Genomic DNA, 129,499 nt, shown 5'->3' with positions numbered 1-129,499 from the left:
CTTTCAAAACATTACTCTGCAGCATTTTAATTACAGTTTGAAAGCAATTTAAAGGTCGCATCAGAAATATCGGGATGAGATTAATACCATATTCCCACAAATTTGGGAAATCCAATCAACTAATCAATCAATCGATAAATACAATTTTAATTGTGTAGCCTAAATTCATAAATCACAATTTTCCCCATGGTGCAACATCCTCTGCCCTTAACCCTCAACATGAGAGAGGAGAAACTACCTCCTTATATCTAAGCAATCTTGTTGTAAAGGTAATCCTTGATCAACTGCCTCCAAGACCACAACAACAATCACGGTAACAATCATTATCATAATCAATGTTCCACAGTCTGGCTGCAGTCGGGATCCTGTTCAGGTGGTTAGAAGAGGAAGCAAAACTTCATCAAACATTGATATCGAATTAAAAATTGATCTGTGCAAGAAAAGACCTGCCAATCAGTTTGGGAGCGATGGCAGGAGCTAATTGTCCCTCCCCCCACTTCCAACCCCACCCTTGTGAAGGTTATTCTTCACAGGAGTTAAATCTTAGCACAAGTGTCGCAGTAGTTGTCCAAACTGGTCAATGAGACATTATCATGCAAATGTGTTTGTAGCGGGCCATGTCGCATGTGGGCTCGGATGCGATTATCCAGTCACGTGCATACCCAGAGGCATTTTGTGCGATAATTAGATTTTTCCTGGTGGTTTGGAGGATGCAGCTTCCAGAGCCTGTGGCCAGTCAAATCATTCCACAGTGTTTCCAAAGCACTAATGACTCTTTCTACATGGTCTGCATAGCATCACCAGACAATTTGGTAACAAGGTTTCCCCTGAAGAGGAGGATGAGACCACAGTTGTTTGGCATTTATCACAGAAATGTCACAAGGAACGACACATCTGTGTAATAGGCCGCTGTCTGTTATTATCTCATTTTTTTCATGAAATTCATCACATAGTTTTTTTTCAGTAATCTCAGCCCTCTTTGCATCGGTGACGCACCTAAGGCAAGAAAATCAAAGTGTGTCAGATGTCAATTAAATTGTAAATGTCAAGGCCTATCAGACCATTTCGATTAACTGTTTTGGGTCTGATGGACTGAATGAATTCAGCCAAAGATTGTATTATTGAGCTCTATCTATTGCTTTTTTCGTGATTTAAGTCTTTTTTTTTAAACAGTTGTGTCAGGTGTGTGCGTCACATAATTCATGGCCTGCTGTTTGAATTCACAGACCTGCATTGACTTTATTATGCTGTTTCAATAAACCATAATACATAAACTGCTGTGGGTTAAATATCATGTAGAAATTCAAACATTCACTGTGCATATATGTAAAATCCAGTTTTTATTATCTCATGAAAAGTCTGTTTCACATCAGAACATCACAGCGTGAGAGAAACCAGCCACTGTTCTGCCAGCACTCGGCCGGGACATTCACATGGGTTTGGAAAATGAGAATGTTTAATTACTGGATGATCAGCCAGGCAGTGATTATATACTTATATTAGCAATATGACATGATGTACTGGACGCCTCAGGTTTCATGAATAATATCAGAGATTAAACCTCCTTATGGGTTAACCCTTAAGGTCTGTTTCAGTGAGGATTCTTCAAATGTTCCTCACAGAGCAGAGTTGTGTTACTGATTCTATGTGTTTAAGGATTATCTTCAGTACATTGTGGGTTTTATGATATTTCGTCGGACTGAACCTGTCATCAAGTTTCTTTTTCATAGTCGTTTTCAGTGATTCTTTCCTCACATAGAGAAAACTCTGTCATACCACAGACATTATCAAATACTTGTTTAGTCAGGGACGTGCTGATGGATTCTTTAGTTGAGATGAAGAGAACAAAGAAGGAGGGTCAAATCATGTCATTATATATGATTTATATATATATATATATATAAATTAAAATGCAGATATTTTTCATATCAAATGTAACTTCTGGAAACAAGATTACTTTTATTTCACACCTATGCTTACTTACATTACATCAGTGCTCGTATATCACAGTTTCGTACTGGAAGCTATTTGCCTTGAATACTTCCAGATTTAATTAGACTGCATGAACACAACTATCCACAGATCTGATAGAACGAAGAGAACAAGTTAATTTTATTTTTCACTTCATTTTTAGGTTAAGAAAAACGTGATGAATTTAAGTAAATACACCTAAGTTTTAAGTTAAATTGTCAAACTTTACAGTGCACTAAAAAGCCTGTACCCTCTGTGCTTTGTGCAGTGGAGATTTCAAGTTTCCACATCACACTTATCTAAGTTGCACGTCTTCCAAACTGCATCAAACTGTTGTGATGTCACTGCAGCTTCTTGCCCGGACACATCATAAACTGAGATTTGAAGTGAGCACAGTGAAACTTTCCCCCATCAGCAGATGAGAGTGAAAACAGCCGTCTACTGACAAACCCCACGGGCATTCATCACTCTGCAGAGTGAAGGTCAAGCATCAGATAATGTTGAGAAAAAAACAGTTAGAAGTTGGAGAGAGCATTAAAAACAAACTACCTCCTCCTCAGATTCTGATTAACTGAGTTACATCTCATGAATCTCACTCCTGTGACAAGGTAAGAGCCAAATCATTTATTTCTGCTCTTTTCCTTCGTCCTTCTAGGGCTGTTTCGGGGGGGGGGAAGGGTTTTCGAGTGTTGCTCAACGTTTAGGAGGCAATAACTCAAGCTGCACATTCACGGTTTCCGGTTGAAGAAAGTAATCAGCAAACCTCTGTTTCAGAAGTTATGCAGAGTCATGAGCCAGAGAAGCATCTGCAGGGCTATATGTCATAAAAAAGGGAGGCAGCTAGAACTTTGTTCAACTTTTCTTCAGTTGGATTTAGTTTGTGTCTTCCTCTGGTGTGAGATATAACAAAGCAGCAGACGTCAGTAATGCATCAAGGAAAGTGTAACTGAGGTTTCAGATTCACTCCGCTTTGTATTGGCCTGCTGCGATTACTGGAATTAGTTCCAGATGATGAGAGGATGCTGCTGCAGACAGTGAGGTAAAATCTGTAACGTGCATCTCTAGCATACTCCAACAAACGCATCAGAAATGTAGCAGATTCATCATCTGGGTTCTGGGTTTGTACCCTCGTGGTTGAATGCACTTATTGTAAGTCGCCTTGGATCAAAGCGTCAGCTAAATGAAATGTAATGTAATGTAATCATCTATCTTAAGCCTATGTCTGACGCAAAATGGGCCGGAACCAGACTCTAGCAGTAATATGTTAAAAGTAAAAAAAGTATCTGTATCAGGGCAAAACTGGTAATTTCAATCATGGGACATAATATCAGGATAAATCTGAGGTCCGTGTATTTGTCTAAAACATGTGCACTGTAACATACATGGTGTTGGAGAACTGCTGTGTGCTTTTCCTTATCAGGGTTATGCTGTTATCTATTCTGCTGCATATCCCTGCCTAATGAGGCCCTGAGCAAGTGAGTCATCCAGCTCTGTATGCAGGGATGGACCAGTTTGAGATCTTAACAATCGCTGTAGCTGTGGGAAATAAAAGCCAGAGTTGTGTCAGCCATTAAACAAAGGTCTTAGTTTTGGCCTTGAAGGTGTTCCTGGCCTGAATCTGTGATCGCTCAGTGATTAACCCTTTTTTTTCCATGTGTAATATGTGTTTTTCCCACATTGTTTAAATTTTCTTGCAGTTTCATTTTGCAGGAGCAAAAAGGCAACAGTCTCAAGCTAGCTGTTTTCAGACATGCGCTGAACTCCAGATAGTCTCTTGAAAAGTTTCAGACAGGCTGTAAAGGCCAATTTATGCCTCTCCGTTTTTTCTATTACGGACAGATAAGACCACCCTATCCGTCGTGAAACGCCCTCTCCGAGTGCTTCGGACAGCTTTTCGTACACGTCTGATTTTTCTAACTATCCGTCTTCATGTTGGAGACCCGACGGACCGCTCTTGGCTGTGATTGGTCCGCGAACGACATCATTTCCGTATGACGTCATTTCCGTATTTCCGGACCTCAAACTTCCTGTTTACTTGTAGCCACAAACACGAACACAACCACAGATATGAACACAACTATGATTCTACGATTAATGTGACGTGTGTGTTAAGCCAGCGGAGTTGTCCGGCTGACGGTGGCTCGTTCGAGCACTGAGGGCATGTGTGCACGGTCACAGACGGTTATAACGAGCTTTCAAAACGGCGCTAGCAGGCTAGGCTAGCCACCATGCTAACTGCGGTGGTAACAGTGCAAGAACCCGCCGTCATTCCACTTCTATCATGACACTGTTTCTATAATACCGTCAGGTTAGAAGCAAACACTGGATAGTAGTTGTTAGTGCCGGGAGTCCCTGCTGACTGTGGGTGGAAGCTGGGGGGGAGCTAGCTCCGGGTAGCTTCTAGCTACATGTAGGCTCAAGCAGCTTCAAGCTGTGGAATCAGCAACACAGTTCGGAAACAAGACCGGGGAACCGCTGCGCTAAGAAACGATTACATCAGCATCTTGACCCGCTGGGTGTCACTTTATTTAGTTCTGTTAGTTGCCATGGTTCAGTGTGTGGGACGCAAGCTAACATGTCAACAGAGACACGTGGACTTCTTCTTCCCAAATGGGGTAGGCTTCTCTGAGCTCGTCTTCCGTTGCGCCACCTATGGGTTTGGCGGGGAATTGTTTTTAGACGGATAGTCGTCGGAGAAGTAAAAATCAAAAAGACTCTTTGTCCCCCGCTGAGACCTCTCCGAGAAACGGATACGTAGAAGTATATAAGAGCCTTAAGTGAGAATGCAAACGTCAGTTGCTCTGGACATTCTCCGGACTTTTTCCCATCAGCCCCCTCGTATGATATCCGGAAAATTCCACAGCAAGCGAGTGGTTGTGTTGATGTTTCCAACATGTGACAAATATCTGAATGCAAAAGTAAAGAAGAAGATGTCATCTTGGACAACAAGAATCAAGAGCTTTTAATGATAAGGGTTGGTGCTGGTGATGTTGAACTGTAAACAACAAAAATTAAATTTATTTCCACAGCAGAGTGTTTATACATCATGTGTTGCCTCCTGCATCCTCTACAGGCAGCATGTTCCTGTTGTAGTGAATCAGATAATCTCCTGCTGTATTGTTCTAATGTGAAACACCAAACCAGATAATGATAACACACTTTTCCGGAGACATCCTAGATCTCACGTCCCAAAACACATTGAGAGATACAATTCAATTATTTTGTTTATTCCTTTCTGGCACATTCAACCCCCTTATATTGTTTGGTGTCCCCTTTGAAATATTAGAAGTAATTAACTTACATTACTCACATCTGACGTGAAATGTTATCCGTAGTTGAGTTGAATTAAATCCGAGCCCCTCACCTTAAACAAGGTGATTATAATTGACTGAAGGTGATACTAATTAGAAATTCTCTATTAGTCTGAGGTCGATACAATCATTGAGCTGTAGGTGAAGGCGCAATTAATTTAACATTGTGAATAAGAAGAGACAGGATATATTTACTCCAGCTCAAGCAACTATGCTCATCATATTAGCCTCATCAGTAAAAGTAATTCATGTACATTTTCAATGCCACATCAAATATAACACAAAAACACAGGCACGGCTATTAATGTCCTTGGAGGTGTTGTTACCATTCGCTGTAACCTTGAAACTGACAATTATTCTGGGCTCATTCCATTCCTGCTTGATAAAACACGTCACTGAGTGTGCCTATATATTATGTACCTACACGCAGCCTTAGATCCTCAGGGGGGAGCCCTGCTTGCTTTTCCAAAGTGGAGGTTGAAAACTAACAGTGACCGTGCTATTGCCATCAGGGCTTTGGAACAGCCTACCTGAGCAGATAAGGCTCGCAGAGTCAGTTGCTTTCATATGATATCGTGTTTTTACTGTGATTTTATCGTTTTCTTTTCACCTTTTATTTTACTTGTTCACTTATTTTTATTGTCATTTGACTGCTTTTACGTGTTCAAATTTAAAAATAAAAGTGCTGTGTAAACATTGTTTATTATTATTATTACTATGACTCATGTTTCACAAACATACATCTACCGATAAAATATTCTGATCTGGCTGTGGGGTCAGAAATTTTAATGAAAGGCAACAAAGTAAAATTATTGATCGCCCTCCAGCATAAAGCATTAAGTATCTTAGAGAACTCTGCTGCCCACGATCGCCGTCTGACACAGTGAGACAGATAAAGTATGAAAAATGAAAGCAAGGTTTCTCATCTCTCGATTTCATCTTCTTTTTTTTTTTTTTAATATTCTTTTTATTGGTTTTAAACCATTTTATAGAACAAACATTAGAAAAACAGAACAGACAACAAAACAAACAGAACAACAACAAAAATCCCACCCCAAACTAACAATGAGCACTGCAGTATATATCCTTACACACATATATACATATATTTATATACACACATACACATACCCATACATATATACATATATATATATATATATATATACACACATACATACATACACACATACATCCGTGTATACACAAACATACATACATACACAATCAGCAGGATGACAGGAGATAGACAAGGGAATAGCGTATATAAAATAAAAAGAATGAAACAAATAAAATAAAAGAGCAGTTAGTCCTCCCCTTCCAGAAAAAGAGTATGAGTTATGGCTTTTGTAAGAATGAATGCACCGGTTCCCAGATCTTCCAAAACCTGACTGATTTGTGATTGAGGTCGTGGGTCAACTTCTCAATGGGGAAAAGAGCAGAAATCTGCGATATCCACATGTCGACTGTAGGGACCTGAGGGGTTGACCACCTCAGCAAAATACATTTTTTAGCCAAAAATAAAAGAATTATCAACAAAGAATTAGTGTCCGCATCAAAGAGATTGTCTGGGGTATGACTGAGGAGACAGAAAGAGGAAGTCAGCAAGAATATTTTACCCGTGACCTCCTGAATTACAGAGTGTACCCCCTTCCAGAAAGTCTGTATAAGGTCGCATGACCAAAACAAGTGAATAAATGTACCTTTATGTACTTTACATTTATAACAAAGGTTAGAGGTGTCAGGGAACATTCTCTGGAGGCGAACAGGTGTGTAATAGGTTCTAAAAAAAAAATTTAAAGTTCTGTTCATGTATGGAGATTGAGGTACATTTGGGGAAAACCCCACTACAGATCTTGTCCCAGTCTATAGGGTTAAACGTCACCTCCAGGTCGCGCTCCCATACCGGCTTCAAAGAGTCATAACCTGAAGATTCAAAATAAAAAAGTGAAACATAAATCTTTGATATCAGTTTTTTGGGAGACTTAGCCAGAATTATTGTGTTTTCCAACTCTGACAGTCCCATGCGAATCTTGCCTGTCCTCAGAAGGGACCCTATGAAGTGACGAATTTGGAGATACTTATAAAAGTCTTTGTGAGGAATATTAAAATCAGCCCTGATTTGCTCAAATGGTTTAACAGAGTCGGAGTCCAACAGGTCCATAAAGTTAGATAGGCCCTTAGATGCCCACTCCATCAGACCAATACTCCTAATCTGTGCTGGTAAATCTGGATTCAGAGCCAGGGGAGATCGGAGAGAGAGGACAGGAGGAATATTCTGGTATTTCCTCACGTCTCGCCAGACTACTAGTGTGTTATAAACAGTTATGTTATTCTTGAGATGATTTAAATGATAAATTTTTTTTTTTTTCAAACAGATTATTTAAATCAGGGGTGACAAAGATACCTAAATATTTAAAACCCCTCCTGGACACTTGGAAAGGAGATTGTATAGACATATCCTGGGGGATATCAAAGGGTGTAACAACCGACTTCCCCAGGTTGATCTTATAACCCGACAGGGCACTGAATGTGGCTATAGATTTCAAAACTGCCGGAATTGATTTCTCAGGTTTATAAATATATAAAAGGACATCATCTGCAAATAAGGAAATAATGTGGTTTTCCTCACCCACCCCAATCCAAAATATATCAGGGTTAGTTCTGATGGCCTCGGCCAGAGGTTCAATAAACAGTATAAACAGTAAAGGTGACAGGGGGCACCCCTGTCTGCAACCCCTGCGCACCGGGAAGCCATCAGACATCAAACCATTTGTATTAACTGTGGTTATTGGGTCTGTATAGAAGGTTTTAATCATGTTAATGAAATTAGAGCCCAGGCCGAATTTTGCTAACACCGGAAACAGAAAAGACCATTCAACCCGGTCGAAAGCCTTTTCGGCATCAAGGGAGACTATAAGTGCTGGATTTTTGTGTGCGTTAAGATATTGAACAATATTAAGAACGCGACGTACATTGTCTGTGCCATATCTTGATTTTACAAACCCCGCTTGATCTGGGTTTATTATTTTCGGAAGGATGTTTTCCAATCTCCGAGCCAGTACCTTTGCCATAATTTTGTAGTCCACATTGAGGAGACTAATAGGCCTAAATGATGAACAATCTAAAGGGTTTTTATCTTTTTTTAGAAGTAAACTAATGGAAGCGTATCTCCAGGAGGGGGGCATGCCATCTCTCAAGATACCATTAACGGCAGGCATAACAATTGTGAGGATCTCTGGCCAGAATTTCTTAAAAAATTCCAGTGGAAACCCGTCGGGGCCTGGACACTTCCCATTTGGCATAGACTGAATTGTTTTCATCTTCTAATAGAAAAGTCTCTTGTTTATTTCCTGGCGGCAACAACTTGATCTGGTCTGGTCTTTCTCTGAATCGGAAAGCCTCCGGTTCAGTCCCTCCAAAGTCTCTGTGTCTTGCAAAAAGCATCCTTGAGCAAGGCATCAATCCCTTACCTCCCTGTGAGGCTTTGGGGATACATGTTTAGCCTCAATGAAGAAAGAAAGGAAATCTTCAAGTGAAGCCGTGTGGCAGTAAAACGTCTCATTGTAAGGAACGCAGGTGACAAATGTTAACAACAGAGATGGAATTATTTCTGGGGATATCTGAGTTTCTTTGTTCTCAGGCAATAGCTTGATAATACAAACCTACACATCAACACAACAATGTAATAAAATTCTTTCTTCTAAATTTGTTCCCAGATGGTAAGAGCGAGGAACAGCTCATTGTTTTGGCCCTGCTTTTGTATTTTTGTGTTTTAGTTATTTGGTTGTGTGTTTGCTGGTTATAAATCTCAATTATATTTGAGGTTATTTGATAAAATGTCCTCCTGCAAAGATCTGGACCCTGTTTTTGACTATACTAATCAAAATGATCAAATATTGTAATTATTCTGCCATCACACAATGTGTTTTGGCTTCAGCTGCAGGTTTTAATGTATAAATGTGCACTCTTATTAATGGTCACCGAACAGCCTGATTGTGCCTTATATGGGGACACTAGAATAAATTAAACATGACTTCCATTTGTTTGCATTGTTTTATTCTAATTATGAAAATGTATGATCTACATCACTGGTGCTTTTGTGATTTGAATTGAAGACTGGTTGAAGGTAGACACAGGAAGTTATGATAATTTTATTTGCCGTGACTCTCACAAAGAAATGATTCATTATTGAAGTACTTGTTCTCATTTTGTGTGTTAATTATAATGGTGGATCAGGCAAAGTAGGCCACTGGAGAGAGCTTGTGCATCGTATTTGTCAAACCAGGTGTAGCATCTGTTCTTCGTCGATGAATTATCAATCTGGAGAGGCATTAACCAATCTTCATGCCACCAGAAGTAACTGTAGATGTATTTGTTGGTTGATATAAACTTAAAGGATTAAGTATAAAATGTGGAGATAAAGAAAACCAGCACAGAGAATGTTCCTCCTCTTTCAGGGTCTGGGGGCAGTTCAGGCCGGGAGGCAGGGTCTTCTCACCCGGTGGGCAGCCTCCTCCCTAGCATCTGGAGCATGACCCCTGTAGGGGGGGCAGCCCTGTATCAAACAAAACAAAACAAAACACCTCCCACCTCCCCAGCACTGTCTGCCATCATCACCGATGGATGGAGCCAATCTCCACCACCCGCCATCCCAAACTATTACCTAACACCCATATAGAAACTTTTTCCTTCATCCTCCCCTCTCTCTCTCTCTCTCTCTCTCTCTCTCTCTCTCTCTCTCTCTCTCTCTCTCTCTCTCTCTCTCTCTCTCTCTCTCTCTCTCTCTCTCTCTCTCTCTCTCTCTCTCTCTCTCTCTCTGTTCTCATGTCCTTGGAGAGGAATCCCTCACTTGTGACTCACCCTAGTGGAGGGCGTCACACCTTGTACAGATAATTTAGCCCAAAGAAACAAATTTGTGAAAATGGCTATTCAAAGAAAATGTTTTTTGATTTGATTCTCTGTATTTCCATCCCCCTTTCCAGTGAGTTATATTTCTGTAACAACAAAAAAGCTGTTACTCACTTGTCTCACTGTAGCTTATTTGTATACCTGCAGTGTATCTCTATATAGGTTATGTTATACTCAAATGCTCCATTGAATATAATATTTTGACATTTAATTATTTTAGACATAATCATGCAACATTGTCAGATCCAGAGTTAATTTTAGGTTTATGGCTCAGAGCTATCAACCTAAACACACAACACTATATAATGCCTTTTGGAGTAGATAATTACTTGTTAGTAACTGGTGCATCATTTCCTCTCTAATGAAAACATTGAACACAGTTGCTTGTTTGGCATGTTTGTGTCGAACTGAAGTTCCTCAGGTGGAACAAATTGGATTTTGTTTATGCTCCGTCAGTTTGAGCTGCTGCTGCCGTTCCACTCTGACCGATGGACTAAAACGCTCATTTCAAAGTGAGATGTAATTATGTGATTCATGCAGAAGTGTGTCTTCTCTGTTCTCATTTTCATCTCGTACTTTCTCTGTTGCAGTTTCTCCATCATGTGGCCACAGGATGAACTACACGCTTTGTCTCACTGGGGCGGAATATTCCATCTTAATTTTCCCTCATGTTTTCGTCCTGGGATTTTCATTTGTATCTTGTCCTTTTCCATCAAAGTCAAGAAGTTATTATTTGTTAATCATAAACATATTGCTCAAATATTATTTATTCAAATTCTTCTTTTAGTTTTAATATGCTTTTATATTTTATTTTACACCTGTTGAAGTGTGCTTATTCTGTTTATATTGACGTGTGTCTCTTTAGATTTTTTGTCCTATTTAGTCTTTTGTAAATTACGTCTGAATTACGTTTTGTTAAAAAGTGCCAAACAAACCAATTTGTTTCAAATTGCCTTATCCCATTATGTCTGCAGGCACAATACAATTTTCTTTAATTCAGTGGAGATTGCTGTATTTAGAGTTTCTATAGAGAAGTGCAGCTGTGTAAAAATACTCATTTACATAAATATTGAATCTTCCGAGGTCACTGGGTATTTTGACAGTGTATATTTTATAAGATGACATATGTGTCTTTTGTATGAAAAGTCTTGACTAGCAAAGTAACAGATAATAGCTCTCTGACACATAATAACTAATAAGTACATTTCACTAGTGAAATCACTCGAATTTGTTTAAAACTCGTATGTGCACTTAGATTCAGTAAATCTTGATCCAAACGCATCTTTTTTTTCTTTTCTTTGGCAGCTGTGGCCCAGGAGGTTGTGAGGCTTAGCCTCTAACGAGAAAGTCAGTGGTTTGATCCCCAGTTCCTCCAGTCTGCATTCTGAAGTGTCCTCAGACTGCTGTGCCAACTATGTATGAGTGGTGTGTAATAAAAAGTAATGCCAGATTTAGTTTAGCATATTTTTGCATATAGAATTGTTGTATAAATTCCATTGAGTGGTCGATAAGACTGGAAAAGTTCTATATAAATGAATATTCCCTTCAGTTGTTCCTATATTAAAAGCTTTGTTAGTCAAACCACGAAGACAAATAATCTGTCTGTTTCTGATGAAGTTCCCCTTTTCTCAACTCGATTTCAGACTTCTGAAGAAATAAGCCACTCATCATTTCCAGGTCACAGAGCAATAATGTTTTTATTTGGACGCAGGGGGGAGATCAACATCCAGTCAGTGGTATGGTGTACATTACATCACAGGGTTTCAACCAACCAGACACTCATCAACAAACAGAATCACTAGACAAACAGGTAAAGAGAAGGTAAACAGTGGGACAGAGACTCACTCTGACCCCCCACGACATGACGGGCCTCAGTCTCCTCTCTCTCTGCCATCTTCTTTTTCTTTTTTTTTTTTCAATATAAACCTGAAGTCTTCCCATGTCCGCAGACCAACAGTGTTACCCAGCATACATTCCAGGAAAGGAAAAAAAGGTCTGTGTAACATCACATGTAGGGGAAACCATGAGCGCACCACGTGCTTTATATCCTCCGCACAAATCGAGGATCCACATCAGTCCGGCTGTTGCCAACAATATACACGGCAATGATTTTTTTTCGTTGGAAGGGAAGGATATCAATGACAAAGAGTTACGGCTCAACCACAGCACAGGAAGTTCACAGGGAAAACAAAAAAAAGGATTCTGAGATGATTCCACTGAACATTCCCAGTAGATGTGAGTGCACAGTAGTTTTTACAGCTCCTGTTCTCCAGGGGTTCACTCAAACTCAACACGAGCAGTTCATGAAAACTGTTGTTGTGTAAAACTCACAAGACGCATATCGTTACACAACGCACTCCTTGTGGGGGTTTGACGAGTTAGTAGCTATACAAAGCAAGGATAAAAAAAAAGAAGCAACATCAGTTCATTATCAACATGACGAACTAATAGACAACATTTATTATCGTTAAAAAAAAGAAAATATAAAAGTCCAATAAAAACGGATGCTGTGCACAAAAGGCACTCAAATTTCCTGCTCCACTTTCTCCGCTCCTCTATAAATAAAAAAGAAACAGTCTAGTTAAATACAATGATGTTCATTTTCATTCATGAAATCGTGTGCTTTCTTCATATTTAAATAAACATATCGGTTTTTTTATATTCAGAGATTTTCCCAGAGGTGCAAAAACTGTAACCAGGACAGAAACAAACTGAGCTACGTGGATGAACCAGTCTGTAATATCGGCTCTAGGTCACACTGCTTCATCAAGAGAAGGAACCAGCAGGAACCAGCAGAGGGCGTGGCTGCGCTGTGTGACTTAAAATACTCTATTGCCTTTTTCTCTCTGTCTGTGATCCAGAATCCTCCCAACCTGGATATTTCTGCCCGAGGCAAATAAAAGCAAATAAAACATGGACCACAAGCAAATATTTTCAGTTTGCTGCCTGTGCCTCAGCGACACTGCAACTTGTACTGAACGCCTGCAGAGTTCACAGTGGAATCAGCTCCTAGTTTACATGCTAATATCTAAGATTCCTTTTGCTCAGTCAAGCAGGGTAAGTTCTCTTCCATTTCTACTTCAGCAACTGCTACAAGCGGCTTCATTAAATCATTTCCAGCCCTGAGAAATGTTAAGGCCTGTTGCTTTCAAAAAGTCCAATACTAAAATTATTTTGTGCATTTCTCTTTTCTTTTCTGTGTTACCAAGGCAAGGCAGCACATACAGCCATTGTTTTAACTGCAGCATAATGAGTCAGGCATTACAGCGCAGGGCATGCAGAACCGAGCAGGCTGCCTGGGATGCAGATAACAAGGTCTCTGGACTGGAGCTGTCAGACTGACGAGAGCTGCGGTGGATACAAACACCCAAATGCTCTTGTTTAGTTTTTCCCCTCCAACAAGACGACAGTCAGAGCGTAACTGCATCTATCAGGGGAGCTAAGGAGAAGGCAGGAAAGAGGGGGAACAGATTTGATAAGAGAACGTCACAACATGGAGTCTCGCGTCCCTCCGGGTGAGCGCTGCATCTTCAGTTTGAAAGAGGGAATTGTGGTTTTACTGTAACGACTCTTACGCAATAACAAAATCGCCCAAATGAGTCTGCAGAAGGGAACAGGTCTAATTTGATCCACTGTGTGAAAAGGGAGGGGACATTTATTCAGCCTTTGTGGTCAGTTTAACAGCAATCAAGTTTCTCTACGGTACAATTACCAAACACCCACAGCACAAGGTAGATGATTTGAACTATATTTCACACAGACAAAGAATGTGTCTGTAGTTTACTGGAGATGATAATAAGGTGAATAATGTATTTTAATTTTTTTTTTTACAAGTGCCATTCACATCAACCCTTTGCCTTTTTTTTGTCTTGGCCTGTACAGTTTAACACTTAAAAAAGTACTAGCTCTATATTATGTACAAGTTTACCACAAGAAATCCTACATTAGTTGATGCATTAGTTTTCTGCATTTCATAAACAGGATGTAGAAATAAAACATGGACACAAAATCGTCATGTGACATCTTATTTTGTGAAGATACGGATTAGTAAGGTCTAAGAATTGAGATGCTTCTATCTGTAGCAATGAACAGGATGACGATTTAAAAGAATAACACTGTAAGGCCCTGAAGTATTAGACCCTTTTACACCAAAATAAGCAGGTGTATGCATATTTTTTTTAAACACAGTTAAATCCACTTGTTGCCAATACAGGAGCTTCTCTTCCTGTTTTTCCCCTGGTGCGTCATGTTCGACTGAGAACTTCTCTCACGCCACAGTCTTTTTAAGCGCTATGTCAATTAGCGCTTTCACAAGCATTTTGAGTTTCCATCGGTGGAGCTGATAAAAACATGTCTACTGCAGAGTCACTTGACCCTGAAGTGAATTCTGACTGTAACCATTCCCATGACAGACAAAACCAGATATTGGCAGGTGCTACAATGGGTTTTTGACCACCAGGGGAAAGAGGCCTTTACTTTGCCATGCATTTGAACATCTGGTATATTTTTAACAATTGAGAATAAGGTTCAATCCGTCCATCTAAGATCGATAATGCTTGTTCTTTAAGGGTTGCGGGGGGATGGAGCTGAAATCAAGCAAGATACTGTTGAGAGGTCGTCAACCCTATTTTTAGGTTTCAAACTATTATTTCATTCTTACTACGGCCACATAAAAGAACTCTCCTCTCAGTGATGCACGTCTCTTTGAGTTTCCCTTATTTCTTCAAACCCTGCATGCAGACGTATATAATGTCACTGTGTTGTTGCACATCCACTGAAGTATAGTACAAACAGAAATCATGGTAGATTCAAGTAGTTTTGTATGTACAGACTTAAGGCCTATGGACCTCAGTGATAAATAGACATGGAGTTTTAGCCTGAATGTGGACACAAACATCTAGTGGACAGTGGTGCTGAGTAGAAACCGATACCAAATTTTACACAAGTATTGCTTCACTTGCATTCAATGTATCTCTGAAACGAGAACACGGCCACAGACTTTTGTTGGGATTGAGGTAAAACTGAAACACCCGATTTCGTATATACACATTTACTGGAGTTAAATCAAGTTTCAAAGAGAGCTGAGCTTCACGCTATCACACCTCGGCGGTTTCTTCAACCGCTTTATCACCATGGTAACATCTTGCAGGCTTGCTTCAGGAGCTTCCTGAATAAATGAATTAAGTCAGGCGGAAAAAAACTGAGAGGAAAATATCTTTATCTGCTTTTCCCATATCAGCACTGACTCCCATGAGCTCCCTTAGTTGGAAAGCAGTACAACCTTCCCACCAGTTTCCACCTTTGCTACATGGTACCTGATTTATCCCCAGCGTCACCGGACAGGTTCATGTTAGAACCAGCAGCTGAATTGTTACTTGGAAACATTTTCTCAGTGGGAGTTACGGCGGGGCTGCCGACTCCCGAAGAGCTAGAGCTGCTGGAGCGGTGCTGCGTTGGAGGAGGGCGCAACGGCCTCATGGGCGGCGGGCGGAGCTGAGCCCCGGCCAGGCGGGCAGACAGGGACGGTTTGAAGGTGGTCATCATCTCAGAGGTGGAGCTGCTGCTGCGCCGCATGGCTGCGTCCGGGTCGCGGATCATGATCGTGTGCAGCGGGCTGCCGGGCTCCGAGCTGACCGGGTTCTTCATGGGCTCCAGCGTGTCCAAGACCACGTCAGGAGCCTGTTTCACTGTGTTCTGTCGCTCCAGCTCACGTAGCTCATGGAGCGCTGTAGTCATAGTTTTCTCTATGTCCTTGTAGAGAGATGAAGATGAGAATAGTTAAATAACAACAGGGATATGAAACATACAGCTTTTCAATGCATGCTACTTTAAAGGTGAAGTCAAGTTGAAGAGCAAACTGAAGATTTAGTTTGCTAGTGTTTGGAACTAATGGTGGCAGTCAATCGCTGATGAGGCGTTGATATGTAGCTCCAGGCCTCCATGTCCTTGAGATGTTTCTATTGCTCAGCTGCAGTCTGGCCCTGACATTAACTGCAGGTCCCAGCGGCTGTTCTCAGACTGACAGCTTCAGCAGGGGGCCCAGCTCTGTTCTCAGAAACCTACGCAATCTGCATATATGCTATAAATGGCTGAAACTTTATACAGCGTCTGGCAATGACATCATCAACTCAACAAACTGAAATATATTAACAAATAATACCAAAAGAGGCAAATCATTTTCCTTGATATCACAGTTCTTTTCCCATCTGTTTTACCTCTAACATAAAACATCCCGACATAATCGTAGAAGTTATTTTTGTAGAATCATTTCATATTTATACTTCAGGGTACAACATCTGTGCATCTTTATGGTATGAAGCAGAACAACCCAGTGAATTTAAGATTATGAAAGGCCATGAGAAAAATAGGGAAAAGATGAAAAATATGGACAAAACCTTACCTCAGCAAGAGCTTCGGCCTCCAGCGATTTGTGGTCCCCGAGGCTGCTGTGACGAGTGGCCCCCGGCCCTGGTCTCAGCGGGTGGCCCTCAGGATAAGCCTTCCTGTCTGGGTAGTTGATGCTGCCCACGCTGCCGAAGGTTCCGATACGCCTCTTTTCTGGGCTCTCCATACGACCCTTGCTTATAGACACCTTGTGGGGGCTGCTGGGACAGGCTGCAGCTCGCGGTGGAGAGTCAGTCGCTCTGGTGGGACTGTGGGTTTCTGTTCCGCTCCGGTGACGCGGGACTGCAGCTCCATCGGACCGTAACCTAACCCTGTGTGAAGAGATGATTTCCTTGTCAAACAGGAAATAACATCAATGGTACAGACTTAAAAAGGTGTTTATTATGTCCACCCCCTGATTTCTTTCCTGTCTGTTTGTTTTTAACCAAGATTATGCAAAAACAACTGGAAGGATTTCCATGAAACTTAGTGGGAGGATGTGAGATGGGTCAGGAGAATGATTACAGATTCATTTTGTTTGTATCTTCCGAGTTCTCAGTGCTATTCCAGCTGTTAAATGCCATCTACCTCCCCATGACTCCTCCGAAGTTGAAGTCAGGTGATTGTTCACATGGCGATGGGACCTCATTTTTAGATGAGCTCTTATCGTCAAGTAATGGTCCACTGCTCGCTTCACTATCTGCTTTCTGGCTGAGGTTATCTGAGAAAGCATCATCACTGAAAGGGAAGGGAAGAAGAAGACAGTGAACATTCGTGACGTACATGTATACCTACTATTTTTTCATTAAATTCTGTGATGTAATACTGAGACTCATTAGAGCTGTAGCAGTGCGTTTAATAAGAGTTAATTCACTTGAGTTAAGTAACGATTCACTTAAAGGAGATTGCATTAGGATCCAGAAACTCATTAACAACAATAATACCTACTCAACTACATGCTGCTGTTACTCACAGGTCTTGTACGACAATGTACTGATGTGGGATGAGACCATCTACACCATTATGACGCCCCTCCCACCAGTCTTCAGAGGCTCTGTGATACAGGAGAAGGGAGGCTCCCTTCTTGAAGGACAGCTCCCTGGGAGTGCGGCCCACATAGTCAAACTTGGCAATGGCTTCAATCTGTTCAACCTCTAAAAGACAGAGATAGACAAAAACAAATCAGTCAAAAGAGGAATTAACTACAACGTGGCTGTGGTCATATTGAAGGTTATAACCGAGTACACAGAGTAATTAAACAGATTATAATTAAACCTTAAGAGAACATTTGAATGTTATTACTATGATCTCAGACACTATGTTATGTACAAAAGGTGAAACAACTTTGTTAATCTCTCAGTACGAAGCTGAAATACACACTAGGCTGGGCAGTAAAACAATATCAACAATTAAATCACAGTACAATGTTCATCCATAGCAAAACAACAAAGGTTAAATTTGTATCATGCATTGTGTAACTGATCTACCTCGGATTTGTTAAATGTGTTGTTGTTTATCAAGTGTTTGTCATTCTCTGCTCATCATGAAGAGTTTAAAACAAAAAGATTCACTCTTGAGCAAATATTAAGAAATAATGATGATCCTGATAATCACAATTATCTTGGTAATTATTGATATCCCCCCCAAAAAATTATGTTTGACTTGATATAATTTTTGGCCATATAGTCCAGCCCTACATCTCATTATTTTATTTTAGCTTATTTTAACGATGGAGTGATTATTACACGTCGTCTTTTCAATGGAAAAAATCCTTTTAGAATAAATTAAGTCTGATTAATAAAGCAGTTTTTCCCTTGAAATAAAAAAGGAAGTTGACTGTGTTGAGTAACTAGCAGGATTCGGTCATGATAACAACAGTGTCAAGCAGCTCTCAGCATGAAAAGTCCCATTCAAAGAGAAACCCTGTCAATAATGTTTTGAAACCACACCCGAGGTGAGCGAGGCTGATAAAGAAAAACAGTTCTTGTTTGAGACAAGAAAGTTGAAAAGCTCAACTTTGCTTTCAATTATAAAGTAATGAAAAAGAAAATGTTACCATCATCAGAGCTTTGGCTGATTCGCTACTAAATTACCAACATGAACTTGTTATTCTGCCATGAAAGCTGAAACATGGCCAGAGGACACGGAGTGAACCGACTTCAGAAAGTACAGAGCAACACCCGAGTTTATAATATCACATCAGAGTCTCAGATGTGAGGCCAGAACGAGCAGAACCTGCAGCAGGCAATCAGCCTTTGTTCTCTTTTTCCAAGTAAGGCCAAGCAAAGAGGGTCAGGCTCATTACAGACACAGCCGACGGCACAGATGAAGCTGTGAGATAGGTTTACCCCAGTCTGACCCGACGAACTCCTCACTTCATGTCCCGCCTGTTAACTCTTCAAGGGCGATATTATTCAAAATATTACCCGTGTTTTTTAGCATTTGTGCCAGGTCCGGTTATCTATTCAAAGCTCAGGGAAGAAGCAGGGAAACACTGCACAAAAGAGAAAGTCCCAGGAGAACCGCTGACTAACGTTGAACAAAGAGAACAGAGGAGGGAGAGAGAGGTAGAGAAAGAGAGAGAGAATGAGAGGGGGATGGATCAAAGAGGGGGTGCATGCCAACACTGTTTACCCAACCCAGCCTTTCAGATCGTACGCTGGTGCAGCACCAACTTCACTAACATCTCAGTCAAAGACTCTTAATAAAAAAGATCTGTCTTGTTGTCAAGGTTTTTTCATCCACAAAAGACGTTTCGTGTTCATTAAAAAGTAATTGACAGGATGTGAACTACTTTGATATGCTCAAACGACGAGGCACCAGGATGTATCAAAACATTCAACGTTGCATCTTTATAAATAGATCTTCTGTTTACAAACTCAGAAGGAAAAGTTGCAATGAGTGTGTTTCTATTTGCCGGAGAAAACATTTTTACTCCGGTCTCTGATCTTGGCGACAGAGCGACACAGACAGACCCAGAGTTCCCATGGTTACTGACAATACATGTAGTCAATCAGAAAACAATACTCTGTTTGACACGTGTGAGCTAACATGCTCATTATCTATCCTGCTTGACGTTTAAAGGGGGGCCGGAGCCAATTCCGGTTCTCATTGGATAAGAGACGACAGTCCAAACCACTGTGCCCTCGTGCCTCTTCAGCAGGTACAGTATAACGACACATGGTCATTGTTGTTCAGTGTGTAGGCGTCGTTATTTTGGAATTTGAGAAATAAAAATTAAAAAAGGGACCCCAGGATGGCGCTAGAGGTAAAGTCAGGGGATGACAAAGGAGAGGGATTCATCCTTTAGACTCTGAATAACAAATTCCATGGCAATTACTTGATTTGTTGATGGACCAAAGAGGTGGGCGAAGGCCAGCATTGCCGTCTGTGGCAAAAAAAATTCATAGACGAAAAATGACTACTGAGATTTACAGACCTTCATCACTGGTGTGTGGTTCGGTTCCATTATCAGCCTCTTCGATAGTCCCGGGTTCACTGTGAGGGCTGTCACTGCGGGAGAACAGAAGACATGAGAAGGGACTGGATAAAGAAAACAGAGCATGAGACATATTTGGTTTATGACTAATACAAATGTTGGGAAGGTGATTGGCTGTTAAAAGGTCAAAGGTCAATCTTAATGTCTGTACGAGTCAGAGTTGTAAATTAAGTCTTGACATAACAGTCCTTTACTCATGTTTACAACCCGGTCAAGCCAGGACCTACCAGTACTCCTCCCCCCCGGACATGCACTTCTCATACACTGGACCGTCCAGCTCACGTAGACTGGGAAAGATGAGTTCATTGTGGGTGATGATGGTCTTGATGACCTCGTTCACATGTGCCTGGCATGCTACAGGATCCTGCCCATCTGGGATGGGCATCAGGGTTGGACCAAAGCAGATAGCCAAGTTGTATTCATCCATCATGTTCTCGTCACTGTACTGGGAGACACTGAGGAATGGAACAAGATGTTTTTAGGTGTATTAAAAGACATGTTATCAATTTAGGAGGGCTAAGGCTACAATCCTGTGTTGACTGCAGTTTTTAAAACGTTTCTATGCCTTCTATAACGACTGGAAACCAGCTGCTTTACAATACAGACACGTCTTTACGTATTATCAACAAGCTGAGGCTGAGCAGTCGAGACACAGCTGGAACAGCTTTAACAATGTAGGGAGGTAAAGGAGAGCAGAGAGTGGAATCTAGGGGATGAAATCAAACTCTTTGTTCTGCAGGTGAACCCAGTAAAATGAGCACTGAGAGCGTCCATAGTCAAAAAACAGCTACACTATGTCTGTGAGGTATGAGTTTCTGAGAGTGAATATGCTCTAAGACTTTATAGACAGGTAAAGCAATAAATAAAAGGATTTGGATCTTTTCTTTCCACCCGTTATATCTGATATTCAATATATTCAAAATACATTTTCCCTAATAATAAAAATGTATATAACATCTCTGGTGCAGGAACCGATTTAGGGGCAGGGCCAGAAAAAATCCTGCCCAGTCAATAGTCTTAAAAACAAAATCACATTCTATCAATAATTAATTCAATTTTGAAGTACACAATGTGCTTGAACAAGGAACGATTTTCAACATATGTTCAGTGATGGGTGGCTTTACTCAAAGAGCTAACAGAAAACAAGGAATGATCTCAAAGTGCACCTTACTGAATCAGGAGTCGTGCATGGACGTTGGACGTATAATCGGCCCCTCTCTTTAAATTGTGGCCCCCTTTAAGGCCCCCAACTTGAGCCGCCTCAGCTCTGGTTATAATGACCTCATGTTTCTATACTGTTCTTTGTATGACGAGCTGCAGGACTCAGAACTCACTGATTGAGAAAAGCAAACAGATATCTCATGACGATGATGATGGTGCGAGGAAGAGTCACGACGATCTGCTGGATGTGGTGCGCTCGCTCGGCTCCAGACTCCAGCTCTGAAAAACAAAGGACAGAGTATGTTGACACCGAGGCTAAAACAACAAGTCTCCACTAAAATAAGAGAATGAATCACACTCTAGCACAGATGATTGATCAAATGGAAGCTTTGGTGCTAAAGCAAAAATCAGTCGAGACTCTGAAAACTGTCACTTGACACTTTAACAGATGCCCCTTCCTGATTTTCATTAGACCCTGACAGCGAGCAGAGACATCAAACTATCACAATTGTTGGGGAAATAATTCTGTGCAGCTGCTCGTTCATTACAAACTGATGTGGCCTACACTCTCCTCTGCTTACTGGCTTTCTGTTAAATATCGGGCAGGTCCAGATTGCTTCCATGTGCTGCACTGCACGCCTTTCTCTTCCAAGTTTCTCCGAAATTGCAAGGTGTGTTTTCTCTTTTTCTGTTTGACCAGTGCACTCACTTTGACGGTGATTGCTCTGAATGTTTTCTGTTGTGCGTGACTCACTGATGGTGGAGATGAAGTCGAGGAAGCGCTCCTTTGGGAAGATCGGGTTCTCCAGTCCTCGGAAGTACAGCTTCAGCACGCCTGCCGCTGAGTTGATATCGTGCTCATTCTGGTCGTCGACCAAGGGATCTTCACCTGATTCCAGAAAAATAAACGTGCTCTCAGTCTTGGTATTTAATCATATGATTATGTCAAGTGTTTTTTACGTATTTGTGACATTAAAACAATGAATACAAAGCCATCTGTCTTTCCTCACCTCTCTCAAATGAGTTTTTAATATCATTGACCTCCACCTGTGATCCCGGCACACGGAATATGCCCTGCTGCTGCAAGCCTGCAAGAAATACGACCCAGAACATACAGAGTCAGAGTTACGCTACAGCTGCCATTATCTCCGAACCCCAGTGCCAGGTTCCTGAAAGCCCATTGGAAACACATAACACAGAGCAGGAAATGTAATCTAGTCATAAAGGCAGATGCGTATTTTTCCAGGAGAGGGCCCCTCAGCGAGGCTGCGGCATATGTTTTCAGTTAGAGGGCTCCTAATCAGTTTTCTGGAGTTTCATTAGGTCCAGATCCAGGGGAAGCCTGCAGGCTACGGCAATGAGCTGGAGACAGATGTGAAGGTAGACAGGGAGGAGTCACAGGGGCGGAGGGGCTGGTCGAACTGACTATACAACGACCAAGACGACTTTCAAAATTCTCCCTGTGTGATCTATTGTTATAAGCTTGTCAAATCAGTGGCAGGCAGCTGAGCTCCGCAGAGACTGAGGTGCAGAGCAGAGAGGTCAGCCTCCATACCAGCGGCTATATGTGGAAATAGATAACCTCGACCTATAGCTGCTGTCACTTCTTATGAGGCTGGAGAGAGTTCATAGTTAGCAGTAGTCACAACAACAGGACGTGAGACTCACCGTATAAATTGATGTATCGGACACAGCTCTCAACAACCAGTGGAATAGGTTGACCTGAATCCTGAAATTAAGATAATGTGGAGAAAATATAAAAGTGAAGACAAAACAAATTGTAGAAAAAAAGTTGCACAGAGCTACGAGTTTTATATTCTATTATATATGAATTATATTCAGTATTGAATGTTACTTTTATACTGCGATTCATTACCTCCGCCAAGGAGGTTATGTTACTTTTTACCCCTGTACTTTTGTTTGTTTTCAAGGAAACTTGCAGGAAGGATGTGGTATGGCTCGGGGAAGAACCAATGCAATTTTGATGTAGATCCAGATCAGAGGGCAGATATAGGATATTTCTTAACATTTTTTTTTCACATTTGGGGAAGTGATAAGTGCCCAATTTGTTACATCTGATTGAATTTAAGGGGACAGTAGGGCCTTGGCGGAGGTATGTGCTCCACTATGTTATACAAGGTGAAATTAAACATACAGTTTTGCCTTTGGAATATGTCTGAATATCAAATCTCACGTTGTAGAAAAAGACACGTGAGAGAAGCTGTCTAATACTTAATTCTACTACAAAAATATATACAATTCTCACAAGGAGCATAAACAAGAGAAAACAATACCATATATGCAACTGTTATTGACAACCTCAAGCTATAGATACAGAATATCTATATCCTATATAATTGAATACAGACAGAAAAGTAGCAGCGTGCAAGTGAAGCTGAAGCAGTGATTAGTAAATTACTACTATTAGTTTAACTGTGTTAATGCGCCGTGTGTCCTGACCTACACACTCTAACGACAGAGGTACCTGAATACGGGTACGAGCATTCCTTCTTCCTCTGGGACAGAAAGCAGCAAAGCACAGAGATGCAGAGGAAGAGAGGGCAGAGAGGCACAGAGTTAGAGAAGCTCAGATGACAGAGGACACCTCTGGAGGTTAGAGAAAACCGAGCACAGGGGCTGGTTACAGGAAAAGCTACAGAGATGCAATATAGGATTGGGTGCATGGAGGGACAAAGCAGGCTGCTCGCTGTCTCCTGCCTCGCAGTCATCTTAAAACTGACTGGATTTAGAAATTATTCTGAGAGGGAAGTGAAGAGACAACCGACTGCTGCTCTGTCTGTCAGCACCAGCAGAACCGCAGGAGGGAGGAGAATGATTAGAGGTTAACAGAAGCGTTATATCATGATCAAGGGCAGCTGGAAAAGGGCGGAACAAAAGGCCAAAATTAGGAAGAGAACGAGAGCAAAGGCTCCGGCTGCCTCCCCCTGCTGCTCCGCAGGGGCCCGGGCATTAATACACCAGCATCAGAGGGTACCTTGATGAAGGTCTCCATATTGCCGTTAAACAGCTTATGGTTATACACAGAGCGTGGCCTAGGCTTCCGCATTTTCTGTGGTTTAGGGGGGAGGGTGGGGGGCCTGGGGAAACAAAAAACACCATTCTGTGAATCTGTGGAACCAAATGTGCTTCTAAAGCAGGTGAGAAAAACATTCAATAAAACAGAGCAGTAAACTTATCTTCAGTCTGAGTAATGAAATGGAAAAAGTCCCATCTTAATTTAAAAGTTGAGGAAAAACCCCAAGTAAGACATTTCATTAAAAAGGTCCTTTATCAGTCATCTCTTTGATTTCAGTGGCTTGAGCTAAGGAGGCTCCAGATCTGGATCTTCAATCAAATCATTTTTCTTGACTTATTAAAAACCAAGGAAAGATTAATGAACATTAAAAACACAAATGAAATCCATCCCACCATATTTCATGTTGTCCAGTATAAGCACATGCATGTATATAAAATGTAATATAAGGGATGTGAATCCTGTTGAAACACACGTAATCCTTGTTAGTTTGAAAATAAATTAATATATATATATATACTAATTAGGTATTCTATAAATAATATAGGATGAATTTGGGTAATCTGGGACATTGGGTAAAGTGAGACACCAAAACTTCAGTCTGTTTATTTCCTGTTCCAACAAAATCTACAGGACTTTTACTATAGGTTAGCATTGACATCATGTGACCGAAATCACATGACTTAATAGGGGTGATGTCACCCCACCTTTGGAATTGCATGACAGGGTCAATGACATAATAGTCTGACAATAGGATGTTAAGGATATAAATCTGTCAGAAATAAGACAACATCACTAATTGTCAGCAAATTAGGTTTCTTACGAAATTTGCATTGAGGTGTTTAAAATGTGCTTTGGGTTTCTGGGACAGACGTTTAAGTTCTCTGTATGAGGGAAATATGCAGTATATCAACTTCAGGCAGAATTTTTATCTTTAGGTACAAAGAACAGTACAAGCTGTTTCATGTCTACTCTGAGTATGATAGCTCACAGATTACAGGAAGGTATACGTTGATATAATACTTAAAACAGATATCGAAATAACTGGAATACTGGAAATCCTTTGTCAACGAGGCCATGATCTCAATATGATTTAAAGGAAATGTGGGATTTTGACAACAAATATTTGCAAAGCACTGCCAGTTTGTACCTTATTTATTGAATTATATAGTTTTTATTAATACGTAAAATAAAAAATGCCACTTATTAGACATGAGTGACAACTGTAAAGCCATGCAATATATTTTAAAATAAAATACCTATATGCCAATCAAGTGATGATAATTATAATAAGTAATTTATTGGGTTTTTTTCTTCTGGTGAGCTTTTCTCTTTTCTCTTGAAGAGTAGAATAAATTATTAATTATGAATCTGAGAATAATGGAATAGGCAGATGCTTTATCTTACCGTGTAGTTCCACACTCGGCCCGTTCCCCTATGGAAAACAAACAAAACACAACAGGGGACATGTTACATCTTTATGGTGCACATTATACAGACTCCAGTGTCCAGCCTCAGTCAGGGGTTTGATGAGAGACAACATGAGCATTGGGCGAAGAGATGAATAGAGCCATGCTTACACCATTCATTGGACAAAGCTATTGAGCAGTCGGGGCTGAAGCCTCAGGGGACCAAAAGGATCCCCCGGGGGAAACAGGCCTCTTCTCAGAGCCAAAGAAAAGGGGCTGGCGGCTGCAGTGTGTGTATGTTAGTGAGAGAGGGGTCCATCAGTGTTGACACTGAGCAATGTCTATTCTGGCTCACTGAGCCTATTGTTGTGTTTCTCCAACAACTCACACGCATGGTTTAGGCATATGCACTGAGCCTTTCTAAGGCCGACGCATTCTGTTCATTCAACTCTTATTGAGTAAAACAAGGATAAATGTCAGTTAATTTTTTCTGCTTGTGATAATGTAAAAAATAGAATAAATATAGTAAATGGAGTCAATTGAAACATGACCCAGTGCTTCCCCATGAGCTGAGAGGAAGACGTGTCTTTGTTCAGCAGCGACTTGATTATCAACTGGAAGGGAGTCAATGTACAGAAAAAAACAACAATGGCACTACAGCGTTCCAACATGATTTCTTTCCTCCACATGACAATGGACAGAAAGAGCAAAGGCTAACCCATCCCTCAACGCATCATCCTGGCAGATGGGGCAAGGTCTCCGGTGCATTCATGTGAAGAAACAACAGCACGTTTCCCAGACATCAGTCCTCTGAGTGATAGCCCCGTCTACCTCTGACCAACCAACCTCAAAATTACACCAACTTCCTCAAGCATGAGCAAAGAAAAACTCTATGTCACTTTCCCCTAATTGCATGTATGCCACAGTCCCTGGATGACAGCGGAGAGTACAAATCAAGTTCATTGAACAGGGGAATTGGTCTTAATCTGAGAAACAAGGGCTGGCAGATTTCCCCACACGATCTTGTTTTGTGCCAAAGCTTTGACATTATGTTTTTATTAATACACGCCGCAAGATGTAAACACCATGTGGCACTCGCCAGTCTCATCTTCTTCCCTCTGTCACGATCACCCACGACCACACACAACCATGCACGCACGTACGCAAACGCACTATTTTGGATGTGAAGCTGTGAGCTAATGAGCACGACTCGGTCCTGATTGATCACCTGAATAATTAAACACAGGCGGTACCTGGAGATGCCATATGCTACGCTCTCTCAGCTGCACCACCGTGGACAAACACACCGATCCGTCCAGAGATTGATATGAACTATAAAGTGAGTATTTATAAACGTCTCGGCATGTAGTGGCAGCTCGGAGGGAACGACCAGGATGATTTCATATCCTGAAAGACGCGATGAAGCAAAATCTAGTATTAGATAGGACTTGAGTGAATGAATTAATCGAAGGTGTGAAATCTGGGAATATGCATGAGGGCTGAAAGGCCTCAGCTGTCAGCGCCTGGTGCCCTTTTTCTATTAGGCAAACCCCTGATGCAAGAGCAGCTGCAGAAATGGGCTCGGGCCCGGTCCTGCTGATTGATTGGGCGTAAACTGTTCACGGCTGAGGTGACAAGGGGACCCCTGGGGAAGGGAGGGGTTGAAGGAAGTCTTTCCTCTTAAAGCCTGAAAATGAAAACCTTCCCTGCGGCCACATCATATATAGAGACTAATCAGATAATGCTTTGACCAGTAGAGATAAGGAGAAAAGGGGGAAAATGGATACATCACAGAAGATAGGGTCTGTTTTTGGTGCGATAGTTTTGCTATTTGAATATCAACTCTCATTTTCATTTTCCTTCCTGCCGTCCTAAAAGCTCGTCTTTGTAGCCTCCTATACCCCTTCCCCTGCTTCTTCTTAGATAAGACCTGCACCACTGTATGGCCCTGAAGGCAGTACTTTTATAAAGCTATGTCAGGATTCTGTGGGTCATAATTACAGGATGAAACACGGGGTCACACGCACACCATTAAGGGACGATAGACTTATCGGAGACAGATGAAGAGAAAAGGCTCCTTACCTTCACCCAGGGTCTGCTTCAGTAAGTCATGCTTGGCCTGCAGCTTAATGATGAGGTTACTGCCGTTCAGGAACTCCTTGAATTTCTACACAGGCAGACGGATGAAGGCATTATGAGGAGAGTGAGGAGCAGCAGTAATCCAGTGGAACACCAGCCCAGTCAAACAATCCTGCTCAAATCAGCATATATTCAATTGTTTCTGCTTTTCATTTTGTTTTTCTATTTTTCAGAGCATGTAGAAATGGTGACCGATGCTTTGATTCTTTCTGGCAGCCAGTTCTTTCTAGATAAAGAAGATCAGACTCACCGAAAAGTAGAACATTTCAGTCTCCTGCTGGTTCGACCTCCTCTTGGCGACGTTCAGCTTGCTCATGTAGGACTCGGACGCCACGGACTTGATGGATTCAGTGGAGCGGCTGTGTTGGAAGGCGTCCGACACGTCAAAGTCCTCCACCGTCAGCATGTCCTGCAGCGTCTGCATGGTAGCATCCAAGGTCTTCCTCACCTGCACAGATTGGGGGGGAAGAAAGGACAGAAGATGACGAATGACGCATCGTACCACTTTTCCCTTTTTTTTCACGAGAGATACGTCTTTATTTTTCCGAGGCGACTGATGACATTTTGAAGGACAATAGTGAGTGATTTACAGCCCTAGCATATTAATATTAACATCGTAGGCAAACTTAGCCCGAAACGATAGATGGCCTTGGACTGTACTGTGACACCAAACCGCACCAGAACATAAGTCCAGACAAACCCGCGGGTCAGGCATACATCAGAGGAAGAGCTGAAAATGAAGACTGTCTGACAAAGATGGAAACTATACGTGGAGGAAATTACTAAATGAGGCTGTTTGTTTCGTGGTGAGATTGATAAATCTCATTTTCACTAATGGCACAGCTCGTCCATTACACTCTGGAGAACGAGACGTGGGGAGACAGGGAAGAGGCAGAGCCATTGGCACAGGCACGTCTATCAGACCCTCGGTTATTACCACCTCCATTTGCACCTTTGTGTCTGTGGCTCCTGATGAGAAAACCCTTTCTTCTTCATTAAGTAGACAATTTCAAATATGACTTCATAGAAAACACGACTTCAGCGCTGTGAGAATCTAAATATATTCATCGCTCCCCAAGGGCAAAGGTCATCCGGGAGTAATTGCGGTGAGAACAGATGGTGATGTGGCCCTCCCCTTGGCTCTGGAGAAAATGAGACAGGGCTTTCTCTTTGTTTTGGGGGGTGGGAGGTGGGTGAAGGTGAGGGGGGTTGGTGGCGCAGGACAGAAACAGGAGCCAACAGAGTCATTGTAAATCCTCACCTCCTCGTTCTCAATCTTTAGCGTGGATAAGCGGGACTGCAGTTGGTGGTAGCGCATCAGGAGTTCAGTCTGGACAGGCTGCTGGGCACTCACCTGGCACACCTGAGGAGGAGGAGGAGAAGGAGGAGGAGGAGGAGGAGGAGGAGGAGGAGGAGGAGGAGAAGGAGGAGGAGGAGGAGGAGGAGGAGGAGGAGGAGGAGGAGGAGGAGGAGGAGGAGGAGAACACGTGAGGAAGATACAACATAAATCCAACTTCAGAAAAGCAACTTTATGGAAATACATAAAAATAATATCACACAATTAAATGTGTGATGAGATCTGTGACACCTCACCTCATCTCCCATGTGCGGCAGGTATTCAAAGCGCATCGGGGGACAGAACACCTGGTTATGCATATCCATGATCTTGTGCTTGTCACTGCGAGAGTCCAGGTTCTCCACTGCATTCTCAATGATGTCCAGTCCCTCGTGACGGGAGGTCTCCAAGTTGTACTCGGCAGATAAATATGTCCTGAAGGTGCGTGCCAAGCTGGCGTGGTAGCCGAGGTCACAGCACTGTAGAGATAAAAAAAACTTTTTAACAAACCAAGGAAAAAAATACTTTGTAAACGTGGAGATGGGGTTAGAACGGAATGGAAAGGAAATCGCTAAAATATCTTTTATTTGTTAAGAGTAATTTAATACTGAGTGGAAACATATTGTCACCTAGGTGTGTTGGGTGTGGTCAGATGTTGCTATTACACCTACTACCCAGTGGCAGATCTAGGATTTTTATAAATCAGGGGCCATAAAGGGGCCACAATGAAAAGAAAAGGACCAATTATATGTCCAACATCCATGCACAATTCCTGATTCAGTAAGTTGCACATCATGTCACTCCTCTCTTACTGTTAGCTCGATAGCTTTGATCAAAGCCACACGTCATTGAATATATTTTGAAAAAGCCCCTTTGTCCCGCCCCTGCACCTGGCCCTCCTGCATTCAAATAACAGTGATGTCACAGTGTCCTGACCACACCCTCAAATCACATTTAATTGAAATAAATTCATCAAGTGGACGGGAAAGTGTGTGAAAGTGCCAGTTTGAGTTGTCAAGTCTGTTAGTCTGAGCACCGTCTCTCATGTTCAGACGCATCTCATGGACTAAATCCCAAATTAGCTCCTGCTACAGGTTACCTTTAAAAATAGAAGTAGAGTTCAGAGAATTACAGGAGCTAGCACAGTGGGACACCAGGGATAATTACAGAGCTTTATCACACCGAGTTGTATGAAGTAACCTAATTAAGCAGAGTATGGTGGCGAGGAGGTTTTAGAGGGAGGCTTGAGGCAACTGACAGCTCTGTGAATCACTAAGTAAACGCTACTTAGCGCTTTTTAGCACCGGGGAAGTAGACTCTCTACTTTGGTGCACGAGGCTGATTGCACTACTCAGTCAAAGGGACTCAGCAGACTAAAGACTAAAGGGAGTATTTTTAAACAAACAAGATGAATTAGATGACAAATCGTGTATCCACATCTGCAGCAGCAGCAGCCTGCAGGAGCAGATGATGGGAGAAATAAGGGATAACTCCAAATGATTTTCACCACTTTGCCTTTTAAAGTCATACATACTGCATTTACATTATAATATGCAAATGTTAGCAATATATTAGATATGGATTAAACTTAATTTGTCATAACTTCATGTATATATTAGCTCCATTATTCGTTTGTGTCATTTTTAAGTACTTTACTTCTTCATACAGTCAGTTTAATATGCTCTAATGCTCACTGATAGTATCCCAATGGATGTAACATGTGCATAATTACAATTTACAAAATTCTTGCTATGCTCTTCTTTCCTGCTGTACTATTTTTAGCTGTAAAAATATCAATATCTCCACGAAGGTACTATGTTGCATTTACAGGCGGACAGCACTGACCGATGTCTCACAATACAGCGTTCATCATTTCCAGGCATTGTAATTGTTTAGTAAACTTGGCAAATTGTGTTAAATTATTTCATTTTAATCCTTAACTGCTCCTGAACAGTTTTATCTCAGTGATGCTGTCTGACAAAGCTAACTTCTTCCTGCATGGACGTCCACTGTGGTGAGTTGTGACTCTGAAGTGACAGACAAATCGTTTATCTTCCTCTTTCCCACAGTCAAACTAGTCAGGCTCATGATCTCGTTCCCTGTAGCTCAGCAGGATTTGAGATGACATGGGTTTTTCACTGGATCAATCACAGCTGCCAAGCAGAGAGGCAGGGAGAGCCATGAATCAGTGTCTAGGTTCATGTTCGGCTACCACCAACATGTCACCGGCTACACTGCACGTAGCCGGAGACAGGTTCAGCCACAATCTATATAAAGTAATACACTATACACTGTATTAACTGTGATCGCTTAAAATCAAATGGAATGATAATCATTATAGAAATGTCACTGAAATCGCCCTCTTCATCATGCCTGACCTGGAAAATGTGCAATATGACTGTGGCTAATAAGGTGGTCTGGCCTCAAGGAGAAAATGTGACAGCCATGGTCATTAGCACAGAGCGCAGGACGGAGAGACAGGCAGACTGAAGGGCTGAAGGGTTAAAACATTCACTGAATAAGAAAGTATGGCTTTATAGGGAACAAGCCAGCCTGCACTTTCACTTATCACCAATCAATTAAAGAGTCAAATGATTCACAGAATGCATTAGAGCACATTAGAACTGCGACTAAAGCTTGTTTACCGTCATCACTTATTCTGCTTGATTATCTTAAGAGTCCAATTTAGTTCAATCATAGACTGTATATAAAGATGGACGACATGACTGATCCCTTAAAGTGAAGCCTATATGTTTTGATCGCCCCTCTGTGGCTGGCTACAGTGTCGGTCATAGAGCCCTCCTCCTCCGTGTAAGTGGATGGGACCAATCTAAAACATTGACTTCTGCTTCATATACATTTTTGCTATGAATAGGTTGAAATCATCATGATTGACAGCTGAGACTTGATTGGTTGAGCACAAGTATTGATGGAATCTCGGAACTGTGGCCCCACCCCCGGATCGCTACAGCGCATATTCTGGCTTAAAGTAAATCATCAGCACAAGATGTCAGCGTTCAGCGTATTGAGGATAGTTTGGCTTCATTTTTGGATCGTAGGAGGACACAGCGTACGTCTTTATAAACAGTTTATGGCCGAACTAAATTTGACTCTTAATTCAAACAAAAGCCCATTGATAAAAGAAACAATTCACTATTTGGATCAGCTAATGGATTAATTGAGTAATCATTTCAGCTTTTAAATACATTAGCACTGACACCCGCAGCTTTCATTAGCTGTGTGTACTGTGTAATCGTGGAACTGGAACAAATTGACAATAATAATGTGGAATGGGAGTGAATTAAGAAGAGGGAGCTGTTTGTGTACATGTCTACAGTAAAAATGAACAAATCCCGATGACAGCTTCCCATCGATATTGTGTAAAATGGTCAACAAAGCCTGATTCATCTTAATCTCCATGTGTTTGTCTGCAGGGCGACTGGGAGCAGGTCGCCTGGGACTGAGAGCTCGGTGCCAAACCACGTTCATGCCTGAATAAACTGAACCTCTGCTTCACCGGCTGACTTTGACCGACTTCCAACCATTAGAGGTTTGCTAAACAATGTCCTCCTTTTAAACACGTCTTCTCATTTAGAGATTTTACGTAAAGGTTGCATTTCCGTACAATTCAGCACATATAAATGAGGAAATATTCTTGTTTTGACCTATAATAAAACTGCTTAAGTCAGTGTAAGAGAGGGCTGCTTCCTCTACTCCGATCCACGAAAGGAGAGACCACATAAGGACAGACAATACACAATAGAGAATGTGCGAGTGTGTGTCTGTGTGAGTGTGTCCTGCATGATACTTTTTCAGTGAGAAGCAGAAAATCACAGGGACACGCTGTGTTTGTCACAGCCGAGCTCCCAAAGGCAACATCAACAAAAACAAATGAGTGAAATCACCGCAGCACAGACCTACAGAGCATTGCTAAAGTAATTTTCACATCAACAGTCAGTCATTAGCGTGTCGGTGATAAGTTTGTTAAGCAGAAATTAATACACGGGGAAAAAATGATGGTAAATACATTAACGGGGCCAACAGAGCAGCTTGGAGACAAACAGCTAACAGGCTGAGAGAGAATGACACACAGGAACAGATGGTGAGAAAAGCGACAGTGCTGCAGAGTCAAGTCAACACCAGACATCCCAGCAGAGAGGTGTAAATAAACACATGGGCCTCGCGCATACTTACATCAATCATATCGGAGACGTCATGGATGTAATATTTCGCCACAACTGCATTTGTCGCTGCCAGGTTCAACAAATAGTCATTCCGGGCTTTTGTGCATTTCAGCTTATTCTCAGAGTACTTGGCTTGCCTCTGGGGAGGAGAGAAGAGACAGGGTAGATGAAGGGGGGGGAAAAAACACATCATCGGGGCAGAAAGATAAAGCAATATGGGGAGGATTTAAGTGTGAGCTCAGGCAGTTGCAGCTTTGGGCCCAACAGACAGGTAGAGATGTCGGGGAAAGTTTGAAGGAACCGGCTCTGGAGAGTCTTTCTCTGGATGGTATATGAACAGTTGCACAGTTAAGCTTGCATTTATTATCCTGTCTCTCAACACAGGCACCAGAGGCTACAGGATGTGGATACTGACACACAAGCACGCAAACAGACCCTGGTTTATGTGGGTTGTGAAGTCTTACTAATGTGTTAGTATTAAGAGGAGTGCATACCTCCGTCAAGGCCCAGCAGTTTCCTTAAATTGAAATCCCTCATAGATATCAGCTCTCTTGATGTGCCAGATTTTTTTTCTTCTAGATCCATTAATTATTTCCAGCAAAATTGTTAAAAACTTTTCCTTTTTTAAAGCCTTGCAATTTCAAGGAAAAAGGAAAAAATAATTCCTTGATCCGCTCTCTGATTCGGATCTGCTAAAAATGAATGTGTTCTTCCCAGACCCATACCTCATCCTTCCCCCAGGTTTCATGATAATCTGTTAGGTAGTTTTTGTGCGACCCTGCTAATTACCAATGGTGATTTTTTAAAACTGTACTGACAAAGCCACTTTATAACAACACATTTCCACTGTTTCCAGTACAACCAAAGCATCATCATTTTAAAACAGAGACATTAGCCCATTATTTAAATTGTGCACTTTTACATTTCACTATAGGCTGACACTTTACTTCCAATTTCACAAAGCTATTATGATGCAAATTTCAGTGGTGTGGCGTGTTAGGAGAAAAGAGATTAACTTTCTTTCCTGTCTCTTCCTCCTCCAACCTGTTTGCAGGCATACTGATGAGACAAAGCCTTAGAGGAGGAAACAGGGAAAGAGAAGAATATTCGTTGCCATGCTGTGATATAAATAATGTTCGGGTTCCAAGCCGAGCCGCATCTCCGAGGATACGTGCCTGCCGCCCTGACAGCCTTTTGATTTCCTGCACCTGAGAGATAATGGTGGGTTTCATTTGCATGAAAAAACTCTAGAAGGAGATCCAGAATAAAAAATGCATGGATGTATTTCAAGCACGATGTGCTCGGAGACCACCAGTGAATCTACACAAACTAAAAATCTGCATAAGATGGAAGGAGAGTTCGGTTATTGACAGGGAGTGCTGCAGTGTGCTCCTGACATTATATGACTGCCTTCCACTGTATTCCTCTCACTCTCTTTCAATGAAGCCAAACAGTTGATGATGAGTCTTAACCTCATCTTCCAGGTTCAAGAGGCAGATTAAAAGCTGTAGAGAGTCAAACTGTGTATGAAGGCACCACATTTCTCTTATCTCCGTCCTACTCACCTTCTCTTTCATCTTCTCGATCTTCCTGACGGTGCGTCTCGGCTGGCGGTCCTCGTGACGCAGGAGGTTCACGTTGAGATCTCCCGACTTGCTGAACTGCTTCTCCTCCTGCTTCTCGGCATCCTTCAGCTTACTCTCTGCACTGATGCTCTCGGTGTGATACATGTGGTATGTCTTCATCACCTGCAGGAGAAGCACGACAGATATTCATCAGGCTGATCGTCCACTGGGCTGATCGTCAGCACAGTTCATCATGTGGGTGACTACAGGCTGAAGATTTAAAGAAGCTTCACAGTTGCTGTAAAACTGTGTTGGACAAAGTGAGAAATCAGAGGATCCATCTATATCTACATCAACAGTACATAGAAAGTGAAATACCAACGCAGCACTTACATAGTGAGTCACATTGAAACGGAGGGAGATCAAGTCTTCATATCAGATAAGAGCTGCGACCATTAGTAGATTTATCACTTAGACAAAATCAGTAACTATGCTGATAGACTAATGAATTCTTAATTTTAAAGTATTCTCCTATTTCCATTTTTAGCTTCACAAATGTGAGAATAATCCGTTTTTCATTGTCATAAATTTCATTAAATTAAGAGCAACATTGTGTATTGGACTCTTTGCTCCATCGGCCCAATCAGATAAGTTGCAAAGGGCATTTTCACTGTTTGCATACATTCAACAATTAAGAGACAAAATCATCAACAGATTATTTGATCTTGAAAATAACAGTTATCTGTAGTCCCATATACAACTATCATATCGTGAATAGACTTGGTGCAAGAGGGATGTCTGGGCCCTTTGGAAGAAAGGCATCATTAGTATTTTTATCAGGAGCCGGCAGGTCATAAATATGTAGGAGTGCTCACCAGTGGGAATCGTAAAAAGACACGTAAACAAGCCCTGACTCAGAGGTGGATATCACCTCTCCCGCAAACCAAGCATGTGTGAAAGGCAGATACACTTGAGAGGAGGAATATCTTTTTTCTTATTTGAATATTGTTGTATCGATGCTTATTAAGCGTCTTTTGGGGCCAAACTTCACTGAACAATCCACATACACACTGGCCTCTATCCTCCTTCACCAAACAACTCATACCTCTGCACGCTGACCTCTGGGTTATGAGCAACAAACTTTCCTGGACTTGACTGGGCACTCTCTCTCTCCAAAAAAAATCTGGTTTGATTTTAGCCTTTTTCATAGGGGCCTGTTTGATCAATTTGGTCCGTCAATACAGTGGGAACACAGATGTCGCTGCATGTGGAATATATGAAGTGGAACGAGGGGTCCAGGGCTGTGTGTGGTTGGGTCTTGGCTGTCAAATCTTCAACTCGCCCCTCAACTCCCACGTCGCTGTGGCTTCTCTGCCTCCGACATAATTTCTCAGAGTAACTTTTCATCTCAGGCCTGTTGGCTTTCAGATGTTCTCTGCGGCGAAGTGACAGCAGTGTTTTCTGTGTGCCCTGCAGTTTCATCTCCACTTTGATCACTTCAGTTGACGCTCGGGTTTTGACACAGACACCCCGGTGTCCCACTCCAACACGGTGATGACAAGACTGTAGTGACAGAAATCCCCTGTAATACCAGACATGAGCCTCCTGCATCTTTCTTAACTGGTGCCAGATGCTCACATGGTCTCTGCTTAAAGCTCCTTCCTCGGCCTCATAAAGCAACGTCCAGATGTGAGCTGCGTCTTCAAACGTCAAACCAGCGTTCAGGACTTTCTACAAACACCTCAGGATGTTAGACAGTCGATATAAACAGATGTTCATTTGTTTCCCGTGATAAAGCAAGTAATGCTCACTTAAGCAGCAGGGTTCCTTTTATGACTGCGAGAGCTACTCGTCAAAAATCACATTTGCTACCGGGTCACTCACATCTGTAATTCCCCACTGACCTCAAACTTTAATGATTGTATTATTTTCTAGGAGTCTCTATTTACTCCCGGCTCAGTGCTGGAATAAATAGCTCTCCTCTCCAGGCAGTGCAGGAACAACCGGGACAGCAGTGTGACACAAAAAGCTCTAAGGCAAACACCTGAGAAGTCGATAGAATGATAAAAGACACAAGTTTATTTTCAGAGTGACAAAGCTGATGTCAGGGTGGGTACTCCACGAAGAGAAAAACTAGGCTGACACTGGGTGTTCGTTCAAAGGGTTTCTTTTAAAAGATCCTGTGAAACGGTGAGATAGATTTCTCTTTCTCTCTTCTTCCTTCTTTGAACCATCTGACGACAGGAGCTGCAGCTCAGGGCCCACAGTAACATGCAGGAACACTGAGCTTCATCATGTGTCTACAGGAGGGGGGTGTATCGTTCAGTCCTCTGACGACAGCCCCGGGCTCTTTAACTTCTGAGCAAAGTCTCTACGCTGGTGGGAAAAAAAATGATCAACCCAAGGAGAGAATGGCTGGAGATTCTCATAGTGATTTTTAATTCCATAAAGAATTCAAGGACAGTGGATAGTGGATATATTCATTATGAATCTAAATATTATCAAGGCTACTTTGACTCGTGATGGGGACCTCTGCCATTCCTCCTCTCCATCACTTAAAATCATTCTCTCTGATCGCTTGTAAAGATCCTCTGCAGGGATATCATAGAAAAACCGGGGACTAATACATAAATAAATATATATATACATTTATAAATATAAAGCGGAGAGTGCTTTGGCAAGGGAGTAAAAACAGAAAAAACAATTTACCAAAGATAACAAAACAGCAAAACAATAAAAGAATCCTTTCTACATCCCTAGATCGTGTCTGTGCATAATTAATTAACGCTGAGATTATTGCTAAATGAGTAGAAGCTAATAAATGCTGTTGTTTCAATGCATGTAAAACATTAGTACACAAAATGAATGAATGTATGAAAGCCCCACAGGCACCGCCCTCGTCTGAGAGTCTCAGATTCAGTGTTGTAGGTGTCAACCAATAATAACAAAAGAAGACGCGTGTATGACGGTGAAGCTCAGTAAACAGACACAAGGTGGCTGATCATAAAGATAAGATAAGAGAAAGCTGTATTGATCCCAGGGGGGATATTAAATCGATGTAGCAGGAAATTAACTCAGATTGTAGGAACGAAAAACCGAATTTCACAGAGTCGTGATGCTGTGGGAAATGTGAGGAAGTGACTGGCTGTTTCAAGCCTCTGCTCCCATTTCTAATTCCAGACTCGTTGCTACTGACAAAGCCACAGACAGGAGGACGTTCACTCTCACTAATACCAACGCTGCTGCAGCAGCAGCATCAGACTTTAAACAATATTTAAATGGTAGCTCCAGCTCACAGTCCTCTCCCTTTACCTCTCACTGAGCAGCCAGGCATCCAAATGGGATTTCACACTTTTCTCTTTGCAAAAATTGTTTAGTTGGCAGCCAGTGAAAACTGTTAGAAAACACAGAGAGGAAACCACCATGAGGCCACATGCTACTGATGTGTCTATTTCTGCATAATTAACTACTAACAAGGGAGCATAATTAAAAACAATTCAGCACCAGGAGTTACTGCTGCCTGAAGGCCTGTTTTCAAACCTACAAAGAGCTACCTGACAGCTATAACCCACCTGACATGCACACTTGACTCAAAATGTGTTGTAAAAATGTACAGCTGTCATGTAAGCTTGGGTCTGTAAAGTTGGTTGGGCTGATTTTGAACACTGCAGTCTGTAATCAGGGAAAGCAGGTGATAACAATGCATGTCACTGAGGTTTCGGGTCGGCCTCGATTAGTTTTCTCTTGGGCTCTGACACATTTGGCCAGAGCAATAAGGACCTAAACTGCACTCCAATACTAAAAATGTCAGGTTTTCCTTCATTGTGCATTCTTTGCCAGCCTAGAAGCATCCTGTGTATACAACATGCAGTGATATAAGATGAAAAAAAACGCTGAGTGGTGCATTGCACTTTGTTCTGAGCTGCGAAAAACCACCCCTGCACAGTGCAAACCACTGACAAGATTGGGTTTCTAAGTGCAGTGGTGCTTTGTCACGTTCTATGTGAAATGGCCTTGAACGCAGATCAGTCACTTGTGAAATATTTTAAACGCTCACATCTGCAAAATGTGTTATAGTTGGTGGCAAATGGGAAAATCCTCTTCTACTTATTTCACCAACTCTACTTAATTTATACAGTGGTTGACTACAGGTGATTCTAAGAGCTTCACACTGGTTGCATAACTTGAACAATTAATACAAATTATATAAACCTGAGCCCTTTCCTGGCGTCAGAAATACTAAAGGGAAAAAAACTCAGAAAGTCCCAAAAAAAGAGGAATCAAGCAAAACTCCGGGAGTTTCCTTCAAATGTGAGTACATTAAAAAAAACAGATTAGATGTGAAAATGTATGTGCTTTATTTACTAAATGTGTGTTATTAAAGCAACACATTTTCCACCTTAGCTATGAAGTTTCCCACAACTCCCACAATCTTCCTCTCACACAGAGAGGATACGTCATCATCTGGATTTCTAATTTCTAATCTTTGGCCAGACTCCACTTGGCCAGCAGCAGAGGCCAAGTGGAGTGTGAGAAGAGGATCCATCTATGCAGCGTTGTCCACAGTCACAGAGGAAGGAGTGGGTGAAATATATCGTAAAAAGTACAGGATAATGATTTGTTTCTGGAAGGTAGAGGGAACCTGACCTAAACCCTGAGACTGGAAACCAAACTGGAAATATATTGCTACATCTGAATAGGGAGAATAACTGCAGTATATCGTCTACCAAGCTTCACCAATACCACAGACCTTTGGACATATATTTTGATTTAAACAACATACTGTTAATGCACTTTTTATTATCACATGTCCGCCATAAAACTGCCTGTTTCAGAGTCCAAATGTACAGATGGCAGGATCAGGGGGAGTTGCCAATTATTACCCTTTGCTAGTTTGACTCCCATTGCATTGCACAGATGAATAAGTCATATATAGGGAGTTCTGCCATCTCCTCTGTTTCACCTCGGGGGACAGAAGATTGCTGAAGTTGCCTGGAGCTGATCCAGGTCTGGGCACTAAGCCTCCCTCAATAACAGCTCATCTGTGAGTTTCAGTGCAGCACCAGCGCAGCGTGTCCTCATCCCCGACATACTTTCATCGATCTTCAGGGTTTCTTACAGGAAATCCTGTTATCAACAATTCAGTTCTGCAGTCATCACCAATTACTGCTCAGCGGATGTTACACAACAGTAAATGGTCAAAAGGTTCAAAACTATAAAAACTGCTGCTACAACGATATTAATTATTAACATTTATCATAACTTATGTAAGGTTATTTTTTAAAAGAAGTGACAGTGTTTAAAAATAGAACTGATAAATGTGGGCTTGTGATATGCCCCATTCATAAATACTGCCCTCTTACTGCAATGATTTTTGACTGCAAATCTCAGCTGCCAGTTTAATTCAAATGGAATTTATAAACATGATTAAATATTAATTATATGGGGGGTTTTGGGCTCTCCCACTTGGTAGTTGTGCAACAGACTCCATCCATACATACATCAATTCTCCACTTTTTTTTCTATTAAAACATATGTGAAGCAGATGCTCAAGTGCTGCTCGCTATGAATAAAAAGGAGCTGCTTGGGAAATACATACAAAAACAGATTTTTTTAGAGGACTATTGGCAAATCAAAATGAAGCAAAGGCCACTTCAACACAACAACAAAGATGAATCAAACATATTGTACCAGTGGAGAAAATGGCCTTTATAGTATAAGTGACTGTGCCCTACAAAGCAGAGTGCTGGCATTAAACACAACAAAGCAGCTGAGCTGGACCTGGTGACCTTACATGAATGGGTCGTAAGTCTATTGTTATGGAAACAAAATGCACATTATGTCATTTGCTTAGCTACTCCCTATCATAATTATGTAAACACAATCTATGTTAAGGGATAGTTCACCGAAAAATGACAATTCACTCACTATCTTCTCACTACTATACAGATGGAGGGGTTGGTGAAATGTTTGAGTCCACAAAACACAAAGTTTCAGGGGTTAACAGTGTAGCAGAGAAATCCAATGCAAGTGAAGTAAGTGGTGACCGAATCTCAAGACGTAATAAAACAACAGAAAACGACATGCCTCCATGCTGATCGTGTTATGTCATCCAAGTGTCCGGAAGCCCTGACATTCATAATCGTTTCAAAACGGCTTCATTTACTCCAAATTTTGAGCCTGCAACCGGAAGTGGCGATGCTACTGGATGAAGCGATGCTAACACACACCCACGCGTGTGCCCTGGGGCGAAAGCTTGTATCAGAGGACATTTATAGCAACATTGCAACACCGTTTTCCCCTGAAACTCCAAAAGTGTGTTTTGGACTCAAACACTTCACCCACCCCTCCATCGGCAAAGTGGTGAGTAGATAATGAGTGAATTAACATTTTTTTGGAAAAGCAAAAACTGAGAAGCCATCATTTTCTCACAAATTGGAAGCGGTTAACCAATCTCAACAGAGCGGGCCAGCTGGCCAATCAGAGCAGACTGGGCTTCTCTGAGAGGGGGGTTCTTAAAGAGACAGGAGCTAAAACCAAGTCTTTCAGACAGAGGCTGAAAGGTAAAAGTTGCAGCAATGAAGCAAGTGATGTTTCTTGTGAGAACTAGGGCATTTAGACCTTTTTAAGTAATAACACAATTCAAAATGATTAACCTCAATATAAACAAATATGCCTCCTTTGATATTCTCCAAGTCTGATTCACACCCGGAGAAAAAACCCCAGCCAGCATGGTCAAAAAGAAGCCAGCAAAAAAGTAAAGAACATGAAATACAATGTCAGAAAGGCGGAGAGGAAAAGGAACGATGGATGGGCCCGGTGATGAGTTAAGGTGTGAGAGATCGATCTGCAGGAGACACCACATATTACTTACAGTGTAGAGTTCATTTGTCACTTTCACCAGCTCCTCGTGCATCTGGATCCCAATGTCCTTGCTCTGAAACACAGCACAAAGAAGGAGCAGCAGTGAAGAAACAAATAACATTCTAGCCGTCAGCAGTGACCCAGTGGAGAGATTACACTGTCAGTTATACTGACACTATTGCTTTGTGGAGTCATAGATCAATATCGCGCCAACTTTTGGATGAATGGCCAAAGACTTTGGAGCAAATATTCAAGGACATCAGAGGATGGATCATGTTTATGACTTTTCATCCAGCTCGCAACAGGTCAGAATCTCAAACAGTGCAGCACTTTTGTTCAAGGACTGAAAGACTAACACTTCAATTCTCACAAGAGGGAAGACTTTCATCTTTTCCTATCACCCAACAGTTGTAATTTTGATGTGCAATGCGTACCACAGCCTCACAGGGCTGCAGCTATAGTTTTTAGGCTTGATGATTGAACTTCATCTTTACAAACACAGACTGGACTGTGGGACAGTACCATAAACTGAGCCTGTTTTATAAATTGTCTACAAGTTAGATTTATTATGTCTGCCAAGGAATTTAGGTTTTTATTGCTGTTTGTCAGTCTGTTCGCAGGATCACGCAAAAACTACTTGCTGATTTTCTTGAAACTTATTGACAGGGTGGTGTACGGGCCAAGGAGAACAAACTGAGCAAACGTTTCTATTTCGCAGACATACAGTACTTTCCATTTCTAAGACATGCAACTGTAAGCAACACCACATTCTGAGCTAACTTCCTTTGATTATCGCACATTACTTTGGGTTTTGTACCTATACTTTTGCACATGTGTGAAAAATGTCTAAGCGTATCCAGCGATGACAATGTGTGACATCCTCTGACAAAGATCAACACCTCGTATCGATGTTTGTGTCGACAGACGTCAATAAAAGTCAATAATGCATCAAGAGGAAAAACAAGTTCCATTTCCATTTTTTATGTCTCATCTTGAGATGGAAATATTGATTAAGCCATAATTTCTCTCTGCCGCCAGTTTAATGTTTGTTATTACAGTGCACAGCACGTGCAGTGATCAAAATCCTGGGACACACCGAGACTGGAAGAAGAAGTAACCGAACTGAATAACATCTATGTGTGTGGGAGGAAAGAGGAATGAAGTGTTTGTCTGAAGACTTCAAGGTGAGAAAATGCATCAGTGGCACCAGCATATCTCAGTGTGATGGTCTGACACGTTCCAAAAAACAAAAGCAACACCTCCTCTGACTCGATGGAGCTACAGAAAGTTATGTTTGAGAAAGGATAATGGAGAAAAAAAGAGAAATACAATCTTAAAGATGAAGCTGGTTGAACTACTCTCGACAGTGTGACTATAATCACTATTGCATTTATGTGTTGGATTAATTTGTGCTTGTGGAGAGATCATAAAATATACAGATTGATTTAATATCATCAAATCTATTGGTTTGTGTACATTTGATTTAGTCTGTCTTTAATGTCGGTTTTGACTCAGAAAGTGTCAAACATTTATTAAATTATTTTATTATAAGTTTTCAACATGAAGTGCAGCACGTATTCAGACTTCTTATTTAAGAATATAAAGCACAGGCACACAATGGAAAAGGATGGTCTAAGGTGACATGAGGAAGTGGTGTGACAGAGTTGACTTGTGAAAGTACACAGGAAGTGCAGAGCAGGGCAATAGTTTTTGAACTCACATTAGACTGTGTAATGTTTCCATGACTTTATTTATTAAATAAGTGAAAGTTAAATCAGCTCAAATTGAAGGCATCAGCCCCTACGACTGTGAAATTGTGTTTGGACTTTGTGAAGATAGGCTCTGCAGACTATGGACGAATATTAGGGTCAGGTATATGGAAAATTCAAGAATAAAGTTAAAATGTGGAGAATAAAGTTAACTATTCTGGTCGATCGAATCCAGTTACTAGGAGCAACTAACAGCCTTGTAATCTACCAGAGCCTTACATCCTTACATTGTTGGTGTAACCATCAATTTCTTTGCATTTGTCCATTATTACAATTTCAGTTTGGACTAAAGTGGTCACCTAAGCATTATGTGGTTTCTTCTCATAATTAGACTAAGTTTCTTGACATGCAAAATATTTCTTAAAAATCTGCTTTAGTTCTGTTTGATTTTATTTTCAACATTTTGTCTTGAAGGTAGAATTGATTTTCTGATATACTTTTTATCTTATTTGTTGAAACCCTCTTCACGTCCCAATAGCCTTCAATCTATAGTCTGGGGAGAAAAGGAAATAGAGCCAGTGTTTGTGGTTCCTCACAGGACTTTAACAAACATGACCAATTCGGTAATTCTGACCGTACAAAATGATCGGCTGGCATACATGTCTGTTACTAACTGAGCTGCCTGCCTGCACGCACCCTGCCTATAACCTGAGTCTTCAGCCAGGCAGACATACACCGGTGCAGCAGAGACGACATCATGAACTTAGCGAGCAGGTCATGGAAATGTTGGCTTCCAGCAGGGATTATCTGTTGCATTTTATTCAGTGTAGCCTTCTTTAACCCTAGCTTTAAATCTTGACATTACAGCTTTATTCTACAGATGTAACATAGTTTTTAAAAATTCTTCCTCTTTGCTTTTTGTAACTTATTCCCATGCCCTAACATCCTCTATACAAGAAAGTAACGATGGTGTATTTTTAAAGGACCAACCCCCTGAAAACAATCCTTTTGAACATTTGACTGTCATTGATTTTAATGGCTGTGCAAGAATTGAAAGAAACTTTAGTGACTTCAAACTACAATTTTGACCAAGTCTGAGTGCTATGATGAGTGAGACACGATGTGAAACACAGTTCAGTTTGACATGGAGGAAGAATAAAATGGCTCACAGTAGGCAACATCAAAGTTGACCTCTGGGGGATAACACTGAAACCACTAAATCATCATAACAAATCCAAGTTGCCGGGCAGATCTTAAGGTCTTTACAGATGATGGATGGTGAGGAAAATCTGTTGAGAGTGAAACAGCTAATGCTCATAGGGATTCAGCCGAGCTCGGTGGGCTGTAAGCGTGTAGCTAAAACAGATACAGCATGAAAAGGTGAGCAGAGTCTGATGTCCACGGTCAAGTGCTGACTAGTTTCTCTTGGTGCACATGAAACAGTGCAACATAATGACTCAGCAAAATGCACAATGGCCACTTCATGTTTGAATCATTGTGAGAAGCATAATATTCTGGCAGAAGAGGGGCTTTGCAGGGCAAGTGCTTGTTCAATACACACACACACACAAACACACACACACACACACACACACAATCACACACAGACACACAATCACACACACACACACACACACACACACACACACACACACACACACACACACACACACACACAATCACACATAAGAAAGTAAACAGGTTTGTCCACATGCTGCTTGTCTGTATTAAGTGTGCTTGAAAAAAACTTAGTTTGAAACTTAACTAATCATCAAAATGTGTAAAACTCATAAAAAAAAGTTGAACTGCCTCAATTGTATTTTAAAATAGATTAAGAAATATTCCCAGAAGCGTAAAAACAAGAAATCCTGAATGATACAGAGGGGATTTGTTGTTTTCTGCTTTTATCTGGAGAGGAGGCTTTGAGTCCTACTCAAACAAGCTCCGCACTCAATGTGGTAAAACGGGAGAAAATCCTCAGAGGGCTCCGGCAGCTGGTGAATGGCATCTGTATGCATCAGTGCCTCAGAAGTGAGACAGACTGCATGTACTGCAGAGGCTCAGGGGGAGCAGGGGGGGTTCAGCGAGTGAACAAGTGTGATGCAACACAATGCAAGAGCTGTGGCAGGTCACAGCATCACATATAGAAAATGCCTGCAAGCAAGATTTCCTGTTTATTCATGCATTATCTTTGTAATTACTTAATATTGCGAGTAAAGGACCATAAACACTAGGAAATTGTGTATCACATCTACTACACATTATTTAGGACCTTTGTTGCATCTCTGAACAGAACAAGTGCATCTCTGTGATCAACCTTTTAATACAAGCATGAAATTAAGACATCTATTCAGTACTAAGTGTGGGATTTATTGGGAAGTATCCAGCATTAATATCCTTAATACATCATTAAAATTATGCATTTCTAGTAATTTTTGTCCTTCATTACCTTGTAAGTCACAGTGATTCATCCAAAATGCTTAAATTTGTTCAAGTTGAAGGACACACACACACACACACACACACACACACACACACACACACACACACACACACACACACACACACACACACACACACACACAAGAAGTAATATCCAAATGGCACCTTGCAAGCAGAGTGGAGCTCATCTCCAGTAAGGCCTGCACGGTGATAAAAGGATTCTGCTGTTTGGATTAGAGTCAGTCATCTCTGCTGAGAGGGATCCAGACTCTAGAAAGGGCGATTGGACCTTGGGCTCTCGCACCCAGAGCTAGAACTTGTACTTTTTCTATGAATTCAGTGTGTGCTGGGACAGAGGTCGTGGTCCCATATTTCTCCGTGCTACCATAGACTGTATTTGAAGATGGACGACAACTTCCCCGAGCTGATGACATCCCTTCGAGCCAGAGTCAAACAGTAGTGACATTTTGATGATGGTTTCACTGACCTTCTTGAACAGGCGGATGACATCCTCGCAGATCTGGGCCAAGCGGACAATGACATTGTTGGTGTAGATCTCGCTGAGGGTGGCATGGTCCCGGCTGTCACGCCTCGTCTGGTTTAGCACCAGGTACCAGCAGTTTACTGAGGACAGGAGGTGCTGGTCTTTTCTGAAAAAAGAAAATAAATACATGATTAATGATTAGTAGAATGTCTCTCATGATGTGGCATGAGGTCCACGTTTAAACAGGTGTTTTCACAGGAATCTGTGGTCATGCACCTCTGTGAAGCTTAAGTGGTGATTTGAGGTAAATACTAAAGTCAGCATGCTAACATCCTCAAAAAAACAATGCAAGCATGCTGAAAATGCTGACCATGTTCACCATCTTAGCGGTAGAACCCAAAAATGGGCTATTTTCCAGTGCTTAGTAATAAACAAGAAATATTTGCCTAGTAAAATGTTAAGTCATTAAAATATACCAAAAACTGCATTCACAAAGATGGACGAAACATCTCCAGCTCCTGGCACTATCCAGAAATGAAGCTAAAATATCCAGAGCATGAGCACTGCCACCTTGCATATTTGGAGCCACAATCTGCATGCAGTTTCGTGATTGGGTAATGGAGGTAGTGAGGCCGAATCCCAGTCAGTCTTGAACAAACATCAGAGTGATTAATAACATCACTTCTTTGACGTGTACTTTGACTTTTTAATTTGGCCCCATGTCCCATCCTTTAACATGGAGGAGGCTGGGTTTATAACTTGTACTGCTGTTAGTCACCTAGTGGCAATCAAGAAGATTTAGCTTTAGCTTTCGGGAGCCATCATGTCATCTATCTTTATACAGCCAACAGTCTATGGGTAATGATAAAGATGTACACTCCATTACTTCCTTTCTGTCCTCCTCCACACTCTGACAATGCAACACTCTAGTAAGGGATCACTTGTTTAAATGTATAATGATGGTGACCATAAGGATCCAGAGAGTTGTGGACCCCTGATTGCTGCATAATCAGTTTAAACTTTCTCCGCCTCAGGGGCTTTCAACCAGAATGACCAAGGTGCAAAGACACACACACACACACACACACACACACACACACACACACACACACACACACACACACACACACACACACACACACACACACACACACAAACACAATCCCTTCAAACACAAAACCTTGTCTGGATACTATCTGAGCATTAATCAATCTACCCACCCCGAAGAAACACAAGAGAGAGAGGAAGTTTGTAACAAAGGAGGGAGAGAGAGAGAGAGAGAGAGAGAGAGAGAGAGAGAGAGAGAGAGAGAGAGAGAGAGAGAAATAGAGAGAAATATAGAGAGAGCGAGAGAGAGTGAGGTGGGGGATATAGGATTTAACTGTGGGGAAGAAAAAAACGGGACAAGCATCAAAGAACTCCCCCTCAGAAAGCCTCCATAATGCTAATCACATCTAATGACGTTGATATCCAGTTACTCCAGAGTGCTTTCTCCATTATTCCTTCACTTAACTCGCCCTTAAATACACTTAAATCAGGCTGAAGGGACACAAGCACCAGCATCATCATCTTCACAACATCAGAGAAGGGAAGAAGACAGATTACCACGTAGAGTAAACTTCGTCCTGAGATGCACTTTTTCTCTCTGAAATGCGAGTCAATTAATTTGTAATTACAGTAATGTAATGGTACTTTGAAAGAGCTAAGAAAATCAGGCCATCAGTCCACGCCACATTTCAGTCTCGCAATCAAGAAGAAGTAGTGAAACCATTAAATTGGAGATTAATTTTCTGTATCAGAATGAGATGAATCCATCTCTGAAAAAAGAAGGATTTAGGTTTATACTAACAATAGAAGACCTGCTGTGGACCATATTCTCCTCCACTCCCTCTGGCTTGGCCTATTTCTTCTGTTTCACCATCCCTCATTCCGTACCAGTACTGCTCGACTGACCTATCCGCCTGCAAGGGCCACGGCTCTTCGGTATATAATTGCGGTTTGTGGTTGAGAGATTTACGGGGAAAGTACCTCTCCTCTCTGCTAATCCCTAAAAGTGGTCAGAGATGCATCATCACATCCCTAAGCACAACCAGGCTCTAATTTTCTGACTTTTTATATCCTCATCATTCTCACCCAAACACAGTTAACTGTACTCTAGAGACAAATCCTCTGTCATCCGAGGACGATTTAAAGTACTTATGGACCCATGGTCCCTAATATGCTGCTAAATCTGCTGCTTAAGTCATTTTTCCTTTTAGTTTATTAAGTGTTTCTCTTGACTGGTGTATCAGGTTATTTACTTTCTATGCCACACTGACTGTTTCATATCAACCCACTCAGTAGTTGAGACACAGAACACTTTGGGAAATATCAGGGAATCACTGCAGCTTTTAGGATATGTATCTAACTGTGCAAACAACCAGATATGGCAACATTTAGCTGGATAAATGAAAACATGTACCTGCTTGTGACACTAATCTAACTGCAGAAAAGTCAGGGGATACCCAACTCTGCATATATTCCTTCTCTTGGGACCAAGACTGTCTGCCAAATATCATGGCAATCTAACATAAAAATATCCATCCATCTATATCGCTTAATATCCATCCATCTATATCGCTTATCCTGTTAGGGTTGCAGGGGGGAATATTGGGTGGGAGGAAGGGTACATCCTGCACAGGTCGCCAGCCAATCACAGGGCCAACATACAGAGACAAAAAAACAGGCACACTCACATTCACACCTCATTAGAGACTCCAGTTGACCAAACTCCAATGTGGGAGTAACCCTGAGTACTCATTAGAAGTAAAATAAAAATGAATAACCTCCTTAAAAAAAGCATGTCAAAGATTTGGTCACAAAAAACATCTAATGATAAAAAATCTTTCAGCTGGGATTAATGTTACAATCCCTTCAACCAAGATTAGTTATCCTTTCGTATTCCTGTAAATTAGACAGTTTATTAAAAATGTATAATAACTTAACAGACGTAATAACGGTGGTAAGTCTGGATTCTTAATGATGACACTAAAGCTTCAGAGATAAAGAGACAAAAGGACATTAGATCTCTTATTCCCTCGCCGCCGTCCTCATTTCCCAGGAATCAGGAGAAGAGGGTCGGTAATCAGGCCTGTGTACGAGCTGCATCTCTGGGAACCGAGCATTTTCACACAATACTAAATGTAGCTGCTCAGCTGGTTTTATTACACTGAGAATTACTCATTCCTCCATCTCTATTACCACTTCTGCTCGCTGATTTCCTGTAAAGAGGCCGGGTATCAGTTGGAGAGCCTGCAGGTCAATTAATCTGGCGGCCTTCAAAAGGCTTGGTTTTGGATGGCTCCTTGCCCTCTGTATTTATACACAGGATATCATTAACATGCAGAAGGCAAACGATGAGCTCTGAGAGTCTCTAGAGAAGTGAGACGGAAGAGGAGGAGGAGGAGGAGAGGGAGGAGCAGAGAGGAGTGCAGCTTTCTGGCATCCATTACATGCGTCTCATCCTGCAAAGCAGTGTCTGTCTCCATGGTTTGAACAATTTTCTGCTCCCCCCGTTGTCTCATTGTGAGACAGAGTCATGCACTATTTTCTGTGAATGCTTGGAGGAGCATGGACGGGACACAGGGACAGAGGGTGTGAATGGGAGAAACAAACAATGCAGTGTATGGTTGGAGAATATTGTGATAATCCTTTGCCTGTAGAATCAACTGATGGTTGTCTCCATAATGTGCACACCCTGAACAAATAAGCATTGTATAGAACAGCGCCCGTGGTTTAGTCATAGTTGCAGCGAATGCCACCGGAGCCTGTGATGTGTGTGAGCTGGGATTTCCAAAGGGAAGTGTGTTATTTTATCAAACCAGGACTCGGCTCTGTCAGGGCCTTTAATCCGCTATACGCCGGCTGCCTACTGCTTATCAATGAAACAGCCAAGGAAAAGGAGAAGGAGCCAAACGGTTTCAAAAGACAAGGGGCACGTGGGCACATGTCACCAGCTTTGCCATTCAAATATGCTTTGCCCCCCGTTTTTCGAGCGGGGATTCAATATGCTATGTTGCTGATTTGCATATCATTCAGCAGTTTTCCTTTTTTTTACGCGACGGAACAGACTGCCAACATTTGATAATGCACAGCTGCACCGACGCACGGGCCAGAGCAGCAAGGCAAAATACAGCACGAGTGAAGACGAGACATGGGTCTGACTAGATTTGAAGAACAAACTACAAACCACATAATCTATTGATGTTACAACACGCTGACTCCCAGCAGCTGGTATTGTCAATCTGACAGGAGCAGGGGATTTACTGCTGTGTTCAAACAGGCCGAGGCTGTAGAGATGAAGTTTAACCTTTTAACCTTTTCCCCTCAGACCATCAGAAAGCAGCGATGTCTCAACAGCATAATATATCTACATGTAGCTGTAATATGGTGCAAGTGAATGAAGGCCTGCAGAGCATAATGAACTATTCACTATTCACCCTTCAATCAACCATTCAACCATTATTTGCAGAAATACCAAAATATTCCTCAGCCCATTTCCATGAAATCTCGTGGAGGGGTGGAGCCTGTTCTGAGGAAGAACCCATTACATTTTGGTGCTGATCTGGATCAGTGCATGAATTCAATACAATGCAATTTTTTCACTTTCTTCAACATTTTTAAGGGTCTGATATTTATGAGTGTCTGCAATTTGGTTCAGATCCAATTAAAAATGGAAGTGTAGTTTTGGGGACTGTTGGGCCGTGGCGGAGGGATACGGTCTCTGAGTGCTATCATCTGGTCCTATCCTACAGCTGCAGACTAGCATCCTCCTGAATACATTGTAATAATAACCAAAGCTCTGTTTCATCATGTTTGAAAAAGGTGTGTTCATAAAAGAAATCGGCTGGAGTAATCCATTTTCAAAGCTGTGCCCTGCTTCTGACCATAACCCAAACAGAAACACCCCTGAGAAACGAGCAGAGGCATCTTCCAACATGAAATAACACACATACGAAAAGATCTGGCACTGTGGAGAATAAGATGTTTCCCGCAGCTCCACCCAAACCAATCTCTAGGTTGCGCACACAATGAGATTAACACACACACACACACACACACACACAAACACACCAATTTGGACACCCATACAAGCCCTGCCTTATCTCTCCCAGACAGGTTATTCTCCGTATCAATATTGCATGAGTAGCCTTTCCAATGGTGCTATGTTACATCTGAATATGTCTGTTCGACCAGACAGACTCTGATTTGACGGCATGCATTATAAATCCCTTTCACTGTATACCCCGAAAACATCTGCTCCATAATCAAAATCAAGTTATCTGTCGTCTCTGAGGAACAGTGAACAACTAAGAGAAAAGGAGGTGCTGGTCTTTCCGGCACAGTTAACTGCAGCATTGAGCAGCTGAGTAAAGCTACAGCGTTTCTCTTCTCACTGTGGCTAATGAAGCAAAGTGGACGAGCAAAAGGATCCTTGGGCGGGTTTGCTGCGGTGAAGCTGTAGCTGCAGTAGCTGTAAATCACACTGGCATTCGGCCTGCTAATGAATCTCTGCACAGAGAGGGTTCAGCCAACAGACTCCCAATTGCGATCCAACACATATGGAAGCGGGTTCTCATCGGGGGAAAGCTCGGTTTTTACGGCTCTGTTTTGGTTTGTCCCTCAAAAACACAAAGTTTTAAACCACTGATGAAAGTTACGGGGCTGCTTGGGAAGTTCTCCGCAGCTCAATTTGTGCCCAAAACATGGAGCTGAAGGGTTTAAAATGTTTTTCTACTTTCTGTGTTTATGAACCTTATGATTTGTCAAACACCACTGTTTTCCCTTTTTGTGGTTTTTCGTCATTTGCCATAAACCCAACTGTACATAAATGGGAAGAAAGGCCCAATAGAGGGCGTGTCACCGGCGATTACCTGGATCTGTCCTTGCCTGTCTCCTCAGAGCAGGAGTGAACAAGGTGCGATCTTGTTGTGAGACGTTTGTGGCTTCATCAAAACCTTGTAAACTCACTTTTGATGATTGACTGGTCAGTGTGAGTTTAAACCAAAAAGCAAGGACATGTAATGGTTTTTTTTCATTCTAATGCGAAAGATTGTGTGGAATTAATGTCAGGAGGCATAGACTTTCACTCTGAATGGATAATACCAGAGGGAGATAAACCAATAAAGAAATCCTGAATAGAAACGTCTATAATGCCAAAGATGGCAGTTTTATGACACAGTTCACTCCTGGCATTAGAATGCGTCTCCAGATGTGTCTCCAGTGACCACTTGAAATCAGATCTCACATCCCCGCTCTATATGCAAATACACATTTAATGCACGTGCCGTGCCTAATGTGCCTGAAATTAAAAGCAGAAATCAAAACATTACAGCCAGGGTCTATTCCTTGGTGTCTCCCAACCAAACCAAATAGGCCAAGATGTTTGACACACTTCTGATTTAACTCTATGGACTTTTAAAAATATTCAGATTTCTGCTAACGGGCGCCCTACATACTGAGGGGAGAGTCCTCCGGCAATGGCCGCAGGTTCGGCCTCGACCCGGCCCTTTGCTGCGTGTCTTCCCTCGTTCTCTCCCCACTTCACTCTTGTCGTCCACTGTTACTATCAATAAACTAAAGGGGAAAATTGTCGATAAAAATGCAGACATTAAAAAGAAGACACTTTCGTATGTCGTGGACAGATACATTTTATGCATTAAAGAAACAACTGGGTGTGTGTGTATTTCCTATTGTGCAGAGGACGTGAGTTCAGCAGCAAGCTCTTCAGGTCAGAGTCATGTACCCACACTACAAGAATTGACACCAACCACCTCTGAAAACGACTTAGAGGTCAGACTTTAAGCATCTTCAGTGCATCTTTGTGTGTTCACACATGTTCACATCTATTCTCTATTAGCAGGTATCACCCAAAATACATCAGGCATGTACAGCGCCTGTGTGTTTGTGAGGGTTCTGTGGATTTTGGCTTGGCTGTTAAGACAGCTGTGATCTTGGCACTCGTGTTAAGTGTAATATTATTAGAACATGTGTCTGAGGTCAGGTGGTTTCTCTGACACCTGTGCTCTGGCTGTGTGGATTAGATCAGCTGTACTGTGCAGAGGTGAAGCCGCTGTGTCACAGCAGCAGCACACACTTCAGTCGAATATCAGCCAAGTCTGAGACGCCAGAGTGAAGCAGGTCTCCAGTAAACCAGCTGGACTCAACTCCGGTCAAATCTTCATCCACTACACACACACACACACGTACAGTGCATTTTCTCAGAATGACAAAATGCAACAAACATTTTCAACACAAGCATTTTCATCCCTTATTGTGGATGAATCTGGTTTGATCAGATCTCATTAATATCAGCACCGCTGGTGTAGTGGTATCATGCAAGATTCCCATTCTTGTGACCTGGGTTCGATTCCCGGGCGGTGCATGGATTTCTGCTTTATTCTCCTGTTTCCATCCATTCACTTGTCTAATGCAGGACTAATTCTTATGGCAGCTGTGACTCTGGAGGTAGGGCGGGTTGTCCTCTCACCAGTGGCAAGCTCAAAACTTTAAACCAGGTTTGTTGAAAAAATTGGTGCAGTTTGATCAGAAACATTTTATAGCAGGAAAATATGCATTCATCCATGTATGTCAATAACAGTGCCGCTGGTGTAATGGTATCATGCAAGATTCCCATTCTTGTGACCTGGGTTCAATACCTGGGCCGTGCATGCCATTTTCCCTCTAGACTGACAGCACTGCAAAATATAATATATCTACCAAACAATGAATTCTAGGTGCGGCTGCAGCTCAGGAGTACGCTACAGTGCTGTGTGGATGTGGTTGATAACACTAGAGAAGCTAAATAAATACAGTCCACATAATAATGTTGCAATATAGTGATGTGTCATTTTCTTTAATCTCAAGTTCATTGAGTCAACAATCATGTCGACACACTGTAAGGTCGCTGTTCTGTTTCAACTAATAAACCATTATCCTGGATAAATTGCATTTTTATTTTATAACAACAGCCAAATGCATTGTTTTCTGCCTGATGCAGTTTGTGCTGAGTCCCATTCCTACCTAATGAGTGCAATTTAAAACATAATGAAGCATACGGCTTCACTCAAAGCTTTCTTCAGTGTGGTTAAGCACTAAATTACAGCACCAAGAGTGCATTGAATGTGTTATGTCCAGCCCTCAACAGTGTTTAACTTCATCTATGAACTGAATCCTCATTATCAAGCCAGGATCTGAACTTTCAAGACGTCATAAAAATCCGGACTGTGATAATAGATATTCCCTCACAGCACATAAACATAACAGTGTATTTTGTTGCGTACTTCTTTCACTGTAATCAAACCAAGCACAGTGATTAGCAGCAGGGCTGGGTCTCACAGTCATCTTATAAACAATGAAGTGTTTAGGAGAGAATAGAGTAACTTCACATTCAGGTCCCTGTGATCAAAGTGCTCGGTGAGAGGGCAGTGGCCTTTACAAACAACAAAGAGCTCCTGATTTACAGTAAACACAATGAGGAAAGCAAATAGGAAAATGCAACAATAACACACAACGTCACAAAAGCAACAATCTGCAGGGAGGGACACTCACTTGAACTGTTGATGTTCCCTGGAGCTGCGGATCTTGGAGGAGAACCTCTCGGCCAGCTTCTCTAAGCTGCGGGAGTATTCCAGTTCGATCTCAGATTTGCGGCGGAAGAACTCCTGCAGGTCCTGCAGCAGCTGGATGCGAGAGTCCGACTGCTGCTCCAAGCATTTGAACTGCTCCACCAGCTGGTTACGGATCTCTGTCCATCAAAACAACAACAAAAATGGCATGAGTCAGTTGTTATCACAATAGCACACTCTCTGGTCAAAAACAATGTGTCAGCATAATGTAAAAGATTACAATACTGAGTATTTGACAGTTCAAATAATTTGCTTATATGCAATGATTCCTAAGATGTTGTTATAGAATGATCATGACAAGTGATGTACCTGAGTCTTGATATTTCACAGTTTAACCATGAACTTTATTATAAATTGAAAACAATAATACAAAATGATACAAAGAAAACTAAAAATTGTAATAAGACCATTGATATCAAGATGTGAGGCAGATTTTAGTAGCATTAGTTTAGTTACTGTTGTTGTTACGGAAAATTAAGGCCACAATTCTTGGTTTGTCTGATGTTGACCAATCGTAGAAAATATATTAACAGAAATTGCGTAAGTCAGCGTGAAAAAACAGAAACATGAAAAAGGAAACCATGGGAAAAAAATGCTATTTTCCCGACAGCAACATGAAGCTGAGAGCGGAGAGCAACCGGGGAAGCTCCAGGCCAAACAAGATGACCTGTGTGCATGACCTCTCATAAGTGTCTATACGCTGTGGACACAATGTGAGATCCACCTGATTTAATGAAAAGCTAATGCACTCCCTTTTTTGGAGCAAGTTTCCGGAGCAGCATTTCTCCTCAAGAGGAACCTGACACTGCCTGGCAGACTGCAGATCCTTCATGCCAGTGGGAGCCCAGGGAAGAAACCCGATTCCTCTTTGTAGTGCTGTCATCAGCAGCATTGATTCCTCGGCACAGGAAAAGAGAAATGGCCTCCTGACTTGATTGAAAGAACTACAGTCAACAGGATCAGTGGTGTCATTCCTCAAAAGGAAGGAAACCTCCTGAGCTAATGAGCCCTCTTTAATTAGAAACAAAAATGTCTCTAATAAATCAAGATGCTCTTTTGTCAAGTGAAAACACGGTTTCCCTCGGTGCAGTTCCTGAGTCAAGTCAGGCAGTAGAATTTAATGACAAGAACTTAAGATCAGAGCACAGCTGGCTGCGGTTTTATCTCTGTGCTTACATGGTGTCAATGTTTCTTGAAATATTAAGGAATTCCTTCACAAAAAAACGGTATGATGTCAAAACAAAAGCAGGCGTTCCATTGATTTCTTTGGAAAATATTTAATTCCTTCATTTCAAGGAACATTATCCCACAGGAAGACAGGATCCAATGCAAAGTACAAAGAATGTATTAGGTCAGCTCATTCTAAACGGAAAATACCCTGAAAGCTTCCACCCATTATCTACACAGCTTATTTTACTGAGGGTCACGACTGGAGCAGGACCGACTCTCTGCTTCTCCTCACAGTCACCCTAATAAATAAGTTATTTGGTGGGTAGGAAATGAAAGGACTGCTGTAAATTTAGAGTGTAGGGTGCACAAATCAAACCCAGGTCAGACGGTTGGGAATCTTGCATGATAGCAGTACACCAGCAGCACCTTCGTTGATCAGCAAGAATGAATAGTGGGTCGGCAACTCAAGAGGTCCCACTCGTAGCCAACAAAGCTTATGGTCAACACACAGAGACAAACCATTCACACCAAGGCTACATCCACACTACGTTTTATTTTGAAATGCACCTTTTCTGCTACGGATACGATTTAGAGGTAGTTTGAAAACGCTGCTGGCCCTATTTTAGTTTGAAAACTCTCGGGGCTGCATCTACGGTGGTGCAGCTATAGAATGTCAATGAGCATAAAGAAATGCTCTAAATGGGCCTTTGCTAACATGTGCACTTAAAGTCAGCATTTTACAATAATGCAACTGTTTACATGCGTTGGAGATAAGCTATTATACGAGGAATGCCTGGTTAGCCAGCCCGCACATGCTCAGTGTATGAGTGGTCACATGATGTACTTTTTCATACGTGTTAGCGCGGACGGAAGGATGGAGAAAACCCACACGGACATGGGGAGAAGAAGACTCGAACCTCCATTCAAAGCAGGATTCTTCTTTCCTCTTCAAGCACAAACATGAAAATAGCTTCCTATATGTTAGTCCCTGCAAATCATAACCGTAAGGATGGATTTGACACGTATCTGAGCCATGGCAGTATAACACTGCAGGCCGATGAACTGCCGACTGAGCGGTGAAACCACAGCAGTGACACAGCCAGTGTTTCCACGCAGCTGAGGGTGTAAGTTGGTCACCCAGACTCTCCTCCAGGATATACATGCAGGCTGCGTCTGCTGGGGAAGCAGCGAAGTTGTGCAAGCTGAACATTTTCTCCCCCTGTGATGTCGTGCCGCCTGGTCTCAGCCTCGAGCGGCGTGCTTCACTCTGTGGTTAACCATGGTCCCGGCACTCCCCTTTATCCAGGGGCCTCCCTCGGCCTCTAAGCACCGAGGGCTTAAAGCTCAGTTTTTAGAAGGAGCTCTGAACCAGCAGCTTGGGGACTGATACCATTTGGCTGCATCAGTCCTAACAAGAAGGGTTGTGCTGTTCCCGACATGCAGCTATATGTCCTCCTGTCTCTTGCTCTTGTGTGCTTCTTTGATTTTCTGTTACAGAGAAAAATGGTGCCAAATCAGGCAAAAGATATGCCCCTTAAAAAAAAAGGGAACTCTGAACCACCAGCTGCAGCTCTGCATTTGACGGATGAGTTTGGAAAAATAGGTCACACACTACAAAGTGGTGTGTGTGTGTGTGTGTGCGCCCTTCCCTCTGAGCAACCATGAGCAATTGGAGAATTATTCTCTAAGTATTCCCAGCTCTTCAGAGTGGCTTCATTCGTTGTGGTTTATTCAAAGTGAGGGACCCCTCTCTGTGGTTCTTTTCAATCTGTTTGGAAGAGGAGGAGGAGGAGGAGGAGGAGGAGGAGGAGGAGGAGGAGGAGGAGGAGGAGGAGGAGGAGGAGGAGGAGGAGGAGGAGGAGGAGGAGGAGGAGGAGGAGGAGAATTGCTGTGAAAGTATACACAGTAAAAGTTTTGATTGTTAACCTTTATGGACAAGTCATGTGCATCATTATGTCTCTCCTTACATAAAGAATTTAGCCTCTGCTCTGATTTTCTACAACATGAAGAAATAAAAACAATAGTGTTTATAAAACAGTTTGACATGAAAAAAGCCGTTACTGCTTCCAAGGATGATTAACAGTTCTAACCACCAACAGAACCGATGTTTTAAAGCTGATGAAAATTTAAGGTTAATATCTTAAGTATAAATACCTCACCAAGAACCCCTCAGGAAACGACATTTAAATCTGCCAGACCCACATTTTAATTCAGCATTTTACAAACTTGTATCAGTCCCATATCTATCAGGACACATGATTTATTCTTCGAGAAATCAAGGAAAAGTAAAAAAAAGAACGTCCTGTCTCACATTGTTAAAGACAGTTAAAAAAATATCCTGTATCCATCCATCCAGATCTGCAAATTGTATGGGTTCTTCACTGGCCCATACCACCAAATAATAAGGTTGTAATGCATCCAGAAGTTTTTGTGCAATGCTGCTTACAAACCATCAAATCAACAGGGGTGAAAACAACCTCCTTGGCGGAATGTGACATGTATGTAACAGTTCTTTGAACCCACAAACATGGATGCCCCACTTTCAGCTCGGCTGCTCTGGTTTTCGTGGAGCTGCAGCTATAGAATGTCACTGAGCACAAAGAAATGCTCTAAATGAGCCTCCTGATAACATTGCATATGCAGTGTTGTGGAAAATGAATGAATATCAGAGATTTATGGAATGAAAAGAGGACTTTCGGCAGACAGTTTCACTAGTTAACTGTAAGAATGGCCCCCTGCTGTTCCAAAGCAAAGCATTCACTGGAATAAAGTATGAGCTCATTGAAAGTTGAAATATTTGCATTTCAAACGGGACTTTTGGTTTAACTGATGAAGGATCTGGAGAAAGACAAGGACTCCGAGTGCAGGTGGGATTTGTTTGGGCAACCTACCAAAAACACAACTCTTCTAATTAAGTGTGGGCAAGTTGAAGCTCTAATGTTTCCGCTTGATGAAGCATGTGATTATTGTGTGTGGCAGACCTACTGTGTGTTTCTATTTAGAGATGGAGCCATCTGCTTTTTTAGGGGGGGGGGGGGTCATCTTCAGACAAAAAGGCTAATAGAGAAAAGAGGGAGTGAGACGGGAGCAGTTAAATATGAATTTGGTTAAACTTCTACAAACGAGGCCAGAAAGACACATTAATAATTCAAAGCTTTATGACCAATGACCTGGACAACCAGAGTCTGTGTAGTGATCACTACTAAAATCCCTTTTTCTTGCGATCATTTGGACATTTTAATACTATTTATGAAAATCATAAGAGCTCTCTTTCTCCCTGAATGAAGAAAATGAATGATGATTTTGTTGCCACTGTAACATTGTTATGGCACTACTGCTACCTTTTCTTGAAACATTATTTCTTCCGAGTTGAATACTGCAAGCAATCCTGTGAAATCTGCTTCTTTTCATCTTCTATTGTAAAATCCGTCTCAACTTCCTGCAAAAGGCCAAACTATCCAAAACAGTGGTTCACTGTTTTCTAAATGGAGATACCTCTTTTGATTAAATATAATATATAGTAATTGTTGATTTTCAATCATGAATACTGACATCTGTAAATACACACTTTTCAATACATTTCCCATATTATAACACTCATTCTTGCCAGAAGTGCCTTTTGAGTACTTAAAGCTTTATGTACTAATTTCTAGATTTTTATATAAGACTCTGCATTAATCCAGTAACATTTCCAATCTGTGTCTTCATCAAATACTAAATTCATGGTGTTGTCATATTATTAAACTTATATATATATAGATATTGGAATCATAATCGTAGAGGTAAAGGTTTGTTGAGATGAGGAGGAATCTGCATGTGCATATGCATATAATGTCTATTCATGTAAAGGAGCAGAAGCAATCAATGTGAAATATCTGCCTGAGATAAAGAACCAACGTTTAATTTACTAGTCAGGTTCACTACTGCTGCTTCATTACTACGTACTATATGTATGACATATGACCACAGACACTTTACATTCCTGACCTCTAGTCCATTAATCATTATAAGAGGCCTTCCCTTCCTCTGGACACCTGCTCTACGACATGATTTCTCCTGCACTGTTCAGGAACAGGAACTGAAGGCACAGTGGACACTTGTCTCCTCACAGAGCAGGAAACCCTGTGAAAACAATAGAGGGATGTTGGAGATCCCTGAACTTTGACTCGCACAGACAGAATCCTGTGGTGGCAGCTGTGTTAAAGCAGAGAACATGATGATGTGTCTACGAATGACTGCAGCTTGTGCAGGAAAATTAAATTAAGGTTTAGTATATCTGCCAGAGTCCTACAATAGTTTGTGCATGAATAAAAAAGCTTCCATCTAGATTCTCATGCTAACCCCTGTTGAGCTAGTTATCGCTCATGTGCATTGGCTCTCACTATAGATGCCTCAGAACAACTTGGTAAGACTTCCACAGGCAAGTGCATTTGTTGGGACCATCGAGTATTTGCACAGCAGTCTGTCTTTGGACGACCTAATTGTTAGCATCTGCATTGGAGATTTCCTCTGGCTGTAACGGCTGGCTTCCTGTTGGCTCAGCGCACGATTGCATGTCATTAAAATAATTCAGAGAGGCATATTTTAAATACACAAAAAAGATTATTGTACCTGTACGTATAATCTGGTTTCAGGGTGATTGTGGCGCTCAGAAAAGGATATTTTTCATTTATTTATTTCACTTTGTGATTGTGTGAGAAAAAACTCTTAACGAGCAATGAGCTTGGTTCATGCCAAAAACTGAGAAACATGAGAGCTCCCTAAATGTGAAACCAAAGCATCTCAATTTCCTCAAGCCTCCTCTCTGTTCGTTGATAGGAAAAGGATACCTGAAATAAATTGTTCACAAAAATTGTTTCTATCAAACATGGTAGTTCTTATCACACTGACGTTTGTTCAAATGTTCCAGTTTTCAGGTAGGTTTAGTTTTAATTAGTTTTAAGTTGATATAAAAATGGGCTGAAAAGTGATGATGGACAGCCTATCAGTGACCCTTGCTACTGCGGCTCCATCCCATGATCACTACTGTTCAGACTCGGGCACCACATTACGTCTTTGGATCGAGACGGCAGTGTTCGTATCCAGGATATTATTTGCCCAATTTTACGGTAGTGAGAGGAGTTGAAGAAGCGTCGTTCATCTATATAAAGAGTCTATGTTTTGCGCACTTTTGCAAGTTATAGAGCCCGGTATTTGTTCATCCATTGTTCCGAACATCTGGATGTTTAAGGTGTGGTGTTTTGGCTGAAGAGGTGATAATTTTGAGTGAACCAAAAGTGAACAAAGACAGCGATTCTGTGAAGTGGATGAGCAGACAGCCAGAACCTATATTAAAACATTTAAGGGTTGGCATGGAGGTAGTCTGCTATATTTCATACAGAAATTATTTATGCTGTGGTTGTAGCGTGGAAATGAAAAGTACAAACTACTTCAGCACTTGTCAATAACTTCTCTGATATATTAATTTAAAAAATTGCAATTTGAACAATTGGTGGACAGAGATTAAATTATTACTGATCATCTTTTAAAAATCCTATGCCTCTTTCCGGAGTTAATTCAGGACACCAGCTGTGATGCATTGGTGCAGCATATCACTGCAAGGTTGCTGCTCAGGAGGACCACGTGATGTCTTGACGCACTGAAAATGGGAGTGCAGTGAATGTGAGGGATGTTCTGCAGAGCATCCTGAGGGCAGCGGGGAGAGAAGCCCGGCCGCACAGGGCAGCGGGATGCCTGAGGAGGAGCGGGAGAGATGGATGCTTTCACTGCGGGATAATAAATCTAAAGTATCAGCTCATATATATAAAGTGGAGTTTGATGGTGAGTATTTCTTGTCTGTAGATAATTCCAGACATGTTAAGTGAATTATCCGCTTTGTGCTTTAGTGTATTGGTGCAGTGAGTGTTGAGGAAAAACAAAGGGATGTCCCTGTGTAATGCGGACGAATTAGAAAACATAACCAGCCCCAAGGAGACTTTGAATTTCATGTTGTTGGGCGTTCACATCACCAAGACTCACACGCACCGGACAAAAGCAACTCTGAGCTAACTTAATCCCAGCTCTGCAGTATGTGGTCTGCACGCTGCAGAGGCCAAGTCCCATGAAAAGCAAACACACAGATGCCGCCCTTATCCAGACCTGGATTCACTCTTTCTCTGTCCCACTCACAATGCAGGGTTTCAGTTGTTGAAATAATCCCCCACTTCTCTTTTCCCTCTTTTTTTTTAATCCTCCAATTATTACTACAATTTTGGATTCATGATGTCAGCACAGGTTCTTCTCTGTCTTGTCTCTATCTCGCCTGCTCCCTCATTAACCCGGGCTGCGTGTGTAGTAAAAGATAAGAATTAGGAGCTGAGGCCAATCAATGGCTGAGCAGATAGAAACTGATGGAGCGTCCCTACAGCAAGGTGTCAGCTGTCAGTCTCTGGGTCGTCCCTCACTCCTAATCCTCCCTCCTAATTATCTGCTGGTTTATCTGAGTTTTCACAGGATATTCTGTCAAACAGAAAAACAACAAATAAGTCTGACTCGCAGCTTTTGTGCTCCTCACTCGAAACAGATGCTATCTAGGCCCCAATGTTATAGAGCTTGGTAATAAACAGCCAGCTCACGTTAGCCTCCCAAAACGGCAATAAACCAAAACCCACACTGAAGGAAAACACTCATCCCATGACGACAATAAAATTTGAATTCAACAGTCGCTCAAAGAGGCAAATCATCCCAGATTTCCTCATCTCTCTCTCTTACATCGATTTCCTCTCCGGTGCCGGAGTTCTCATCATGTCACCACGTTACATGAGCTTCAGGAAACTGAGCTCCAGCTGGAAAAACGCCCTTTTCAGACTCTGACTGGCCATCCTCGGCTGTATCCAGGACCCAGCTCAGCAGGACTGAGGCTGAGAGGTGTCTCCATGGCAACATGGGCGTGCCCCAGTCCCTCGGGAGCAGCTTATTGGAGGAGAGGTGTAGTCTGATGGATGTGGAGAGGTGGCAGCAGTGAATGAGGAGGCATGTACGAGTTGTATGCGCTGAGACGTGGAAGAAATTTAACTGGGAAGCTGGTCAGCACAGCGCACCAGCATGTGATCAAAGCACTGAAACCAATTCTACCAGTTAAATTTTACAAAATGAATATAAAAATCAACAATATTTAGCTTTTATAAAATCAAATTATAAGTTCAGTTGAAAAAAAGACAAATTAGAAATATGCACCTAAGTTTTCTGCTTTTAGTCAGCCTGCAGCCTTTGTGTCTGAATGTTCTCCCCACATCTACCTATCTAATCATTGTCCTCTCTGAGAGGAGAGGTTTCAGCACAACTACTCAATCAGTCTCTACAAAGGCCAAAAAGCATCAGTTTTCTGTGTCGCTCAGTGTGAATATTATCACTTTGGTCAATTAAGTTATTAGTAAGACATGAAAAATTTGATCCGGGTCATCTGGGATTCATTCCACAGTCCAAGTTGGAGACTCTAAATTGACTAAAGGTGTGAATATGAGTGGGAATAGTTGTTTGTCTCTGCCCTGCAACGTGCTGTCAACCTGTCCAGGGTTTACCTCGGCTCTCGCCCAATGTCAGCTGGGATCGGCTCTCCTGACAATCAAATTAGTTAACTCTTTTTATTCACATTCAATGACGTGTAGTACAAAAAATGCAAAACAATACCTGGTTCAACTTCTCTACTGTAAGGATTTTACTATCGTTGGGTATTGCTCAAACAAAATGTTAGGATGCTAATAGTCGGATATATCAACACTGAAATCAATCAACCTTACAGTATACTATTCATAGCGTGCATAAAGCAAGATACCTCAGTTCTGTGCTCTTAATAACTAATGAGCCTGTTCCACATATGGAGCTATTTCTACCATCAGTGGTGAATACGAGGGATTTGTGAGCTGCAAAGAGGAACTTTTTAATTATCTAAAGTCCATGGTGGGACTTAATAACGTAATAAAGTTAATCTAACAGGTCCCTGATCTGTTTTGTAAGAACTCAACTAATTACTTCATTAAATAGTAACTATTTCAAACTCTCACTGCAGTTATTTTTGCACAACTGCTCTATTTCCTCTGTTTCTAAGGTTACTTTCTCTTGACAGCAAGTGTTTTTAATCATCCTTGTATCAACTACTGCTGCATATCTCCATGGAAACCTGTTGAGCAATACAGCTATGTAACGGCCAATTTTTCCTGTTAATTTCGAATTTCTCAATTTTGTAACAGTTTAATTTGCTTCACTTAGATTTTAGATCTGTGCTGGTAAAATAAAGTAAAAAAGCTTTAGGGGATTTTTAAAGATATGTTACAGTTTAGAATTGTTTGTGAATGAATAGAAAAATACAAGGATATCTGCAGCATTGATGTCATATTCCCACAAAAAAAGTTAGATGAAGGTCTTTGAACATGATAACGGTAAAGGTCTTCGTAATGAAAAGTACAATAGAAGAGATTGAATTTAATGATCAGGTTTCACGAATCAGATCAACCCCTCTTTTTTTAAATTAATTTTAAGTTTAACAGCCCTGTAACCAGGTTCCAGTCCCCATGCAAACAGCAGTGCATTACTGGATTTGTAATACAATCATATCGTTGAAAGCTACACTTCTCCAGACAGAGCTGATTAGAATTCTTTCAGCACAAACAAGTAAATGAATTGAGAAGTGAAATCAAGCACTGACTGGCACCAAATAGCCAAGAAAATGAAGCCGTTTCCCTATCATATTGACCTTTGTCTACTCAATCAATGCCTGCGCATGAACCAAAAAAAACTATTCCGAGGTTACGATGATTTCAGCCTGGTAGATCAGCCATTTCATGAAAGGCCGATTATCTCTGGGAATCTTGCGAGAGGGACAGAACAAACTCTCACTTTATCGTGTGGCAGCTGCATTCAGGATACTGAGTTTACAGAAACAAGACCAGAGTCTGCAAAGTTAAGAAAACTCGGAGGACAACAACTTTATATAATCTGAATCTAAACTTAATTGGACACAATGGACACAAATAAAGACTGTTTTGTTCAGACAGAAATCTCATGCCTCCTCATGCATGCAGAGTCCACCAACCATTGCGTACCAGACCTTCACTATAACAATAACCATGCAGTTGAGTCTGTAGAACTGTGAAAGGAAACAGGAAACAAACTCTGCTCTGATGTGTCAAAGTCTAATGACCCAACCTTCCTTCTCTGTCAGATAAGATAAGATAAGATAAGATAATCCTTTATGAGTCCCACCACCATCCCTCATACATACATGAGAGTGGCATCAATCTGTACGTCTAACGCTCGGCAAAAGTGTACAAGAGCATAGTCGAAAATGTCCAACTTTTACTTTAGGAAATTATATTGTATGAAATTGTGCAATCTTAAATGATTCAGCAGCAGTAAACAAGCCGTTTGTTTGACAAGTCAGTGTTTCTCCACAAACCAACAAACCAACTCGACTGACGCCCAGAAATGATTGGAACACACATAAACAAGCTGGGCCACTAAAGATTATTCTGTCCCGTGGATGTTTTTTTTTCTCTTTGCAAATGTTCTTCCAGTAAGCGATAGGTTTGCCAAACAAGCTGGCAGCTGGAAGATCCTCAGCTGCTGAGTCAGCAGAACCATTTCTTCAACTCCCAACATGTCTGGTTCAGCACAGCCGGCGTCGTGCAGCCCAGCAAGGTATTAACAGGTAATTAACCAGATCACAATGGTAACAATCTCCGACCTTAAGACAGAGTTCAGCTGAGCAAAAAAACTTTCAGTTTGAGTTGGCATCACAAACTGAAGGTGTCAGACAAAAAGTCCACAGGTTGTGCTTAAATCTTCCTTATGGCTTCGCTTACAAACACAATTAATCCCATGAACAGTTTTCAGCATTTAACTTGGTCAGCAGGGAAGCTGTCTGTAGCCTGGAGCCACAGGAAACTGAGCCACACCTACAGTGTCTCACATCGTGTTCATCAGCGTTTGAGCAAACCGACACAAACACTGTTCAGGGTCATTTAACGGATGAGAAGGGTGGTTTGAGACCACAATGGGTAACTGCTGGAATCAAATACAACAAACTGCAAGATGTAATATATACTGTATATCATAAAGCTGAAAAAAATATAAGGAATTTTACTTAAGATGAGTGATCATGTAGGACTACACACTGAAATGACTCAAAATGTGCCTTTTAATTGTGAATCACTTCGCTTCACACTCACATATGATAAATTCACACCTCATGCAGCGTTGTGTGCACAGTGATGGAAAAACCTCCTACAGCTAGTTTCTTTTCTAGATTACTTTCATCTGTGCATTAGAGCTGCTGGGGAGGTCAAGCTTGTTTGTGTTTGGTCTGACAGAACCAGCTGAGACTAGTCACATACAAGAAACATAAACATTAACCAGGGGATTGTAAAAACCACGCTTAATTTTCAGCGTGTGTGTGTGTGTGTCTGTGTGTGTGTTTGTGTGTGTGTGTCTGCGTTAATCTCCCTGATGAGAGCAGTTGTTTGCAGCCTGGAGGAATAGCAACTCCTTCAGTCTTTTGTAATTTTCATCACATCAGAACTGTCCTTCATCTTAACAACACAACTCATTGACGTGTCTGTCTGTCTGTCTGTCTGTCTGTCTGTCTGTCTGTCTGTCTGTCTGTCTGTCTGTCTGTCTGTCTGTCTGTCTGTCTGTCTGTCTGTCTGTCTGTCTGTCTGTCTGTCTGTCTGTCTGTCTGTCTGTCTGTCTGTCTGTCTGTCTGTCTGTCTGTCTGTCTGTCTGTCTGTCTGTCTGTCTGTCTGTCTGTCTGTCTGTCTGTCTGTCTGTCTGTCTGTCTGTCTGTCTGTCTGTCTGTCTGTCTGTCTGTCTGTCTGTCTGTCTGTAATGGTGTCATTGTGGGCAATGACTTGTGTCACTGTCTGAGTTGCTCAATGGTTACATCTAGGACATGACAACCATTACAGGCCATAAGCTTTTTGTCAAATCTCAATAAAGCCAAAACTTGAATTGCCGCCCTGCAGTTGTGTTCCTCCTTCAACCAGTGCAGTTTCAATTTACATACTTTTACAGTCTTGTACACCTTGACCTTTAAAATTGAATTGTTCATCTTTGAATCCAAATGTACCCATGTAACAAATTTTAAGAAAATCCCTCAAGGTGTTCTTGAGATGCTAACAAGAAGGAGACAGACAGACGTACCAAAGTATGGACGGATGAACAGACAAACTATTAACATTATGCCTCAGCCACCTGTCAGAGGCATGAAAACAAAATCACATCGGTGGCTTTGAACGTCAGATATCCAACTGAGCCAACAAATTAATGACTGTCTGCAAAATACTGCAGGAAACTGAGAGTGGGGTAAAACAGTGCTGCACTCAAAGTAGAACGAATTAGTGATTCATTGCAGAGGTTGGATTCAGGGAACTCAGCCAACAGAACCGGATGTCTTTGAAGTCAGAGTAAAGTACAGCGAAAAGACCAGTTTTACAAAAAAGAGGCCATTATAAAGACAACAGAGTCTCCAGTTTTGTATGTTGCATTTGCTGAATGTTTGATTCATCATTATCCTGCAGATGGATAAGCTGTTTCTTGACCTCAGAAGCTCCATTGTAAATGTCAAACAGGTGCTGATGGTTGAGCCCGTGAACAACATTTCACAAGCCGCCTATAAAACTGGCGAGCCGGAGGAGGCAGAGCTGCGGACCAGCGACCACATGGTGGTTAGCAACAAAACAGCACCCGGGCTCCTGAGTCAGTCAGTATGAACACGCTCTATTGACATGCTAATGCCAGATCTGCCAGCTGAACGGCCTGGATACAGTGAACACCACCGTCAGGGCTCCTTCAGACACCAAGGCTTTGGCAGCGAGCCTCGAGGGGTTGTTGAGAATTCATTAGTGACAGAAGGTTAAGATTCTACACATTTACAGAGGATTTAAATCTTATGTTAAGAGGAACTCTCACACGTTAAAAGGGCACTGGTTTTATTTTTTTCTCCTTTGTTGCTAAACTGCTGCAGATTTGTTTTGTCGGGTCGCACATCTATTAGCCCTCATGCATAATAAAACAAACGTGCGATCTTGTTATGACCCAATCGATGCCACACTGAGGGTTAGGCCCCTTCTGCCGTGTTCACATTAACTATAAAGCAATAACTCAGCGGAAGACAGGTGCAATTTCCAATCTGAATTTCATTACACTTCCCTCGCTGCCTGGTTCGAGTCATAACATTGCATTGTTGTCAGGTGGATTCGGGAGCCGAGGCCTCTGTGTCTATGTATCACAGCAGCTTTATGAAGGAAAACAAGCAGCTTTCTCCATAAATGAAGATCCATCCTCCTCTCGCAGTTCGAGGGCTCTGTCTAATGCAAAGAGGCAGCCGACCGCGGCCCTGATCTGTGAGACGAGAGCTATTCCCCCCATGACACAGATGTACACTAAATAAAACAAGGCTGGATTACCAAAATGGACTCAAACTGGGACACATTTGCGTGCCGATTTTTCCCACAATGACGAGATTGACAAGAGTAGCGTTATCGCGAAAAGTGCTAAAAATCAATCGGCTGATACACTTTCCACACCAAGAGGAATTTGTCTGTAAATCAATCCTACACATCCAAATCTTCACACTGTTGAGTATCCAGCGGTCCAGCCTCATACACGACTGGAGTGATGATCAGATAGAGGCTGAGGCAGAACATTATCGCAGCCACTGACATGTTAAAGGTCCAGGGTCTTGATCCTAACCTGCAGGTCCACTTAGAGAGTCATGCTGCTAACAACCAGTGCACTCTTTCATTTACACCAGGTTTTTACACACAGCGGCGCTAAATGTCACTTAAAGTTTCTTGAGGATGTTTATTTGGGTGGTCTGTATGTGGTGGGTCGATCCTGAAAAGCTGACTTCAGGAACAATAAATAGAATTTATGTGATTTCCCATTTATCAGCCATGTTCCTGTTGCAATTGAAACATCTCACATTAATGCCTTAAGCATGAATATGTGCATCCCATCAAACAATGAATCCACTGCTCAAAGGGAGAACAGGCAGCATAGTGTGATCAGGTCTGTGCATTAAAGCCGGATCAACCTGGTAAAAAGAAACCATTAAAAAAAAAGTAGATCACCGTACATCCACACATTGTGTGCAATCTATTCCTGAGTATATGTTCAGCATTTAGAACAACACTGATCTCAGCACAGCCAGGTACAGGCCCCAAAATGTGAGAGAATGAGGTGCCATAGAATAACACCACTCATCCCTCCGTCCATCCTGCACTGATTTCCACACAGGGATCATTTTACCCAGCAACAAAGAGCCCGAATCCTATAACCACATTATATGACAGATCAACATTCAGCACACATACATCTCTCTCTCTCTCTCTCTCTCTCTCTCTCTCTCTCTCTCTCTATCTCGTTCTCTCTCTCTGTTCCTGCATTAGTGAAAGAAACATTTGCACAAGAGAGACAAAATAAAAACCTGGAGTGAACCCTGTCACTGTGCTCTTGACACATGGATCATGGTTTGGCTGTCATGTGTCAGCGCTGCACACACACACACACACAGGGCATCCCATGGGGTGGGGGGTGGGGGGGGTGGAGGCTGTGTATTATAGGGATAAAGGGAAAAAGCAAAAAGCATGCAGAGCACTGGCTCTTGGTCAGTACGCACGGACAGTACCTCTGACACACACACATCAACACACACACACACACACACACACACACACACACACACACACACACACACACGCACACACACACCTTTCACTTGGGTCTCATAGTCCGCTATGATCTCCTTATCCTTCTTGAATTTCGTGGACATGTTTGCTCTCCGGGTGTCCGGGTGAGAGCCCCTGTGAGTGGAGGACGCTCCCGGGTCTGTGGTGCTGGTCCCTCGGCTGGCTGGTGAGGCTGCAGACCCCCCCCCCCTCCTCGTCCCTCGGCTTCTCCTCCTCTACGCGCCGTGCATCGAGGGAGGACGGAACAAAAGCGTGTGAAGGGCTTTACTTTGAAATCGGGGAGAAATCAGGAGTGCAGGAGTCCGCGGTGCAATCTTGCATTATTCTCCTCTTGTCCTCCTCCTGCAGGACGCTTTTTTCCCTCTTCCTCCTCCTCCTGCTCCTCCTTCCCCTCCTCCTGGTACCAGTCAACTCAAAGGGATTCAGCAGGGGGGAGAAAATCAAACAAAAGACACGAGCGAGCTGATCAGAGCCTGATGGAGAGAGAGAGAGGTTCGAGGTTCCAGTCAGGCAGTCACACTGAAGGATGAGGAGGTGAAGGTGGAGCAGCGTCCGTCCGTCTCTCTGACAAATTGCGCTGCAGGGAAACAGGAACTTAAGAGACGGTCACGTGAGCCTCCTCATATTGTTAACCCCCCCCTTTCCTCTCCCTGACACCCCCCACCCCCCCTTACACGCACACGCACTCTCACGCACACACGGTGGTTATAATCTAATATGATTTAATTCGACTCCATCGGGGCGGATGCCTTTCTGGTCATATTTCGCATGCACACATTGGAAAACACACATCAAGTCATAATCATAAGTAACGTGAAGTTGGGATTGTCTTGCTCTTTTTGGGTCATGTCCACTTTGTTTCTCTCCAGTATGGTCGCTGCTCGGATTTTCTACCAAGTGAAGCCATGAAGCATGAAACAGATGGAACAGATGATAATAAAACAAGTTTTACAAACCCTAACAGCTTTCAAGAATCAGTGCCGGCTCAAGCCACAAATAGATCAAATGTTTGAAAAGCTCATAAAAAAGATTTGCATTTGATATATTTCTACTATAGTATATGTTTAATGTTTATCATTAATATATTGAAACTAGAATGGCACTAGAGTGTATACACGCCCCAACAGTCCTCTTATGAAACCACATTTTAATTCACCAGTTCCAGATTCTTATTTTGGCTGTGCACCAAATTGCAAACACTCATGAATGTGTTCCATAAATGTGTCAGATCGTTTCCATCAAGATTTATGAATTATTATCTGAGAATTCTACGAAATTGTAAAAAGAAATCCCGAAAATGAAAAAACATTCCTGCATCTGCCTCCTAAACTGGAACAACACCAATATTTTAAATGATTCTTCGCTGACCTACACCACATCCTTCCCCCAAGTTCGGTAGTTATCCATTCAATAGTTCTTGCGTAATCCAGATTTTTTTTTTAAAACACACAGACAAAAATATAACCTCCAGGGGTAATTTAAATATGTGAGAACACGCCCAGACGGATTTGACGAAATCTCTTTTGATTCCATTGCTCATACTTCATTAGAGTCGCATTACAAATGACTTTGGGGGCCCCAGGTAAAAGGGACCTGGGAGGGGCCTGCACAGTTGTTTGTGCTGTGGACTAACATCATCAACTGTTCTTTTCTGCAGGGGGAGCCCTCTAAGCTCAGGGCCCTGGTCAAATAGCCTGCTTTGCCTTCCCTGTTGCAACATCCCTGGTTAGAGTTTATATATTAGTTTGTTTGTTTGTCTGTCTATTTGTTAGGTGGATCTGTATATGTATATATTCAGAGTGTGTGCCATTTGGTGAGATTCAAATAATTTGAATTTAAATGTGGTTTCTTTAGGCGACTGTTGGGCCTTGGCGGAGGTATGCATTCCCTGAGTGCCATTCCAGTTGGAAGATGTGGCTCATATCACAGCAGAGGTCGTCGGGGGTCGTCTCTGACGTGCTGCTCCGTGCTGATATTTGAAGTTCAGGCTGATCTTGGCTGAACACATCCACAACCCACTGTCTTTTCATTTGTAAATTGTATCTGCGACACCCTCCGGTTTTGCACAGCGTTGCGTCTTCACATTCCTTGTTGCATCCATTGTTTACTTCTCTGCTTCTCTTCTGTTGGCATAGCTGATGCTGATAATTAATGACGGCTGTGATGGTGAAAGTGTCATCAGTGACAGAAATGTCACACGCCTGGAGGCAAGAATAAATGAAACACAAGTGAAAGATTATTTCGCCATGCAAATAGGTCATAAATATTTTAAACATGGCTGAATTCAATAAAGAGCCCATGCATAATAATCCCTGATAATGATGCTGCCAGGGTCTCTGAGGAAAGTTCTGTAGAACCTCTCAGTTGTGCTGTGCCTTTTGTATCAACGCTATCTTGTCTTGGTAAATACAGTATGTGAATTCCTATCATGAAGAGAAGCAGCTTGTTACAGGCGTGTGATGACAGGGACTGAGTGTGTCATTCCAGTGTGTCACCGTGTTTTTAACAGTTCAGGGAAGTCGGGTTTGTTGTTTGTCCCCGAAGTTATTCTCAGTTCAGAACTCACTGCAGATGCAGTGTAAAGGTCATTTCCATCTGCAGCACACAGGCTGTTTCAAACTAAAAGGCAGGGAGGTGTTTTTTCACTTAAGGTGTACAATGTGCCAGATTTGAAAAATCTATTTATTAGGATTTAATGACAAAAATGAACAACCTTTGGGGAAAAAAACGGCAAGATTTTAACTTGCTTTATTATACATGAATGTATTATCAATACCATGCACCCTCTGAAAGTCAAAACGAGTACTGGAGCCATTACAATATTACTGAACATACTTTTGTTTTATTTATGTTGATTAATGAGCAATTAATCACAATACTCACACATTTTGTCAGATTCATGGCAGCAGGAGGTCTGTAGCTACTGTACAGCCCAATGTCAATACAATTTATCTCATTATCAATCAACTACTAAATTGTTTATGACACAGTTATTTAAGGTTTTTAAAAAACAAGTATTCCATGCTGAAGCAGATCTGGTTCAAAACTATCTATCTATCTATCTATCTATCTATGTATCTATCTATGTATCTATCTATCTATCTATCTATCTATCTATCTATCTATCTATCTATCTATCTATCTATCTATCTATCTATCTATCTATCTATCTATCTATCTATCTATCTATCTATCTATCTATCTATCTATCTATCTATCTATCTATCTATCTATCTATCTATCTATCTATCTATCTATCTATCTATCTATCTATCTATCTATCTATCTATCTATCTATCTATCTATCTATCTATCTATCTATCTATCTATCTATCTATCTATCTATCTATCTATCTATCTATCTATCTATCTATCTATCTATCTATCTATCTATCTATCTATCTATCTATCTATCTATCTATCTATCTATCTATCTATCTATCTATCTATCTATCTATCTATCTATCTATCTATCTATCTATCTATCTATCTATCTATCTATCTATCTATCTATCTATCTATCTATCTATATATATATCTATCTCCTCCTATCGCCTCATACGTGACACCTCCATGTCTGAGGAGTGAAGCCATCTAAGAGCAGACACCTAACTAGTGACATATCCGACCTGAGCTGCTTTTGTTGGTGTTTACCACAGAGAGGTCAGCAGAGGTAACCCTCCAAAGTCTATGTATTCCTCCCACGTCCCTCTATTGCTCAACCCTCTCTTCTCTATCATCAGGTGTCTCGGGGGGGAGGGACCTGGCAAACTGTGACTGTTTTTTTTCTGGCACAAAGATCCATTGTGGGATCGTTTTACTATTTCCTTCTGTAGAACAAGAGTGAGAAACTGCTCACGTCTCCATATCAAACATTCGAACAAACTTCCCATTTGAACACGGCCTGGGCCTTAATGCCATCATAGATCGTTTGTATGAAGTTTAACCCCAAAAAGGTTTTGGCACATAAAAATGTCTTTGTGACTCCACGGTTAAAATGTGTTACAACTATTTGTGTAGCGATCCTCAGTAAATGTTTTGAGGCTGGCCCTTTACTAATATCAAAGATTTTTTTATTTGGGAATTAATGCAGTATACATTAACACCGTGAATGTAATTTGTAAAAAACAAAGGTTTGGATCAGACAATCAAATATGATTTCAGATTCTTATAAGGTACGCGCAGTTACAGTAGCGGCTGTTGGAATCCCTTCATGCATTTATCTATGTGCATCCTTCATTACCTCTTATAGACTTAATCAATCCTTAATGTTGGTAGTTAGACTCAGTTGTACAATAAGTGAGCATCTCACTGCTCTATCTTTGACTTAATGTAAAACCATACTTGCTGCAGTGCTGGCTCTGCACAATGACAGAATAAGGGAATAGGACATTCTCTTTTTTATAGAAGTAAAAACAATTCCATTCACTCATCATTTTTTTTCCAGTCAGTCAAAACCCTCACTTCTGTTTATTGTTAGAACTGATTTTAATGCAGGGTAATCAGCTGTAATACCTCTCTCAGAGTCATGACACATATTCCGTACTTTCTACTGTCATGGAGCGATATGGCTCCGTGGTACAGTCTGTGTATTATCTCCCCTTCAGACTCATACCACTGTAACTGTCACTTTTACTTTCACAAGCAATCCCACACTGAGACAAGGAGCTTCTCAACACTGGGAGAGAATCCTAGTGTAAAATCCCACAGGATTGATCGCACCTGACTGCTTTGAGGATATTCCCTCCTCCTGGCGTTATTGTCTTTTCTCCACATTGCACGTTATTGCGGTTGAGTTATATTCCAGGATGGAAGCACCGGGTCTTTTAGCGTTGCTTGGATAACCCCAGAATCACTCAAAGGTCGAAGACGACTGTGGCTGTGTCTGTTTGATCTTCTGTCAAAGCAGCGAAACTTGATCTGCAGGATTTTTCTACCAGGTCTCTTTTCACTGACAGCTACTTTCTGCTCTCGTTTCAGGGGGAAGAAAGCCATGCATTATGCAAACAGTTGTCTAAAGTGTTTATACGATGGTGAAGTGTCTGACTGTACTCCAACACTGGCCATCTGTTGTGTAGGACATTTTCTGACATGAACACACACACCACGTCTCTCAGACTTCACACTTACGAGTGAGTTACTTTGACCTTTGCAAAAAAAGAAAACATTTTCAATAATAACATTGCAGTGTGGAGAGGTATTTTAGAAAACTGTAATGTGGGTTTATTCTGAATAAGTCAATCTGGCAAAGACAGTGAGTAAAAACAACAATAAAGGAGAAAAGTGGTAAGAACAAAGCAAACTGCTCCTTATTTTCTCCCATAGGGTATTGCTTTACAGAGAATTATCTTCACCTTAAGTAAAAAAGAGTTTTCTCCACTGGCCAGACGTTCAATTAATCACACAAGGGAATGTGACAGAGGAGAAGACAGTTATTTTAATCACCTGTCTCTACGTACGCTTCATTAATCACAAATGATAAATGATGGAATTAGGAGGTTATGGGTGAGTTTATAGGATTTTCTTTCCTGTTTAACTTAATAATTCTGGAACTGTCCATGGCAGAGACTCTGATATTTAGCTTTCTTAAAATTAATGGCAGTGTCCTTGGCTATACGCCAGTAAATAACCTAAATACGCCAGTAAATAACCATGCATTATTTCTGTCACTGAGTGGATTTGTATTTTATCTATGCAATCATTGATTGATGCTTAATGAATCACAGAAATCCAACATGTCAGACTCATCTTAGATCTACTCAAAGCATCCAGAGGTCTGTGGCTACTGCCCAATGTCAATACAACTTATTAGAATAATCACCAGGTATTCTAAATACCAACCCATTATTACTGGTCAAATTAAATAAAAATACGAATAGCATTCATCGCCACACAGAGTAGACTCACTGTGTCTGTGTTCAGATTCTAAAATGATATAATGGCGCCCTCTCCTGATCTCTTATGGTAAGGCTTTTAGAGACTTTGGTCCTTCCATGCAGAACAGTATCTAAAGAAGGAGCAACAATGACTTGACAAAATGTGAAATGAGACAGAATCAGGCAGGTTCCACAATCTTTTGTAAACCGATTTATATCAGGTTCAGGGTCAGTTTACAGCAACAAATCTGGTTAAAACATTGGTCTGTTGGCCCTGCTTTAGACTGGAGGCAGTTTGATGAAACACAACATTACAACAAATGGCCTCAGAGTAAGCAAAACTAATTCCAACATAAAAAAAACGCCTGTAGCTGACACCCTTCACTTTTATTCCGGTCACATTGTCTGTTAAAATGACGGCACTTGGGCGGTCTGCTCCTGTTTGCCTGTTGTGGGCCAAAAGCAAGACAGAGCAATGCCACATGTCAACAAAGAACGAGCCAAATAGGAGCCTTCCAAAACCCTCCTGAGAAAAAAGGACCACATTGGATTATGCTCCAGGTGCCACTTAAAGCACAGCTGGCCTTATTCCTTGTGTAAATAAGTCTTCTCCAGTGTTTGGTTATGATGCTTTTATTGTGAATGGGTGTGGGCCGGAAGTGCCAGTGTTGTGGCCGCAGGGCGGAAGTAGCGTGTTGTCACCTCGTGTTTGACAGGTTGGTCTGATTCCAGTTAGCAAACTGAGCACATTTGACTGGTTTTAAGGTTATTTTCAGCTCCCACAGCTCAGCCGCTGAACTCATTACTTCCACACACATCACCGTGAGGCGGTGGTTTCATAAAAACACCGCATCATCGTCTTACTTTACCGTTGTGTCTTCTTTATGTGCTGCCAACTTTTGTAGCTCCTGTAAGCTAACGTTAGCCTGCTGAGTTCCCTGTTTATGCTGCTTGTCCAGCATTGACAGAGAACTCGTTTATTCACAGTTTTGAGATGTCATGCTAACTCACCACAACATGATTTACTTATGACTTCCTCTGTGTGTGTTTAACATGTGAAACACTGACAGTTGTCTCTCATTGATCTTCAGCTCACACACACACACTACCCATTCAACATGTCCACACCGGGAGACGGAGCAGCAGATCAGGCCGCTCCAGCTTCCTCCTCCTCCCCTGAGACGGATGCCACCGCCGGGGACATCTTCACTGTGACCATCGGGGCCACGGTGCCCACGGGGTTCGAACACACTGCAGCAGAGGAGATCGAGGAGAAGATTGGGGTTGAGGCAAAAATCAGCAAAGACCGTGGTCGTTTATACTTTCCAATAACAACCGACAAGTTATACCAGGTAAGAAAAGAGTCCAAACCAAGGGAGACTCAGTCCCCACCAGGTTGTTTCTTACTGTTGTGGTGACCTACAACCACAGAAGACTTTGATTTGATGGTAAATCAGGAAGTTCAGGGGCCTTTTGATGGATTTATTTAGATTTTGATTCATCAAGACCATCTTTTATGATGTGATTTATGTATTTTTGTCTTTTATATTTGATTCATGGCCCATTTATGTTCAGCTAGAGGTTTGTGAGTCTTTGCTGTCCTACAAATGAAAACAGGGACAATAAAGATCCTTGAAGTCAAATCAATAAAAAATATTTAAATAGCCCCAAATCACAACGTAATCTCAAGGCAGTTTGTGTAGATAGGCCAAGACCTTACAATATTATAGAGTAACCCAACAGTTCCCATTAAAATAATAATATAAACTGTTTAAGAAAACCAGACTCAGTGTGGGCGGTCATCTGCCCCGACCTGTTGGGATGAGAGGAGAGAAGAGTTGGGTGGAGAAGGGGGAAAGAGAAAAGGACCGAAAGAGAGAGGGACCAGGAACAGCTGTGAAATCTGCATTTTTTAAATTACAGAAACTCTGATTTTTGTTTTGCCACGTAAAACATGTTTGAACGCACAAAACTTTTTCATGTATTAATTTATTCCTACACTCTAGGTTCATCTCTTGAAGTCTGTGGACAACTTGTTTGTTGTGGTTGAGGAAAATGATCATTACCAGTTCAAGGAGTCAAAGGTAACTCACAGCCGGCTTTACACTGATTGTTCTGATATACACTGTGTTAATGTCAGGGTAGCAAACAGTGTTCTTTAACTACAGGAGGAGACATTGGCGGAGCTGATGCAGCTTGCGTCCAACCTGCCCTGGACTAAGGCCCTGCAGGTCTGGAAACTCAACGGAGCCTTAAAAAAGAGGAAAGGCTACCGAAAAGGAGGGAAAGCAGGCAAGGTAAAACCCAACAGTGCGGCCAGTGATGAAACCACGGCTGACAATGAGCAGCAAGATGTCCCCGAGGCGGTGTCAGCTGCTGACGGCCAAACGGAGACAGAGGCCTCTCCTGACCTGGAGACCAGCTCACAGGACTCAGAGGAGGGAGCACCCAAGGCCAAAATCCTCAAATTCCGTGTGACGTGCAACAGGGCCGGTGACAAACACAGCTTTTCCTCTAATGAGGCAGCCAGAGACTTTGGCGGGGCCATACAAGATTTCTTCCAGTGGAAAGCAGACATGACGAAGTTTGACATCGAGGTAGGCATGCTTGTTGAGACAGGACTGACGCAAAGTGGATAACATTGCACTGGCCAAAAAAACCTCAACAGGCTCAGATAAACTTTGCAGGGGACAAACTAATATTTAGTTAAAGGAGGGATAAAATAACAACCCTGCTCTGTAACATTTTCCAACGAGATAGGCTGTTCTCATTATGTGAGATGTTGGGAAGTGTTGTTACGTGATGTGTTTTTGTTTAAGATTAAATCAAAAAAAGGTTTTCACACGTACAGTAATGATATAATTGTGGCTTTCCACAGTTTGTAGAAATGTAATTATATCGGTTGGTAGGAGACGGTTGTTTGGTTGTGTAATCTGACAACCACACAGTTTGTATGTTGAAATAAGTTTTACTTCCCAATCTGAGTTTGCTGATATTTAGATGTATGTTTAGATAAATGTTGCAGTAGTTAGTTAATCAGCCTGTATATGTTTGTGTTGTGCTTCTTTGTTACAATTAACTCAAAACAATAGATAAGAATATGATTGGCACTCAGTAGAGCACATACCTCCAACAAGGCCCAACAGTCCCTTTTTAAATAGGAAGACACAAAACCAGTCTCCTAAATATGCCCCTTTTCATCAAGATCCATAAATTATTCCCTGTAAAACTGTGAAACAATCAAAGCGCTCTCTGGCAATGTTAAAGGAGAAAGAAGGACAACACCTGGATCTGCCAGTTTGTCCAGATCCATAACAAATGCAATACGTTGTTTTTTTGGCCCATGTCCCATCTTACCACCAAGTTACATGGAAATGTGTTTTGTATATTTTGTGAATTCCTGCTAACAAATGGACAAAGGTGAAAAATGTACCTAAGTTAAAATGCCCATCAGATGCCAGATCAGATTAATGGGTGCGTCCAAACTTTAAACCTAAGTTAAAAAAAAACAGTAGTATTACATTTTAATGAATGGTAATTTAAAAATCCCTTGAATAAATCGTACAAATCCAATTTATTAGCAGTTTATTGTTCTTTTAATTTGAGCTCCATTAAATATGAAAATGTGTGCTACCTGATTCCTAATCTTCTAGTGTTTGCTCCTGTGCTGTAGGTTTTACTGAACATAAACAAAGAAGAGATGGTGATTGGCATCGCCCTCACAGAAGAGAGTCTTCACAGGAGAAACATCAGCCACTTTGGACCCACTACACTGAGATCTACCTTATGCTATGGCATGCTCAGGTAATTCTTCATAGCAATGTGGTCCTGTTGACGTCACAGTGTTTAACTCAGATTTATATTTACCTACTGTGTGTCGTCACAAGGATCCATGTGATGTGAATATGATGTGGTCGTCTGCTCATGTTTGCAAAGGACAGAGCTGATGTCACCATGCGCAACTTTTTTGAAAATGTTGTTTGTCCCTTGTACATATCTCTAGAAAACATCCACATATGTTCCGTAAACATCACAGAAATGTGCACATGTGTACATTCTGTGATCAGCCTGTGTCCAACATATCTAGGATTTTATTATTATTATTATTAACATGTATCAGTGTTTCCCACAAAATTAGATAAATCTGTGGTGGTAGCTGTGCAGGGGGTTGAATAGTGAGAACCGCCTTTCTCTCATAGGAATGTGCACGTTTAGAAGCTTTGATGAGATCTGGCTGCCTGTGAGAATGGTAATACCTGAGAATTCTCCTGGTGTTTTCCCTCCTATCTGTTTTCAGACATGAACTCCAGAATGTCTGCAAAATGGGGTACAGACTTTCTCTGGAGTTTGCCTTTGACACAATCTCAGGAGCTTTCAGGCGAGAGGTGGCACAGCAGGCAGGAAGTCATGTCTAAATTCTGCCACGGAAATCACATGTTGTCGTCTACGCCACTGCCTTATTACCAAAACCTCTCAAATCTCATTGTCTTTCCAAGTTGACATCTACATCTGTATGTATTCTATGTGTATGGCTTCTCTTTCCAGTCATTTCATCCTGAGACATGTCTGAAAGCAGCTAGATATACTGTTGAGCTTCACCAGCAGAAGAACATTAGTGAAGATGTTTCGTTTTTTTTCTAGCTCCCAACTAAACAAATAGATAAGAGAAAATAGACTTTGCTGTCACAAAGGAACATCTAACTTGGGGGCAGGCGGGGCCACCTTGATACAGTAAAGGCTATAATCAGAGTTAGTCCTTTAAAGCCTTAGGTGCAGCACACAAGTATAAAATGAATGAATGTCAAATACATTTTGGAGAGGACTGACTACTGTCATAGACTTAAATTAAAACTTTATTTCGTAAATAAAAGCACAATTGTAGAAACAATCTATAATACTTTTTAAAGCACTTTGTAAACAAAATAGAGTTCATATTTGTCTGTTTGTAGCCACTGAAAAAGCAGCCATGCGCAGTAAAATAGAAAATTCTGGATGTGATCTATTGAAATGCATCAAGAATGCTTGCAGATGCACACCTCTATTGTCCATTGTTGTTGCCTGCGGTTCACACTGGATTAGAACTAAGAAAGAAAACATAACCGCATTAACCGAGAGGCACACATACTTGTCCTGACTGAATACAGGCCTATCCAATATCTTCACACTTGCCAAGAAATTCTTCTGTCACACTTTAGTGTTTTTTTGTAAGGCTTAACAAAAGAGACGGATGCTCTGCTTACAGAATACGTTTTCCGCTCAGATGAGCTCAGAGATCGATTACGAGTATGTGACAGGTCATAAAAAACATACTCTGTGTCTCTCCTCTAGAATACACTCTTGGTATTTTTCTGTTATTTAAAGGTTGAAAATTGGTTCTACGACATCTGACATCATGATTTTTAGTTCTGTTACTTGTTGTGGTTTGGTTCATATTCATTTGCATTTCTCGTCGGATAATTTACATATATTTCTGTTGAACTTAATTTGTTTGTTCATTGTGAGAAAATACAATAGGAGCCGAGTAAACAAATGCAAATCATAACAATGTTACAAGAGTACCACTATAAATGTGACTTGGATATAGCTAAAGGATTTCAAGTTTATAGGCTTAAATTGTTGTAATGTTAATTGTCTGATTGTCTAATTGATGAAGTGACTGACACAGTAAAGTAATGTATGCACGTAAGTAACAACAGATATAAATACTAGTGGTGGAAGTTCAGTTGGGTGTCATGTCAAATTGCTGTAGGGCAGAAACTTAAACCACTTTTGTGTTTATGAGAGTCATGTTCAGTACAGAACATCAGGAACATCACACTCGAACTCTATAAGACTGATTGTAAAATCTTGTAAAATAATTACAAGTCGCATATTAGAACTGTTTCCTGATTAGTGATTTAAAGATCGGTAGTGAGTTGGCGAGCCTCATGTGATCAGGCAGGGAGTTCCAGAGCCACGGGGCCCTGACAGAGAAAGCCCGGTCACCTTGAGTAGCCAGCCTTGACCTAGGGACAGCCAACAGGGACAGGCTGACTGATGTCAGGTTCCCACCGGGATTACACAGAGTCAAGAGCTGTGAAATGTATGTGGGAGCGACGCCATGTTGAGCTTTTAAAGTACTCTGAAGGATTTATGCTTAACCAAGTCTTTCAAGCACAGATTGACAGGCCTCTGAGCAAAATGACAGCAGAACCCGTTGATATTATATATTGACTTGAATGAAATGAGTTGCTTATAAAATGTATTGCATTGGTGCTATATTCATACTCTGTTGTCTATTATCAGGCTGTGTAAACCTCAGGCGTCCGATGTGATACTTGATCCAATGTGTGGGACTGGAGCGATACCATTGGAGGTGAGACATGACTTCCCAACTGTGACCACGATTTTTCTCCTGTATGAGGGAGTTTTGTAAATGTTGCAGCACTGTTTCATGCCCTCATCTTTTTATTCTGTGTCATGGGTTTCATACGAACGTGACAAGTCTGACATTTTTCCCGGCACAGGCTGCGTAAAAAATCACACAGACGGTCTAGCCAACAAACCCAAAGATGACCAATATTATTAATGATATTCTGAGTCAGGCCTAACCTGTCGAGACTTGTGTTTGGAAACCTTAAAGTCTCAATTACTCATCACCCAACTCTGTGGTGTGTAACCTGCCATATTTATTTAGGTTTGAACCTTCGGTCACATCTAATCATTTTTTAACATGATCAGATAATAAGAACATCTTCAGACTCCATAATTGATATTATTCAGAACTTTCCCCCCCAACTTTGCCAAACTCATCTCTATCCATACACAGCCACGTTTTACACCCTTCTCCATTGCTACAAGTGCATAAACCTTAATACTTAGATAACTGGACATCATAAGACTTGAATTACTGGTCGATTTGTGGAAGCTTATTTGTTCCATGATGTTCTCGAGCGCACCCGAGGAGTGTTTATAATAATGCAAAAGGCCACAGATTTTAAAATGCTTTCCTTCTCCAGGGGGCCCTTGAATTCACCAGCTCATTCTACATCGCTGGTGACAATAATGACATGGCGGTTAACCGCACAGTCAATAATATATTTCACATCCAGAGAAGGAGGTCAGACAAGGGCAGGTGAGAAGGAATCGCTTAAGATTTTTGGTTTTAATTTACAACTTAACTTCCATGTGATGATAATCCTAATGATTTGTGATCGTCCTTTCAAACAGTGTGTCTGGACTGCCCATTGACACGGTGCAGTGGGATTTGTGCAATTTACCCATGAGGACCAGCTCTGTTGACATCATCATCACTGACATGCCGTTTGGGAAGAGGTAACATAACAGTGGTTTACAATACATGCTTGTTTAAGTAATATGTAAAAAATTACAGTGAAGAAATCTACGTCTTGAATAATTAAATATTAAACCACAATGCTTAAACTGTTGGTGGAAATATGTGTATTAAATATGTAATGAATGTAATTTATTTCATTCTGCTCTTTAAAGTTAAAGTGATTGGATAAAAATCCAGACTCTGCTACAATGTCAAGTAAAGAACATTGAAGCTAAATCACTCCTCTCTCTTCTTGAAGAATGGGATCCAGAAAGAAGAACTGGGACCTTTACCCGTCCTGTTTGCGAGAGATGGCCCGTGTGTGCCGACCTGGCACAGGCAAGGCTGTCCTGTTGACACAGGACAAGAAATGTTTTTCCAAGGTAAATGTATTCCTCTTGCGGATTCGATGTTTTCCAGCAAAGTCCACAGGAGATTAGGATCCCATGAAATGACATCATTTGTCATTCCAGTCCCGATGATGCATGCTCCGATGTAAACGTGTTCTGTCTTGTAAAGATGTTGGCAGCCATTGCACTTAAGTACTTATTTGTGATAAAAATGTTCAGTCACCCGTCAAATGGCACAAAAATAAGCAATGGGACATAAAAATACTTTTTTATTTAAGACAACACGCATGTGTATGGAGGTGCAGCAGTAAACACAGGTAGTGTAGTGACATTGTTGCAGAACCTTAAAGAATCACATTTCTTAAGTTTGGAAACCTGCTCTCTCTTTCAGCAACATGCACCTCTTCAGTTTGTCAAATGGATGAAATGAAAAGTGCAGCTTGAAAATCTTGTACCTTTGCTAAAGTAATAATAACAACAGGTACTGTGATTAGGCTACAAAAGTTAATTTCTTTAACAATGGGGCAGGAACAAGTAGACAGACCTGTTTGTGTCACCACCAATTCAAGTCAATGATTCTGCTTTGTCCATTTGTCCACAAATTTGTCACGATTAAACTGAATAGAGCACTTTGTGTACAAATATACAACTTGTTGACAATAATTCTAAAAATAGTGTTTTTAAATGCAGATGCTTTGCTTTTAAAGTTTCACGACATCACTGACTCACTAACCACAGCAAATTTACGCTAATCTTCTGTTCAATAATCCTGGTGTGTGTGTCTGTGTGGCAATAAAAGTTACAAAACTATATCAACAGGCCTGGATACAACCATAACATGTGAAAATGTGTTGCATCATTTGTAACACGCACAGTCTTCGTGAGTAAAGGGGGAAAACCAACATTTATTAGTCAGGCCTTGGACTGCACAAGCTCCCTGAGGTAACACTAAACTTATAAGGTCAACACATACTAACCATGTTGTGTGATAATGCATCATTTGGCAGTAGCCTGAATTAGGGCTGTCAATTTATCATGTATAAAAATGCTCATCTAGAGATTGGGTGTCTATCTTCTCTACAAGCTGTTGTTTGACATCATACTACTAACAATCCTCCTTTCACAACAGATGCATTGTCTGTATGTAGAAGGCGTCGCAACCGTCACATTCTCAATGTCATGGTGCACTGAACTGTCACTCTGACTCACTCATTGACCTTGTATTGACCTTTCTGGTGTCCAAGCTTTTCAAATTTGGTACTAAGTCAAGTAATTGGTATTAAGATTTAGTTCTTGGTTTATTACTAAAATCCCTAAGCTGTTTATACAACTCTCCACCTAGTTTAAACAATCTTAAAAGCTCATATGAGGAATCAATTCATCTTGAAATATCTCAAAATAACCCCTCTGCCGCTTTAGTGATGCAGGTTTAACTAACTCGGCCGTGGCATCTTGGAACGAGACTTCTCCAGCTGTATTTGTCTAAACAGAAATCTTGCTTTGCGTAAAACAGATGTCTCATTTGTTTGTTTGCCCTCATAAGATTTATGTTTTCCGCAGGCTGTTTCCAGGATGGGAGGACTGTGGAGGAAGCTACACACTGTTTGGGTCAATGTCGGGGGTTTACACGCCGGAGTCTACCTCCTCAAGCGGACCGAGAACGTGTTTGGCGAAACTCCTGAGGATATCTATGAACCACGAGAAACAGTTAACACGCAGGCGGAGAAGACGGACGACAAGGAGCTCTCTTAATCAAACCACCTCCTGCATTCGAATTCAGAATTTATATTTTGAGGCCATGTAGGATTGTTGCTATTTATTTTATTTTTGAAGATTTTACTTTCTCCCTATTTCAGGTTCTCTGCTCAACAGTGCCAAGCAGGTTAAGTGTATTATTTTTGTATTTCACATTTGGTGTAATGTGATAAATGGGAGAAATTAAAAAACTTATTCTTTCATGCTCAGCAGCAGGTTAATGGTTCTCTCACTGTTCCACTGAGCCAGTTCATTTGTCATGATGCTGTAGAGAAACCCTGTGAAGGATTTATTGTTCCTCTGATCTGCTGTGTTCACTGCATGTTGCCATTTGTCCCGATGAATGAAGGTTCAAACTAAATATCAGTAAATATACACATTCATTACTTTGATTCAGTTGCCAAGCAGTGACAAATTTACAACACAGAAGCTGAAACGTTCAGTGGAAGAAAGAGGCGGTCCTTGAAAATGTTTTCTGGAATATTTTATATTTTAGTTGCTGGACAATAAAGCAGGGGAAACTTTCACTGTGTGAATATGTGCTTCCTTCTTCCCTTTTCAATGTCTACCTGCAAACCAGCAGGCTTTTTCTGAAGCTTATTTTTATTTAACTTTCCATCCTGAGCTCACAACAACCAGGGACAGCACAAGCTATTATCAATGACACAGATTGAGTAACGATGATATATTTCAGTGTTGGTGAACACATGCAGATAATATTATACTTCCTGTATCAGTTTAATAAGAAAGATACACACCCATTGCCTCTGGGTTATTCCCAGACAGGAACTGTGTAGATGTGTTAACCAATCCTCACCACAACTAATGACACAAAGTTTACAAGGAAAACAACATACCAGTTGTGAAGTGTTGAGTTTGATGTCGATTTAATTTGGGTCTTAGTAGTAACAATGACTTTTGCTAAAACAACACTAAGACAGTTTTTTGTAAACTAAAATAATCAAGTCACCTAGATAGAGAACCGTCTGCTTTCATTCTCGCCCTGAACACTTGTTCTTGCTGACGTGTGCAGTGAGCAGGTCCGATGTCTTGTGAGAAGTAGGACGCTGAAATTGTCCGAATCAGGCACAGCAAGTCCAAGAGTAATGCTGAACTGTCGATCAGTTTAAAAGACTAAGAAGTCATTAAGGGAGTTAATCTACAATATTCAGTCAAGAAACGTTTAAAATATGAAGAATATTAACACAGCTGTGTGTAGTTGTTACAGCAGCAGCTCTTCAGGTTGAAGACCGATCATGAGGACTATCCAGCATTAGGTTGTGTCTCAGGTCAGTGAGTGGGACTGTGCAGTCATCGCTTGGCAACAGAATGATGGACTTTGTTTTTTCTCTTCATCAAAACCACCTCAATGGTTTTCTAACCTACTTTGTTTGGGCCAGACCTTCAGACTTTTCAATTCAGTCCGAACCAAAGTAACAGGTGTGAACGGGGCCTCTATCCACAGTCCGGACCAGCGGACCAAAATGTAGTCCATCTAAAAGAGGGGTGTTCATTTAAATGAAACATGGTTCATTTAATTTCGGTGTGAAAACACTTTTATGGATGGTTCAGCATTTCAGACCAATTGCAGAGGGTGGAAACAATATTAATCAATAGAAGAAGAAAACGAAGCATTAACAGTTGAACGACAAAGACATTGACTTTGCTGGTAGTGACAAGATAATGATATCACAGAGCCAACGAGATTACCAAAGTGAACCAGATCTTTATTTACTCCATTCACACAGAAACATTTTTTTTTTTATGAACTTTATTCCAAAAATTTGACAAACACAGTCGCTGCATTGACAACATGCCAACGTGAGACGCTCACCCGACTACAAAAGAACGTCAAGTATAGACGCAGCTCACGTGGGTGATGACGACAGGACTTTCTTATGTGGTGCCAAAACTAACGCATCAAATGTAAACAATGATACAAAGACAAGAACTTTGGTTCTGACCGTGGTCTAGACTCTCAGGAATGAAAACGTCTGTTACACAATGAAATTGCGGTGGGTGCTGTTGCTCTCTAGATTGTTACATAGTGTTGCTTTAAATCATTTTAAAGTTTTTTTTACTGTTTTACATTTTTTTAGTGCTTCACATCTAAGAAATACAGTTAGGATAAATGTGTTTGTTTTTTGCCACTTGTAGCCCATATGACCTGGAATCGTGTCAAACGTGCGTTGCTGTGAATAAGAACGTTTTTATTGACACGTTTCAGTCAGAGGCGCAGAGTCAGTTCATCATGACGTTAAAAAAAAAAAAAAAAAAAACACGACCGAGGAAGCTGGTGTTTTTCCTCTCACTGCTCAGTGCAGATGTGCATGTAGGTAGGGGTGTGACACTGTCGGTGACGCAGCTTCGCCGGTGAGGAAATCCCTTAAAGTCCATGTGAGTGCCGGTGGGGGGGACTCCACAGTCTTTGCGCAGCGGGGAGGGAAACAAACGCACGACATGATCTGGACCATCTTCCTGCTCGTCCACGCCGTCCTGCTGTATTTTATCGTCACACACAGAACCAGGTGAGCTGCTCTCCTCAAACGTGACTGTCTGAGACTCAGCACAACGAACTCTCTTTAAACTCAGACCTGCTCTTACTTTTTATTGCGTTTTGCTTGTATATCTATTTCCCACTATGGCAATTCTAAACCATTTTTATGCAACTTTTAAATGGAGTTATTCAATAACGAAAGATAAAAATAACACAGTTGTGTTAATGAAAGGATCATGTCTTTGACACCGCACCCCTGGAAATCCATTATCTTCTTTGTTTAGTGTGGTTCTCCAGTTCCAGTCTGAGGAATGTGGCTCAGCTAGTCCTGTTAAAATTAGAATTAGTCTCCATGAATGAGACGTTAAAACTTAACACCTTTTTGTTTTCATTTGATGAAGTCGAAAACTACTTGGAAAAATCTGTGGTGTGAACTTTTGTTAAGTTACTCAATGAAGTTCACCTATAGGCTGCAGTATATAGGCTCAAAGGCTTGGCCTATAGGAACAAATATTAAACAAGTTCAGCAGTCTCTCTAATCTGAATTAAATCTTTGTCAAATTCTGCCTCAGACGTAGGGATTGAAATGCTGTTTCTCTTGGTGCAAACACAGTAGTTTGCAGTCAACATAATATAAGCTTAAGCAGGGGAAGCATAATTTACTTTTTTTATATCATACAAAAGACAGTGTAACTTTTTATTTTGTAATTTATTTCACCAGGTCCAAGACTGAACCGCCTCTTGACAAAGGAAGTATCCCATGGTTGGGTCATGCACTTGAATTTGGGAGAGATGCCTCCAAGTTCTTGAATCGCATGAAGCAGAAACATGGAGACATTTTCACAGTGAGTGGAAGAAACGATATTAATATGATAAAGTTATCTGAAAGTTTATCTGAAAGTCTTTTCAAAACATTTTCAACCCCAATGATATTGTGCTAACTACCTCCTTTTGGAGTGACACATCTTTGAGGGAAGTGCAATTGAAATTGGACTTTTATGAAAATGTTCCTCTTGCTCTCGAGTTATAAAGTCTAAAAACAGAACAACTTCTCCAGATGTAACTGTGGAAAACGTCTTAAAGATGGTTGCAGATCCCATCATGCAACATGACTTTCATCAGGATATGTGATTTTCAGTTATCAGTTGCTTTTTTTTAAGTGCACTCATAAATACATGGACAAAGACTGTAAGACTTGTAGTGGACTGTAACTAACATGTGTGAACGGCTGATCTCCAGGTGCGTGCTGCTGGACGCTATGTGACCGTGCTGCTGGATCCACACTCATACGACGCCGTCATCAACGACTCGGATTCCCTGGACTTTACGCGCTATGCACAGGTGCTCATGCAGAGGATCTTCAGCCTGCGGCTCCCACATCACCAGGCCACCAAAGAAAAAGCACTGACGAAAAAGTACGTCCTCACACTGAAAGATCCTTCTGCATGTTTTCATTTTCTCTTTCTGTGAATGTGGAAGAGAAATGAGTTCATGAAAAACCACCCGCTAGTTTCAGGAGCGGTATCGGGTGAACTGTGAACGTTTTGTGTTGCATGTATGAGGAAATCTTCTTGTTTTGTTATTTCTGCACATTGTTTATTTTGTAGAACTGAGAGAAGAAGAAAATAATCAATCCTGTGTTTCTACTTCCTTTATTTGAAGCTTTAAAAAAGATCAATGTTGAGGTTTTAGTTGAATTCCAGTCACTCAAAGCTCTTTGGGACTCAAACCTGAAACCCTGAAGTTATTTCCATGTCGTGGATGTGTAAATCATGTTTGATGAAGCCTATTGTTGTCCCATTAGAATTGCATGTTCATTCAAGTGCAAGCGTCCATATGACTTCTAATATATAATGGAGAAAAAAAATGTATAGGAATATTACTCCTGTAACACTGGTCGGTTCATAAACAGTTAATTTAGCTACTCGAAAAGTTTATTTGCTTTCTTTGCACAGGTGTGTCAACCAGGGCCGGGTCTAGGCAGGGGCAAGAGGGGGCCTGGCCCCCTCAAATAAATGTTGTGCCCCCTCAAACTAAATCCCAATTTATAATAATAATAATATAATAAAGCACAATGCCCCCTCAAGATTTGTGGCTGCCCCCTCATACATGCCTGTCTAGACCCGGCCCTGGTGTCAACAACTTACCCACAAATTAGCTTAATGATGTTGTAAAATACCTGAGCCACATTTCCACAGAACAAAAGATGAAGCAACAAAGTCAACTCGTGAGCTAAAGGCTTTCAGTGAACTAATGCATTTCTTTCCCCCGCAATACCGCCAATCAGTGTGACATGATTTACAGCTTCAATTCTGAGGAGTGTCTCTTAACCTTTTCTGCCTGTTTCCCCTGTAACGTCTCATGTCTTCAGGCATTTTGCGGGCATGAATTTGGCCGCACTCGACAGCACCATGAGCCGACACCTGGAGGCTTTACTGAAAGCCGATACGCCTTCGAACCAGACACACTGGAAAGACCAGGGACTCTTCGACTTCTCATACAGCGTACTCTTCAAGTAAGTGAAGAGCCCGCTAATCATACGCGTGCACTCACACACACACACACACACACACACACACACACACACACACACACACACACACACACACACACACACACACACACACACACACATAGTCAAGTCTCCATGCCTTCAGAGGACATTAAATTGGCAGACATTGATTTCCTGGAGATCTACTCTAGCTTTAACCTTACTACTTGCCTAAACCTAACCTTTACCTTAAAACAAGTCCCTAAAATAGGACAGAAACAGATTAACACACACACAGACACACACAAACTTCTCTCTTAGTAGTAAGGACATTTCCTCACTCTGTAAGTTCTAGGCCCAAAGTGGTCCTCAGAAAGATATCTGTACAACCACAGGCACTCCTAACTATGTTGAATGTGGCATGTGACCGCGTCAAAAGCCTCGAGCTAAACAGTTTACACCACAGTCAGTTCAACACACAAAGATAAATGGATGAGGACACCGTTTTACACAAATGTTCAAGGTCATCTTTCCGGTTCAGCACACAAACTGGATTTGGCGGAGAGCGGATGTGAATCAGAGCTTCTCTATCTCTCACGATAAGAGGTATCATCAATTACACAGAGCAAAGAAACACTATATGACAACAATGTTTACTGTGACGCAGCGACATCCACCGTGAGCAGATGCTGCTCGCTGTGTGGGCGAGTGGAAAAAATACCAGTGCAAAGGGGATCGCTCGTGTGTGTGTGTGTGGGATGTGTGCTCACAAATGGAGAAGAAAAAAGTGTGTGGGCTGATTATCTTTCCATGAAGACGCAGACGGTTGGTCTTTCTACAACCGGAATGTCCCGCATGGTCACACACATTCACACACTTTGTACGTGTCCTTTCTCTGCAGGGCGGGGTACCTGACGCTGTTTGGAGAAGAGCAGAACAACAACCGCTCAGATCCTACAAGTGTCTACGAGGAGTACAGGAAGTTCGATGGCCTCTTAACCAAACTGGCAAAGGGAACGCTGAAGTCAGGTAATGACACAGGAGAGCGTCTGTCAGCGGAGAGATTAAAGGAGGTTAAAGACGCAGTTGTATGAAAGACCCATTATCTATCAATGATGCCATACATCACGTCATTACATCAGCGTTACACAGCATGACTCAGGAGAAAGTCTTACCTGCGCTCTCTGTTAACACTGCGTCACCGCTTCCCAGCTTAAGTGACATCATTTATATGCTCTAATTCAAGATTTGTTTGCTGGTTGCCATGGTGAGTTGCTTACTTGGCATCTAGGAGTGTGTTTGGGAAAGTTTACAATTCAGAGTTCATCATCGCATCCCGACTGAGATCTAACACGTACTTCACTGTGACGACATGCACTATATCTCCTCAGGCCTCGTCTGTGTGTGTGTGTGTGTTATTGTTTCGATCTGTATCTGCTCCACCCAATACTGAACAGGACAGGCAACTAGTTTAATATTAGTATGCACTTTCCTTTTTTCCTTTCTGACATACTGAAAGTATTGTTCTTCCCCTGTTTCTTGCACTCAATAATATCAGTGACAGTCTCTGACTCCCATTTGCACCCTCTGGAAGCAACTTACCCTAGATGTAAAAAACAGAGTGAGTGGATAGTTTTAAAAAACGGTTTAAAACTCATGTGTTCATAAGTCCTGTACCTGAAAGTGCGGTAAAGCTCCCTCTGTCGCTTTTATTACCACCACCAAGGAGGTTACATTTTCATCTCCGTTTTTTACATTCCGATTTTGATTCCTCCGAGAAAAATTCATGGCTCTTGATGAAAAAAATCAGGCATATTTAGGGGACTGATATTTCTACAATCTGGTGCAGATCAAAATAATCTCTAGTGAATTTACATGTGGTTTAATAAGGGGACTGTTTGGCCTTGAACTCTGAGTGCCCTGACAACTCAAAAGGTTGCAAAATGTGCTTTAGAGATCAAGTTTTTCCTGTGGGTCACTCCCTCACTTTGTGATGTTTATCTGTGTGTGACAGAGGAGAAGAGAACAGCCCCCAGGGTTCAGCAGAGACTGTGGGAGCTGCTGGCTCCAGCAGGTCTGGCCGAGGACTCCGGCTCGAGCCCTTGGCTTAACGGATACAGGCGGCTGCTGCAGGAGGAGGGGGCTGACGAGGACACGCAGAGAAAGGCTCTACTGATGCAACTATGGGCCACACAGGTGAGTCAGACGTTGAAGATATGGATTCTGTGTGGGCAAAAGTGAGAATCTTTGATGATCATGGCACTACCTCACAAAGGGAGCAAGGTACATGCACACAAGTGATGCAGTACTCTTCTTTGGCACCGGAGTGCGCTGTTCATCTCTACTTTCAAACTAGTTTGTCTAGTTCTGTGAGGAAGTCATGTAGGGGAACTGGAATTATAAAAGAGAAATGGACATGAACTTAGCACAGTGTCATTCGTAAGACCACTTCTTAATGCTGTTGGACTTTATATCATTATCTTAAATCCTTTAATCCTTGGTCTGATGATGCAGCAGTTTGTATTTGTTCAACGACCTGCATCTCATTTAAGAATATTTGATTGTTAGTTTTACATTTGATTACATTTAATACAAATAAAAAGCAGGTTATTAGTTGTATTAGTTTTGGTCTTGATTGGGATTCGAGCTCATTTTGAGTTGAGAAATTCTTCCTCACATATAACTGGACGCAGTATTAAATCATTCATTCTTGCCTGTAGTCCTGCTGGAGGGTTGTTATTGCATCATAGGTGTTAATCAGACGTTTACATCACTCTACTAAAACTTGCAAGACACTTACTCATCCTTTTTTTGCAATTGTCACTGTGGTTTATTTCCATTTGATTACATGTTTTGAGTCATAATTCTTAGTCGGGTCTGTGCCACACTTTCATGTCCTTTCAAACTTTACTTTAGTGAATTAAATGAGCATTTATCAGATTGCATGCAATATTTAAATCACATTAAATGTTGTTCTGTGTTTACATGAGGCTGGTGAAACAGCTGCAAAAAGTCTGGTTGATACCAGAAATAGGTTCTATCATCAGACATTTAATTATACTTTGCCGCATTTTGCTGATAATTAAGTGTAATTTATTCGTCATGTTATGTTTCCATGGAGTTCACTATCTCATGTTTCTACTCTTGTCAGACAGCTCTGTACTTTGCCATAAAACTTAATAGTTTGAATGTCCTGGCCTTGGACGCAGGCAGATGGCAGGGGACCTCGGGTTTCCAACAGCTTTCCTTTTTAAGTAAACCATTAATGCGCCGTGCTCTGCCAGCAGTGAGACTATCCAGAGCACGGCTCTCCTCGGCCCAGACACATGAAAGGAAGCCGTTCTTTTTCTCACCCATCAGGACTAAAGATTCATTAGTGCTTCTTGATTAAATTGTACAAAACTTAAATTGAAATGTGTTGCTTTGTTGCAACTCTAATAAATTATGACATGAAGGCTGTGGGTGTCATGTGGTGATCTCATCACTGTTACCACCTGCGCTGTCACTGTACTATGCCGGAGTGTCGGAGCCCACCTCATCATCGTGCTCATGTTACTCTCTGTTTGTCTCCAGGGAAATGTTGGTCCTGCTGCATTTTGGCTGGTGGGCTACTTGTTGACAAACCCTGCAGCTCTGATGGCGGTGAAGAGCGAGTTCAGCCGGATCTCAGAGATGGAGACATCAGAGACTCCCCTTATTGACGGACCTGTGAACACCCCTGTTTTTGGTGAGAGCTTGTGAAAGGAACATATCATTTCATCTTTACCATGAAGCCAGGAATAAAAGACACTCTTAGGGCACGGTCACACATAGGTGAATGCAGGTGAATATCACAGGGTTCACCGTTCACCTCAAATCTGGGATTGAACAGTCGAAGGAAACATTCGCTTCTTGTGGTGCGGAAACTTTGGTGAACTTTGACCCGTGATGTTTATGTCGTATTCGCGTTTGTGTGACCAGGCCCGAACACCGAGCGAAACAACTCTGCAGATTTACTTTTTATGCAGGGTAAATGTTTTATTCGCCCTCTTGCTTGCACCGAATGGAAGTGAATGGGTAACTGAAGGTTTGCCTCTACCACATGTGCTCAAACTGCTTTAAAAGAACTGCATCATAAACAGGAGCTACATTTATAACCTTGAGGAATGTGAGAAAAGTGAAGCCGAGGATACGTAGGCAAAGTACTGCAGAAATAGTTGTGCATGAAAGTGCAAATAAAACAACATTTTGTCAACAACAATTTTCTCGTTCCCAGATAGTGCTTTGGAAGAGGCACTGAGACTCACTGCTGCCCCCTTCATCACCAGAGAGGTGGTGCGGGAAAAGACCCTCCACATGGCTGATGGCCGAGAGTACCTGCTGAGAAAAGGGGACCGGGTGTGTTTGTTCCCCTTCAACAGTCCTCAAATGGACCCTGAGATTCACCACGAGCCGCAGGTTTGTCTTGTTCACGCAAACTCTCTCAAGTCTCCAAACTCTCCACTCCGTCAAAACCAAACTGCGCTGCCAACAGGACCAGTAGTAATTGTCTTAGGGACTTGCTGGCGGCAGACTTAAGTGTAATTAGAATCTGCAGTTGTTTATATAAGGCGGAATCAACGCCTACACAGAGCTGTCCCTGTGTTACCCAGTGAAAGGTCAAACCCTGAGCTGCGGACCATTCGGGGATTAGCCAAGCACAGGAACAGCTAATATGCGTGAGAAGGACAACGCAAGGCTGATTTAAATCAAATCTGTCCACAAACAAACAAACAGATATTGCTTAAAATGTCAGCTGCCAAAAATAAGATTTGTGTGCTCTTTTTTTTAGAAGTACAAATACAATCGCTTCCTGAATGAAGATGGATCAACCAAGAGGGATTTTTATAAAGGAGGGAGGAAGCTGAAATATTACACCATGCCGTGGGGTGCAGGGACCAATGGCTGTGTGGGGAAGCGGTTTGCCATCAACACCATCAGAAAGTGAGTGTCCCGGAGTTGGTGCAACTTTACAAAGAGGAGTTTACGTGGTTTAATTTGCTTTTGAATGTTCTAATTGAAATTTTTTCACCTGTTTACTCTGCAGGTTTGTTTACTTGGTGCTGACTAACTATGATTTGGAGCTGTGCGACCCAAGTGCTCAGATGCCCGAGGTGAACGCCAGTCGTTACGGATTCGGGATGCTCCAACCAGAGGGGGACTTGCTTATCCGATATAAACAGAGGAAGACGCGCTAAGACAAAACCCGATATCTTTCGTGTTCATTTCAACTTATGCACATTGTTGTCAATAAGCCCTTTGTACTTTTATATTCTTTATTTATAATATTTATGAAAAGATGTAAATAATACCTTATAGATCATTTGTGTTGTCAATTTCTTTTGAGTGTTTGGTACAATTAATGGTTTAAATCCATCACAGCCACACACATCTGTTCAGCTCCCACACTATTATCTTGTGGGTAAATAATATGACACTGGAATTTGACCAGAACTCCTCTAGAGCATGGGTCTGTACGTTCAATACAGAGCAAGAGCATAATGAGGGGAACTGCCTGTACTGTAAACAGAGCCGCGGCCTCACATCTGTCACTCTGACACACGCCTGATGTTTGCAGGGGGAAGCTGAGTGGAAAGTTTAGATTTATACGTCGTCTGGAAAGAAGCTAATCGCCTACTAGCAACAGCAGCAACAGCAGATTCACCACAGTGCACTGATTGTATAGTGTTTAGTCTCTTACTTGAAAATGTCCACTCAAGCTATACAGTCCCAGCATCAAGCAGACCTGTGCTTCAACCAAACTCCATGTTCTTGGTTTCAAAAATAATGAAAAGGTTCTTCTTCAAATACAAAATGAAAAATTCTGACACAGCCCTTAAAACAAAGGCTACTCCACAAGCATAGTAAGAACAGTAAGCGTTGCAAGAACTGTTTGGGAACATTAGCAAGTTCAAGGGCAGCGTCTTGAACCATTTAACCAATCAGAAGCCAGAGCTGACTGCAGTTATTATTGTTCCTGAATACACATGAAGCTGGGATGTGGAACTGGGTGCAGGTAACCTACTCCTATTCCTAATAAAACTTCAGCTTTTCTGTCAACTCGCACCATGTTTCAGTTGTGATATTTCATCTAATTATACATATCAATAAATCAACTAATTATAAATATCAAGTTATGACACAATCATGGACAAAGTCGGGACCTTTAATTAAATCTGACCTTTGTTTTACTTGTGATGGGCCCTATTTTGTGAACTTTTCCACTGATAGACCAGATATTTTGTTTCACTATTTCCAACTTTCAGGACACACAGACTCTCATTCACATCACTGTGATAGTCAAATGAGGATTTTCATCATTTCTGTCATCTGCTGCCATTCCCTATTCCTTGTATGACATACTCAGGGGTGGATCCAGGGGCGGGGCCAGAGGGCATCAGCAGAAACCTGATCCTCTGAAGCGTCCAAACTTATTAACAACAATTACACAAAATCGGACACATTTTTAATATTTTTACTTATTTTATAAAGTTATTTGAAGTAAACAATGTGCATGAACAAGGATCAACTTTCAAAGTATTTTCAGGTATTTGTGGCTGTGCTCAAAGGAATGAGTTAAATATGCACCTCGCTGAATTGGGAATTTTGCACGGATGTTGAACATATACCCAAAAATGTAAAAGATGATTGTTTGATTCAAATTCAGTTCAGCCACAGGATGTAAATGCTTTGACCGTAGTTTGCTGCCCAATCGTCTTATAGAGGAGATCGTGTTAGATGCTGAGCTGTGTCTCTCCGGCTCTGAGGGGGTTAAGCTCACACAGGCTGCGCCGCCAGAGGAGCCTGAGTGAAATCAGCCTCTGCAGGATCCCGTCCACAGTCACAGGCGCCGGATAGCAGCGTGCGAACCCTCACTGAGAGCAGGTGGAGCCGCGGTATCCACGGCTGCTCTCGGGGCAGCACTTGTTGAATCTCTACCTTGAGGTCAGGACAGAGCAGACTGGACATGGTGATGCCTCTGTAACAGAAGCACAGTGAGGTTTTTCAGCATGTCGGGGGGCAGCTCATGATGCCTCCAGTAACTCCCAGCAGAGAGCCGGAGACGCGGGCGGACAGAGCAAGTTCCAGCGCTTTGACTCTTGAAATGGTGCCGGTTCGCGTCCATAAAGTGACTGTGGATATACGGGAGATGAGTAAGTAGAATATATTTATTCATCTAGTGTAGCTTCAGGTTTTATTTCAACAAGCACGTGTGCTACTCATCTTCACTTGGATGTGTTTTGTTCTGTCTCTGTATATCTGGACACCATCACACTGTTTACTTCTATCAAATGATGTAGATGTAAATACATTTATCTCAAATAAAAAAAAATAGAATTTAGAATTATAAATAATGTTTGGATGAGCTCAAATGAACTTAACTCCTCTAAAAATGATGATTATGTGAGCACAATGCTGCCGTCTATGGTCTCTTTAGGTGGTGATATAATGTGATATGGGCTCTTAATCAAAGTTGATAATCGGTGTTAGTATTAGACCAGCTTAATTTCCCTCTGAAGGGAACAGCTCATTCGCCTTATTCAGCCACAGCTACAGTGTTTCTGTGTTGGGATTGATCGCATGTCCCACCCGAGCTGGGAGGTTTCAGCACCGGAGTCCGTGGACAGCGATAGACAGCGGGCTGCAGAGTGACAGACAGACGGTTCAGCACCGGACAGCGCTCACACAGTTTATCATTGAACCGTCTGTCACCCGTGTCAGCAAGAAAAGCGGCTGTGCCTCTCAAAGCTGATTAAAATATCTATTTGCCTGTCTGATGAGTGGATAAACCACCTGACATTACTTATGTAGGACAGCAGCTCGTGGCTCTTCCAACAGCTTCTCGATCATTTCTCATTTTTTCCTTCTTATTCCAGCCACACAGAAGAAGGTGGGACCCTGATGCGGTCACCTGCAGGGCCATGTCTTCTTAATCCGTCAGACTGCCCATTCAAGTCTTTGCAAGTGACCCAGCCACTTGGGTGAAGATGATGAAAACGGGGCCTCGGTTGACCACCACCCAGCCACCGGACACCATGGACATCATCCGGAGCAAGACCCACACCCTGCGGGTGAGGCTCAACGTCGGGGGCCTCATCCACGAGGTCATGTGGAGGACGCTGGACAGGCTTCCACGCACCAGATTGGGCAAACTGAAAGACTGCAACACCCACGAATCCATTATAGAGATCTGCGACGACTACTGCTTGGACAACATGGAGTTCTTCTTCGACAGACACCCAGGGGCCTTCACCTCCATCCTCAACTTCTACCGTACAGGGAAGTTGCACATGATGGAGGAGATGTGCGCCCTGTCCTTCAGCCAAGAGCTGGACTTCTGGGGTATCGACGAGATCTACCTGGAGTCCTGCTGCCAGGCCAGGTACCACCAGAAGAAGGAGCAGATGAACGAGGAGCTCAAGAGAGAGGCTGAGAACTCGAGGGATAGGGAGGGAGAGGAGTTCACCACCACGTGTTGTTCTGAGAAGAGGAAGAAACTCTGGGACCTCCTGGAGAAGCCGAGCTCATCGTTCGCTGCTAAGGTATGGTGTCACACACACACACACACACACACACACACACACACACACACACACACAGAGTAATTTCTCCATGACTGCAGAGAACATTGCATTGACTAACATGGATTTTCTGCAACCTCAGCTATTGTTATTACTTTCCTGACCCATACTCTAACCTTAACCTAAAGCTAAACCTAACTTTAATATAACCTTAAAAAGGTCTTAAAAAGATAATGATGAATGTTTTTGGTATACTATTTGTCCCCATAATATCGTAACAGATGACTGACTAACAGATTTAGTGCCCACAACTTGAGAAATACCTGGACCGCACACACACACACACACACACACACACACACATTATATTTGTTTACTTCTGTTTAAGTGACTCACTGGCACAATAATCCGAAGCCCTTTCACTTACCTTAACCATCACAACGTAATGGTTCAGGGTCTGTAATTATATAGTGCTTTATTTTCTTGAAGACCACTCAAAGTGCTTTACACTACTGCTCTGCCATTAACCCACCCACACACACATTCACACAATGCATCTATGTCTCTATCTCTATCACACATCACTCATGTTAATGGAGGGGATCAAACCACTGACCCACTGATTAGTGGATGACCCACTCTACCTCCTGAGCCATAGTCGCCCACACAAATAACCCTAAACCTGAATCTTATTCTAATCCGATCAATACTCACTTTTCCAAAATGTCCTCACTCTGCAAGGTCTATACTCACAATGGTTCTAATAAATATACACTTACAAGTACACGCACACAATGCTTTCTCTTTCATGAAGTGGAAAGGAAGTTGCTGACTATGGGGTTCTAACGAATGTAGTTTAAATTTAGAAAATAATTAGTTGAAAACAAAAAGGAGAGAGTGTATGAGGAATTCAGTTCAACATCCAAAGTCTGTCTTTGAGACCGGCTTGATCAGATGTTTGACTTTCTCTCAGCCTGAGCTGGTGCTTTTAATCTGTCACTTTCAGCAGCTGGAGTAGTGGGGGTTTGGCGGGATGGATGGCAGGATGGAGGAATGAGAGACAGATAGAGAGTAGTTGCACCCAGGGATGGATGTCAAGGCAAAAGTTTTTGAGCTGATTAATCTGTGTGTACTGAGTAGGATGTGACTTAGGAAACTAACTTTAATTCTCCACTTAAATCAATAATCTCAGCTACCTTCCCGAGAAGAAAAGAAGCAGCTGCTGTATTTATGGGTAGTCAATTAAAACCTCTTTTTCCTGTTGTTACTTTTTTTAGATGAGTACATGACGGACTTCATTGTCTCTCTTTATTGGTTTCAGTCAGATCCTTGTTCCCGAGTCAGCTTCGCCTGAATGCAAGTCTCCTGGGATAATTGAATGTTTGTTTTCCATTGGCATCACACGCCAGAGAACTGTGACAGGCATCAGAGTTTAATCCATTTCAGGATTGCAATAAAACCTGCTGCACAATATTTATATATATAAATATATTCTATTTTTAGCTTCATTAGCCACCCCTGCCTTTTTTCCGGAGCAGTATTCAATCATCCAGCTCGTTAACAGGCTCATAGCTCAAACTCCAGTAACTCTGGAGTACTTCACTTTGTCGGATCAATGGATGAAGTTGTGTTAACAGCAGTCTCATCGCAACTGACTTTGCAAAAGATGTGACGGTTTAAGTTTTCAATTAAAATGTCAAATAACTATGCATTATTACCAATAAAACACATGTGTGTGGAGTCTGACCACACCAAGATGTCAAGAAGGGGTTCCAGTCGCTTTACATTTAACAGGGAGATTTTCGTAGAGGAATTATATCAACTTTAGATTTGTCTTTGTACCATGGTCAGTTCATAAGCTGTGTGTGGCTGTGGGGAAGTTTGTCTTTTTAAATCCAAGCTCACAGGGCTGGTCTTAGATAATTTCATCAGTAAATACTAAGCAGAGAAAAACACTGAATTTAAAATAATATTATATGAATATATGAATGTCATATGATGAAAATCAGTTCTGAGTTATTTAATACTATATATATATACATATATATATATATAAGTGTTACTAAATCATAACATTTTTATTTGTGTTTGAATATCAGCTTTCTTCTCACGGTAGCATCTAGGGAGATTGCACCTGAACATTATATGTTTGCAAATGGACATTTCCTCAGCTCTGCTGCTGCTCACTGAGCTCACAGGTCTATGAATTATGAACTAAAGGTCACTTTTACTTATGTAACAATATTCAAACTGCAAATTCATAATAGGATCATGACCCGGTCCATGGCACAATCGGCTCTATCTTACATGCACGCAATATTTTTCAATAAAATAACCTTTTCTCTTTATTATAGTAATTACTAGACGTGAGGTTCAAAGTCATCTCAACAAGCACAGTTTCCACTTCATGAAGTCCCCTCAGGTCCTCAACATTCATTACTGTACATTTCAGCAATGGCTCGTGTCTTTACTCCACAGCAGAGAAATAGGAGCAGAATTTATGACCTTTCTCCCATGTTCATTGCAGCATGCAGGTCCTTAACTAACACAGGAGCTGCGTGAATAACTGAAGGGCCCAGAAACTTTGGAACGAGCGAGAGGGGAGGGAGTCGGCCCTTGTTTGACAAATGGGGCCATTCTCTTTCCTCTATATGACACAGAGAAAAGTCAAGATGTCAGATTGAGATTAAATAGCAGCAGTTAAATGAACTCGTGTTTTTGAGGTTTAATTGAAGGGTTGCATCTGTGAAATCTGTTCCCAACACATATTCTGCCTCATTAAATTTTTCAGTGCTGATGAAAATTTAATTGCACATTAATAACGCTTGACTCAATGCCAGAGAGACAAGGTGTGATCCGGAATATCTCCAGCCCCGGATGTCACCTTGTCCCAGTCCTTTAGAGTTATAACCTCCCCCCAAAACTTTGGTCATTTTTCATGTCAGAGCAGCAGTGATGGACGCCACGTGTTTTCTGCTTGGGCATGTTGAGGTGTTACTTGATAATTATAGACGCTCTTGAGCTGTATTTGCACCATAGGTCAGCCCACTTAATTATTTAGCACAACAATATGGACACTCCTGGAAACACTGGATATACTTGCAGGTAGTCATCAATAAAAGATAAGCTTTTGTTGATAGAGAATGGTGCGTGCTGAATGCCTGTGTCGTCTTTTTGACAGTAAAGCGTGGCCCATTGGGAGGGAAGCTTAAGTGGGTTGTGAAGGAAACCAACCTATGTAATTCAGCATGTCTCAGCACGCTTGTGTTGCTCACTTCTCCCAGAGGTGCAGCTCAGTTTCACAGGGATCATGGTCCGTTTTCAATAAGTCACACCTCCGGGGGTGTGGCACTGGCGTGATCGTTGACGAGAACTCCAAAACTGCCATAATATGAAATCCAGGTTACGCAACGTATTTCTGGTTATTTCAGCCTGTTTGTGTGTGCTCCTCCTGTGAGTTTGAAAAAGGGTGGGGCTTAGCTGGGAGAAGGTGAAGTCACAGTTTACAAAATCAGTAAATCCATGAGTTCAAGTGTCTTATTGCAAAATGCCAAATTTCTCACAGATTTTGGCCTTGATACTTGTATGAAGCAAAATTGTATGGGTTCTTCCTTGAGCCATACCTCACTCCTTCACAAATTTTTATGGAAATCAGTTGAGCAGTTTTTGAGTGATCCTGTTAACTAACAAATTAACACAGATGATAACATAACTTTCTCTGTGGAGGTAACAAAGAAACAAATTATATAAAAAACACTATAAAGAAAACTGCACACACGTAAACAGGATGAGAATCAAATCAAACCACAAAATCAACAACCAAGCTTATTAATATGCAGTAGACATTATATTTTACATGTCTTGACAGTAAATTCCTTAACTCTCACAGACTGAAAAGGTTAAGTTTCAGGGTCTAAAACAATGTTGACTCGCACAGCTTTCACTTACCAGACTTTTTGGACGCTTGGGAATTTCTTTCTCCAAAAAGCCTTCCAGTGCTCGCTCTACCCTCCCAAGCTTCGGTCCAGAATGAGACGCTGAGCGATAAAAAAAAAGACTGAGGCTGTTTGAATTAATTGCTTCGAAACTTCTCCTCTCACTGAGCCAGAGACAGCCAGGACTGCGGGCGATAAGCTGTACTTCTTACCACACACATCAGATATGCCCAATTGACTTCACTGTGAGCACTCTGCTTTGTTGTATGTGAAGTCTCAGATCAGAGTGATCCACTGCGTTCACTTACCTGCTGCATGTTCACCCCGTACGGCCTGCTGGGAGATAACTTTCCCCTAAGAATGGGGAGGAAATGGATGGCAGACACATTAAGATGTAACGCAAAGCAGGGTTCAGGAAGGACGTGTGACTTTCCGCGGCCCAGGAGTGTGTCACAGTGAGTGTAGTGGCACCAGGGGAGATGTGGTCTCTCATGGTATTTTCAGCTGCGGCTCAAAGAAGCAGAGCAAAGAGTTTCCTCTGTCTACCTCCCCCTTACTTTTCTCATGCTGTCAATGTGGGTGTGTGTGTGTGTGTGTGTGTGTGTTTGTGTGTTTGTGTGTTTGTGTGTGTATGTGTGTGTGTATGTGTGTATGTGTGTGTATGTGTGTATGTGTGTGTGTGTGTGTGCTGTCTTGTTTCCTGGGATTGTTGCTGGGGGACAGAAACTCGTCCAATGTGCCGAGGAGAGCTTTGAATAGCCGTGAATCAATAGCACACACTTTCCCAGCTCACAGACTGATTACAGTGCCATATATCATAGAGTGAGTTTACACAGTCACAAGGACTCGTCAGCAGATTGACAGCTTGAATCAAACTCTCCGTCTGGCTCCTCCAGCAAGTAACCTTATCTGAGCGTGAGCTACAGTCCTGCACTGGGTATTTAACGGCTTATATCTCAAATATTCTACATAACTCAAAACATACATATTTATTTCCCTTTTCATCACTTTGTATTTTGTGGACATCCCAGTTACATCCTCACAGATGTGACACATTGAGTGCGAGCACGCCTCCCTGCTTTGTTTTCTTCTCAGCTTTATTTCTTGTCTATCTTTAGCTTTGTCGTTCACCATTTGTTTTTGCTGCACTTGTAAGAAGTGGACACTGTGCAAAGGCAACCACGCAGACTCTAATGAAGCTCTCCTCTCTAAACTGAGAGAGGCATTAGCATTATGGATTTGAAACATCTCTTTGATGCTGTTTGATCAGCCTGTGCAGGAACGTGTGAATGGAAATGCACCTTTCGGAAGCAGCACGTCCCATCGGAGTGGCTCCAAATCGATGGGGAAAATCTGCCCATCTGTGAACGGCAGACATGAGATTGTTTGTAAGATGTTCAGCGGTTCCATGCGCATCTGGCTAAGCCTTTAAATGATTACGACTTCAACACTCCAGTGGAAATCAGAGTGTCCACACGGTGTTGGAACCTAATGATCCTACAAACTAAGGCCTTGTCCACACTTCTGCAGATATCTTTTTGAACAGATGTTTTCCCCTCCAGAAAAAAACCCCCACTACATCCACAAAACCTTAATTATACAAAATATCTCCCTCTAGAAAAGAAAAAGAAAATGATTAGAAACACTCAGAGAAGCACGCTGGCCCTGTAGGTGGTTGCAGGGTCTGCATAAACAATCCGCCAAATATGAGACAAGAACATTTGTAAGGCCACTCAGGCAGCAGCTGACCAGAAGGTGGAACAATAAACAAACGTCAACAGAGTAACATGAGCAATTGTGTCACCCCCAAGTCTGAAGATGTCTCCAAGGCATCGCTGTGTATCCCCCTCACCCTGCGTCACCCATTCCAACAGCACATCCATGAAAGGCTAGAATTGCTGTCACTCTATGTTACATGTTGGTGTTCACATCCTATTGGATAGTTGAGCCTGAATCATGCTTACATAAATCACTTTGTGTCCTTACGTTTTGCTTCTGATGTAGTTTATAAAAAGAGTTGGGGAAAGAGAGTCTGTCTAAGGTCTTTTTAATAGGTATGAAAGTCCATGAGCGTAGACACTACAATGTAGTTGTGCTAGTTGGCACTTTATCTATAACCTGACCTCTGGTATTGCTTGGAGAGAAAGGAGTTTGTATGAGACAGGCTCTGTTCCCCTAATGTTGCTGTACTGATGTTATGTGTGATGGTCAAAATTCCCTTCACAAGCTTATTTTTCCTCCTTGGCCCACATATTCATATATTTGAGTTTTCTTCGCTCTCGGTGCTCAAGTAGTTGTTTTTAGTAACAATGATCCTTACATTTTAAGGAGCAGTAATTAGAAGTAAAGGAGACAGTTATTTCTCTAGTTAATGGAGAACTCAAACAGAGCTAAAAGGAAATTAAATATTTAAGTACACTATCGTCTGAGGTGGAGAAAAAAAAGAAATGAACATGAGGTTTTGCTTAGAAACATGTTTGTAGAATAACTCAATTGGATCTAGTGGCAGAATGTGATCCACGGAGCTCTTTGCACAATATCTGAGGACACACGATTTGATGCATCTGCTAAACTCAGGTGCTGTGATTTAAGCAGTTGTAAATGACAAATGATCAATATATTTCAATTTCACCGGAGTAAAGATGACCCTTTTCTACTAGTGCCACTCTGGAGCAGAAAGTTTAGGAAGAGGGACACAACTGTGACCCTCAGAACTGGCCTTTTAGTTTCCATGGAGAGAGGTGATCTAGCACGCTACATTAGCTTATCACACCAGCCAGCTGGGGCGGCACGGCACATTACACATGTGCACACAGACACACACATATTCCCACTGCTCAGAATCTCTGTTAGACGGACCTACGAAACTGCATTGCTTTACTTTTAGTTCAATGCCTTATCTGGCTGTCCGAATCTTTCTGTCACTTTTGTGGAACTGGGTTTGTGGCTCTAGAGGCTTTAACTGACGTTGACATTTTTTTTTAAAAAGCTCAAAGGTCAATGGTGAGGGGCACGGAGACACGACTACTTTGCTGCAGAACCTCATTCATTATTCACACAGGCCTGTCACAGGGTGGAGAGAACATCACTCTCAAGTAGCTGTGGAGTGGTGTGGTCATCCGCAGAGTCAAACACAAGTTGCTAAAAGAGAGTTAGGTATTTGAACCCAAAGCTATTGCGTGCACAAAGTGCTTCTTAAGCTACAGCTGCACGTCACTCCACGGTTTTCATCACTCACTCTGCAGGCTGAGGCTGAAAAGGTCAATTTACAGCCACCCGAACAGGAATGGCACGCATGACTGAATAATGCAATGCAATTCTGTTTTGGGCACAATGTACTGTACTTTCTGCAGTGACCCAGTCTCGGTAATAATCCATCTCTGAACTTTCTCAGATTCCTCTTTACTCCTTCGACTTCTTGCCCCCAAACTCAAGTGCTACACGTGCTGGACCTCTCTCGTCATTCGAGCCCAGCAAAAAGATGGCTCGTGCATTTTTAACCAGCTGCCATTGTCAAGCGCATCTGGTTCAGGGGCTCTTAGCTGACAAGTAAATGGTAAAGAAACACAATGCAATACCACTGTAACTGAGGAAGATCAGAGCCTTTGGCCTTTTGTTTGGCGTCATACAAAGGCTCAACAGATTTTGCTAGACATTAAAATTGCATCCACTTCTAGTCTTTGCACGTTAGTCCTCTGGTTGTTTGAGATGGTTGCCTGGCAGGGGGGTCAGACGTATTTGGGAGAAGTTATCACGAAGCTGAAATATGTAATACAAGCTTGTCTTTCAATGCTGCTCTCTTGCGAAAAATTTCTTCAGAGATGTTTCCATATGACTGAGCTAGATTTATTCTACAGAAAATCAAACTCAACAAAATTACACTTAAATTACCATCCCACTGCAATGAGGAGCAGCTGGGAATAATGACTGTGTGCTTCTTATTTGTAATGAGGCGGATCACATGATACACAGGGATAAATATGGTCCAGTACACAAATTTAAACAGTGGGAGGTCCTATTGAAATTGTAAAGTATTTTTTTTTTCAGGCAAATGAATTGGCTTTTTGAGGGCTTAAACATGCTCAAATCGTTACCAAAGTTTGCAGGAAATTAGAAATGTACGTATTCTGGAGTAATTTTAAATGGGCGTGGCAAAATGGCTCAACAGCGCCCCCTGGAACGCAGCCCCTGAGTTCACATTGACAGATCTTCACAAAAATCGATACACAGGTGTATCATGACCAGACAAACAAAAAAGTCCCAATTAGCATTTTGAAAAACGCAACAGGAAACCCGCCATTTTGCATTTACAAAATTTTCAATTATTTTTACTTTGACGAACTGGTCCCAGGGCTTTCATCAGATCAACTTCAAATTGAGATGAATGTCAGCTAAACAAGATGGAGATAAAAAACTACCTCAAAGATCGATTTTTCGTCCCCCGGTGTGACCCTGGCGTCAAAGTTTGATTACACGCCATCAAAACACAAGGTTCTGTATCTTGGATATACATGGACCATGAATCCATTGATGCTGATAATGCAGAAGTGGAGTTGTTTGTTGACGGCTCAGCATCAAAGGCTACAACCAAAAGCAAAGGAAGCTGAACTTCAAACCGGTCTCAGAGCTGTGGCAGCTGCTGAGAAGGCTGTGATATATATGATGTTGTGATATGTGATGTATGATATATGATGATGATGCTTTACTGGTGACATATGCTTGGCCGTATTGTATTTAGAAGGATTTGTATTTCCCTTTTGGGCTTTTTCAGGGCCTGACATGCTCAAATTCTCACCAAAGCATAAAAATATGGCAGCAAAAGTTAAATAAAACTTTTAAAAAATTTCTTCAGATATTCTTCAAGATACAAATACAACCATAGCCATAGAATGTGTATATTTTGTATTTTTACATGTAATTTAATTTAATGTAGCATTCCAGACCATTAAGCAATGGTCATTTACAATATTTTTGAATGGCACGTACACAAACTGTTACAAAACATCTCTATGACTTTACATCGAGTAGCGTGTGCCTGTAGAGATTCAACCCTTGACAAACACAACTTGATTTGTGAAGTCTCCGTGAAGTGAATGCACAGCAGCTGCTAGACTGAGCAGCAGTAATTACCTGAACTTGATACAGAGCCCAACACCTGAAAGCTCCATTGACAAACAACAGGGTTCGATAAATGTAAGAGGCAGTCTCTCACTGTGTGGGGCCTCACGCCTGTCTCAGTAGACAGAGTGAATTAAACAACGCTTCAAGTTTCAGTTGTGCTGAGCGTCTCACCTTGCATCGATTTGATGGATGCTTGTGACAATATTAGAAATTACATCGCAGTAAACAAAGCAGTGTTTCTACTTTTATTTTCAAGTGAGTTATGTGACTGAAGTAAAATGTCAGCAGGATTAGAGTCAGATGGGAGAGAAAGAGCTGCATTGTTCTGCCGACGCATCTCGTACAATAGCTTCTACTCTTTAGCAAACAGCAAGACAAACCTGGGGCCTGTGTTTGAAAGAAATATCATCTTAACTTTTACAGCTCACATTCAGAGCAAGTGAGAAGAAAGATGTGGTTGTAGGATTAGTACATATCTATCTCTCTGATAGTTAAATCTCTGTCTGCATGTGGAACGCATGTCTCGAGAGCCGTTCCTCTTCTTACATTTTCCATGTGTATTGTTAAGGGCCCAAGGAAGCAAAGTATTGAATTTGGTCGCATGATATGTACAATATTAATAAACTTTGACAGGCGACCAGTGCTCTGTAGCAGTGGCAGCTGGGACTCATCGGTGTGAATGACGTTTTATCTTCCCTCAACTTTGAATGAACAGGTGAACAGGAATAAGGCTTGTATGGTGGTATGAGTCCTGCAGTCAGTCTTACTCGCTCAATTGCTTCTGTTACAGTTTCAGAAATAAAGCTGGGAACTGCATCACCACAGGCCCATTCCAAACTGTGTGGAAAAATGTGTGGAAGTTAACTTTATCAAGGCCCCACACGTTGCATGGTAATACCTGGTTCCTGAGGGGATTCCCAGTGTGGTTTACAGAGATTATGCAGCTCTTGAGGTGAGGCTGCTTTGAGTGGGAGTGAGGTTAGAGGTTTTTCCAGTGAATCCACCTCTAATGATCATCATAGATTAGTCCGGCACAGGGAGAAAAAATCCTGCCTTTGCTTTGTTGTAATCTTCTCACCTCCCTGCCTGCTCCTGTGGACCCAAAAGAGCAGCTGTTGAATGGAAGATCTATGTTTGTGTGTGTGTGTGTGTGTGTGTGTGTGTGTGTGTGTGTGTGTGTGTGTGTGTGTGTGTGTGTGTGTGTGTGTGTGTGTGCTTGTACGTGTACGTGCTTGTACGTGTACGTGCTTGTACGTGCTTGTACGTGTACGTGTACGTGTACGTGTACTAAGGGACAAACAGTAATGGGGAGTTTCTGGATCAATGTATTCGCCCACCCTCTAATTGTTATGGAACACAATGACTCATTCAAAGCAACACAATCAATATGAAGATAACACAAAGTCCTGGAGTATGTTTTTACTTTATTGAACTATTACATGAATATTGCATTAAAAAAAACAAGAAAACCAAATCCACAGGGAAAATTGTAACCTTGTGTGTTTTTTTCTTTTTTTCAACAACTACCATCCCCTGAGGAGCTGTGTGTTTTTTTTTTATGGCTATTTGCACAAAGATATTTGACGGGACTGTGGAGTAGAAGTATGGTTGTTAAAATTATACAGGGTGTTGCTCATCCTAATGAGGCCCAGTGTGTGAGGAGTGATGGAGCCACCTCAGTGTGACATCCAGCACAGCCCCACCAGATTGTCTACCTTCACACAGTAATGGCATTCCTCTCCCAAGAGATTTCTATAAATAAATCCGCTGTAACACACATGTATACACGCACACAAACACACATGCATGCACCAACTCGCACATTTTCCCATCCGCTCTCTGAATTTCAGTTTTCAGCCTGTTATTTTCCCACTCATTCTCCCCATGAAGCACACACACACACACACACACACACACACACACACACACACACACACACACACACACATACACACACACACAAAACACAAAACACACACACATACACAGACACAGCTGCATCCTTAAATAAACACATTGATGTTATAATTTTTGTTGATTGTGTGCGACGGGCTGGAGACTTTTCTTTGGATTACATCAAACTGTTTGGCAGTCGTCAAGTTCCCGCACCAGCAGACAGTCAGAATCACAAGTGTGTTGTCTTTCCTAAATGAGCCAAAGGAGCAGCAGAGGTGCTCTCTCATACAGGGGGAAAGAAAACGAGGAAGTGTGTGGGAGAGATGTTAACAGTAAGATACACTGGTATTTAACTGATTGGTCTCATAGCAGGGGGTCAGGGGATTAGGGTTTTACTCCGCATCCTCACAAAATTTGAGATTAATTTGTAAAGTAGCAGAAAAATGCAAAGCAGTGAATGTTTTTCCATTTTATTTGAAGAGATATTGTAGTTCGACATTTTGTGAATCAATCTGCACAATATCCGCAGTGTAACAGTAGGGTGCAGTTTTACTGGGCCTATACACACTGAAAAAAATTATTGTTGAGCCAACTTTAAAATACAACTTTGATTGCAAACATTCACATTAATTAAGTTTGGTCAAATCAAAGTAATCAAGTTATATTAACGCAGTTGAAAAAACACATTTATTTGTGAGATCCCAATTTAAGTAATTTTTAAGTTTATGAACAATATTCTCTTTTTCAGTCCGTAAGAAAAGATGACAAATCTAAATCAACGAGATTTAGATGTGTTAGCAGGTGGATATTTATTTATATTAGATACTGCTAAGCTAGCTCTTTCCCTCTGCCTCCTGTCTTTATGCTAAGCTAAGCTCACACGCTTCTTCATATTGAACAGGCAGGTATAAGAATGGCATCAATATTCTAATTTGGCAAGAATATAAGAGTATTTCCTTTTGCACTTGAATTTTAATCAAGTATTAGCCAGTGATATCCTGTGTGCACAGACGTTAGAGGGCTTGTGTGTGCTTGTTTAGATTCGGCTGCTGTAACTGGGACGTAATGGGTGTTTCATTTGCACTTTATGGCACAGAACAAATAGAGCTGAGAAAAAATGTCCAGAGTAAACTCAGTCAGTGTGGATGGTAGGAGGAGAACAACAGAGACACTGCTGCTGCCGCTGCTGTTCACTCACACTGTCTAAACCTCACTGTAGGTTTAATAAGGTATCAAATACGGTCAAAATCATAAATTATCTATAAGATCATATTATCTCATATCCACTTGTGAGACTTCTTGTCTTTATAATTGAGAGCTAGATTACTACTGTGAAATTGTTTTCCTCTTTTGTTTCAGTGCATTACTTTGGTTCGGTACAAACATTTTTGTAAGTTGCTGCCACCATTTTGTGTGGTGGGAGGACCCCTGTTTCACCTTCCCTAACTTTGCTATCAGTTAATTGTAGCCTAGAGGTTCAGTCAAGTGCAGTCATCTTTCCTATCCAGATATGTACTCACCTATTCCTTAACAATCAATCCTTCCAGTTTTACACATTTTCCTTGTGTCCTGTCTACCCGTTGGCATTGGTTTAATTTCAGACATTTTTGTTCTGCACAGTATTTCAAGTTTGTATCAACCTCCACCTTGATTCCTTATAGAAGATATCACGTGAACGATGACCCCATCATTCAGGGATTCCCATGTTGCAGCATTGAGATTTTTCTCTTAACAGTGGAAAGAGTGGAGACCCTATTTGCTTTGGTGTTCTTGTCGTTGAGGTCTTCGTTTCTCTTTTAGAAGTGTTATTGAAGTTAGTCCGGGTTCAGCTGCCAGTCAACTGTAAATGTTATCCTTCAGGTCAGAAAGTTTAAGTCAACATCCATTGATGCAAATGGGACAACAGATGCACTGCCAGGCCTGCCAGTCACTCATGCAGTGATGCAGAGGCATTTCAGTGGAAGCAGCAAAAGTCTGTTTGAAATATGCCAAATCCAACAAATGAACATATGGTGGTGTGATGGGGAAATAAAGGCCACGTCTTAGCAGGATCCGTATGCTAATATTGACATTAATTATGTGAGGCTGCTGTGGTGTTCTGTTCGTTTGTTGTAATTAAACTCAGAGTAAGTGCTCTTGGTAGTAATGAATTGCAGACAAGCTATACGAGATCCCTGGAGATTTCCTTAGCGGTACCTGACTCTGTCTGCCAGGATGACACCACAGAGGAAGTCCCTGGGGGAGCAGCTGAGAGCCGGTCACCTCCTCGGGTAGCTCAACAGAGTACACCTCAGTACATTGGATAACTAATGAGAGTTTCTCATTAGATGCTTTCCAGAAAGGTCATATATGCATTTATTTGAATTTAAATACCTCCATTAGCATAATGCACCATGTTAAGTACCGCTGCGGTTGATAGTCTTGCCTTTCAGAGTGGATGGATTGTGTGAGTTTCAGTTCCTATCCCACTATTCTCCAGGCAGCGATCCCAGGAGTCCCGGCAGGTGCTCCCTAGTTCACTGACAGAGCCTCATCGGCCTCACCACTGCTCTAATTTTTTCTCACTCCTTCCTACCAGACGGCAGCCACGAGCACATCAACCTTCTACCTCCGTCTGGTGTGAGATATAGGCCACAGAGGTGCAGCATATACAGACATATGTAGGTCTAAAGTGGACCGAGAGGACGAGGAAATATGGGTCACAGGTTGAAGGTTATGAAATTATGGCCATAGAGACCAGAGCTGCACGGTGGTTCATGGTATAGCTATTAATATCATCTGCAACATGTGCGGCACTACACTGTACCTTTGTGTTTCCTCCTCCACTCCGTCGTGAGGCCCACTTGCCGGCTTGAGCTCGTAATTATTGGTAATGCATCGTCTCGCTGACCAATTTTACTCGAGTGTCTCAGGCGCGGTCTGTCTCTCAGGTAGGCAGCAGCTTAGAGACACCTTGTCCCATGTAAACTGAGCAGCGTGATGTAAATTGAAAGGGTTAGTGATCTGTGGGAAACTAGACTCCCTCGTCATTACATTATCACGTTTGTGGTTCCAGATGCAGCTCTGTCTCCGAGGACAGAGACACACACTCAGCTGGGACAGTTTAGGAGTCTATCTGTGTAGGTGTCCCTTATGGGCTGAACCTGCAGGAGAGCTGAGGCATATAGAGATGCCATATTTTCGGGGTGAGGGATGAGTGAATATATCGATCATTGTGGAGCTGAAACAATTTGTCAAATAAAAAAAATTATATTTCAGTCATTTAATGAGCGAAAAAACAATTCTGGGTGATTTTCTTTGTCAGGTTTGATTGTAATCTGAGAACCCTCTGAGAATCTGAGGATTTCATCTTTTGGTTGGCATATGAACTAACTCATATCTATTTGTCATTTCATCTGCAGCTCTTATTCAATATAATGGATACATACTATGATATTGTATGGTTTGAGGAAGAGCAGAGCCCTTATTCTATTAATGATGGCATTAATTAAGTGAAATTGACCTCATGAAAAAAAATTACAACGGCATTCAGTAGACTGTATACCTCAGCCAAAGCCCCCAAAGTGAAATAAAACAACATTTAAGATCCAGATTTTTTTTTGAGATCTGCACCAAATCGCAGACACTCATGGACATCAGTCCTTTAAATGTCTCTGTATTTATCAAAAGTTTCACCTTTCGTCCTCTGATCTGGATCCACATCAAAATTGAATGAGTTCTTTCCTAACTCAAACTGCATCTGTCCTGTAGTTTTGATGTAATTCTGCTGACATCAAACAAACACAGATGAAAACAACCTCCTAGTGGAGGTAATGAAACTGATTTTATATTTTAGTTATAAAGAACAACCTTATATCAGGGTTTAGGTGAATAAGAGGTCAGACCCCACCTCTCGCCCAATGTCAAGAGGGATAAGCTTTAGCTAATGGATAAGCAGTATAAGTAATGGATAGATGAATGGATCACTTAATATGAGCTAAACCAAACATAATTATTTATGATCAAATGAAAAAAATCAATTAGACACAAACTGGTGATGACGACAAAATGTTCATCTATTTTTTTTTTTACATGTTATTACTATTGTGAAAAACAGTTGATTACCTCAGTTCGTGTTCAGCAGAATTGGGCTTTGAGAAAATTAGATGAAAAGATTCCTTATTTGGAGCCTCTTCATCAACTCTCTGGCCAGATCAAAATCCGTATTACATGGAAATCCCAGGGGGCTGTCCAACCTTTGCTCTGAGGATAATGCTGACATCATCGTGGCCAAATCTCCAAGGATTTGCTTTTTAATCTCGGTGTGATCTCACACAGTCTAATGACACGAAGTCATTACAGAAATGCTTGCAATTCTTGGTGTTGAGCAAAGTCACTGTCAGCAAAAAAGTTTACTCCAAGACAAAGATGTGAATTTTTATATTGCAGGTTTAACAGATTCAACAACTGTTTGTCTTGTGCATGAATACGTAACTCAGTATGAAACGGTTTACAGATAGGAAAAGAGTTTTAATATGACAACAATCTTTCAGTTATAAAGATCCACAAAACCAGGCAAGTTAAGATAGGCTAGAATAAGATAAGATAAGATAAGATGATTTTTTAATAGTCCCACTGTGGGGATATTTTATTTGTTACAGCAGCAAATGAGAAAATTCAAACTTAATACAAGTAATGAAAAAGTAAAAAAATTGAAATTAATATGTATAAGACAGAGAAATGCACATTTAAATGAGTTGAAATACTACATATACTACAATACTACAATACTCTGAAAGGGATAATAATAATGGGTGAGACTTAACTACACTCAAGTGATTTGTTTGTATCGTGAAAAAAAAGGAAGATGAATGAACTGATTTGGGAATAACGAGGAACAGATCAGGTACTGGTGGTTAAATGAATTGAAAATTATAGATAAATGCTTGTGTTCTGAATATTTTCATTCTGAAGGTTTACACTAGTTTTACACACACATACCATGTGCACACTTGCAGAGTTGGATTGGTGGGGAGCTTCATTTAAGTAGAAATCTGATTTGACTCCAAATCAATATCCAGAGAGAATCCAAAATGTGAAGGTGACTTCACAGATCCCTGCAGAATTCACTTGCACCCTGCAATACTATCGAAGCCTGGGGTCTCCAGCAGACCCTCCAGTAGGGAGGAGGAGGAAGTCGGCCTCTGTAGTCGCCCAGACCCCCCGCAGCCTTTCTCTAATACATGAACCTCGACAGTGCAGCGGCTGACGGGCCGAGCGGCAGCTGCACTCACGAAGGAGGAGGCAGATTAGTAGTGTGAAGGATAACAGCTGCAAATTAAAACTGCTTCCCCTGATTGATTTCTTTCTAAGAGGGAAGCACTGTGTCTGTTCATTGGACAAGTGCTGTTTACTCAGTGACGTCTGCCTGGAAACGGGGACTGTGTGTGTCTGTTTGTGTGTGTGTGTGTGTGTAGTGAGAAACCAGAATGTGAAGTTACATCAGGTGAATGGGTGCTAATGGAGGTAAGATAGATTGTTTGCAAATAACATGCTAGACTGAGGGGAGCACAGTGAGTGTCAGAGTGGAGTGTGTTTTAATCCGGGGTCAGAATCTCCATGTATGGCAGTGATTGGCTGAGCCAGCGTGCTTGACTGTCGGCCAGTTTACAGCAGGCTGAATGGATATAGGCAGCGTGTGGAGCATCACCCACCAGTCTGACATGTGTTTGGCCTCTTTCTTTCAGCTTCATGCCTGGGAAACTAAATAGATACAATTGGTCTAGAGACTCTGGTGTTCTTTTATTTTATATTTTTTGAATCATTCATCTGGCACAATTTGATTTTACCTCCTCAAGTCGGACCAGAGATAATCTCTCTCTCTCTCTCTTTCTCTCTCTCCGCCACTGTCACTCTCAATTTATACAACTAGGAAACTCGACCCTTCCACACTGGAAATCAGTGAAGTGCTATAGGCTGTGCTGGATCTGTGCCAGCTGCTAACAAGCTGCAGCCATTCCTCTTTCATATGATGGCAAAATTTAGATGGCACGCGTATGATGCTAATGCATTTGTAATATAGAAGACACATTTGAAATCTTGACATTGGCTGCTGGTATTTGAGATTCATTTGACTTTTTGTCCCATCCACTAACATGGTGGTTGGATTTATGAGCTAAACTGCAGCCAGCCACCAGGGGGCGATCAATACACTTTGGCGTCACTTTTGGGAGACTATGATGTGGTCCCTCTTGTGTGCTTGTTTGTGTTTTAGCTTGTAAAATGAAACAATGAATCAATCAGTTTTCTGTTTTGTTTATAAAAGTTTTGTTAAAGTGGCAGGACCTCAAACTTTTTTCTTTAGCATCTACTTTGCGGAAAATAGTCAGAAATGAAATCCAGAATGTTGTTTCTATGTTGATGGACGAGAGATTGACTGATTCAGAGAAGAAGTTTTTTTTTACTTTAAGTAATTATTGATAATTAGCCACTGGCACAAATCATCTGGTGAGTTTTCTTAAGTCACTTCTCTGTGTTTCCACTATAACTGTCTGTCAGTGATCAGAAGAGCTGTAGTTTTTCCACTGTGTCCATGTGCCCTGGTCTCTGTTTTCCCTCCACTTTCTCTGAATGCCTCCCTGCATGCTTCTGTTATGCAAATGTTAAAAAGCCTAACATCACCATGGAAACTATCGGCAGAGCTGTGTACGCCAAGGTGCTGCAGTCTCCCCATGTGATGATCTGTGTACACACTGTGCTGGCGTCCACCAGTTCATGTGTGTGTTTGCGTGTGCAGGTGAGTGTTAATAAGGTATAAAAGAGGAGGAGGACGATGTTTGAGAAAGACAGCAAGGGTAAGCCTCCCTGTGTTGTGTTTCCTCCACTGGCTTTACACCATGACAATTAATCCTGCGGTATTCTGCATTGATGGACCACAGCTCTGTATTTGATCATCAGTTTGCAAATCCTGGTTCCCTCACTCGCACAGATCAGCCGCCCCATATTGTTTGCATTCACCCTGTTGTCGGAGACAGCTGGACACGCTCTTCTGTCGCTCTAATTACAGCACAACGGAGACGCCACTTGCGTCGACGTAATCTGAAAATGACCCATTCTCAAATGTCACTGTAAACACACGCACACACAAACACGAGGTATTGTTTACTGTAAGTCTAAAACCCTCCTGTTCTGTGCTCTTATTCTATTTCAACCTGCACCTAAAGGCTACATCACAGAATCCGTTGTTCTTTGGCCTCTAAGCTCAGAATGAAGCTGCATCTTTTAAAGGTTAGCTCCCTCTAAACTGCTCCTCCGGTAAATGCCAGATGCTGTGGTACAGTTGGAGGACACAAAGCTCATTGTGCTTCTTGGTTCTATTTCTGTAGTTGATCATTATCGCACAACTTTGTCTTTGCACTCATTGAGGTGTGTAAAAGAAAAATAGGCCAGGTCTAAAAGCTTCTTCTCTGCCTGTTGCCTCCAGGTGCTTTAGTGCCCGAACATCTCGGCTGCATACATTATACACCCTGCACCCGCACAAATACTATTTTTCTCTCGCTCTCTTTCTGAATTATGTATCTGTGGCCTCACTTTACATCTGAAGATGAGCGGGTGTGTCAGAGTGCTATGGCCTCCAGAGTAGTGCAGGGTCAGACAGGAAAGAAAATGGGGCAGGGAGACATTTACTGGTCATATGCTGATGTATGAGATGCACTGTACAGACACACACACACACATACACACACACACACACACACACACACACACACGTGGGTTTTGATGGTCAGGCAGGTTCTTCCTGGGTCTTCCCTGCCACGTTTACTAAATCATTTAAGAGGAGACTCTGGTACACAGCAAGTGTTTCACTTCTTCACAATAAAAAATAGATGGTATAATGTTACACTTAGCATCTGCTATAAGAGAGTATTTTCCTGTGTCAACTCTAATTTGAGTATTGGACACACAGCTAATAATAAAAGTTTAAAAAAAACGTTTTAATTTGAAGCAGTTTCCTGCCCCAAAACTGTGTCCAAGTGATGCTGTTTCATTCTCCACTGGAGTCAGCCAAGTAAACAAAGAAGGATTTTCCGAGGATTTATTTAATTGGTTCTTTTTCAATGGTGTAACAATACATTGGAAATTCAGGGGTCGTCTACATGACCTTTTCTAGGTTTCTAGAACTTTTTTACTCCTCCCATGTCCCTCTATGGTGGTTACTTCCTGCCCTTACCTGCTGTTCTTCCTGTTTCCATCGGTGGCACCTAGCTACCTTACTTCCTGTCCTTCTTACATAGACTTCTTTTTTTTAACTGTCTCAGTTCAGGCATGTAGTTATGACACTTACAGGGATAGTTCACCCAAAAATGAAAATTCACTCATTATCTACTCACCCTTATTATCTGTGGTAGCTCTTAAGGAATGTCGTCCAATTTCTTTGGAAAGCCGAAAGATAAAACAAAAAATCCAGGTTTGAAGAATAGTTAAAGAAAATACATTGCAGCAAATGCAGTTACTCATAATTTAGGGATATGTAGTGCCGTGTCAGTTGGATTTTGTCAGAAGTTCTTTTGCATGAAGGCTTTCTGTCTCGGAATAACCTGTTTCCTCATCACAGATTTTTCATATGAAGCTGGTAATTGTTGAATGGAACACAGAGCATGTGCCGTCTAGAGTTTTAACTAAACATTTCCTCATTTTTCATCTCACGAACAGAGATATCTTCATACCCGAACAGAGAGACACATGATAGTCACATGCGCTGAGGGAGAGGGAGAGGAAATAGATTCTGCCAGACATCCAGTGGCGCAGCACTTTCTATAATTGCAACCTGGAAAATTTGTTGTCATGGCTACACTGAGCGATGGGTCTGGCACACTGGGACCAGTTAAGATAATTTGATGCATTAGCAGTTTCACAGGCACAGACAGAGAGGTGAGATGTGACAGACCCAGAGCTTCTCTTTTAGCGCCACAGAAGCTGAATGCACACCCTGTCTGCCTCTGCTGAACTTACTGTACATCCCTCAGATTCAGAATCAAACCTCAGCTCTTAACTGAAAGTATATGAAGTCGTTAAACAGTATGTTAAAGAAATAGTTTGAGTTATGTCTGTAGATGCCTGTAGATTTTATCACCAGTAGTGCACCAGTAACAGTTTGCTCTGTCTATGAATTACAAAATCCACCCACTAGCAATTCTGAAGCTCATTGATTAGCAGGTCAGAACTCTCTTTTTTTTATCTGATAAACAAATATTATTTTTTACATAAATAATTTTGTGCAGAGAAAACAAGATGTATTGATTAATGAGCTTTGACAGATTGTGTTAACTTTGTACAAATATCGGGAAGCCCCTGTTTCCAGGAGTTATGCTGAGTTTACTGTCTCCTGGTTGCAGCTTCATATTCACTGGACTGATGAGGGTGGTATCTTCTCATTTAACATTTGACAAGGAAAATAATAAATACTTGTTCAATTCTTCCTTTAGAATATTGTACAGTACCTTTTAATTAAACTGATCCGTCTTGAAAGTCATCAAATGTGCAGCACTGAAACTGTAGAGCTGTTATAGCGACCAGGCCTCTCCTGTTTCAAGCGCGCGTAATCCAGCCCACTCAGTGTTGACACTCATGTCACAGGAACCTGGTGACCTGGCAATTTATGGTAAACACCGCTGTGCCACACAGGGAGGTCACCAGAGACTGGGGAAATTAGTTAACATGAATTAGCCGTCAGCAGACACCAGATCAGTTGAGGCATCTTATTGGCCTCTGTGGCTGTTGACCAGGCTTATGTTACTGACTCATGAAGCTTGAAGTGACTTTCATTGAATCTCCGGACTGACTTTGACCGACGGGTCATGAACTTCCTGTTGTAATGTTCTCCCCCGACGCCTGTTTTCAATCTGGTCATAACCTAAAGCTAGTGGTGTCTTATGGCTCCTGCTTCTCTTCAGGCCTTTCTCCTCATGCTGATTACTTGCTCTATTTGCTTTATTCTTAATTACACCTGACCTGACTTGACCGTTTGATATCAATTACAGCACTAAGACCTGGTAGCTTTCTCTATCTCTACTTAACCGTGTTACACCCCATTATAAAAGATGAAAAAGAAATAATCTTTTTTTCTTGTACTGTGCTGCCAAATGGTCAGCTTTGTAAGAGTTGGTGATGAATCAGCACAATACGTTCTGTCCTTTTTCTCATTCACTGGTGCTACTGAGAAAAGTCCACAGCAACAACAGACAGCTGCAGCTCCAGTCTGCAAAAACAAGTATCAAGAACAAAGCCATCGTTTGTGCACTTGTCCTTTTCAGCTGGGTGTGATGTGCCTTCGCTGAGTGGAGATTGTGTGATTGTGATCTAAGCCTACAAGAAGTAATGGTATGCAGCACTTCAGGCCCGCATAAAAATGTCTCCTGTATTTTACAATGTACATCTCTCTATCACAGATATCGTACTTGTTCCATTAGTCGGGTTCAGTCATGCAGGCTGTGGGCTCTTTCTGCAGCCGGCTGGAGGAGAGCTCCCTCAGCCAATGAGAGTTCCCACTGCAGGCTGAGACAGACAGAGGAAGACCTGGGCGTCCTCAGACTCAGCAGACTGTGCAGAGAGCGACGCACACAGTTCATGGAAGGTTCAGTTTATTTCAACACAAACTGGCTTCCTGATAAAAAAAAAATTTGCTATTTGGAAAAAAAAATTCACACATTTTAAGTATACATTAAAGTTAAAACCTATATGGAAAAACGTAATTTCTTAAAATAAAATATGTTTGAATATGTACAATGTGAGGGTTTATACATTATGAATGAATTATTAATTTTTATAGTCACTCATTTTGTGATGCACATCACTATGTATGGGCTTAGAAAACATTACAAATTCATATGAACCAGATCCAGAAATCTGCACATTCGTTTCCAATCAACACAACAACAACATTTAGTATTTGTTCACACCAAATGCTTTGAGTTGCTGACTACACGTATTGTGTAATAAACAGGGTTTTTTTTGGCTTTAATGGACAAAACAAAGAATTTTAGAATTTAAATGCATTTTTTTTCATGTACAGAAAAGTGATAATAATTACGTAGTACTTGCATTCTATTAAAACTTCCTGAAGAACACCCATATAGTTAAAAAAGATAAAAAGCAAACACAAGTTAAAGAAGCAGACGTCGCAGGGTGATTTCTGGTGATCAGGGACCAATTTATAGCTTGGAATCAATAGTCTTAGATGTTAAATGTAATGAGGATCCATCAGCCTCGTTTGCTGCACCATTACAGCAGCTAGTGTCTGCCATTTTATCTCTTAATAATCTTGGATCAGTTGCTCATTTCATGCTTAAACTGATTTATATCCCTCATGAAATGACTGGCTCAGAGGGAGAGAGCTGCTGCTACACTGCAGCAGTTCACTAAAGCATATATCAGACAGTTTTCCTCCTAAATTCTTTAAAACATCTTAAATAATTAGCACATGCAGCAGGAGAGCAGATGCTATTATAATCTTGCAGCATACATTATTCAATGTACACCTGAAAACACTGGTTCCCCCCCAGATGTTTGAGAGTCAAAGTTTTCTGTGGCAGGTGAAAGGCTGATGGTAAAAGCACAGGTGGTGTATCAGAGGCGACTGACACTCGGGACCAGAGCTCTGGTTGGTACGTCAGCCACAGGGGAGAAATCTCTCGTCTCAATCTGTCACTCTGTCACTCTCTGTTCTTGTCCTCATTTTTCACAGTGTTACCCCTGTGACTTTTCTCATCCTCTCACCTTTTCTCTGCCACATCAGCCAGAATCACCTTCAAAAAGAAAGACACTCGGCCTCTACAGACGCCCGGTCACACCTAAGGAGGAGCTCAACTGCCCATTTCACCTAGCAACCAGTTGCACATTTAAACATAACAACGTACAGTATCCAAACCTTTAACTTAAATCCTCATCCCCATTTAAATACTATACGTTTAGATCAGCACTGATCTTGGCCAAGGCCCAACAGTCCCCTTAAATTCAATCCAGTTGAACCAAATTTCACTCACTCATAATTATGAGTACCCCATATTTCTCATCTAGATTTAAAAATGATTGGCTCCAGAATTGATTAAAATGTGTGAAAAGGAATAAATAAACCCTGGATTTACCTACCTGATCCAGATCTATACCAAAACCAACAATTTTTTATTTCCTGACACATACCACATCCATTGTTAACTGTCCTGTGGTTTTCTTTGTAATGCAGAAAATAGACAAACAAACAAACTCCCTTATGGTGGTATAAAAAAAAAAGACACACTCATCCCAACCAACCTCCTAAATATGTCTGAATATGTTCATCAAGATTCACCCTAATTCTCTGAGAAATTAATGAAATGTTAAAAATCTCGCATTGTTAAAGAAGGTAAAAGAAAAATCCTGATGCAGATCTGAATGCGTCTAGTAGTTTTTTTTAAAAAACAAACAAACAACAAAGAAAATAACTTTTTTGCATGTTGGATTCACGAGGACTCGGATAGACAAAAATCCCCCACGTGCAGACCCACTTAACGCCCCGTGTTCTCGAGCCTCAGCACCACCTTCACACATCCGAGAGGACACATACACCCTGTGTGTAGCCGCGAGCGCAGTGATCCATCTCCCTGTCACGTGGCACAGGACAGGTACAGGCTCCCCGCTACAGGCCTAAAGGTGTGACAGAAAAGGTGGCTAGGCAAGGTGACACAAAGTGAAGGAGGGGTGGGACACATCTGTGCAGGACACAGGAGGTCCTGTTAATTTGGGACATGGTTCCCTGGTTCAGAGACAGATGGGACAGTCGGTAACTATACGTTTTCTAACCAGCTTGGGATGTAAAGTAAATCTTAATTAAAAGACTTGTTCTTATTACTGCTGTAGCTTTTTGATTTCCAGGCATTTCCACATTATTTTTTATAAAAATAAATTAACAAAATGCTTCAGTATTTATGTAAGAAAATGTTTGTGCTGTATAAAAAGCCTGCGTGAATGACGGCTGACCTCCACCACCTCTGTGTGGTGAATCCTCCCAGTATTTCTTCTGCCATTCTGTTGTTTTAGGATTAACAAGCTGCAGCCAGTCAGTGAGTCAAGAGATAGACATGTGCAGATAAACATTGTTCCAAACCACAGAACTTGAGACTAAGATATCAAATGTGTTCAGCTCTGTTTGTATAAAATGAAGCGACATGCACAAGACATTTTAGTCAGCCAAGAACATTAACATTTTTTCTCTAGTTCACACAAGAAAGAGTTGGAACAGATCACATGAAATCTGGTTTCAGCTGAAATTGAAACAGCAGGGGGAACTGTATTTGAAGGGATTAAGTGTAAGTAGTTTTACATCACTGTTTTCTCTGTGTGGGGAACTTTCCACTACCTGGGGGGTAGGCTGCTTCAACCTGTGACAGAATAATTCCATCCAGCTATCAAACTGAAGCCTTTGATAAAAAGAACAAAACAAAAACACAACAGACTCTGCAGGGGGGGGGCAGCTGTCAGCGTACAGGGCCAGAAACCATTGACTGGTAAATCACTGAAGAAGCACAGTACAATAAAAGAATTAGAGATGCCATCTTGTACCCGACCTGCCCACAGAAATGACTGTGAGTGAGTCACTGTCGAACATACAGTAATCCCTCCATTGATTGGGCTCGTGTGGTGACAAGGGCAAATCCCAGTTATGATGACAACGAACCGGAAGAACCAGAAGTGAATCAACCTTTCACCCAGCGTGTCAAACACAGTAAATAACAGCCAACAATATTTCTACTCACAGTGACAATGCCACTTTGTACATCCTGTCATTTAATCTCCGACCCAAATGTCATCTGTGTGTTTTATATTTCTCTTTACATTTTATCCCTCACACAGTCTTTATCTGACTCCACTATGCTGTCTCTCTCTCTCTCTCTCTCTCTCTCTCTCTCTCTCTCTCTCTCTCTCTCTCTCTCTCTCTCTCTCTCTCTCTCTCTCTTTTTCTCTCTCTTGCTTGGTGTCTGCCTGGTCTCTCCTGATTTCTCCGACGCTAAATATTTCAATATGTAAAGTTCTATAATTCACCAATAATCACACAAAAATAACTGTATGTGTGTTGAAAAACACAGTTTAGAAAACCTGTCAAAAGCATAGACTGTATATAAAAGTGGACGATATGACGGCTCACCAAAAGTGAAGCCAAAGCTTCTGGATCACCACCTGGTGGCTGGCAGCGGTATAGGTCACATAACACATATTTAACCAAATTTGCTCAAAGATATAGTTTTTTTTTTGGTAACTTTGGCTTTAAATAGTGAGTTGATGCTACAAAAACAGGGTCAAATTTGATTGGTCGTTGGTGTTTTCGTTGGAACCTCACTACTGTGGCTCCTTTCCTCGATCACTACTACGCAGACTGTGGCTCCAAATGCACAAGATGGGAATATTTCCTTTACATTTCTCTATAGTGGGAGGAAATAAGAGACGTGTCATCCATCCGGATCAATAGTCTATGGGAAGAGGTTATGAAACTATTTCTCTCCCTCCTGAGAAATGATCTCAGCCTGGCTACACAACAGGTAACTGTTGAGCTTGTAATCCTGATGTGACGCTCCCTCTCTGACAATCTTGCGACAAAGACTTTATAGAATATGCCCTTTGCTGTCCGGCCCTTCTTCAATTGAGCGTGAAGCAGAGCTAACCTTATGTGGTGACAGAAGTGTGGAAACTAGGCTATGACTCTCGGGCTCTGCTGTCCGCCATGGCCTGGTGAGCACCCCATTCACACACACCTGGCTTGCACTTTAGGAGGATATTAAATATTCAGTCTTCTACCTCCTGGCCGGTAGGAAAGGTTAGGATTGGGGCTAATTATTAAGCTGGCAGGAAATATAGATATATATATGTATGGTGGGTATGCATGTGTATTTGTGTTTGTTATAGACGAGTGAGTTTAAGGGTTGTGCAGAAGTAGCAGCAGCCTTGATCAGATTCATCTCCACGGTTGTTTATGCATGCAGGAAGTGAGGCACACTGAACCCATGACCTCACACTCGTCATGAAGAGCTAATGAGATAATACTACACAAACAATAACCCTCTTAAGCAGAGCATGTGTCTTAAAGTCCCCACGGCAGAGTAAAATATATAAATTAAAAACACTCACTTCAATTATATTGTCTGTTCTTCTCTTCCTGCTCTGCTCTGTCTGCAACTCAATGATTTTCACATTCACTCTCCTAATTTCCCAATCGTTCCCCTTGCAAACACAAATCATACACACATCCTATTACATTGCCTAACTACGGAAAATTACACATTTTTGTTCAGCCTCATTTCCTCTGTGTCACAGATTTGTCACTTCCTCCTCTCACACTATATCTGTGTCACCGCAGTGGGATCCCAGGCCTGTAATCTCCTCTCTAATTTACCTCAGCTTGGCGCTCTACACCGTAGTGGGAGGGGTGAAGGTGAGGTGGGCGGAGCTGGTCACGCTCGGGCCGTTCTTCACTCAACTCACTTACGGGTTCGGTTTCAACGCCTCTTTTGTGTTCAGCTCGATTAATTAGCCACGCTCAGGCCCGTACAGCGTGTCAAGCTAGATTAGTCTTGATCTGATGAGTGTGGTTTCCACCAGACGGCCACTAGCCGTTGAAATGCCACTGCTAAATCAATGCCCACAGTGAAATGGAAACTCCCACATATAGGGTTTCAGGAAATCTGAACTCCACGCTCTATTAAACACTAAAAAATAGCCACTCTAAGTTGAAGCTGTTGCTGCTACAAGGACGGAGTTAATGGTTCACCCTGACATTAGTTGTTTTATTCTGTTGGTGGGATTATTATTAGAGGAAGAAATCTTGTGAAATCCAAGAAATCTTCCTCTAATGGGTCGTATCTGAGAGTTTTCATCCATCACTTCGGGTCTCTTGGGAGACCAGACCAGGAGGCCGGCTATTTCAGGGAAATAAAGTTAACAGTTTGTGTGTGCCCTTTAATTCACTCAGCAGAACCATTTGGCTGCTGATGTTGAAAAACCTCCTCCCCCACAACAGCCTTTCCCTGCTTTTAGTCTGTCTCCTCAAAGGCCAAGGTAGATGTACAAGCAGTCACCTGTCAAGATTAATAAAAGCTTATGGCCGCTGATGCTGAACCAGGGCATAATCCTGCTGGCTCCTGGCCTGGGACACAGTCTCCACAGTGACCTTGTCTTGGATTTCACACTTACTCCGGGACAGGAATAATAGGTGTTGCACATCTGAACATCCATGAACATCTAGCCTTCTTAATCCCCTAGCACCATGACCAGACCCGATTGTACTCAGCAGATTATATCATTAGTCAGTGGCTCAGTGTCTCAGATGTCTCTACTAGTCTGTCAGCCGGGCTCACTGACCATGTACGTTGTGCTCGGGACAACTAGTCATACAGTGTGGAATTCCTTGTAACCTCCGGCCATGAAGGATTTAATCCATCCTTCAACACCTTTCTCTCTCTCTGCAATGCATCAAGACTTAAAGAGGGGGGGGGGGACTTCTGCCCCAGAGATCACATTGTCTCTGACCTTATTTCAAAGTGCTAACATGACATTTCATGAATGGGCTGTGAAGTAATATCAACAGAAAATGTCCTCATTATATTTTGTTCATTTCTGAAACGCAGCTTAAGTTCACAAATGAAACCGCACCACTTTGGCACAATGACATTTCTCCCTCCTTAGACATTGTTGGCTTTACCTTTCACAGTGTTGTTCAGGAGCAGTCAGCTGCTGATTTTGCACATGTCATCAACTGCCATTTCCCCCCTTACCTGACTTTTGAACGTTGCAACTTGCCAACATGCCAAATCAGCCTTTCTCGTTAAATACTGCTTCGGTCTCCTTTTGTTGTGATTATTGTCCAGATTTATTTCTGGAATAAAATATGTGTTGCCAACTACAAGTTCAATGTAAAGATAAAGGAGCCTCATAAAAAAACAGGAAATAGATGGACTTATAGGCGTTTGGTGTTCAGTGCAGTCTTTTAATAGGGCAGTAGGGCACTCTGGGAATGTTTGCCTCTGTCAAGGCTAAAGCCCTATTTTTCAATATCTAAGAATGTCCCAAAAATAAAATCCTGGATCCACTTCTTAATTGAATTAATTTCAAACGTTAATGGGTTCTTCCTTGGCCTGATAAACCAAATTTGGACAATCATTAGATAATCTTTCTATCACAAACTGAGTTGGGGGATGACCAAAGTCCGTAGGATTCATTTAAATGGAACATGAACGTCTACAAGAAATTGAATAGTGACCCATAATTGTTGAAATATTTCAGTCTGGACCAAAGAGTGGAACCAGTGACAGTCAGTGCTGTCCCTAGAAAATGAAACTAGATTAATATACAACACTGGGGCCTTAATGTTTTTGTGTCCTTTGTGTTTTCCAGATCCTGGCAATTATCTCCATCCTCTTCATTGTGCTGTCCACCATTGCCTTGTCTCTGAACACCCTTCCAGAGCTGCAGGACACAGATGAATTTGGTCATCCCACAGACAACCCACAACTGGCTCACGTGGAAGCTGTGTGCATTGCCTGGTTCACCATGGAGTACCTGCTCCGTTTCCTCTCCTCCCCCAGCAAGTGGAAGTTCTTTAAGGGTCCTCTGAATGTTATCGACCTTCTAGCCATCCTGCCATACTATGTCACCATCTTTCTAACTGAATCCAATAAGAGTGTGCTGCAGTTTCAGAACGTGCGCCGTGTGGTTCAGATTTTCCGGATCATGCGTATCTTGCGTATTCTGAAGCTGGCGCGTCACTCCACAGGTCTTCAGTCTCTGGGCTTCACTCTCAGGAGGAGCTATAATGAGCTGGGACTGCTAATCCTTTTCTTGGCCATGGGCATCATGATCTTCTCCAGTCTAGTGTTCTTTGCAGAAAAGGATGAAGAGGACACCAAGTTCAAAAGCATTCCAGCTTCTTTCTGGTGGGCAACCATAACTATGACCACAGTAGGTTACGGAGACATCTATCCAAAGACTTTACTGGGAAAAATAGTTGGGGGTTTGTGTTGCATCGCCGGAGTACTTGTCATCGCCCTGCCTATTCCTATCATTGTAAATAACTTCTCTGAATTCTACAAAGAGCAAAAGAGGCAGGAGAAAGCCGTCAAAAGAAGGGAGGCCCTGGAGCGGGCGAGGAGAAATGGCAGCATTATCTCCATGAACATGAAAGATGCATTTGGCCGCAGTGTAGAGCTCATGGATATAATGGTGGAAAAATCTGATGAAAAAACAGAGAAGCTGCATGATAATCACGTTTCTCCTAGTGTGCAGAGAGGGACACCCAACCTCAGGGGACAGATGAGCCCCTCCAGCCCCATAAAGACCCTGGAGTCAAGCTACCAAGAGCAAGCCAAGCCCTCCAGCAGCCCTCAGCATCTTAGTGTGCAGAAGCTGGAGGAGATGTACAACAAGATGGCCAGGACTCAGTTACAACCCGACTCCGACAGCAAGGAAAAAGGGCCTCTGTCCAAAGCAGTTGGGCAGAGAGCTGAATTTGAGATGGCGTGCATCGCCACTGACGGCATCTCAAGCACAACAGAGGCAGTCCCAGATATGAGGAGCATTTCCAGCATTGACAGCTTCATCAGTTGCACAACTGATTTGGCTGAGAGCTCTCGCGTCACCCACAGCTCAAACAGTAACGTGCCAGGGAAGGTCAGCACCAACCCCAGCCTGGAGCCCACCCCGGAGATTGAGCATGAAGGATCTCATGGCACCAGAACACCTCAGACAGGACAAGGCAAAAAGCCCAGCCTGTATTCCGACAGCCCCAGGGGTCAACGATTCAACAAGCCACACAAAAGCCACTCGCTCAAGGTCAACTTCAGAGAGGGTGAGGACACAGGGACAGGGCCGCTTTCAGACAGCTCGTCAGTCCAGAGCCCAGAAGTGTCCATCTACACAACTGCCAGCAGCAGGACACCCACCAAGAGCCCAGAGAATTTACCACCCAGCATCTTCACCTTCCATGATTCATCCATCAATAAGTTCATTGATGCTGACACCGATGAAGAGGATCACCTGCGAGATGGCTCGGGCACCAACCCATCCCAGAGACTACTGGAAAAAGCCAGCCCCAAGTTTGGCCATCACACCAGCTTCCAGCAGGGGTCCAACCACAAAGGGGGTCTCCAGAGGAGGCTGGGTAACAGCACACTGCCGTTAGAGGGGCAGGAGAACCATGTGGCTCGGGAACTACAGCCACTTCACGGAGAGAAGAGTCCCTCCAATGCTTAAAGTTACGATAAGTGAGAGACGAAAGAGGAAACGAACAGGAGGGGAGGAGGCAGAGTAAGAATGAAGCCCAGTGAGCCTCCCCAATATCTGAAAAGCACTGAAAACATTTGCAGGAACATTTGAAGAACTGAAATACAAATTACAAAGGGGAGATTTTTTGTGTTCTGCTCTCAAACATTTACTGATCAAGGACTCTTCGGTTAGCAGGGGATTCTGATCTACTGGGTTTTAAAAATGCCCATGGGAAAGTTTGTACTATTTATACATCTGTTTTAGCCATGATTTTAAACAAAGCAAATACAACTAAGTTATATCAGAGTGCAGAATATTGTTTTTATAACCAAAAACCTATTTTCCTGATATCCTCGGATAAAGCCACTATAGCAAAGGCAGTCCGACCAGTAGCAAACCACAGAGGGCATTGAAACACATTCAGCTGAGATAATAACATTGTTTTATTATATAAATATATTTATATAATATTATAATACAATTATATATTGAGAAGA

At 41.8% G+C, this 129,499-nt stretch overlaps 4 protein-coding genes and 1 non-coding gene across 6 annotated transcripts; 4 read left to right on the top strand and 1 right to left on the bottom strand.

The window, feature by feature from the left end:
- Nucleotides 1-15,497: 15,497 nt before the first annotated feature.
- Nucleotides 15,498-70,046, bottom strand: srgap3 (SLIT-ROBO Rho GTPase activating protein 3). Its single transcript, XM_061069227.1, has 22 exons — nt 69,986-70,046; nt 54,993-55,188; nt 46,407-46,569; nt 41,779-41,841; nt 34,905-35,087; nt 33,350-33,478; nt 29,413-29,634; nt 29,081-29,182; nt 28,070-28,267; nt 27,763-27,847; nt 25,679-25,706; nt 24,233-24,335; nt 22,906-22,966; nt 22,248-22,325; nt 21,992-22,126; nt 21,411-21,516; nt 20,304-20,531; nt 20,017-20,090; nt 17,551-17,731; nt 17,166-17,315; nt 16,594-16,909; nt 15,498-15,944 (listed from the first exon to the last, which is right to left on the bottom strand). Exons 1-22 carry the CDS (start codon nt 70,044-70,046, stop codon nt 15,498-15,500), a joined length of 3,309 nt encoding a protein of 1,102 aa, XP_060925210.1.
- On the top strand, nt 53,756-53,826 carry trnag-ccc (transfer RNA glycine (anticodon CCC)). Its single transcript has one exon. It is a non-coding gene; the product is annotated as a tRNA-Gly (tRNA).
- Nucleotides 70,047-76,494: 6,448 nt separating the features above from the next.
- thumpd3 (THUMP domain containing 3) lies at nt 76,495-85,786 on the top strand. 2 transcript variants are annotated; one of them, XM_061069559.1, is made up of 10 exons: nt 76,495-76,555; nt 76,931-77,191; nt 77,846-77,923; nt 78,008-78,436; nt 79,513-79,643; nt 82,125-82,194; nt 82,838-82,953; nt 83,049-83,153; nt 83,414-83,537; nt 85,065-85,786. In XM_061069559.1, exons 2-10 carry the CDS (start codon nt 76,958-76,960, stop codon nt 85,254-85,256), a joined length of 1,479 nt encoding a protein of 492 aa, XP_060925542.1. In that variant the 5' UTR covers nt 76,495-76,555; nt 76,931-76,957; the 3' UTR covers nt 85,257-85,786. The 2 variants fall into 2 exon arrangements, with proteins under 2 accessions (XP_060925542.1, XP_060925543.1); XM_061069560.1 differs by lacking the exon at nt 76,495-76,555 and adding an exon at nt 76,583-76,604.
- A 1,870-nt stretch (nt 85,787-87,656) lies between these two features.
- LOC133000346 (prostacyclin synthase-like) lies at nt 87,657-95,514 on the top strand. The gene is made up of 10 exons (XM_061070258.1): nt 87,657-87,787; nt 88,478-88,601; nt 88,996-89,171; nt 90,128-90,271; nt 91,149-91,276; nt 92,262-92,443; nt 93,821-93,974; nt 94,503-94,684; nt 95,058-95,209; nt 95,313-95,514. Exons 1-10 carry the CDS (start codon nt 87,720-87,722, stop codon nt 95,461-95,463), a joined length of 1,461 nt encoding a protein of 486 aa, XP_060926241.1. The 5' UTR covers nt 87,657-87,719; the 3' UTR covers nt 95,464-95,514.
- A 2,739-nt stretch (nt 95,515-98,253) lies between these two features.
- LOC133000387 (potassium voltage-gated channel subfamily B member 1-like) lies at nt 98,254-128,990 on the top strand. The gene is made up of 2 exons (XM_061070313.1): nt 98,254-98,808; nt 127,137-128,990. The coding sequence occupies exons 1-2, from the start codon at nt 98,254-98,256 to the stop codon at nt 128,988-128,990; spliced, it is 2,409 nt and encodes an 802-aa protein (XP_060926296.1).
- Nucleotides 128,991-129,499: the final 509 nt, after the last annotated feature.

This window comes from Limanda limanda, chromosome 4 (genome assembly GCF_963576545.1).
Source record: "Limanda limanda chromosome 4, fLimLim1.1, whole genome shotgun sequence".
Taxonomy (NCBI): domain Eukaryota; kingdom Metazoa; phylum Chordata; class Actinopteri; order Pleuronectiformes; family Pleuronectidae; genus Limanda; species Limanda limanda.
This window is presented reverse-complemented; position numbering and strand designations above follow the sequence as displayed.

Coding starts and splice junctions, on each gene's coding strand:
- srgap3 (XM_061069227.1), bottom strand. CDS start 70,046: ATGTCCACGAAATTCAAGAAGGATAAGGAGATCATAGCGGACTATGAG. Junction 41,842..46,406: donor TCATCCGCCTGTTCAAGAAG/GTCAGTGAAACC, acceptor GCTGTGTTTCAG/AGCAAGGACATTGGGATCCA. Junction 22,326..22,905: donor CCGATACATCAATTTATACG/GTGAGTCTCACG, acceptor TATTTCTTGCAG/GCTTGCAGCAGCAGGGCATA.
- thumpd3 (XM_061069559.1), top strand. CDS start 76,958: ATGTCCACACCGGGAGACGGAGCAGCAGATCAGGCCGCTCCAGCTTCC. Junction 82,954..83,048: donor AGGAGGTCAGACAAGGGCAG/GTGAGAAGGAAT, acceptor CCTTTCAAACAG/TGTGTCTGGACTGCCCATTG. Junction 83,154..83,413: donor GACATGCCGTTTGGGAAGAG/GTAACATAACAG, acceptor CTCTTCTTGAAG/AATGGGATCCAGAAAGAAGA.
- LOC133000346 (XM_061070258.1), top strand. CDS start 87,720: ATGATCTGGACCATCTTCCTGCTCGTCCACGCCGTCCTGCTGTATTTT. Junction 89,172..90,127: donor GAAAAAGCACTGACGAAAAA/GTACGTCCTCAC, acceptor TCATGTCTTCAG/GCATTTTGCGGGCATGAATT. Junction 91,277..92,261: donor AAAGGGAACGCTGAAGTCAG/GTAATGACACAG, acceptor TGTGTGTGACAG/AGGAGAAGAGAACAGCCCCC.
- LOC133000387 (XM_061070313.1), top strand. CDS start 98,254: ATGATGAAAACGGGGCCTCGGTTGACCACCACCCAGCCACCGGACACC. Junction 98,809..127,136: donor GCTCATCGTTCGCTGCTAAG/GTATGGTGTCAC, acceptor TGTGTTTTCCAG/ATCCTGGCAATTATCTCCAT.